This window comes from Magnolia sinica, chromosome 11 (genome assembly GCF_029962835.1).
Source record: "Magnolia sinica isolate HGM2019 chromosome 11, MsV1, whole genome shotgun sequence".
Classification (NCBI taxonomy): Eukaryota; Viridiplantae; Streptophyta; class Magnoliopsida; order Magnoliales; family Magnoliaceae; genus Magnolia; species Magnolia sinica.
In genome coordinates, this window is record NC_080583.1 from 68765876 (window position 1) to 68910054 (window position 144179).

General features: G+C 40.1%; 4 protein-coding genes and 1 long non-coding RNA gene across 8 annotated transcripts; 2 read left to right on the forward strand and 3 right to left on the reverse strand.

The window, feature by feature from the left end:
* Window positions 1–52262: 52262 nt before the first annotated feature.
* LOC131218147 (uncharacterized) lies at window positions 52263–55574 on the reverse strand. The gene is made up of 8 exons (XM_058212826.1): window positions 55277–55574; window positions 53990–54132; window positions 53752–53925; window positions 53548–53640; window positions 53371–53475; window positions 52791–53267; window positions 52640–52687; window positions 52263–52553 (listed from the first exon to the last, which is right to left on the reverse strand). The coding sequence occupies exons 1-8, from the start codon at window positions 55572–55574 to the stop codon at window positions 52263–52265; spliced, it is 1629 nt and encodes a 542-aa protein (XP_058068809.1).
* Window positions 55575–61891: 6317 nt separating this feature from the next.
* LOC131218148 (NAC domain-containing protein 72-like) lies at window positions 61892–71661 on the reverse strand. The gene is made up of 3 exons (XM_058212827.1): window positions 71424–71661; window positions 63592–63887; window positions 61892–62530 (listed from the first exon to the last, which is right to left on the reverse strand). The coding sequence occupies exons 1-3, from the start codon at window positions 71659–71661 to the stop codon at window positions 61892–61894; spliced, it is 1173 nt and encodes a 390-aa protein (XP_058068810.1).
* Window positions 71662–92561: 20900 nt separating this feature from the next.
* On the forward strand, window positions 92562–109388 carry LOC131218149 (expansin-A15-like). Its single transcript, XM_058212829.1, has 3 exons — window positions 92562–92657; window positions 97783–97851; window positions 107863–109388. Exons 1-3 carry the CDS (start codon window positions 92562–92564, stop codon window positions 108508–108510), a joined length of 813 nt encoding a protein of 270 aa, XP_058068812.1. The 3' UTR covers window positions 108511–109388.
* Window positions 109389–114255: 4867 nt separating this feature from the next.
* Window positions 114256–118906, forward strand: LOC131218150 (uncharacterized). Its single transcript, XM_058212830.1, has 6 exons — window positions 114256–114352; window positions 115801–116000; window positions 117512–117556; window positions 117638–117691; window positions 118720–118786; window positions 118863–118906. The coding sequence occupies exons 1-5, from the start codon at window positions 114256–114258 to the stop codon at window positions 118729–118731; spliced, it is 408 nt and encodes a 135-aa protein (XP_058068813.1). The 3' UTR covers window positions 118732–118786; window positions 118863–118906.
* Window positions 118907–132948: 14042 nt separating this feature from the next.
* On the reverse strand, window positions 132949–138489 carry LOC131219295 (uncharacterized). Of its 4 annotated transcripts, none has more exons than XR_009158093.1 (7): window positions 138110–138489; window positions 136910–136990; window positions 136727–136813; window positions 136477–136640; window positions 134833–135035; window positions 133677–133715; window positions 132949–133159 (listed from the first exon to the last, which is right to left on the reverse strand). It is a non-coding gene; the product is annotated as an uncharacterized LOC131219295 (long non-coding RNA). The 4 variants fall into 4 exon arrangements; XR_009158094.1 differs by having other exon boundaries at window positions 136536–136640; window positions 136727–136833; window positions 138110–138485; XR_009158092.1 differs by having other exon boundaries at window positions 136536–136640; window positions 138110–138482.
* Between the last annotated feature and the right edge of the window lie 5690 nt (window positions 138490–144179).

A 144179-nucleotide genomic window follows, 5' to 3' on the forward strand; every position in this document is an offset into this window, starting at 1 on the left:
CGTATAACTGAGATCAAATAAAGCTGATGTACACCAACTTATGGTGCACTCCGACCTCTGTTACCAACGTGCTGTTTCTTTAGAAAATCTACAATGAAAATGGTGGACCCCACCATGAAGATTTCCTGGAAAAGAATCAGGTTCACCAGGTGGCTATACCTGTATGCTGATTCAGATAGTCAGTTTCGGTTGATTCCATGTGTAGCCAACATAATGATCCGAACTAGCTATTGTTGATGCTAAAATCTGATATTCCCTGACTGTATGTACCTGCAGAAGTAGGTGACAATGGAAGCCCTGTTTGTAGCTGTGGACCCTCTTATGTCTAAGTCAAAATAAACACACGTAGCTGTTTCATGCCTCAGCCAAGGCAAAGCAAAAGGAGGTCAATTATTAGATTTATTGAGTTGGATTCTGGGCGAAGGTTGGAAGATTTGGCTAAAATCAAAAATGCAGCGTGCAGCCACTTCGATAGTCTATTTGCAGTTGAAACTGGGCAGATTGATGATGCAATTCTGGCCCCCATCCCTTCCTTAATAACTCAGGATATGAATGCAAGTCTGTTGGCCCCGCCTTCGCTCCTGAAGGTTCAAACTGCAGTGAAAAACATCCCCAAGGATGCAACCCCTAGACCTGATGGTTTTGCAGGAAGTTTCTTCTCAGCTTGCTGGGAAACTGTGGGTAATGACCTCCTTCAGGCTGCAGGTTACATATTTCAAGGTGGAGTTTTTCCTAGGGTTATGTCTGCATCTCTCATCTGCCTTATTCTGAAGAAGGTCGCCCCTTCCTCCTTCTCAGATTACATGCCTATTAGCCTGTGCAACCGTATTTATAAGATCATTTCTGGCATTATCACTGCGAGGCTTAATTCGGTGCTCCCTTTGCTTATTTCTCCAGGAGAGGGTGCTTTTGTTAGAGGCATATTGATGGTGGAGAGCATTGCCTTGGCTCAGGAAATGGTTAGAGATTTAAACAGGAAAGTTCGTGGGGGCAATATTATAGTCATGCTTGACATGGAAAAAGCCTATGACAGGCTTAACTAAGATTTCATGAAGCAAGTATTATTCGGATTCGGTTTTAACACTTCTAGGGTGAATATGGTTGAAAATTGTGGAACAATGCATGGTTTTCGATTCTCATCAACGGTGTAGCAACGGGGTTTTTTAAATCTTTGAGAGGTATTCGCCAGGGAGACCCATTTTCTCCTAGTATGTTTATCCTTGCCACTGAAGCTCTTAGTAGAGGGATTTCTTCCCTGGTCGTGCAAGGTAGATGTGTCCCTTACAAGCTCAAAAGAGGTTGTCCATTGGTCTCCCACTTATTATATGCAGATGATACGTTTATTTTTAGTAATGGGAGCCTCTCTTCTCTCCATGCCCTTAAAGCTTTCTTGGTATCTTATTAGTGAGCCTTGGGCCAGAAGATAAATCTCCATAAAAGCGCCCTTTTTTGTTCCGCCAAGCTTTCCTCAGTCAACATAAGGAGAATCGAAAGTTTGGTGAGTGTCCTACAGTGCTCTTTAGGCCTGACTTATCTTGGAGTGCCGCTGGCTTTTGGTAGGCTCAAATCGGGTGATTTCTAGCACCTTATTCATAAGATTGAGAGTCGTATTTGTGGGTGGCAAGCGTGCTTCCTCTCCCAGGCTGGAAGATTAGTGCTTTTGAATCATGTTCTTGGGAGCATTCCCGTTCACTCTATGGCTGCCACTCGGATTCCTTCTAATGTTCTGAAATCGCTGAAACGTCACTTTGCGAAGTTCCTATGGAGCTGGTCAGAAGGTAAGAAAAAACTGCATTGGAAAAGTTGGTAGTCTGTGGCTTTGCCTAAATCTGAAGGAGGGTTGGGTGTTAGGAAATTGCAGGATTTTATGAAAGCTTTCTAGTTGAAATTGGGTTGGGCAACCAAGTATAAGGAGGAGAACAGCTTGTGGAAGTCCTTCATTAAAGAGAAATACAAGCTGTTTTCTTCGCCAGGTCCTATTACTTTGTCGTCTTTTGCCTCCCGTTATGGAAACAGATCTAGAGTTTGCTTCCTCTTTTAGATAGCAACGTGCTTTGGCAGATTAGTAGCAGGAACTGCAATTTTTGGGCTGACAATTGGTCAGGTCTTGGCTCGCTCTCAAATCACTCCTCATGCCAGATTCCTCCGCAACTGTTATCGATCAAGGTTAATCAGGTTTTTGGGAAGCATGGGCCTCTCCCTCCTTCTATTTTCGCCTTTCTTCCTCAATATGTTATTGATTTCATATTCCAGGGTGGCTTCTGCCTAGCGGATAGACTTGATAGTCGTATATGGCTGTTCACCCCGTTAGGAGCTTTCTCGGTTAAGTCCGTGTGGTTGCTTTGCAGATCTCCCAATCCTCGTAGGGCTTAGGCTAGGTGGGTCTGGCATGCTAAGTTACCACCTAGAATCTCTATAACGCCCTGAAAATCAGGGGTCATGCATATACTCGACTCCTGAGTTCCCGGGGTCACTTATAGCCAATTTTCATTAATATGCGATCCAGTCTAAATGCACAGCCTGGAATCTCCTAGAACATGAAGTACATCCACACAAGTCCACTGAAATGAAAGAGACCGAATACATATATATATACATGTCCAAAAGAATACATGGGTCGCATAAGATGCTACCCAACAAAATCGTAAAAGAATAGTAAGGCCAAAAAGGAATAAAACTGAGCCCCCCTGCTCAGCGATCCAATTCCGTCTCTCAAGCTGGCGGAGAACCATCCATCAACTGGAAGTAGGACAGCTCGTCCTCCTCCTCGAAGCTCACCTCACCAGGCTCCTCAAGCCTTGAGTCACCTGCATCTATGAACGGGTCTGGTTGGTGTTTTAAAACACCGTCCCAGAGTGAGAGTGAGTGATCAACTCAGTGGGTGCTATTAATCTTAAGTTATCACAGGCATCAATTATAATATAACCTCAATGAAAAGCAGTCAAGCATAAACATCTAACTAATCTTATTAATGCGCATGCATGCAGGATGATATGATGCATGCCCTTGCCACAACGCTTCCTCGAGCGACTCCATCTAACGATCACCTATGATAACACTCCCTCAGTGCAACCTCGACTGTCAAGTCGCCACCCTAACTAGTGCGATGCAATGCAATTGTATTAGTAGAGTTATTAATTAGGTCCATTCATCTAGCTGATTGGGGAATCTGGTACACCCCACGTATCATCGCCTTAAACTGGTTGCGAGGTCAAGACCCCCCAATGTGTGAGGCCGAGATCCCGCGGTCCGTGATCCTGTCGGGTTCCTCATCCCCGACTTCAAGCACATGAGGAGTGCCGAGAGAAAGGGATCGCTCGCGGTCACTACGGGGAGGCGCAGTACCCCAGCATAGACTGACAGCTCGGACACAGTGTCTCATTCTACCATGCCCGGCTCACGAGGCTGTGGACCAATTTCAAGTGGGTTATTGATGAGCTACAACGGTCGTAGGGTGTTCTAGGTCCCATACATGTGTGAGCAAACAGGGTTAACAAACAAGGTTGGTTAGACAGTAGGCTAGACCACATGAGTCAGGCGAGCATAAGACGAGTGACATCGGGCACAAGGGACCCATGTAGTTGAACTACAGCCACCCAAACACACCCGCCCAAACCCCCAGGTCTAACCATAGCATAGTCCTACCGATAGACATGTTCCTGACCAACCCAAGAGGGTGAGGTGATCCATAACGTGTCAACTATCCAAGTTATCAACAAGCTTAACATTATCATATTCTCAGGCATCTCAACCACACAAAACGGACATTCCTGCGAGTAAGCAACATCATCAAGAAATAAAGTGCGTGTGTGAGTGTGGGTTCATGAGGAAGTTAAACACTTCCTCCATCTAAAGAAATCATATGCACAAGGGTAATGAATCATACATCCTATGAAGCAACAACATATAGGAAAATCAAACAATGCATGAACATGTAATAATCCACACACAAATCATGTGAGAAGCAAGAACAATCATCATAAGAGTCAAACCTACAATTTCATACTATTTCAACAAACATACAATTCCTAGGGTTCCTCTAGTTTCTCCTAATATGGCATCTAAGCAATCAAAATCATTAATCTCGTACTATAATTGGTGCTAGACCACCTAAGAACAATAGTCCGCACCTTCGGATTCGTTGAAGGCTTGGGAACGACCTAGGAGCGTGGATCTTTGGGGTTGAATGGCCGGAATCCCTAAAGCATACGTTTGTATGTTAGAACCCCATGTAAATCTCTTCTCCACTCAAGGGTTTCAAGAAAAGAAGATGAATGATCTTACCTAGATGATCATGGAATGAATGATGTGGTTCTGGTGGAGAGCTTTTCCTTGAAGAAGAGGTAGGGAGTTGTAAGGTTGAGCTTCCTTGGGCCCCACCATCAACAACACCCTCCTTCACTCTCTTCTTCCTCTCTCTTTCTCCTTCTTCTCTTCTCCCCTTTCTCTATTCTCTCTCTTCTAGGGCAAAATCGTATGGGGAGAGGGGGTGCCCAAATGAGGCCCTTTTATAATGCCAGATTTGGTGAAAATGGCCCCAAGTGTTGGGTTTTTATTATACTAGATCTATGGGAGGGTCTTTCTAAGCTCTAGAGCCCACTATGAGGTATACATATTGATATACACCGTAGGATAGTTAGCCCTAATGATGATCTACGATGAACATGATCGGCCCGCCATTTGGATGCACCGATCGACAGATACGATTAGAAGTCTTTTCAACGGTTACCGATGGTCGATCGGGGCCACAACTATACGGTTATAAGTAGAAAAATATCCTTACTCTACGTATGAAGTCTGGTCGTAAAACGACGGTCCAAAATCCTCAACTTTGCATAAGAGTGGATGACTCAATTCACTTAAGTTCCAGTTCCTTTCTTTAGGGTATTTGCGCTTCTCATGCACTCGTCCTTTGACTCAAGTTGAGTGGTTCTGGACACTACGCAGGTCCGACTCCCGCGATGGATGTCGAGCCCAATAAGACAAACATTACTCTATAATTTTGGAACTAATGGCCCACCAACGAGCGGTCTAGAGCTTGTTCGAAAAATCGGGGCATTTCTGGAATGAATTAGGTATTGAGATTTCTCGTGGCCAATGATTAGGATTTGGATTAACTATATTTATAGGGTGGCCTATTTATAACTAGTGAAAGTAGATATTTGGTCATGATCACTCTAAACCGTCGGTTTTAGACTAAAAGAGTAATGGGGTTGATTTGGTCTATTATTCAAGATCCGGGCCTTATCTGACTCTTCTCCTATTAAATCTTTAATTTAGTCATGCTTGCCTTGATTAGTTAGCGAAGGTTCGGTTAGATTTGAGCCCTCTAGCCTTAAGTTTCAATGAATTCCCACAATGGCCCTCTAGGATTCCTCATTGGCTTTGGGGTGGACCCAATACCCCCCTTGGCCACCAAATTTGGTGTGTAGATGCCTTATGGACCAATGAGGGGCCATATAAAATTTGAGAACAAACGGATGAACGGTTATGGGGTTTGAGTAAACGGTTCCGATCTTCAAATGGCCTTGTGGGGTCCATTTTGGTGATTGGAGTGGTTCTGGTGGCCCTCTAGTTATGAAATTCATAAGATAGTTGCTCCATGGCCCGATGAAGGGCCACGTAAAATTTGAAGACGATTGGATCTGGAGTTTGGTCACACGGGCCCGATTTACAATCAACGGTCATCGTTTCACAATCGGGTCCGAGAGTTTATAAACGGGTGTAGGAAAATTCATTAGACTCCCCTGAAAATGTAAAAGAGATCCGATGGCTGGATAGCCTTGTATCTCAGCTTCATTTGCGAGTGCCAGATTCTGGTCCTGGCATAAGTGGGGTGCATTTAGTTAGTGTCAGATCCCACTTCTGGGTGTCCACTGGGTCCGTGGTCCGCGATGGTCCACAAGTCCAGTAAGCTCTATGGTTCCCTAATTTTTTAGATTTTTCTGACCTTCCTGCGTCGCGGTACAACCCGCACAGGCTGTCGCTAGGTGTAAACGGCCATCTGGCTTGGAGGCCCGGACCAGGTTCTATCAGGACCCGTCTGGCCTAATCAATTGGGCAAATCTTGGTCTAATTTATTTGTGATACCTCACTATGAGTAGCTTAAACGAACGTTCTTGTGGCAAATCCTATGTGGACACCCTAGGACATTATTCTAGTTGAGCGGGACGTTACACTACATCGATGTTCAAGTAATCGAGCGGATTCATTGGTTTCCTACAGCTTATTAATCGGACTGGTGTGGTTCTTTACTGGTACCACCCCTATATACACTAACATTGAGTGCTAATGGTTAATAAGTAATATTATAAGTTAATTAAATTTAAAAAAAAATTAAAGAAATTTTAGAAATCCAAAACAGTGAAAATCCAGGATGTTACAATCTCCCTTTTCGTCTGGAGAGTAATTCATATGGCAGTCCCTATTGATGTTGGTGTTCAAGGATGGGGTGTAGCATTAGCCTCTAAGTGCTTTTGCTGCGTTTCCGAATCATCCAGAGGGCATTCTGTCGAATCTTTGCACCACCTTTTCATCAACAGCGCGATAGCTTCTGCTTGCTGGAAAAGCCTGGGTGATGTTTTTGGGATCCCATTTTTCGACAATTTGCCAATCGAAGAAAACCTCAAATTTTGGTGGAACCCCGAAGGCTTGATGCATCATTCCTCCCCGATTAGTAAGATTACCCTGTCTCTTCTTCTGTGGGAAATTTGGAAGTCCAGTAACTCAGCTAAATTCGATGGTAAGGCTATAAAGGTGGCAGCGATTTTGTATAAGGTGAAGTGGTGACTGCACTTGCTTGGTAATCAAAACCCTCATCTTATGTATCCTTTGTCGAGTAGAGCCACTCGGTCCTTTCTGGGGATAGCTGACTCTATAAGGTTTCATCCTCCTCCTATTGTGGTTAGGTGGGAGAAACTGTGCGCAGGCTGGTCTAAGCTCAACATTGACGGTTCAGCTAGGGGAAATCCAGGGCCTTCTGGATGTGGAGGTATCTGTAGGGGTGACAAGGGTGAGTTTATTTTGGCTTTTTCAGTAGGATATGGGTTAGCATCGAACACTTATGCGGAGCTTCGTGCCATCCATGATAGGCTCTCATTATGCCTCAGTTCTAGTTTATCTAATATCATCGTAGAATCTGACTCCAAGAGCTTGGTCGACTTCCTTAATAGTAACATGCATCCATCTTGGAAATGGACCTACTGGATTGAGAGAATTCAGAGATTTTTATCTCTTGCTCAGCTGCAATTTCTCCACATCTATAGAGAAGGAAACGGGCCAGCAGATGGTATGGCCCAAATGGGTAGTGAGACCCAGTCCTCTTCGTTTTTTTTGGAATTCCACACTCCTCCCTCCGCATGTTCGGGGTAGCCTCTTCCTCAACAAGCTGGGCCTTGGGGCAGTTCGCTCAGGCTCCTTTGTTGTTTAGTGATCAGTTTTGGCTGTCCCTTGTCTTAATCATCCGTTGGAGGGGAAGTCGAGCGTTTCTCGGTGCAATCAAGTTGCTGATTGTAGTTCATTAGGGTCTAGCCTCTATTTGTTTGTATGTTGTCTTTGCTTTCGTTTTGTGGTTTCTGGCAATCGGGCTCGAGGTCTCTTCTGGTAGAAGCAGTTGCTACTTGAGATTGGAGTGTACTTATTTCTATTGCTCCCCTCGTTTCTCCTTTGTTTCAGGCCTACCGATTAGGTTCTCTCTGCCAATTTTGGTTCAGTTGGCCGCTGTGGTATTGCCGTTGCTTTTAGTTTTCCGATGGAGCTCTTCTGGTCGCTTTTAGCTCGAGTTTCAGCACTTTCAGTTGTTGTTGCTGTGCTGCTAAGTCCCTCCAGTTTTGGCTTTCCTCTCTATTTTCTGTTTAGCCATGTGTAGGTGTTTTATATTTGATAGGTAGGGCCCGAAATTTTTGTTGGGGCTTGCCCGAATGGCTGTATATCCCTCTTTATTATCTATATATTAAGGGAAATTCTTTTTTTTAAAAAAAAGAAAGAAAGAAAAGTACCTCGAGTAAAAAAAAAAGTTCTTATTTATAACCTTTCAAGATCTTTTCCATGTATGATAATGAGTCTGTCATTTAGATACGTATCACTCAGGGATCTTTTCCTAAGTATATGATGCTTATCTCGGCATGATTCTCAGTGAAGGTTATAGGGAGGTAATCATTTCCATATATGAAGGATATATCTTCTGGTGGTTGGCATTCGAGGAGGTCATGATCGATACATGAACCCGATCTCTAAGTTGCTTTGGTCGAGGTCCTACAGACCAAGCTTATTTGATGATCGTGGTCCGGTTCGAGTTTTGTGATCAGGTCGACGTCCATAATTGTTCCTGGGTCGTGACAGTGAAAGGTCGACTAGGTGACCGAGGCCACCAGTCATAATGCCTAGATTAGTCATGAGGGCATGCTCAGCATCTTAAGACCAAGCTCACACCCGGCTGACCTCCCATCCGAATGGTTCACCTTGTTGATTGAGTTGTCTGTCGAGTGAGTCAGTCGATTTTACCCATAACAATTATTATTTGTAAAAGCTTATACTCATTATGCATCCTACCATTTAGATGGTGTACGGATTTACTAAAGATTTAATAACAAAAGAAAGATGCAGTTGTACGACAATTTCCTACACTTCGGCTTTGTATAATCAATAATTGAATCGAGGCTCGTACGTAGGGGTGTACATCGAGTTGAACTGAGTCGAGCTAGCCTCAGTTCGACTCGGCTCGGCCACTGGCTGACCTCAGCTCGAACTCAGCTCGGCTCAGTCCTCAAGCCTGATTGGCCAGCTCGGCTCGGTTTGGTCAGCAACTCGGGCCAGTTCGGGCCGAGTTCGAGCCAAGTTCGCCATTGAGGCATTTTCACCAAAACCTGTACCGCACCTTCAAAATCCCTCTGTATGTGAAATAGAAGCAATAGTTTTACAGGTATTTTATCAAACACCTTCTAAGCAACATAAAAACTAAGAAAAAAAGGGTATTTGTCTCATGTACAAATCTTCTATAACGTCTTGGATTTTCGCTATTTTGAATTTTCAAAAACTATTGAAAATCTTTGATATGACTAGCTCATGTTGTCACTTATTGGCCCCTTGATGCTCGAAGTGAGCCTATACACGGGTATTACCAGTAAAAAATCACACAAATCCGATCAATCAACCGTAGGAAGCCAACGAATCCTCCCAATCACTTAAACATTGAGCTTAACCTCAGGATTTATTCACGAAATCTATCCAACCTATCACTACCTAATCGAGACAACCATAACTAAATAAAGATCTACCTAAAGCCGAAACAAGTAGGGGTCAGATCTTAATTAACAAACCAAATCAATCCAGTTACTCATTTAGCCTAAAAACCAACGGTTTAAGGTTATTAAGACTGAATCGCCGTTTTTGTTAATTATAAATAGGTCACACTATGAACGTAGTTAATTTGAACCATAATAATTACGCACAAGAAATCTTAATACCTAATTCATTCTAAAAATGCCTCGATTTTTCAAACAAGCTTTAGATTGCTCATTAGTGTGCTACTAGTTCTAAAATTATAGAATAATATCCGTCTTGCTAGGCTTGACGTCCATCGCGGATGGAGAATCAAGATTGTATCCAGAACTGCACAACTTTGGTGCCGAGTTCTTGAAATGCGCAAATACCATAGGCTGAAGCTTGAAACTTAAGTAAAATAGACTTTCCGCTCTTTCACGAAGTTGTAGCTTTTTGACCGTTAGATCGCAACCAAACTCGAGATATGAGTTAAGGATATTTCCCTGCTCATATCCATATAGCCGCAGCCCCGATCGATCACCAACGACCGTCCATCATAAGTGAGGCCCCCACGGTTGATCGAAGAGTCCGATTGCCGCCCGATTCTAACAAATCGTAGATCCTACAATAGGGCACCTTTCTCCTAATGTGGATGAGCTAGTGGGCCCCCGAAAAGACCCTATAAGTGAGAAACAACCTCCCTTAGGGTGAATATAATGGATAAAGAGCCATTAGGGCCATCTGCACCACTTCTGACACTATATAAGGGCCTTGTTTGCGCACCCCCTCCTCCCGTACGAATTTCAACAAGAGAATAAGGGAGAAAGGGAGAAGAGAAAGAGGAGAAACAGAGAGAGAGAGAGAGAGAGAGAGAGAGAGAGAGATTGGGAGCTTAGAAGTCTGAGGATTTGTGCACATTCAGTCTCTCATCAATCTCTATAGCCACACCGCTGTCAAATCGTTTATGGAGTTCTCTCGGCGGCAATTGGAGGTAAGAAATAGAATCTACTATCTAATATAGTCTTTTGGGTTAGGTTTTCTAGTCCTTACAATAGTTTGTGTGATTGTTTAGGCTTTGGTGAATTTCTCTATAACCCTAATCCTAGGATCGCTTTGAGTTGAACGAATCATTACAAAGGTACAGACCATTATGCCTAGGTTTCCATTTATCGATCCTTGAGGGTCGTAGTTAATGATTTCTTATGGTGAATGATTTGTAAATAACTAGCATGTTCATATTTTGTGTTTGATTTTAATATGTGTGATTGCTTGTTTATGCATGCTCACATGTTTGATGAAATGCCTAAATGATTGAAAGTTTTGTTCTAATGATGCTCACATGTTTGATTGAATGTTAGATTGAATGTGTTGATTTGTTAATGTTCACGTGTTTGATAAAATGATCCAGTGAATATATTAATCTATTGAGGCTCACATGGTTGATGAAATGTCCAAGTGTTTGCATTGTTGAATATATGATTCTTATGAAACCTCGCACCGATCGCATGATGAGTTGCTAGGTCCGTAGTTACATTAGAATTGCCTACGATGTTGGATCAGTCGGCTGACCACCCAATTTAAGGTGAGGCCCAAGTTAGGTCGGCCACCTTAGACTTGTTCAGTCGACTCGAGTCGAACACAGATAATCGACAGTAGCTGGACTACACAGAATACTCGCACGCAATGTCGATGACACCGGAGTTCTCTAAGTCAATCGAATTAGCCCAATAGTCGACCGATCATGTGTGTTCACAATGTATGACAATGACAAATAGAATCTATGATACCCACATTTTCATTAAATGAGTCTACTTATAACCATTAGTGGTACGATCTATAAGACTCATGGGCTGGGCATGGTTGTATGGGACACCATGTCCGAGCTGTCAGCCTACGCTGGAGTGATGAGTCTCTCCGTAGTGACCAATGAGCAACTAAGAAGGCTATGAGCCTAGTACATCAAACTGTAATTATGTCACGACTGCTCCACATTTATGTTTGGGTGACGACTCTTATATCATTTGTGGGCACCCTCCACCTGTCGATGGCTGCCTAACCCCGTGCATCCGGACTATGTCCTCTGGGTCCTTGATGTGGGATCGGTCAGGCCAGTTGGTCGGGTTAATGTTAGCCTCACATTGATTAGGGAGTTATCGTCTGGGTAGTAAACCCACCCATCGATGGGCCGCCTAACCCTGTGTGTCCGTACTGTGTCATCCGGGTCCTTGATGTGGGATCAGTCAATCAGTTGGTTGGGCCAGTGTTAGCCTCACATGATTGGGGAGTTGTCGTCTAGGTGGTAAACCCAAATATGAATCAAGGCACACAGGTGAGCAACCGCTTTGGCCTCCCGAACCTGGTGATTTAGTTGAGACCACGATAAAATGAGGATACCCTAGCTTCCCCAATATGCTGGATGAATAGAACTTAATAATTACTAAGCTAACATGAACATTCATTGCACTAGTTTAGGTTGGCGACTCGGCAGTCGAGGTCGCATTGAGGGAGTGTTGGTCATATGCGAATGTATAAATGGAGTCGCTTGAGGGAGTGTTGTTTGGAAAGAGCATACATCATGTCATATCTTCATATGTGCATTTAACAAGAGTATTTAGGAAATGCTTGTTTAGTTGTTTATCTTTAATTGCGCTGATTGGGTTGATAACATGTGTAACTTAGAACTAATGGAACTACTGAGTTAGTTACTCACTCCCACTTGGGACGGTGTTTAAAACACCAATCAGGCATATCATTGATGCAGGTACTAGTGAGACCTCAAACAGGTAGGCTTATATCGGGTTGTACCAATGCCATTATGTTTTGGAGAATTGGGCGTAAACTGATAGCTTTACATTTTAACCGTCTTGGGTATGTATATTGTGGCTTGTATAATCTCCATTTTCGGCGATCACCACCATAGAAATTGTATTTTTGACTATAAGCCCAATTATTCTGAATATTTCATTATCTCTACTGCACTTTGGATCCGCTAAGTGAATTGTGTTACTCTGATTATCCATGTGCGGAATGAATGTGAATCTGAATGGGGTCATATGTGCATTCTCATTGGGTTAACACCTAGGAACTCGGGATCGGGGTCTCTGTACTCTGGTGCCGATTTTCGAAATGTTACAAGTTGGTATCAAAGTGGAGTATTGAGATAACTAGGACCTTGGGAATACGGACTATACAAACCACAATAACTATGTGTTAAGACACTTAGGATTAGAGGTTTCGTCCTGTAGGGGATCTCCATGATTTTACGAGTACCTGTTAGTGTAAGAAATCCAGTAAATTAGTAACAATAAACCTTAGGACCAAATTCTCCAGTTTGCTACTCTTTAAAACTCAAAACTCAAAAACTGGACTCTAGGATTAATTTCCTATTGTGTGTATGATTTTGAATTTAAGCATAGAAACGATGAACAATAGGATCAAATACCCGATCTTGTGATGCTTTCGAACTTTAACTTAGAAATTAGAAACTTAGGTCCGCCCTGGTTAGTTTTGTCGCTTACGATGTGTGATTCCAACTTGGAACGAGTGAATTTGATAACTCGTTGCTCGAGTGAGAAAGATTCGATGTAGGAGTTCAAAGACTCAGTAGGATGAGCGATTCGAGCTTGATAGAAACTCTACCAACAAATACAAAGTTAAAGTTTTATGAAATATGGATAGTGAGGCTCTATTCCTTGGAATAATAGTTAAGGGTCATTTGGCACCATGGATTTGGAGGGATTTGAGGGGATTTCAAATCCCCTAGTTGTTTGACACCATAAAGTAACTGGAGTTTCAAATCCCCTCAAAGAGGAGGTTTGAAACCCTTGGTGAGAGCTTGGATTATATCAAAATTGCTTTTAAGAGTTACATGTGTAATATGTGTGTCACTAGACTATTAAACCATTAGGCACATGGCCCACTAATGATATCCTAAAACAACTAGATTATCAATTGCATCATTATAATTACTTTACTATAATCATCAGTGTCCAAACATTGTCCGTGTAAATCAATGGTTAAAAATCGTTTGTTAGTCACTCGAACATGATCTTGTGTTTGTGGCCCATCCAATACTTGGAATCCTGGCATTTTTTAGCAAAGTACATATTTCAATGGTCTTATTACAACCATTATGTCAAACATTACATACATTCACTAATTAGAGATACTAAAGTTAATTTGGTAATTAAATTCAAACCCCTGTAGATATAGCACGTATAGCTACTTTTGGATTAAAGTTGATTCCAAATATATGGTGTTAAACACAATAGGGGGATTTCAAATTCATGGGGTTCCAAGTCCAGAGGGCGGCATTGTGACGTAGGGATGGGCGTGATGAGGTCGATCACCGTCTTCCTTAAGCAGATAACTACTCTGAATCTATGGAGCTTCTTTAGGCTCCTCATAAAGATACCTCGAATCCACGAGAGAAAATAAGAAAATAGAAATAAATTCTAGAAAATTTTGATAGTGACATCAAATCTTGTAAGAAGTTTCAAAATCAAACTCCAACTTCAAACTCCCTAAAATTCGTAACTTAATATAAATAAGAAATTTGCTATTTGTAGTAAGTATCCTATCTAGCTTAATCATTTTATTCTTCTAATTATTCTAAGCCTTTTCATGTTGGACACAACTCCCAAAGCTCAAAGGATGAAGAGTTATAATCAAACTAAAACTTACTATAAATAGTAAAAATGGGAATAAAATGGATTTTTGAGCATCAAACTGATAGAATAGTGGAAAATAATCAAGTTGTTCGGCTAAAGTAGCTTCTCCTACCTCAAAATCATACATGGTACATCAAGTAACTCATTCTGGTTTGGGAGATATGCTTGTTGAATGAATAAAGAAAGAATGAATGAAAGAAAGAGAAAATAATTTTTTATATGCTTATAGTTATATATACATATATAGATATATATGTAGTAGAGAAAAATATTGAAAAAAAAAGTTTTATTTGTAAAAAATAAAAAATTCCAACGGCACCACCGTCGAAGTGGCGGCGCCCCGCCGAAATCCACTAAGTGACGGCGACGCAGCCATGGGAGCTACAGCACCCCACCAGACCACCGGTGGCACGACCGCCGGAGTGGTAAGGATGGGCGGCCCCACCTCCGGAATTTTTTCAAAAAATTTCAGATTTTTTTGTTAACTTCAAAATTTCATTTCTCCTTCAATATAACTTCGATTGGGGTGATTCAAAATCCATATTGAAGCTTAATGAGTCTAGTTTTATATAAAAATAAATAAATCATAAAATAAAATTTATAATATAGTTAATTTTAGGATTTTTTGACAACTCCCTAAAAAGTATTAATTTCGAACAGCTGTTACTTATAGAATTTTAATATTTTTTCTAAAACTCCAAATGAAATAAATTTTGTGGAGTAATTTTAAAATTAATGATAAATTATTATAAAAATTTTAAAAGTAATTCAATTATTAAATATATGAGAAACGTCACAAGAAATAGAGACATTTTGAAATCATACAAAATTCATTGGTTTTGGACAACCGTTACTTCCAGAATTTTTTATAATTTTTTTGGAGCTTAAAATGAAATGAAATTTTGTGAGATAAATGTTAAATTAATTATGGATTACCAAGAAAATTATAAAAATAATGTAATAACTAAATGTGATAAAGATGTTATGAAGAATAGATGGGTTGAAACCAAAAATTTCTGCAACTTCGAGTTGACGATAGTCTGGACGTATTTTTTTGATATTTGAGTTTTAGAACGTTGTATCTGTTTAAAAATTGCTTCTAATTATGTCAAGGATCATCTTGTATAATTAAATTAGACTATTTTTAGTATATTTTTATATTTCAAATAGTTTATAGTACGATTGAATTACGGCTCTAGAGTAGAGTTGAGTTTGATTGTTTAATACTCTCTAAGTTCGTATTTAGGGCGAACTTCACTAAAATAATATGAGTTCCTTATTCATTTGTGGGCTCAAGGTTCATACCAAATTCAGGAGATGATATTCTTCCTCTTTCATTTTTCACACCCTTCTTAATGTCATCAGTCCTCCAAAATACCTTAGAACTCTCGATTCTTCATTTCCTCTCGAAATTAACGAAATCGAAGAATGGTTTTCTCATAACCCACTAGCCATATAATTAAAATGGTGAGATACAGATATAATTTTAGGCTATTGAAAACCCTTTTAGTATATTCTTTTGACTGTAAGCACCATGGAAGAATTTATTATCTCCAAGTTAAACATAAATTAAATAAGAATTCTCGTTGAACAAGACCCGAATGAAAACCTTATAAACATGAGGCTTGAACCTCCTAATTAATTATAATAATCCTTAAATACTTAAGATAATCAGATTTCAAAATTACAAAACCATATCCCTGCGAGGCATTCGCGGCTTGACCCAATTCTCAATCCTGGGCGACTACCAATGAACTCACTGCTTTGATCGAGCTGAAGACCACGATCTATTAGAACTAAGAAGGGATACAATGAGTTGTCTACCCTAGTCAGGCGGACAATCGACGCATCGGATTTGAGCCTGTCATAACAATTTTTCCGTATTAACTCGATCGTGAAGAGCAGAATATACCACCCTTAGGTAAAATTTGTTATTAAACACATAATATAATAATAGTGATTTTGACATCTGTTCCTAAATCTTAATGGTGGAAACTTTTAAGGGGGGTAGACTACAATAAGTCATAATAGTGTAGCTAGTATATACCCTAACATAAATATGAATGTGAAATCAATGAAACTTGTGTATAAAATTAGAATATCTTTACTTATTGACATTAGGCAATTTCGAAGACGAAATTATTTTTAAGGGGGGGTAGATTGTAACGTCTTGGATTTTCGCTATTTTGAATTTCCAAAAACCCTTGAAAATCTTTGATATGACTAGCGTACGTTGTCACTTATTGGCCCTTGACACTCGAAGTGAGCCTATACATGGGTAATACCAGTAAAGAATCGCACGAATCCAATTAATCAACCATAGGAAGTCAATGAATCCACCCTATCACTTAAACATTGAGCTTAACCTCAGGATTTGTTCACGGAGGGTTCAAATCTAGCCAACCTATCACTGACTAATCGAGACAACCATAACTAAATAAAGATCTACCTATAGCCGAGATAAGTAGGGGTCAGATCTTAATTAATAAACCAAATCAATCTAGTTACTCATTTAGCTTAAAAATCAACAGTTTAGGGTTATTAAGACCGAATCGCCATTTCTGCTAATTATAAATAAGTCACATTATAAACGTAGTTAATCCAAACCATAATAATTGCACATAAGAAATCATGATACCTAATTCATTCAAAAAATGCTCTGATTTTCTAAACAAGTTTTAGATCACTCGTTAGTGGGCCACTAGTTCCGAAACTATAGAATAATGTCCGTCTCGCTGGGCTTGACGTTCATCATGGGTGAAAACTCAAGATAGTACCTAAAACTGCGTAACTTTGGCCAAAGGCCGAGTACTTGAAATGCACAAATACCATAAGCTGAAGCCAGAAACTTAAGTGAAATAGACTTTCCACTCTTTCATGAAGTTGTGGCTTTTCGATCGTTAGATCGTAACCAAAATCGAGGTATGAGTTAAGGATATTTCTCTGCTCATATCCGTATAGCAGCGGCCCCGATCGATCACCAACGACCGTCCATCGTAAGTGGGGCCCCCACGGTTGATCGAAGAGTCCGATTGCCGCTCGATTCTGACAAACCATAGATCCCATAGTGGGGCACCTTTCTCCTGACGTGGATGAGCCAGTGGGCCTCCGGAAAGACCCTATAAGTGAGAAACAACCTCCCTTAGGGTTAATATAATGTATAAAAAGCCATTAGGGTCATTTGCACCACTTCTGGTACTATATAAGGGCCTTGTTTGGGCACCCCCTCCTCCCATACGAATTTTAACAAGAGAATAAGGGAGAAAGGGAAAAGAGAAAGAGGAGAGAGAGAGAGAGAGCTTGGAAGTGTGAGGATTTGTGCACATTCACTCTCTTATCCTTCTCTATAGCCACATCACTGCTCTCAAATCCTTTATGGAGTTCTCTCGGCGGCGATTGGAGGTAAAAAATAGAATCTACTATCTAATATAGTCTTTTGGGTTAGGTTTTCTAGTCATTATAGTGGTTTGTGTGATTGTTTAGGCTTTGGTGAATTTTCTCTATAACCCTAATCCTAGGAGCGCTTTGAGTCGGACGAATCATTACAAAAGTGTGGACCATTATGCTTAGGTTTCGATTTATCGACCCTTAAGGGTCGTAATTAATGATTTCTTATGGTGAATGATTTGTAAATAACTAGCATGTTCATATTTTGTGTTTGATTTTAGTATGTGTGATTGCTTGTCTATGCATGCTCACATGTTTGATGAAATGCCTAAATAATTGAATGTGTTGTTCTAATGATGTTCACATGTTTGATGAAATGCTTAAATGATTGAATGTGTTGTTCTAATGATGCTCACATGTTTGATTGAATGCTAGATTGAATGTGTTGATTTGTTAATGCTCACGTGTTAGATAAAATGCTCCAGTGAATGTATTAATTTATTGAGGCTCATATGTTTGATGAAATGCCCAAGTGTTTTGCATTATTGAATATATGATTCTTATGAAGCCTCGCAATAATCGCATGATGAGTTGCTAGGTCCGTAGTGATATTAGAATTTCCTACGATGTTGGGTCAATCGGCTGACCACCTAATTTAAGCGGAGGCCCGAGTTAGGTCTGCCACCCTACACTTGTTCGGTCGACTCAAGTCGAACACAGACAATCGACAGTAGCTGGAATACACAGGATGCTCGCACCCAATGCAGGTTGCGCCAGAGTTCTTCAAGTCAATCGAATTAACCCAATAGTCGACTGATCATGTGTGTTCACAATGTATGACAACGACAAATAGAATCTTTAATACCCACATTTTCATTGAATGAGTCTACTTATAACCATTAGTGGTATGATCCACATGACTCATGGGTCGGGCATGGTGGTATGGGATACCGTGTCCGAACTATCGGCCTACACTAGGGTGACGAGTCTCCCCGTAGTAACCAATGAGCAACCAAGAAGGCTATGAGCCTAGTACATTAAATGTAATGATGTCACAACCGCTCCACATTTGTGTTTGGGTGACGACTCTTATATCATTTGTGGGCGCCCTCCACCTGTCAATGGGCCGCCTGACCCTGTGCGTTCGGACTGTGTCATCCGAGTTCTTGATGTGGGATCGGTCGGGCCAGTTGGTCAGGTTAGTGTTAGCCTCACATTAACTGGGGAGTTGTCGTCTGAGTAGTAAACCCACCCGTTGATGGGCCGCCTAACCTTGTCCGTCCGGACTGTATCATCCGGGTCCTTGATGTGGGATCGGTCGGGCCAGTGTTTGCCTCACATTGATTGGGGAGTTGTCGCCTGGGTGGTACACCTTAATACGGATTAAGGGACACAGGTGAGGAGCCGCTTCGGCCGCCCCGAACCTGGTGATTTAGCTGAGACCACGATAAAATGACGGTACCCTAGCTTCCCCAGTATGCTAGATGATTAAAACGTAATGATCACTCGGCTAACATGAACATTCATTGCATTAGTTTAGGTTGGCGACTCGGCAGTCGAGGTCACATGGAGGGAGTGTTGGTCATATGCGAACGTATAGATGGAGTCTCTTGGGGGAGTGTTGTTTGGAAAGAACATGCATCATGTCATATCTTCATATGCACATTTAACAAAAGTATTTAGAAAATGTTTGTTTAGTTGTTTATCATTAATTGCACTGATTGGATTGATAACATGTGTAACTTAGAACTAATGGAACCACTAAGTTAGCTACTCACTCCCACCTAGGACATTATCTGAAACCAAGTAGAACTAGAACTAGACTAAGAAGTGATCTAAACCAAATAGAGTTTAAGGAATAATTGTGGAATAATTATCTAAAACTTTAAGGAATTCAGAGGAAAGAAACTAGAGATTCAGAGGATCCACCTGTAGAGATCAGGGAGAAATTATGCCTGCTTCAGAAATCATGGAATTAACTAGACTTCCTTTAATATAGTTTTCAAGAGGTGAAAGGTATATGAATTAGAATGGATTCCATCACCAAGCCATGCCCAGGAGACAAAGTAAACAACAGAATTAAACTAATTACCAACCAACCAACAATGTATGAGGATCAGGAAGGGTACTGTCATCCTACCATGCCCATGGGACAATGATGAACAACAGGGGTTCCTGACTTCATAAACATAAAAAGGGGAAAAGAAATACTCAAAGCCATTGCAAACCCATTGTAATTTCAGCACAACAGACCATAAAAGACTAAGAAAAATATGCCCTTGATAATCAACTATATCAAATTCAGTTTATGAATTAAAGGCACACAGTAAAATCTCCCATCTCGCTACAGGCTTCACCTCTTAGCCCTAGCTAAGAGGTTCAGCCGAGAATGGACATGCTTAGGCTGAATCCAACATAAACAAGAGAAGAAGAAGAAAAGAAAAAGAGGAAACCCAGCCTGCCAATGTTGCTCATGTGCAGCTCTCCATACGTCAGACCAAGCTCCAACTCTCCTCTTTCCAATGCCTCTTTCCCTGCTCCGCGACCAGCCCTAAAGCTTCCTGTCTTGCTCCTCACAGCCGCCCAGATTCTTGCTCCCGTTCCAGCCTCTTGCTTTAGCCACGTCCAGCAGAAAAAAACCACCCTTGTCTTCCCGTTTTTCTCCTAAAACTTCACGTCTCGGCCCAAAAAAACTCCCTATCCATGCTTTCTCTTCTCTGTTTTATAGAAGACCCTCCTGAAAACTTCGGTCGAAGTTTTCCTTCCGCACCAGGAGAGCTTTCGCACTTTGTTTCCGCAACTGAGTTCGTCTGCGTAGTAAAAACGCAAAACGACTTGCGTTTGGAGTGTCTTTGCGGCGTGATATCGACCTACCTGACAATTCTGAAATCTTGGCTAGGGTATTGGACTCCCTGTGGACACATTAGATGGTCTGGATCACTCAAAGTATTGATGACCGTGGCCCACTATCTCCCGCAAATTCCGGTTTTCCCGAACGCGCGTAGGGCGTACGCAGAGGCGCTGACGTGTTCGGTGGGCCCCACAGAGGTACTTTCGGAGAAATCCACCCCGTCCATTAGATTCAGGACGAAATTTCAGTCAAGAATGGGTGGTTTTGAACGTCCATTGACGCGGCCCAGAGAAGAAATCACCTCAAAAATTGTTTTGAACGTCGCAGGACCGCCTGTTTGTGGCCTCTGCATCGCGCACGTGTGCTTGCATGGGTTCAAAAGTTCAGCAAGGTTTTATAGTAGTCGAGGCCCTCTACACGATGGACGGATTGGATCATCCGTATAAGCCATGGGTGGGGCCCACTAGCGTCCGTCCGTGTTGTCGCGTGAAACGGCAGTTGCCGTGTTTGGGAAGGAGACGCGGGTCAGCGCTGCTGACCCGCGTTTGTTGGCTCGATGCGGCTCGGGTCTACGTGTGCTGTGCACACACACATTACATACGGGCCCCACTGTGATGTGTTTCAACAATCTGATCCATCCATTCATTTTTTCATCTTATTTAAACCATCGAGACCAAAGTTGGATAGTTCCAGATATCAAGTGGGCCCAGAATCAACGGTTTATGGGCTGATCTGTCAGTTGGGGCACTTCCATAGTGATCCGAGGGCTGAAATTTGATATGTACGGTTAATTTATGGCCCTCAGGCCATGTATGAAGTTTTGAGCCAATCAAATGGCGGGAACTATGTGATCTTGCATTCTTCACCAATTTCGGGCCTCTTTAACATGAATGGCCTGATATCCTCGGATCCCTGGTGTGTAATTCCATCGATCTTGGTCCCCTGGAGTCCGTCCCTTGCCTTGGGTGTCATCAGAGCGTTAAATCCATGGTTTAAGCACCCTTTTTCAGTTCATGCTTATAAATACACTCTGCATCACAAATACAATTAAATCAGGCCATTAAACGGTATCATGCTTGTAAATTCATGCAATAACTGGGTCTGATATGCAATATTTGACCCTCAACAATGTTCACAGTTATAACGCCTCGAGCTCCGAGTTGTATGAACGGCTCAAATGATATCAATGTTACATGGGCCCCACAATGATGTATTTTTTATATCCATACCGTTTATCCATTTTTTGTGATCATTTTAGATCATTTAGAAAAAAATGAATCATATCTAAAGCTCAAATGGACCACACCGAAAATAATAATGAGGATAATGATTTTCACCGTTAAAAAAGTTGATCCGAATCGCACCCAACCCGATCTGACTCGGTTTCTCTGACCGAGTCAGACTCGGTTTGGGTCAGGCCAACCGTGTGTCGGATCGGATTGAGTCGTATGTCTCGGGTTGTTCAGGTATTTTATCAAATACCTTCTAAGCAACATAAAAATCTTAAAAAAAATTGGGTATTTGTTTCATATACATATCTTTCTTACCACTAGCCACACTTCATTGAGTCATTTTATCAAACACTTGGTGAGCAACATCAATGGCAAAGTAACCGAGTCATCGAACTGATTCGATCTGAGTTCGATTCGAGCTGGATTCAATCCGAGTCGAGTCGAGCTGAGCCTACTTGAACTCAATTTTGAGCTAAAAAAATTAGCTCGACTCGGCTCAAACTCAGCTTCAAATCGAGCTTTTACGAGTCAAGTAGAGCGAACTAACCGAGCTAGGTTCGTGTACACCCCTACCCGTACGCAAGGGCGGATCCGACTCGTAGCCAATGAAGGGAGCGGAACGGTTGCTGCCGGAGCTACCTGTGGGGCCCAGCGTGATGATGTATATGTTATATCAACTCTGTTGATCCGTTTCACCAGCTCATTTTAAGAAAGGAGCCCAAATATGATTCTGATCCAAATCCCAAGGAGACCACACCACGGGAAAAAGTAGGGAAAAAATACACCAGCCGTTGAAACCTAATTCGTAGCGGCCACCGTGACGTTTACATGTCATCCAACCCTTTTCATAAGGTGACTCCAAATGGATGAAGGGAAAACACCATATCAACTTCATTCAAAACTTCTGCGGCCAAGAAGTTTTCAACGGTAAGCATTCAATCCTCACTGTTTCCTGTGGCGTAGGCCCACTTGAGCTTTGGATCTGCTCATGTTTGGGCTTATCTCCTAAAAAATGCTGCAGAAACCGATGGACGGAATGGATATAAGATTCGCATCAGCCGAGGGTCATGGTTTGTTGACAATCTGTGATGGTTACGAGAATAGAGATTCTAGGTCATTCATCCGATTGGCCCACCTTGAAGTAGAATAAAACACGCAGGCATACAATCCTAGCCATCAATTCCTGACCTTCTCTCTAGATTCAAAATGGAAGTCTGTTACTCAGATTCTCGTATCATTCAGAGTGCATGAGCCATCCATATTATGGTCCGTCATTTGGACAGTCATGAATCACCGAGCATGTGCCACATAATCCCTCGTTAAATAAAGATTCCGAAAACCTCTCCACGCTTTTAGTTTTATAAATTATTATTACTTGTTATCCGGCAGCTACCCAATTAGGAAAACGCGTAAAGTGATCCGGACCATTTATCATGAGGATCATCAGATGATTTTGAGTCGTTGACCATTCAAATGTCAGTGGTTTGGATGGAGGTGATGGCTCTTGATGTTTGGTGGATCCATTGGTTGGATTGAACACAGTTGGTGGCAGCCAAAATAGAAAATCATCCAGATTGGACGATCGGTGATCCACAACAAACAATTGAGGAGACGACCAATATGGTTCAGATATCCCAACATGAAAATTTTAAGGGGTCCAGGTGATCAGTGATCCACAACAAAACAATTAAGCAGCATCAAAATCAAACATCCAAGCGAGAAGCATCAAAATCAAATCGCTGACGCATCCATTCCTTCCTTGCCAACACTTAGTTGAGTTGTTTTACCGGGCACGTAGCACCCATATGAATATAATTAAGTGGCCGAGCCGATTCAATCCGAGTTGGTTTGAGTTGAGGTTCAACCTTGGCCAAGTTGGACTTTGGCAAGCTCGAACTCAGATCTAGTGGTAGACTCAAGGAGTTTCAACACCTGGTCAAGGGTTCGAGCACCCCTGGGTGGTGAAATCCCATTAAGGCGTGAGTGTGTGGTGGTGTGCGTGTGTATTTTAAAAAATAAAAAAAATAAAAAAATAATAATGAAAAAAGCTCGAAGTTAGCTTGAAATTTATCGACTTGATCCGAATCCAATTTTCAGCCGAATCAAGTCAAATTGAACGAGCTGACCGAGCTAATTGGACCCAGTGTACAGCTCTAGCCACAACCGTAGAAACAAATTGATGGCCAAAAATGTTCTGGCCAAGTCTTTGTAGCCGTCTATTGTTCGTGAACTGTTGACCACCATATAAGTCGACTTGCCTTCATGTGTTAGGGCATCTAGAGGGTGAATCCAAGGGATGGACGGATTGGATTTCTTACCCACATGACACGTCGGCACTTCCAGGTGTCCTGTTTAATGGTCTGCCTTATTGACGAGTTCGGGTAGCAAACCTGAGTTCTTTGACCTAAATGGCCGATTTATGGGCTAACCAGTGGTTAGATGTGCACCAAAAACTCATAGATTGAAAGATCCTAATCATTGAATTTCTCCAGGGAGAGATTTGGTGCATGGTTCATCTAGAGTGGGGATCATCATATCAATAGCTTGGATCACTGAGCTGTGAGGCCCACTTATACAAAATGAGTGCTCAAGGGACACGTAGATATTGTGGGGCCCAGCATTCTATCAAATGATTCAAATCTCCTCTAACTTAAGTTGGTCGTAGTTATTTGAAACTTTGGCAGAGTCTGATGATTCAATACTCCTGCAAACATCTGAAACATACGTAAATTGGATGGACCTCACCTAACCGTACAAACTGTGGGTGTCAATGGGCCATGGACCAAAATCAGATTGATCAGATGGGTCATGTTGCACAATCACCACCTCTCTCCATCCAAGCACGAAAAAAATGGACCGTTAAAAATAGGAGAACCAACGGACAATATTCAGTCTACATGTATGACCCCACATGATGAGTGGGCAGGTGTGATTTTTATGCTAGGACAGCGATGCTAGCTATTTCACTTCGTACATGAGCCGTGCAAGATTGAGGGGTCCAAAAGTCAATCACCATTGTGTAGACGCCATGCCTTAGAAATCAAGCGATGCGAGCCTCAGGCGGGCCACAGAAAACCAATGCGAGGAAGGAAGAAATTTACCAACGGTCTGAAGGATCATGATCATTTGATGATTATTTAGACATGGCGTCTACAAACTGGGAATCGCTTGATTTGTGGATGTGATCTAACGGTTTCAAGACCATCATGACCGCTAGTTGGCATGGTGAAATGCAATAGCTAGTTGTGTGGGGCCCACGTGCTGTGTGTGTGTGGGGGCGTCGACGCGGATTGTCTGCTGAAGCTGCCAGTAGTAGTGAGGTGGTTAATGGCAGTGCTATATGGGCCCACCATGATATATGTGTTTTATCCATGCCGTCCATTTATTGTTTTTAGATCATTTCAGAGCATGAGCACAAAAATGAGACAATCGAAATCTCAAGTGGACCACACCACAGGAAAAACAGTGGTGATTGAATGCCCACCATTAAAACTTGTATTGTAATGTTTGTTTGTCATCCACCCTGATTAGATCACACGGACTTGAATGCAGAGTGTATTGTAATGTTTGTTTGCCATCCACCCTGTTGATTAGATCACACGGACTTGGATGAAGGGAGGGCATGAATATCAATTTCATTGTGGCCTCCAAGAAGTTTTTAATGGTAGGCGTTCAATCACCCCTATTTCCTATAGTGTGGTCCACATGAGATTTGGATTTGCCTCGTTTTTTGGATCAGGCCATTAAATGATCTGGAAAAACGAATAGACTGGATAAATTAGACTAGACCTATAAATTACTAATAAATTTCTGCCACGTCACTTCGGTAGAGGGAGGGCCATCCGATAATCAGTTTTGATCAAGCTGATATTTGTGGTTTCTCTTCATCCTGATTTACCTGACTTTATGAACAGTTTTGATGGAAAATAAATATAGAGGTGGGCCATATGAAAGTTTCAACGATGGGCATTATTATCACTGCTGCTACCTATGGTCTGATCCACTTTAGCCTTGGATCTGCCTCATTTTGAGCTCATGCTCTACAATGATCTGGTAGAATGGAAGAACGACGTAGAAAAAACATATACATCAAGGTGGGCCCTACAGTCCTTCCACTGCAGAGGTCGGTGGTGGCGGAAACGGATTGGCTACTCCCCATGCCACCAGCCAATGGCTAGTGGTCTGCTTTGTGGGCCCACCAAGATGTATGTGTTTCATCCATGCCGTCTATATATTGTTTTAAATAATTTTATGCAATGAGACAAAAAATGAATTATATCACAATTTCAAGTGGACCACAATACATGAAACAGTGTTGAATGAACATCGAATCATTAAAAACTTTTTGGGGGCCATAAAAGTATTGGATCAAGCTGATCTTTGTTTTTTACCTTCATCTGGGTCTGTATGACCTAATCAACAGATTGGATGTCAAATAAACCGTACAGTGTGCCTCAGGAAGATTCTAATGGTGTATATCCAATCACTATTGTTTTCCTATGGTGTGGTCCACCTGAGATTTATATCCCTCTCATATCCAAACCTAAATATAAAATGATCTGTAAAAATAGATTAACGGAATGGATGAAACATACACATCATGGTGGGGCCCACGGAGCACCGACCATCAGCCACCGGGCTGGAGGCTGGGGGAGTGGCCAATCCGTTTCCGGTGGTGGCAGACTGGCAAGGTCACCACGCAATCAGCGTCCCGAGTTACGTGGTGCATGGACCATTTTGATATTCCACACGCTTTCCAATCTTACACATGCGCTTCCTGTAGTGGGTGCATGTGGGCCCTGCACACATCTAGGAAACAATTACGACCATATGTTCGGAGCCTAACGAGTCACTGAAATGGGTAAGTTGTTGAAGTAACAAACGTTCGTTAGAGATCTAAGTTTTCTCAAGTCCACAAGCGTGTAGAGGCATCCACACGCAAACATGCATACTTTCCAAAATTTCATGAGCGTGTGAGATCTGAGCTGTCCATCAGGTGGGGCATATCTGCCTCAAAAGGCAAACTGCTGCACGTCTCAGGAGGCCCACAGTATACAAAATGAATGGACGGTCAAAAGTTCTTTCTTTTTACTGCGGACCAGTTCTTTTGGGGAACGGATTGGCTACTCCCCCTGCCACCAGCCAATGGCTGGTGGTCGGTGCTCTGTGGGCCCCACAATATATTTTTATAGATCATTTTATGGTACGAGAACAAAAAGGAGGTATATTCTAATCTCAAGTGGACCACGTTACAGGAAACAGTGTTGAATGAACGTTGACCATTAAAAACTTTTTGGGGGCTATAAAAGTTTTGGATCAAGCTTATCTTTGTTTTTTCCCTTCATCTGGGTCTGTATGACCTAATCAACAGATTGGATGTCAAATAAACAGTACAGTGGGCCTTAGGAGGATTTTAATGGTGGATATCCAATCATTATTGTTTTCCTGTAGTGTGGTCCACCTGAGATTTATATCCCTCTCATTTTTGGGATCAAGCCCTAAAATGATCTTTAAAAATGGATGAAAGGAATGGATGAAACACATACATCATGGTGGGGCCCACAGAGCACCGAACACTAGCCACGGGGCTGGTGGCAGGGGGAGTAGCCAATCCGTTTCCGTTCTTTTGTACACTGCAGCCAGTCCGAAGAATGGAACGGCCTGACTTTAAGGCAAGCAGATCTAGACGGTGTGGCCCACCTGATGGAAAGCTCAATTTTCACACGTCTACAATATTGGCACGTGTGCATGCGTGTGGATGGGTAGGGATTCATACTCTTGGGCTAACCAAAAATTATAGACGATATATAGAGCAAGTTGAAACTGACATGAGACTTCCTTGGAAAAACCAATCTGATCGGATGATCTGAACCATCCATAGGCCCTGTTTTTATAGCCATAGAATTCTGTAGCCGTGTCATATGTATGGTATGCTTAATTAGCCTTATTTTTCAGTATATCATCTTGACTGTCCATTTCATGGTCTATGGATCTGATGGATAGGATTGTTCTATTACTGCCACATTTTACATGGTAACTAATGAAATTGTGATGAAACTAAAGGACGGATCAGTTGATTTAACTGTCCAACTATGCCAATGAAACTAGGGGCATTGGATGATATATCAGGGGATCACTTTCCTATGGAGAGTAGGCAGGGGCATAAAGTGATTGCAATTAGCTTCTTAGACGCCTAACCCTATATTAATTGAGGGAGGAATTTATAATCAAAGAAAAAGGTATTTAGGACAGTTTACAGGTGTCCTACTGTTTTTAACAACACACGGTTGAGATTTTGCCTGACTCCCAAGAGGCAAAAGAATGGTGTAGACCCACTCACCTCACATGAGTTGAAATGTTTCCGGCTCATGAGGGTGAAAATGGGTTAAGCTATAGCTAGGCATAGGACGACTCGACTCGTAAACTCAATTCATCCAACTTGTTCCGACTCAATGCGATACAAATCGTATGGGTGAGTTGATCCAAACCGAGTAGACTCGTCTAATCTAAACTCAAATTGAATCGAGTTTGGGTCACCCAGTAACTCGACTTAGCTTGACCGGAAATCCAACTTACTTGAGCCAAAATCCAGCTCAATACTGACTCAACTGGATTCAAAACTGGACTCGTTTGTGTGTGTGTGTGTGTGTGTGTGTGTGTGTGTGTGTAGAGAGATAGAGGAAAGCTCACCTGTGCACCTTCTTATGTGCACACCCATGTGCACCTTTACAGACATGTCATGGTCCCAGAACCTAGTCCACATGATGGGGCACCCCTTGAAACTCTATTGGCCCAATTTTCAGCCTGATCCAAAAATGTAGTGTGCCATAGCAAAGAGAAATGTAAATCAACGGAGGAAACCATTTCCTTTTTCATGGCCCACCAAAGTTTTGTATCTAGCTGAAAGTTGGGCTAGTGAGGTTTCAAGGAGTAACGCATCACGTGGACCATTCAAATTCTGGGACCATGACAGTGTGCAAAGGTGCACAGGTGAGCATTCCTCTCTCTCTCTCTCTCTCTCTCTCTCTCTCTCTATCTACACACACACACCGGACATTTCAAATATGAGATGTTGTGTGGCCGATGAAGAGGCTGCAATTCTAGCAAGTGCACGTAGGTTTTGAGTTGTGATTTCAACTCGTGGATACCTGTTGCACTCGGCTCGACTCGGTTACGACTCAACCCGACTTGATACTTGTGACCAAGTTGGACTTGGTCTGGATTAGTCCAAGTCGAAGCCAGACTTGGGTCAAGTCAGGCATACTAGACTCGGTACCAAGTCGGGTCGAGTTCGGGTCAACTGTATTTCAAAGCTGAATCGAGTCAGGTTAGCCCTAGCTAGGTTCAACTCGACTTGATGTCCAGCTCTAGGTTAAGCCTTGCACAACTGGATGTGGACACTTGGACCTATTAACTTGGCCCATGGGTGGAGCTTGTTCCTAGGGTGCATGGCCTTATCAATTTTCAAGCTAGGCTTGGGCTCAACACATTTTAGCCTGACCAAACCTAGTACGATTTGATTTCACGTGCACATTTTATACCCTACAAATATGCTATTCCAATTATCGATTAGGCAACTCATGCATTTTGAATGTAAACCTTTGGTTTTTGTTCCTTTAAGTGCCTGTTGCTTTATGCATTGTAGCCCACTTGATCAACAGATGAATTAGGAATATTCAGGTAAATAGGTATTTTATCAATTTTCGTGCAGGTCAGGTCAGGCCTAGGTCCAAGCAATTTTTTTTTCCCTGGGTGCAGGTCTGGGCCTACTATACTAGTTGTGATGGGCTTTGTCTTGGGCTTTAAGCCACAGGAGGGGCCTGGCCCATTGTGACCCGTACAATGTCGTACTTCGCTCCCAAGTTTTACAATCCTTCTCTCATTAATTAATACATTTATTGATTTCTTAGAGAAGTATAAAATTGAGTATTTGTATAATTGGAGTTTTATTGGGGTTGGCTTGGATCCATTGATTCCATCTTGCTGACATTATGAGAAATATCGTGATACTTTTACAAAAAAAATTAATGAACCAAGGATAATATCACAAGATTTTCCGAGTATTAACCATTTTAAAATTTCCATGATTTTATTGTGAAAATATCCCATTATAATAATTAAAATATTTAAAAGATTAGATTAAATTTAAAATTATTTATCAGTATATAATAAGGTCTTAAAATTTTATTTTCAATGAGATTTTTTTTCTGATAATTAAGAAAAAAAAAAAGAAGAAGAAGAAAAGAATTTTAGAAATCTCTTGAGAAATGTCTGTAGCAAAAAGTTCTTGAGTATGAAATTTATCACTAGGCTTGTTAAATTCTCTTAGACTTTGACTCTATAGGGATTTTTGTTTTTAACAACCACCTTGGATTTTTGTATGGCCATTGGTTCCTCTTCTGTGCCTAGTAGGAGTTTACCTCATGGATGTTTGATTTTAGAGACTCAAGTCATACATGCGATGTAGAGAATTTGATGGGCACCTTCACGCATGGCTTTAGCTCGATATTTTAGGCTCTTTTTTTTTTTTTCTTTTTTTCATTTTAATGGAGCGGCCTTGACTATATGATGTCCTTCCCCTCAGCAACCTCATTTTGATTCAATGTGCTTTTAGAAAAGCATTATATTAATTAACATATACCCTTTACTATTACCTCTTCATAATTTTTTTATTGAATTGAAACCCGTTCGTCTCTGCACGTAGGTTGTGATACGTGATAAGGCTCCCATTGACAAAAGGATTGATTGCACAAACATCAAATTTAGGAGACTATTTGCTGTGTATCTACCACACAAGTAAAGACTCACGGAGTAAATGATTCGAAAGATGATCCATATTCAAATTCAAATGATAAAGTACCAACATATCACGTTGTAAGACGGGAGAAAACCTCTTATATTTCAAGGGACATGCTCTTTGCATTGGATATGCGGGTTTTCAATTGTGAAGAATTGGGTTGTGGTTCTGTCTAGGTTTTTAATTGCGAAGAATTGGGCAATGGTTATATGATCGAGAATATTCACAAGTTCATCCATTGAATATTAATTATAACCTACAAATTTCCAACTTTTGCAAACTCTACTGTTTGGCTTTAATTTCAATACATGGGCACACATGTAATGGTTGGTTGGAATTTGATCGTGTGTTCTAGTATGTATGTGTTGGGAGCGTCAGAGTTGAGTGTAACTCGAATCGAACTAAACACTGTGTGACCTTAGGCACTTAAATAGGCTGATTAAGACTGAATCACAGAAGATAGGTCGTCCATGCAATTTGCAAGGGATCATATAATTTGTGAAGGGGGGAGTTAGTCTGTCGAATTAGTTCCTTTTTTGGCTTAGAGACTAAATCTAAGCAGATCGGTCGTCCACTCAATTTGCACCCAATTAATATAGATGGGGACCGATTTGCTAAGTAATAAGCTATGTTAATGACCTCAATCCATAACCCATTGACTAACCCATCGTTGTTCAACATGCTTCAGGCTCTCTCGATTTATCTATTCTACTATACTATTTTACTCCAGTGTATGCCTGACTGTGTTATGCTGTACGATCCCTTCATCTTTAAAAAATTTGTTAAATTTATTTGAAGTGAATTCACCACCATTATTTGTCCTCAAAATTTTCAACTTTTGCTCTAATTATTTTTGTACCATCGCCTTCCATACTTTGATCGTGGCAAAAATATCAAACTTGTACTTCATAAAGTACACCAAAAACTTTATAAAGTAGTCATCTATAAATAACACAAAGAATAATGACCCCTCTCCAAAAACTACGTGTGACAACTCACATACATCAAAATGCACATAATCTAAAGTACCTTTACTAACATGCTGTTCATATTTAAAAGATAACTTTGACCGTTTATCATAATATAACATATATCAAAATCAACACTTTTAAATCTAGAAATCAATGAACGATTAAAAAGTACATTTATGTCGCGCTCGCTCATGTGGCCTAGACATGCATGCCACAAACATGCTAATCTAAACTTTATTACAGTTGCTACAAGTCTACCTGATATGGTATTCCCGATCAACTTATAAAGGTTATCGTTCTGTCGTGCCTTCATCACTACAAGTACATCCTTTGAAGCTTTAGAATACGATCAAAACTGATGAACTTATATCCAATTGTCTTAAGAGCTCCAAAAGAGATCAAATTCTTCCATAGGTCAGGAAGGTGTCTCACATTTGTAAGAATGCATTCCATCTCATCAAATATCCTAATGCGTACCAATCCAATTCCAATGACCTTACAAGCAACATCATTGCACGTACACACCTAGCCACCATTCCACTTGTTGATGTGGTAAACCAATCTTGATGCAAGGTCTTATGGTATGATGCTCTCATATCCGAAATCTACTCATTACTGAGATAGTTGGATTTAGATGCAGTCAAAACATCACTAGTGTCCACATCCTTACTTGATTCCATTATGTTGGCTTCCTTTGACGCTTTATCTACCTTATCTTCGTTTTGGGCTTTAGGATTCTGAAAATCCTTCTTCATATGCCCGTCTTCCATACTTCCAATACTTTATTTTTCTCTTTCCCTTAGGACGTGTTTGATTTTCCGGTGAAATGGTAAATACCATGTAAAAAAGTAATAATTATTTCCCCATGCATTTACAACATACCTGATTTGACTGCTTACTTTTTGACATGAAAACCAATAATATTACAAAATATCCATGGGTCCCTCTGTGATGCATTTCGCTTATCCACACCGTTCATCCATTATTCCAGTTGAATTCATGGCATGAGTAAAAAATTGATTCATATCCAATACTCAAGTGGACCATGTCATACAAAAAAGGGAATTGAATACTTACCGTTAAAAACTTTGTAGGGCCACTGTTTCTTTTGGCATGGGCCACTTGAGTGTTGGATCTACTTTGCTCTAAAATATTGTAATAAAACAGATGGATGGAATGGATATATCACATGCATTACCTTGCAGTTCAAAAATTAAAATTATCTCTTTTGAACCAATTTCAAAGGCACGAATTTCTATGAATTTTCAAACATGGTAAAATCGTAATAATTACCATTTCCCGGGTATTTCCCATTGCTTTGAAAAAACAAATAGGCCCTTAGATTGGACTACGAACGTGATGAATTTCTCTTCTCCCACTTTGAATTCTTTCCCCTAACTACCAACGCATCCATAGAGGAACCTGACCAATTATTCTTCTTTCTTAATACCTTTTGGTGAAGGGCTGATATGACAGTATAAACATCAATGGTCTCTCTCTACTGTGACACATAATGTCTATGAAGCTATCGTAATACTCTAAAAAAGAGTTTAACATAATTAGAACTTGATCTTCCTCACCCATCTTCACTTTCAAGCTCGTTAATTTGCAAAGGATCTAATTATGCTGATATATTCATTAAGATCCGACCCTTTTGGCATCTTTAGATGATAGAATTGCTTTTTTAGGTACAAACGATTCAACAATAATTTCCTCATGTATAAGTTATTTAACTTCTTCAAAGTCCTATAATAGTCTTTTGATCAAGGAGATTATAAAGGATTTCATCCGCAAAATATAGTTAGATTGAAGTTTTCGCTCTTTCATCCAATTCTTCCCACTCTTCGTTACTCATAGGATGCTTCTCAACAATAAGGAGTGCATGTTATAGCCTTTGTTGATCCAAAAGTCCTCTCATCTTCACCTTCCTTAGTTCAAAGTTGTTTTTCTCGATGAACTTCTCCATTTCATACTTCACGTTTGATCTCTTCTTTTTTTTTTTTATTTAAAGGAAGTTTGATATATTTATATAGCAAAATCTTTATATAAGTAAATTTAGGTGGACTCATGATTTGAGTTCGCCTATCATAAGATAATATAGGAAGCACTAAAAAAAAAGGATAGGGTCGCCAACTAGCCTACACGGATGCTACCCAGGCTGGTTTTATCAAAGAAAAGGAGGTATCTAATCTTGGCCCGAAGATCTTCCAGCGTCTTGAAGAATCGATCCACTTGGCCCGCACTCCCCATGTGAGCCAACTCATTAGCAGGGAAATTGGCCTCTCTATAACAATGGGTAAAGTGAACTTCAATTGATATAGTTATGGCCATGATCCTTGTCATCTAGTACTACATGGTCTAAGAGAAGGTCGAGGCTTTCGAAATGGATAAAATGACACACTTCGAGTCACTGGCCACTTCCACTTTGTTGAGACTGAATCTCGAACACAAGTTTAGACCGTCAAGAATGGTTCTAATTCACGTTTGATCTCTTAATCATCATGATGCCAATCCAAACTCGAATCCCAACGTTTACTTTGATACCACTTATTGGGAATCCGCGGAAGCAAACTGTAAATTCATATCACATGAAATTAAGAAAAATAAACACCCTATTCACACCCCAAGTATAGGGTTGTGATGTAGTAATAAACTTGGTAAAACCGAGGTCAAATCCACAGGGACTGAACCTTGTACGTAATCTAAAAATAACCAGAACTAGAATTAGGCGAAAATGAAATCTAAATCTGGAATAATTGAGGAAGTAATTGTGATTAAATTGAGTAAAACTACTTGATGAAATTAAAGGTAGGAACTAGGGTTTTCAAGGGTCTACTTGTAGAGATCAGGGAGATCTACGCTTGATTCATAAACACAACTGGAATCAGATTCTTATCTTCATCCAGATGGAAGATAATATGTTAAAAATCCAAATTTGAACTTCCTTTAATATAGTTTTCAATAGAAGATAGGTATGAGAATTAGAATTAATTCCATCACAAAATCATGCCCATGAGACAAAGTGTAACGTCTTGAAAAAATCCGTACAAAGGCCCGAGTACCACCTCAGGCAGAAATCATGCAAGACCAAATCCTTTAGAAATTAGGCGGGAAGTAACTAGTGCTAAACTAGCTTATCTGTGAAATTAGCACTAATCACTTTAAATATGATCTGAAAGACCCAAACCGTGTAGAATCATTACCGCCACATTACCTTAAAACTTAAGATCAATCTCAAGTCTCGGTTGCTCTTGGGAGCACTTTGAAACTCTGTATCAAACCTGGACCACACGTCGAAAGTCCGATGACCACGAAACTGTACCGTTATGACCATCTTGCTGGACTTGACTATCACCTCGGAAATCAAGTTCTAATTGTATCCATAAATGCATAACTTGAGCTCGGAGCAAAGTGGGTGAATGACGCGAATATCGTTAGGAAATGAATTGGGACTTAAGTGAACTGAGTCATTCACTTGCAGGTCCAAATATAAGGATTCAGACTGTCAGAATATGACCTAATTACACCCTTGGATCAGGAAAAATTGCCAACACATGTTGGTACACTTGTGGCCCTGATCGACTACCGGTGACCATTGAACTGAAACTGGTCCGCCATGGTCGATCTGCAAATCTGATCGGACCGAAAACTTAGCTTGACCTAGATCTAATGTAAGGGAGCTTAATTCTGACCGCACGCAGGAGAAGGGCCACCAGAAGTGCTCCATTGGGCTGAAACAGACGCCCTTTGGATATAACCTAAGTATACCTTGGCCCTGGGGCCATTTCCATCAGACCTGAGCCTATATAAGGGCCTTAAACCCTCTCTTTCTCATCTCATACGAATTTGGAAAACCCTAGGAGAGAGAAGAGAGAAAAGAGAAGGAAAGAGAGAGGAAGTGAGAGAGTGTACTGGCGTTTGTTCTTAGAATTTAATCCTACCACTCCACACGCTTATCTATCGCATCTGTAGCGATATTCCGGTGTTTCTGACAGCGTACTTGGGTAAGAAAACCTAACCCTAATCTATTTTAAGGTATCATATAGTGTTAGTGGTGAAATAGCTAACCTAATTCATGTTATAGTTGTCATTCTGCTGTTGATAAAGACTAAGTGTCTAAAACAAATCTGTTACGCGTTTACCGGTGAAAGATGCGGACTACAAACATTTAGGTTATGGTTTTCAAGGCTTTCAATGTCAGTAATGATTTATGACTGACTTGATTGCTATCTTATATGCTTAGATACGATGTTTCCCGTATATTACACATATATGTAAACTATGTTGATTTTAATGCATTCTGAGTGTTTGTTGAAATGGCTGAATGAATATGGATTCATAATTTGTGTCTGCCATGTGTATGGAATGTAAGAACATGATTGATGTGTATTAGACAACTCCTCGGTGAAAGGATTTACCCTATTATATGTTGAAATCAACATAGTCATGTATGTCGGTTATGTGTAGTCTAAGTGTTTGACAAAATGCCTGAATGAGTTGTTGCTACATGAACTGTAGTTAATAAGGTTGTTGAGATAGGATTCTTAGCCACCTTAGTTATGTACATAAATTCCTTCAAGTAGTTGTAAATCTATATGGTGTGTTTGAGTAGAATAGGTATATGTAAAATGACATGTTATATATGTTTCATTGTATTTTCAAATGCTATCCATGGTTGCAATGGTTGTTAAGAATTGTATCATTATCACATGTACATATTTCTTACATCGTAATGTGTTTGGGACTACGGTATAGTCCAGGTAATCGGTAATAGGTCTTGACTGGGTGGCTGAGGTTGTTTCACCACACAGGATGTGTTCGATGAATCTAAGCCGTATTTCGGTTGTCGACAGTGGTTAGGCCACACGGAGTGCTTACGCACTTCATGTCGATCAACTTGATGTGTGTTCGTACCAGTCGAGCTCGTCAAGTAACCCGATTGACCCGACGTATGTTCACCATGTATGGATGCTACTGCTTGAATTTAAGGTACCAAACTCACAAGTGAAAATCTATTAAACCATGGTACCTCGATCTGCTAAGACTCGTGAGTCGGGTATGGTGGTATGGGACACCGTGGTCGAGCTGTCGGCCTACGCCGGGGTGACGAGCTCACCCATAGTGACCAGTGAGCAACCCAAACTCGTGAGCTAAATACGGTGGTATGGGACACTGTATTCGAGCTGTCGGCCTACGTCTAGGTGACGAGTCATTCGTAGTGACCTCCAGCATACTTTAAGACTGCGCTGAGGTGAAAAGTCTCACCGTAGTAAATAAGAGTATAAACCAGGCATGCATCGAGGTGACGAGCCCTTTATAGCGACCTGTAACTGCAACATCGTATGAGATTGGCTAGGACTGACGACCCTAGAATGGATCATCGTTTGGAAAATGATATAAGGGAGGTACCTTAGCTTCCCAAATCCTGCTGTATGAATAAACCTAAGTAAACAACCTGGCTAATCAGGTGCATGCACCGCATTGCGTGTGCCTTTGGCGTAGTAGTTCAAGCACTGAGGAAGTGTTTCATGCGCGATCGTGAGATGAAGTCGCTGAGGGAGCACAGGAGAGGGCACGCACCCTTATTTCATATCATTCTTGCATTAAAAAGAGTACTTAGGACTTGATTGTTGTATTGCGTTATCATTACTGCGTGACTGAATTGATAACATGTTAACCATTGCTTTATTGTTCCACTGAGTTGATCACTCACTCCCACGTTACGGGACGGTGTTTTAAACACCAACCAGACCTTGTTGTAGTTTCAAATGATGGCGTAACCTGCGGGGCAGAGCCGGACTTTGATGATGATGAGGAGGCATTCTCATATATGTAGTATTCAGGCAGGTTTCTGTAGACCGTTCTGATCGACGAGGCTTCGGGGCTTATACTTGTAGTGGACCATTACTTTTTGGACATTTTATATTTTAAAACAATACTTGTAACTATTTGACCTAGCAATGTGTTTATACTTTGGGGACTTATAATGATTTATATATTTTATACGCTGATCACAGTCTTCCGCTTGCGTAAATTCAACTGTCCTTAGAGTATGATTTGCTGAATTAGCTTAACCTCATTCATATTTTATGCACTAACATGGACAACATCAAATCATCATTATCTATGTTGCATAAGTGATGCGTTGGAACTCGGGAGTTAGGTACCTGCTCGACCCCCGATTTTCAGGGCGTTACAAGTTGGTATCAAAGTATGATTTGGATTAAACTGGACCAGGGTTATGGTCACATGACATACGCTAATGCATTTCGACGTAGAAGGGTGCGAGAAAACATAAAAACAGGCATAGGGTTCCTAGTTTCGCCAACTGGCGAAATTAACAGATATCGATTACCGAGATCGGGTCCGTACCCCTCCATGATCGCTTGAGACGACCCCGGATCACCCCTAGACCGTCAATTGACGGGTTTGGACCACAATTTACCCATCCCAGCCTTTAATAATTGATAAATGCAAATATACATCAGCAAGGAACCCGAAATGACCTGAAACGACTCAAAAGGTAGTCGAGGCAAAACGGGGCATCTCCAGGGGGACCCAGAGTGGAACTCGCATGTTTTTGGGTCCCAGGGGACAGGAGGACCTCACCCCACCGGCGACCCCTGGCCAGAATGTCCAGAGGTCGGTGAGGACCTCACCGCCTGGCGGGCCTTGCCGGTGCGGGCCGATGCCCCTAGGGCGTTGTGTGGCCCACTGTTTTGGGTTGGGGTGTTTTAAAACACCCCCATAGTTGCCCCTCTTCATATTCCACCCCTCCTATCTCTCATTTTCTCATGAAAACCCAAAAAACTTCACTCAAATCGCCCCTCCAAGTGCTTCTCCTTCCATTTTCATGCACCACTCATGCCACCCTTTCAAACCTCTCTCTCATAGCTGTTCATCTCCTTCATCTCCTTTCATTTGAGCATCCAAACCCCACTTTGTGTCTCAAATCTGGAAGAACCCAATAAACCATTCCATTTCCATAATTTCTTCCCTTTTCCATGGCCTTATTCGAGCTTGTTACGGCCATATTCTCGATTCCCACTATTCTTTCTATCATGGGAAAGAAAAGGGCTCCTGTAGATGAAGCCGGGCCTAATCACCCTACTCGTGCAAGGAGACCGAGAGGCGCCACCACAAGTACAAGCGTCGATCGTGAGATAAGGACGAAGCGGGATCTCGATCCCCAGGCTCCCCTCGAGAGGGCCCTACTGGCGGATCTGTCTCATGGAAGATTCTAGGGCCGTAGGGTTCTTTTTGAAGCCCAAGTGGACGAGAAACTCTTTGGAGAATATCTGTTGATGGACCGCCTGGTCGAGGCCGGGTGGGGTCCTGTATTTGAGGGTGAGTACCGTACAAATGTGGGCACTGTCCGAGCCTTTTACCCCCACATTCGAGAGCCTACGCTGGAGCCCTTACAAATCAAGATCCCAGTGGGTAGAGATCAAGAGGCCACAATTGATGTTGGGTTGATAGCTCGGCTTATAAAAATGTCGCTTGACGAGGTCCATGCAAGCAAGAAGAATCTGAAGAGTGCATATGAGAGGGACACCGTACGCGTTTCCTTTATGGCCGATTGGTTCATTGGCAACTAAACAATAGTCTCCTGGCGTCTAATATGACAAACGACTTCCGCCTACTTCACTACATTTTCACGTTTGACGTCTACCCCAGGTGGAGCAATCGCAATGAGTGCACGCACTTGATGGTAGATTTCCTGTACCAAGTGGGACAGGAAGAGAAGTTATGCGTGCCTACATATGTTCTGCGACAGATTGTTCTTACCGCACGCTCTACTCGAAGGTTTGATTCGCTCCCATTCGGCCGACTCATGTGTAAGATTGTATGTGAGTTTGGTTACAAACTTGGGGCGGAAATGCCGGTGCCGATTCATTACATCAATGAAACTACTCTTAATCAAATGGGAATTGGGCCACGGCAGCGACAAGCCCGACTTGATAAGAGTGAGGATGAGATGGCTAGTGAGGAGTATGGAAGTGAGAAGGAAAGCAGAGAAGAGATAGAGGAGAAACAAGAAGAAGAAGAGGAGGCTCAGGGCACGGATGAGAGCTCCCCTCCTACGGCACTAGAGCATGACACTGATCGGGCTACTAAGGAAGCCCGCTTAGTTCGACTTAAGGAGGTCCAGGCTGCCCTGCGGCAGGAGATTATTGATACCCGGGCCCTCGTAAAACACAAGTTTAAGAAGGTGACTCGCACCTTGAAAGCTATCCTGTGCTGCCTGCAGGATAAGGGTGCCCCTCCTCCGTCGCCAGATTCGGTTGTCTAGTCATCCAAGTTGTCGCACCGTAGCTTGTTTTTGTTGCTATTTTAGGATGTCTGTGTTTTAATGTTGATGGGCCTAGTAGTGTAGTAGGTAGAAAGTGTGTTTGTGTTTGGTAGTTTGGGCTTAGCATAGCCGCATGTGTTCCTGTCATAATTCATGTAGAACTTTATTCCATGCATTGTGATAAATTTTGTTAAATAAAATGCATGCCATTTCTTTTGCTATAAGGTGCATTGAATGCTTAAAGAATTGAGTATTGCTATGCTACATCTGACATGGGTTGCGCCCTATGTTATATTAGGGAAGGCCACCTAAGGCCACGCGGAGTACAACACGTGATACACTTGGCGAGTCATTTGACGGGGCACCTCCCCTAAGTGATAGCCATACGGACCCCAGTTCGGGCCTGTCTCTCTCTGACACTATGCCAGATCTTCAGCCGACCATTGGCCCCACAATGGGCCGACACCTGTGGCACCATCTGGGGCACCACCCGCTGCACCATTGGTTCCAAAGCAGAACCGTGCGTCGACTTCGACGCCATGCATGCCCCAATCTGCTCCTCCTACTGATAGATTGGAGTAGATAATGCTCTTGATGCAGCAGCAGCAGCAGTAGTTCTTAACCTATATGGCTGGTATCTTTGCCCAAAGTATGGGTGTGGCTCCACCTTCATCACCTATGCACCCTGCTGGGAACACGAGTGTCAGTGGCACATTCAAGCGATTCCAGCGCTTGCGGCCTCCTACCTTGTGGGTACTCACCGACCTGAGGAGGCCGAGTATTGGCTTGACCGCATCTCTAAGATGCTAAAGCCGCTGCACTGCACTGAAGCAGAGCAGGTGGAGTTGGTCACCTTTATGTTCGAGAAGAAGGCCAGTCTTTGGTGGGACAGTGTCCTTTGGACTATTACCGTCGGATATGTATGGACGTGGGTAGACTTTGAGACCCGCTTCCATGAGAAATATTATCCCCTCACTTATTACCACGAGAAGGAGAGTGAGTTCCTTCACCTCCGACAGGGAGGGATGATGATGGCAAAGTATGAGAATAGATTCACGGAGCTAGGCAGGTACGCTCCATTGATACTGGCCGATGAGCTGATGTGCATGCGGTGATTTTCTGAGGGTTTGCGACCCGAGATCCGCTCGAAGATGTACTGCGCTAGCATACTTGGCTATGTTGAGCTAGTGAGCATGTCTATGTGAGCAGAGTAGGACAGGGACAGACAATCCCATATGCGAGCACCGATGGCTCCTAGACCGCGACTAGATCTTCTGAGTAGACTGTTCCTTGATAAGAGGCCCCGCGCAAACTCACCGCCGAGGCTGATGGCTTTACCTGCCCCAGTGAGGCGAGCTGATGTGTGGTGTGCCTACTGAAAGAGGCCTGGCCACACAGAGGTGAATTGCTTCACTAGGATGAGAGATAGCACCTTCTCACCGCCCTAGAGGATCAACCGCCAGCTTCCCCAGGTTATATCAGCACCACCTCTACGGTCGGCACCAGCTCATCCATCATTCCGGCCACTCGCACCTCGATCTAGGCCGCCTCAACGGCCTATGGCACCTCAACCCAACCATTCTTAGCAGGCTCGTGTGCACTCGCAGCTGAGGTATCAGAGACAGCACCTACAACACCTGTGGCTTTTGACGTTATGGCACATATCCAAGGTACTCCAGTCTTCTTATTAGTGGACACCGGTTCCACTATCTCTATCATATCGTGCATAGCAGTCAAGCGACTGGGATTGAAAACTAGTCCTATCGTTGGACTGAGAATCCTTACCGCCATGGGGACTTTCTCGGACGCTACCAGGATCTGTAAAGGGTGTTCAATAGATGTAGGGAACGAGGTAGTGCTCATCGACTTGATTGTCACCCCATTACATCATTATGACGTCATTTTTGGTATGGATTGGCTCACAGAGATGAAGGCAGAGATCGACTGCAGTACTAGAGTGGTGACAGCCTGTGGACCAGAGGGCATGACCTTTACATTCCCAGTGCAGGTCAGTTGGCCCTATCGCATTGGTTATTACGCTTCCATGCTGGAGGATGTTCATGATCCAACACTTGAGGACACTTCTGTGATCCAAGAATTTTTGGATGTGTTCAAGAAGATACCTGGACTACCCCCTCTACGCAAAATCGATTTTACCATCGATCTAGTGCCTAGTACCACACCTATATCTCTCCCGACCTATCGCATGGCCCCGTGTGAGATGGAGGAGCTAGGGAAACAGATCGATGATCTGATGCAGGCTTTGTAGACCCAACGTGTCTCCATAGGGAGCACCCGTGTTGTTCGTAAAGAGGAAGGATGGATATCTATGATTATGTATTGATTATTGCAGATTGAACCAAGTGACGGTGAGGAACAAGTATCCTTTGCCCGGGATAGATGACCTGTTTGATCAGTTGAAGGGGGCAAAGTATTTCTCAAAAATTGACTTGCAGTCGGGGTATCACCAGTTACGCGTCAGGGATGAGGATATGCAGAAGATGGCCTTCAGGACCAGTTTTGGACACTATGAGTTTCTCGTGATGTCGTTCAGCCTTACGAACACGCCGGCTGTGTTCATGGACCTGATGAACAGGGTATTTCGGCCATTTCTATTCCGATTCATCATTGTGTTTATTGATGACATTCTGATATACTCTAAGAGTCGGGAAGAGCATGAGGTACACCTGCGAGCCATCTTAGATACTCTGAAGAAGAACCAGTTGTTTGCACAGTATAAGAAGTGCGACTTCTGGAAAGAGGAAGTCAAGTTCCTAGGGCATGTGGTGTTCAAGGAAGGGATAATCGTGGACCTTGCTAAGGTAGCCGCAGTTCAGGACTGGGAGCAGCTCGGTTCGGTTACTAAGGTGAGGAGTTTTCTCGGGCTGGTAGGGTATTATCGACGTTTCATTCGGGACTTCTCCAAGATAGCCGGACCTTTGTCTCAGATGACTCGGAAGGATCTTAAGTTTGCCTGGAATGAAAAGACAGAGGTAGCTTTTCAGGAGTTGAAAGACAAGTTGACGTCCGTCCCTGTGCTAGTATTGCCAGAGCAAGGGGTCAAGTATATGATATACATGGATGTGTCTCGCGTCAGTTTGGACGGTGTTTTGATGCAAAAGGACAGGGTTATTGCCTACCTATCTCGACAGTTGAGGAAACACGAGGAAAACTACCCTACGCACGACTTGGAGTTAGCGGCCGTCATCTTTGATTTGAAGAGCTGGAGACATTACTTCTACGGAGAGAAGTTCGAGCTCTTTTGCGACCACAAGAACCTCAGATACATATTCACTCAGTGGGACCTGAATATGAGGTAGCGGCGATGGATGGAACCTTGAAGGACTTCAAGTTCGAGGTTTCCTACCATCCAGGCAAGGCTAACCTTGTGGCTGACGCGTTGAGCCGCAAAAAGACCATAGAGTTTGCGGCTCCGCTAATGATGGCAGAATGGGGTATGGTAGAGTTCGTGTGAGACTTCAAGCAGAAGCTCACCGTGGAGGAGCCATTCGAGAGCGTCGCACACGTTCATGTGCGGCCACTTATTGATGATAGGATCATTGAGGCACAGAAGGGCGATGGACGATTGTTTGAGCTTTGAGAGTAGGCTAGTGGTAATAAGGACGCCGATTGGAGAGTTGGTACAAATGAGGGCTTATGTTACCGTGGCCGCCTATGCGTCCCAAATCTTCACGATCTGAGGTGGGAAGTTCTTGAGGCTGCGCATAATTCGAAGATGGCGATGCACCCTGGAAGTACGAAGATGTATCGCGATATGAAGAGATCGTACTAGTGGGATAACATGAAGGCCTACATAGAAGATTACATGTCCCATTGTCTCACATCCCAACAGATCAAGGCAGAGCATCACCGACCTCCTGGACTTCTTCAGCCCATGCCCATAATTGAATGGAAGTGGGATTTCATCTCTATGGACTTTATCTCGGGACTACCGAAGACGAGGAAGGGTTATGATTCCATATGGGTGATCGTGGATCGGTTGACGAAATCGGCTCACTTCCTCCCGATTAAAGTTTCGAACTCAGCAGACGAGTTGGCCAGACTGTACATCAGGGAGATTGTGCGTCTGCATGGAGTTCCTTTGGAGATCGTGTCGGATCGAGACACGCGATTCACATCTATCTTCTGGACTTGCATCTAGGAAGCAATGGGTGTGAAACTGAAATTTAGCACCGCGTTCCACCCACAGATTGATGGGCAGATGGAATGGGTGAATCAGATTTTGAAAGATATGTTGCTAGCTTGCATGCTAGATTTTAAGGACAGTTGGGACGACTGTCTCCCGTAAGCAGAGTTTGCTTATAACAACAGTTTCCAGGCGAGTATTGACATGGCTCCCCATGAGGCCCTGTATGGGCGCCCGTGTAGAGCGTTGCATTGCTGGGCAGAAGTTGGAGAGAAGAGCTTGATTGGCCCAGAGTTAGTTCAGGCGACCTGAGAGAAGATCAATATTATCAGGCGCCGACTTCTGGCAGCATAGAGCAGACAGAAGAGCTACGCCAATATGAGGTAGCAGCAGCTAGAGTTCGAGGTTGGGGACCATGTGTTCCTTAAAGTTCTCCCCATGAAGGGAGTCCTTCGGTTTGACAAGAAGGGGAAGCTCACGCCTAGATTCATTGGCCCATTCCAGATACTTGATCAAGTGGGGGCGGTAGCGTATCGCCTTGCTTTGCCCACTCCACTCGTAGGCGTGCATAACATATTTCATGTATTTATGCTAAAGAAATACGTTCCCGATCCTTCCCACATTATCAGATGGGAGCAGGTATAGTTGAGCGAAGATGTTACTTATGTATTGCGACCGACGCGTGTCCTGGATAGGAAGGAACAGGTGCTGTGTAGCAAGGTTATCCCACTTGTGAAAGTGTTGTGGACGCACCACACCGAAGAAGAGGCTACATGGGAAACAGAAGCCGAGGTCCGAAAGAACTACCCTCATATTCTCGAGGAGTACGAAAAGGTACTAATTTCGAGGATGAAATTTTTCTTTAAGGGGGTAGATTGTAACGTCTCGAAAAAATCCGTACAAAGGCCCGAGTACCACCTCAGGCAGAAATCACACAGGACCAAATCCTTTAGAAATTAGGCGGGAATTAACTAGTGCTAAACTAGCTTATCTGTGAAATTAGCACTAATCACTTTAAATATGATCTGCAAGACCTAAACCGTGCAGAATCATTATCGCTGCATTACCTTAAAACTTAAGATCAATCTCAAGTCCCGGTTGCTCTTGGGAGCGCTTTGAAACTCCGTATCAGACCTGGACCGCACATCAAAAGTTCGATGACCGCGAAATTGTACCGTTATGACTAACTTATTGGACTTGACTACCACCTCGGAAATCAAGTCCTAATTATATCCAGAAACGCACAACTTACGCCCGGAGCGAAGTGGGTGAGAGACATGAATATCTTTAGGAAATGAACTGGGACTTAAGTGAACTGAGTCGTTCACTTGCAGGTCCAAATATAAGGATTCAAACAGTCAGAATCTGACCTAATTACACCCTCGAATCAGGAAAAATTGCCAAGATCTGTACAAGCACCGGTAAAAGTCCTTGTACAAATTTGAGTGCCCCGGCGTAGGCCAGAAAAATTTTTTATTATATAATTGAAACTTGTATTTTTTTTTAAATATTTGAAACATAAAAAATGTTGCAGTACAATTTAAACTAAATATTAAATAAAATCTATATTACTTCATAATAAAAAATATATATAATATTTATTACAATAAATTGAAAATGGTCTTAAATAATTTTTTTTAAAAAAATCCTCTATATGGTACTCCCAGCGCGAGTAGTGTCAAAAGACTGAAGTGCTAGTTTGTAGGCCTAAATTTAGGCACAATTGATTAAAAACCTACGCACAAGGAAAAAAAATCAAAAAGTAGATAAATAATATGCTAATGTATATCAAGGGACCTTAACAATGGTAGGTGAGCTCAGTTCACCAAGTGGCCCAATCGAGCACAATCACCATTTCGCTCAATGCAAATATAAAAAGTCCTAAAGAGATACAATCTTGACAAGAAATGCAATGGAATTTTTTAAAACAATTTTCAACAAAGTTCAAGAAATACTCAATTTTAGTGACACAACCTCTCCCCTCCTAAAAAATCAGTAAAACACCATATTCAACACAACTCTCAACACCTTTTTTCTTTTCTTTTTTTAACTTCTTGTTTAGCAAGCCATACTAACTGCAAATTCATCTTACTAAAGAAGTCCATACAAAAAAGGAAGAAGACTTAATTAACTAAATTTCTAAAAGTTTTAGAGGACATGGATGGAGGTCATTAGTAGTAAAACAGTGGAAATCAGTAACAATTCCTTGATTTTTGGAAAATATAGAAGAAAACCATCAATCCAAAACAAGTAAACAAAACCCAAATCACAATCAAGATCATCCATTCTGTGTGCAGTGCCAAAGACATGAAAATTATAATTTAGCAATTTTGGTGTAGTGATGACATGGATCAGCCCAGGTGGGCCTTGACACCTCGCTAGTAGGTATTCAATAAAGGTATTCTTTCTTCATTTTGCTTTATATTCAAATTGTGGGTTGATATACATTTCAAATAATTCATTTGAAATTAATATATTTCATCCATTATTGTTCTATTCTCCTAATTCACACTTGCTCAACTAAGTTGTCTTAGATTGACGCTTTAAATTCTAATCTTTGAAGGAATTGTGTACAAAGATCATTACAATGGCTTTATATTGACCTTCCAATTTACTATAACACCGCTTTAGCTTTGATTTTGCTAGAAACTTGAATCATTCCAATTTACTATAACAGTTATAGTAAATTTAAGGGCTGATGCTGATCATATTAAAATACTTCATTCTCAAGCCCTGTGTGACTAGTACTCATAGATTCAGATAGCATGAACCAAACAGACAAGACCCTAATCTAAACTTATTTCTGCAAAATGCAGAAAAAATCTCTCCTCTAATTTGAAATGTGGAAGTTAAATCAGCACCAAGATGGAAAAACGTAACATACATTAGTCAACATGAGATATACATTTTGGTATATACATGCAAATGCATCCAAAGAAACAGAAATCCCCTCTCAAGTAGCGCATACACAACAACGCAATGAATCTCTAAAAGATAATGAAATGGAAAGATACCGTATATAGCAACCGGGACGCGATGTGTATGTCTTAGAATTTTGGATAAAAAAGTATAATCATATACAACAAATAAGGAATTATAGAGATTATAGAAAACCTTGAGATGGGCGGAATCCTTGTTCTTGTCGGTGAACACGCCAATCGACTCCACGACATACTCAGCACCAGTCTTACCCCATGGTATCTCTTCAGGGTTCTTAAAGATTTCCACAGAATCAAGCAAATTTTAGTGACATGAGATTTCAATTCAAGGCAAGAGCATGTCTTTATCAGCAGATACACACTGCAAGAAAGAAAAAATAAAAATAGGATTTCCAATTTTTCAACCGAAGAAATTATAGCCAAAGTAGTCTGGATTATTTCCATTTCATGTTCTCAAATGAATATGGCAATAGACATGAAAAAGACAATCAAACCTACCAGAACATAGGTGTCGTAGAAGAAAAAAACAAATTAAAATGTGACTTACAGCTTGTATGCCCTTTCTAGTGGCTACACTGTCTTCAAAGTGGACATCTTCCTGGCCTACTAAAATCTTGGCCAGTTTTGAACGGACGATTCCTTCCTGCACCATAGCAATACCACACAAATCATTCAGGCTTTGAAAAAGAATCAGTTCAGAAGAATACCAACAAATTTAACAGATCTTACAAACATACGTCTTTCCTGACTGTTCTTCCTCGAAAGAAGAGGAGGGTGCTGCATCTTCTACTTGTTTAACCAGGGTGGTTCCTTCAGTAGGAACATGCTACATCACAAAGCACTCAGTAACCATAAGGAGGCAGGATAAACATAAGAGGGCAGTTGCTATGTTCTATTTATAAAACCAAAATGCAACTTTGGAAGGAAATGCACCCACCTGCTTAAATATTTGAGAAACGAGATCTAAGCCTCTAGTTATTCTACAATATAGCCTATACATCCTTGAGATATCATCCACCTAACACAGTGAAGACAATAAGAATATTTTTTCCTCACTAAACTAAAAGACAATGCATAATCTTCACACAACAGCAACAACATAACCAACAACAAATTACATTTGCATCTCTACCTGGTGGTTGTATGTAATATTCGTGAATGCTTCCACAGGTTGTTCTACTGTAGTATAATCCTTAGCCCTGCAATTTTAAGGAGAAATATACACTTAGAACTCCAAAAAACAAAGTTAGACATGGCCTATAGTTGCATGAAGAAAGAAAGGAAGCGCTAACAGATTCATGGTAGAAGTCCATAGCACAAGTTCAAAGCATGAGCAGCACATGGTAGAAGGAACCTGCAACTAAGATGATCTAAAATCGTACAACAGCCCTTCTCCCTCCTCCTTTACCCAGGCTTGGGACCAGCAATGCAAGTAGTTGCATTGGCAGAGTTAAAAACGGGCTTACGATCCATTTGGTTTGATAAAAATTTACCAAATGGAGCTTAAGACTTATAATACTACAAATATGTACCAAGAATAACAACAGTAAAACTTACATAGATGTAGTTGTTTTCCTTCGCATTGGATCTTAAGTCAATCCAAATTGCAAAATTAGAGTCAAACACTTTCTATCCAAAACCAATCACACATCAATCCTGAACTCATGCACAAAATATAAAATATTTACAAGAGAGAGAGAGAGGGGTCCTTTCATTTAGCTCAATCCAACTCTCCTTAAACCTGCAAAACAAACAATAAAAAGAAATTAATTAGTACTCACAATCTTTTGTACAAGAAATTCTATTATATTTGAAAAAAATAAAAAAATCTTACCTTACACAAAATAGAAGGCTAAACAATACTCGTTCCAATAGCATCCCCAATTGTTTTATATCGTCCATAGGGTCTGTCACGCCCCAAATCCGAAAATCGGACTCATAGGAATTTCGATTGCCGAATCCGGTGCCGACAGCCTCCGTAGTACCCCATTCTCGGTTCCTAACGTTCATACGCCAGATTTTGATCGTTGGATCCTACAAGGAGGATTTTTTTTTGTACATTTAACTCGTAATAAGCACAACCGCAAGATTACCCAATTCATAAAAGCAACATCATCATCATCACATATCCACTAATATAAACGTTTTGAATACAATGCTGAAAGGGAAAAACATAAATAAAAAATCAAGCTCCAGAAGACCGCTGCACGCTCCAAACTCAACACTGCTGCAACATAACATCACCTGCACACATCTATCGTGCATAAGCTTATAGAAAGCTTAGAGGGTGGTGTAAGTGTGTGCACAAGGTAAGTGCCAAGTATTCAACGCAATGCTATAGCCATACAATACCGAAAATACTGGTAATCCGTAAATCGTACCATATTGGAATAAGAAGAAATACTGACAAGGTCATGAATTATCAGGGTAAACAGAAATACTGACATGATCATGAATCATCAGGGTAAACAGAAATACTGACAAGATCATGAGAAGATCATAAATCATATGATAACAAAGTAAGCAGAAATACAAACAATTCCATGAGTCAATCAATATTAGAATACGCAATATAGAACAGCTATGCAAATGAGGAGTCGAAAAGAGCCAGGTATCAGATGCCGAGGATGCGATGCAATATGCGATTCCTGATGAGTCCATGAATAGCATCGGTCGTATTTAGACCATATAATGCAGAAACACAGTAACCCAAAATGTCCTATGCCATGAATGTAATACAATATGCGGTGCAAATAGAACGACCATGCTGGAGTGTGAAGTCGGGATGATAGTACGTAGTATCGCAGGCTATGGGGTCCATCACAAGAGACTTCTATCCAAACCAGTCCCATACCTAAATTTGGATAGTCAGACCCAATGTGGTAAACTCCTGACCTCAGGTTAGTCGCGCGCCCAACCGAAATCTTGGCCATGCGAAGGTACACAACAATTAGTTATGCACCACCAGCCCGAGTGGATAGTGAATGAAATGAGTGCATGAGTATGCAACTCCTACTCAATAAGTCTACAAATCAGTACGGTTCTTCTCTGGGATCATCACCGGGGTTTAGTACACTCCAAATGGCACTGTCTCTCTCCCAGCAGCACAGTCCAAGTGAGCGTAAGAAACCTCACTATCCGCCTGGCCAATAGTCTGCCAATACCTATCCGGCACGTCGATAGCGGACCCATTCACGAGCTGGTCAAACTCAGCCTAGTAATGCCCCCTACCCTCGGGCGAGTAAGGCCACACTCCCTCCCAACCGACCACGACACAGTGGGAGACGCGGCCTCCTAGTATTCGGCACTCGGGCGCTCATGTATCCACTCGGTCTCGACGTTGGGGCGTCTCCTGGCCTCGGAGGTTTAGGGATTTTCACCCAGGGACATCTATGGCGCCCGTATGCTAAAACCAAACATTTCCGGTGTCCCATCTGGCCATCCACGATATGCCTGTGGAGGCTACAACCCTGATGTCGCTAGGGCACCAAGTAATCATAATGCAAGATGCATGAGTCATACAATCCAGTCATGCATCAATCCTGCGCATACCGTGCGCTTATGCGAGATAACCTCCGCCTATCAGGGAGTCTCATAACAACACGCTCAATGATATATGCAATTATCACCCACATCTCATAACAAACATGCAGATGATGCGTATGGGCATGTATCATGATGCTATGCTATCACATACTCATAATCGGTATCAATAACCAGCATCGACAATCGACCTCGACAATGTGGACATTTAACCTACATTGCCCTAAGGAATGGCCCACATAGATCCTAACATATAGTAGACCCATGACCTCACACAAGGGACAAATATACAACATTATGGGCCTCACTCAAGAGCTTAATACACATCACAGTGAGCCTTTCAAATGGGCCTAACATACATTACAATGGGCTTCGTACAATCATAATGGGCCGCGTCACATGGGGCTAATACGCATCCCATGGGCTACATCACATGGGCCTATATGCATCGGATGGACCACATCCAATGGGCCCCGAATACATCACAATGGGCCACAACCCATGGGTCTCAAGTACATTGCAATGGGCCTCTCACACGGTCCATTATGCATCACATCCAGATGGGCCTTAATGGATGGCCATAGATACGTCACATTGGGCCTCATATACATCAAGTGGATCCATTACATGGGTCACATATACATCACGATGGGCCACGCCCATGGGCCTTTATACATCACAATGGGCCTAACCCATGGGCCCCAAATATATCACAATGGGCCTCAACCCACGGGCCCTAACACCCCACAATGGGCTCTACCAAATGGGCCCTAATACATCACAATGGGTCTCAACCCATCGACCCCAAATATATCACAATGGGCCGCAATACATGGGCCCCATACACATCACTATGGGCTGCATCATATGGTTGGATATACATCATAGCGGGCCTTACCAAATGGGCCGGAAATACATCATAACGGGCCTCATCATATGAGTCGAAAGTATATCACAATGAGCCTCACTCGTGGGCCTTAAATACATAACAGGTGGGCCCAACACATGAGCCTCAAATACATAGCATGTAGGCTACATCAAAGGGTTACACCAATGGGCATCATATCATCAAGTGGGCCGCATCCATGGGCCGCACCAATGGGCACCATATATATCAAGTGGGCCGCATCCATAGGCCGCACCAATGGGCATCATATACATCAGGTGGGCTGCATCCAGGGACCGCACCAATGGGCATCATATACATCAGGTGGGCTACATCCATGGGCCGCACCAATGGGCATCATATACATCAGGTGGGCTGCATCCATGGGCCGCACCAATGGGCATCATATACATCAGGTGGGCCGCATCCATGGGCCGCACCAATGGGCCTTGCGTGCATCAAGTGGGCCGCGACAATGGGCCGCAATACATGCTCTTCAAATACACAATAGGTGGGCCCTGCACATAGGCCTCAAATACCTCAAGTGAGCTGTATCAACGGACTACACCAATGAGCTGTATCAATAGTAGTTGTAGGTGTAACATGTGTATCAATGCAGACTATCATTTCATGGGGCACATGGCCCACTAACAGTGATCAGCACTGTCCAAACATTGCCCGAGTAAAATAGCACCATCCAAACATTATCCATGTAAATCGGCACCGTCCAACCATTGTCCACGTAAATCAATCACCACCCGAACGTTGTCCAGCACCGTCCAGCACAATCTGGACGGTATGGATGAAATAAATACATCATGGGGTCCATGCTAGTGAAACAGATGGACGGACTATATATAACACATACATCCCACGGACCTACTGATGTCAATACAGCAGCTATATAGCTGTTGTAGGCACATCAGCCAATCAATTTCCCTCAGAGACGGGTCCCACGTAAGGCCCACCATAATATAAAGATATATTATAGTATAATATAATACAATATAACATAATATTATAATATAATATAATATAATATACTATAACATCAAAATGTCCAGCCACAGCACGTTACTGGCGTACTTACAGCAACTGCATAACTGATGCGAGGTACACAACCCAATCCTCTCCCACCGTCCTTGGATTGGACGGTGCGGTTACAACCCAAATAAATCAAGGTGGGCCCCACGTCCTTGTGGATGGTGAAGATAAAACCCATGCAGCATGGTGGCTTCCACAAAATTTACAGACTGCAAATACTGCAGTTGCTGCTGGAGCTAGGTCATCCATCAGATGAACGGGTGGGATCTAACACATCCCTCATGTTCAGCCATAGTTTACTGACGTGGGCCCAGCAGACTATTGGCCCAGGTGAACAGACGGCATGGATTTCACCACAGGGTCTTATCAAAACCTCATCTCGTACTATTGCCGCATGAATTAATACTTCCCAGAAACCAATTCTAAGTTCATGCCCCCCTACTTTTGTGAGCGGATCCTTGCTCAAAACAACTCCTTTAGCAATAGTAACCTCGGGTTTCGTGATACTTGTAAGACTAACTCCAGTCACATCCTTGAAAATAAAATATACCATCTAATTAAGAACACAATAACATCAAAATATAATAAAAGAACTATCCACTTAGTATAAGGAATTACCCCGGCACTAGTGCAACTCGTGGTCTTCCCCTTATTCGTCGAGTGTTTCTGCAAATAATAACTCAATATCAATCATCATATACCAACTAAACTATATATAATCTAGGATATAGTGCATATGTAAATATATACATGTATATAATATCATTACCTGAGAGGTCACCCAATGGCTTGATGATGAGGACGGTTGGTTCATGTTAGAACTATCTGCAACACCAAATACTGTGGGTGGGTTATTGTTTGCATTGTTCATAGTGACTATCAATTTCATCAGATTTTCTTTTAAGGAAGAAATTTTAACATCTCTTGCAGACGAGATTTCAACCATAGTTTGTTTAAGGGATGACATTTCAGCTTCTCTTAAGGATGAGAGTGCAGTTATATTTTCTTTTAGAGAGACTATGTCAGCATGTAGTTCCTCATATCTTTCTTCTCTCCTTTGAGTAATGGAGGCCATCCTTTGCTGGCTGGATGTTGTGCCCCACAAATCAGATGGAGATGGTCCTAACCCATAAGTGCGGATACGACCATACCTATCTTCTCCCATGACTTGAGATAATAGGTCATTCTTTGTCGTGCTATTTTGTGAGGCTTCAGGTTGCTGAGATATTTCTTCATTGAGTTTTGCCTACAATAATAATTATCACATGGTAACAATTAATGTGTAAATACTATAGTTGCTGCTACACATTTATATGGAGCTCTTATTGCATATAAATACGTTAACATACCATTACTACTGATGAGGCCTCATCTACAGGGTTTCCATCTTTGCATGTATGAGTCAATATAAACATATCTGCTCGGCTTAGACCCTCCCCATTGGCCTTTTTCCTCTATTATTATGTAAGCAAGTTATATAACACAAATATACTAACATGGTTGGTCAGGTTATTAATAAAATTTACATCTTCTTCACGTATTCGCATAAAACTCTTCATGCCTGCCGCGTGGTTAATCAGTTGTTTCTTCCGATGCTCTATATTTTTTTTAGAACGAGCCTATATGTGACACACCAACAAAATAAATCATAAGATATCAACAAAAGATTTTGTATAATTCTATAATTGAATGAGGCATACCTTCCCCTCTTCAGAGCTCCAAAATTAAACGAGAGTCTTCCATTGATTCTCTTGGTCCCACTCATTAAGATTTGTGAGCCGCTCCTCATCAGTCTCATGAGAAGAGTAGTGGAGTTTCTTCATCTTGCGCTTCCATTCCCTCCATTTTTTACCAATTAACTTCAGCACCCAAGCCTTAGCATTACCGTCAAACTCAAACTTTGACTGCATCACATGTTAAAAGCAGATAATCACATAATGAACAAAAAAAAAGCATCGTAACCATTACCAGGACAAGCCCCCACATATCATCTTTCTTCGCATTCGTCATCGCCCTCAAATCATTAAATGTAAGGGGAACATATTCCCCATTGCGTGTTGTTGTTCCTATGAAATTTGTCAGCTTACTAGCATTGTCACAAATGGGCTGCCCTACATCATTGACGGAAATAGAAATTCGTTGACCATCACGCATTTTCCATACATCAAAACATTGTGTGGGGCCTCGAGTCCTTGGTTTCTTAGATGTTGAATCTGTTGAATAAAATCACAGTGGTACATATAAAACTAATTAACAAAAGCAAATTACATGGTATAACACATATTGTCCACGAGAGGAACACATTTTTGTTATACTGCTAGTAGCCCGAGGCAGCTGAGGCTGGGTAGGACCAACATTAGTTTGGGGCAGCTGAGGCTGGCTGGTGCTATCAGTCATAGGGCTTACAGATTGCTTAACCCTGCGTCTAGTACTCATGTTCTACACCTGTATATGTCTAGCAATATGATAATTAAATATTTCTCATTTACATGGAGATTCATAAAATGAACAACTTGATTTGTGGAGAGTTACATATTGACATATACAAGCTGTACAAATTGCGAATCCCATTATCAATGGAACATATTCCAAAATCATCATATCAAGTAAAAGACATGTGAATTTCTATACAATAAAAATAAATGAACATGGGAAAATAATAATAACTCAACTATATAAAAAAAGACATGTGAATTTCTCTTTCATACTTTAGGACAATCTAGTATATAAGAAATCAATTATTGTATATAATGTCATTTTCATCACAATCAAACAACTCAGTATCATCTACTCAGTCATCTACCATTGTCTGGGTAGGTGGTAAAGGTGTAATAATTATTGTACCATCGATATCTGTCCTTTCCCAACTATCAATTTCATCACTCGGATCTTCCGAACTTTAATCATTGCATGACAAGCTTCCCAAGTATGCATCAACATCATCTGTAAACTCCTCCCCATGCATCTCAAACAAGTCCCTAGGTTTCACCCTCACCACAACATGCCAATCCTTCTCGACAGGGTCTTGCACATAGAACACCTGCTCAACTTGAGATGCAAACACAAATGGTTCATCTGATTGATGTTCAAATATTTTCCATCTGGAAGCACCACATATACCACATGATTGCTCATCGACAGCCTTCTTCTAATATAACATACAATCATTAGGACAAGTATCAATTTTATTGTATTTTAGACCCAAGTCCCCAATAATCTTCTTAGTCTCATAGAAAGACCTTTGTAAGGTTTTACCTTCGGGAAGTGCATCCTTTAGCAATTCAAGTAACATCGTGAATGACTTGTCACTCCATCTACCAAGGCACTTTATGTGATATAGTCGAATAACGAAAGAGAGCTTACTAAACTTCTTGCAGCCTGGGTGTAATTCCTTATCGGCGTCTTCTACTAATTTGAAAAATTGTTGTGCTTCGGTATTAAGCCCCTGTGTAGGTCTATATGTTGCATCACTCTCGTGATCATCTGGGCCTGAAAAATCGAATGCATCGTGTAACAATTCGTACATATTATCATTTGGATCCAAATTAGGCATATAAGAAGATGTGGCTTCCCCATGAAAACGCCAATGAGTAGAACTCGTATTAAATCTGTCACACACAATATGATCGTATGCTTCTTGTTGAGATACGCAGAAGCTGTTATTGCAGTTCTTACATGGACATAGGATCCTCCCTCTATCACTTGCATTTGTAAATGAAAAGTCTAGGAATTTCGTAGCTCCACTTAAGTATGCATTACTTACCCTAAATCATTCAATGCAATTGGAGGACATATCAAACAATGTATCTTAACCATTGGGCAACAACAACTGGAAGGAGAAGTTACTAAGATACCTTAACAAATGAATCCAACTCTTATCTATCACTATGTTCCTCGACTACTTCAACAAGTTAGTTGAAATACAACGTGAGCCCGACAAAGCTTCCTAGGAGAGAAACTAAAATGGGTTTAAGAGAAATTTACGGAAGAGTACTAAAGAGACAAATTATAATGAAACAAGCACCATTATTGCTTACCTCACAAGCGACGACAATTTAGGCATCTAATAGAATCTCTAATGGTATCTTTAACTGACTAACTAAATCAGTCACCCATCCAAGACTGGATAGATTATAATACTTTCATGTTCCCATTTAAATGCCCACACCGAAATTCCAGCAGCATCTCCCCATGTCTCTCCGAATACGTTGATCTTGCATTTGATTCCTATGTCAAGTATCCACATAATGTGAGGATATTTGACATTAAAAATAAATATAAGAAAAGTAACCAGAGAGAAAAGGATAGATACAACACAAAACTAGCATGTGCATTTAAATCAGGGAACCAAAAGCATTCTAATCTATCCATCCTTGAATTGTCCAAATGTGGGACAATTTGAAAATTTTTATGCCTCTAAAAGCACACTATATCTATGCTTGGCCAAATAAAAATTCTCAAATGGGCAACTGATTGTCCTATACTTAAACAATTACATAATCAATCACAATTGGCATTCATCATCTAGCTAAATAATAACAGAATGAATTTTAAACTAAATAAATGAATTTTGTTTTGATAAATTAACCTAGTAATATTTACTACATACTAGTAACATACGAGCAATATTGGGGCACCATACCATAGGCTGCAAGAATATCATGTCCCCTTAAAAAGTAAATCCTCCAAGGATAACATACATATATATATATGTATATGTGTGTGTGTGTGTATATATATATATATATATATATATATATATATATATATATATATATATATATATATATATATATATATATATATAAAATAAGTTGTTTATTGTCATTCACAATCACAAGTATCATTCATCATCCAACTAACTATTAACAACATTTACAAAAATAAAAGACATCCAACCAACTCTATATAATAACTTGCAACTTAACCTGCTGGGAATCGTCATACACCGTAATATCTTACGGTAGAGCGGGTTCTGAGGAGTTACAAGTTGGGCCTCTTGGAAAGCATATAAATGAAGCGACAAAAATATAAATTAAGCAAGATCAATTATTTATGGAAGAGATTGATGATAACTTCTATGTTGAAATGTGTAGAATGTCATATTTGTTGAAACAGTTAATCGCCTTCTGTGGGCCACCTGTGCTCATCCAAAAGAAATATTAGATACCTTTCCTCAAGAGTCATGCTGTTCTGATCATCAGGTGTGTTGTGGGTACAAAAGAAATGGATGGTAAAGAGAAAATTGACCAATGATTCCCATTCAGTGTACACATTGGCCCCACCTGATGATCAGAATCACTCGAATTTTGAGAAAGGAATCTACACAGTGGGGTTCAATGTGATGGCATGATTTGTTAAAATTTGTAATCCCCACAATTGGACAGTTGAAGCTTTTGAAGGCACATCACCATACAAGACCTAATCAGCACTTCAACTTGCCAGATTATCCCTTGATACTTCTCAAAAAATACAACGAAAGGAACTAGCCTTTGGCATATAGTGGTTGACAGCTGGATGCCAAATGTTAGAATGAACAAAGCAAGTACAACTTATCTTTGAGGATCAGGAAAAGTATGATGCTTATCCCTTATAAGTATTTCCATACATTATATATAACGTACTCTTATGCATAAGATATGTAGCATTGCATTCTCCAAAAAAAAAAAAAAGAGTGCAAAATATGTAGTAGGAATTATAAGTGTTCCAAGATGCATTAGAATGTACAGTTCTTATGCATCTATTTTGTAAGCGTGGGGACCATGTTTTGGTCATCTAGCCTATAGATACGAAGGAATCCACCATACATGGATAACGTTCCCAAGATTTCCAGATTAGATGATCCTATCCATCTCATCTATGGCTATTATTTCGGACTGTTAATGTATTTTTCGCTAACTGTTTGTTAATCGGCTGCTTATCCAAGGGCTAGAATTGTCTATTTTGGAATAACTTTTAAGAACTACCATTTATTTTGGATTCCTTCTAATCAACAGCCTGAATTACTGAGCTAAGGAAGGATCTTGCATGTGCAAATTGACCCATCAGGGCCCAATGTGACTGGTTGACTACCTAGCCTAGAAACCCTACTTTGAATATTCTGTTGCTTTTTGTACATTACTGTGTGCTGAGATGTGTTCTGAGATGTATTGTGAATAAAAAAAGTCTTAAGTGGCTGAATGACAGGTTCTAATGAGTCTATCAGTCATTTTACCCTGTTGTTTTACTCTGTGGGTTATGTGGGACTGGATCATTAGATTCAAACCTAAACATACAAAGTAGAATTTATGATCTAACAAAGAAGATTAGAATATGTATATATGTATTTGTGTGTATGCACGCATGCATGTAAGTATCCTTGCTAACATTTAAACCCTTTTACTTGCCAGACAAAAAATTGCGCATGAAAAGAAAAGTTGATCAGCATGGATTTGTTGCTATGTGAAAAGCACCTTACCTGTGAAGATATACAAGCAGTGAGGCAATAAAAACCTTTATTATCTTCCACTGGTATGCCAATAGTTTCAACCAGTCTATTATCCTCCAACTTGATCAATATATGAAATTCAATCAGAGATAAACCAAAACTGCAGGAAGTTATTTTTCTTGCACCCACCAACTCAAAGATCAGAGTTGCCAACTAGTCACCTAGTAAAGTTTGAAATTAACATCAAACCATATCAACTCTACTAATTATTGATGAATAAATATTTGCTGAAGGAGAAAGATAAGCATAAGAGCAAAAGAGATTCAAAGATTTTAAAAACATAGTTGGAAAAATAAGATGTTTCCATTGGCTGATCTGATAAATGTATCAGAGGCTAATGCAACAGGGGACCAAGTACAATATCAGGTAAGAACCACCTTTTGAAAGATCTAGAGTGGAGTAGGGCCCACTGTATTAGGACTTCATAAAATATTGAGATATTAATATGCCCATGACCTCAAGGTAGCAAAAGGAAGAAAGCAGAGTCAAGGCATTTAGACCCTGTGAAGTGACATGTAAAAGCCTCAAGGAAGATGGGCATAATCCAAATGAAAATAACTATAACAAAAAAGGAGAAAAAATAAAAAGGTAAAAAGGGAACAACCTTGCAAAATAAACCAAATGATTTAAACATGAAAATATGGATAAGGTGTCCACAAGTAGTTAATGTGAAAGTAATGAACAACTAAAAGGTTTTATCATAGCGATCATAGAATAGTTGACATTTTAGCTATCCACGGTATATCAAGTTACCAACTACCAAGTAGGCAAGTAATCCCACAAAAAAAGTAATCCCACAAAAAAGCAATTGAACAAGTAAAACAGAAGAAAAGCAACTGGACTAGTTAGGAAACCAACAAGCAAAAAAGTAAAAACTAATAAATGAGAAAGAGTCAAGACTTGAGACTCAAACAGGAGAGAAATACAACAAAGGGTTAGGATCCTTCAATGTGACATTTGAAAAAAAAGATCCTCTAGTGTGGGAGTCCGGAAGATTTCCATGGAAACTCCCATACACAATGTGGTACATCACATCAACAGTTTGGATCACCAAACCATAGGCCCCACCAATATGGAATCCTCTGAATAAGTGAATTATACTTTTACTGATGAACACAAACCTATAATGCCTCATTTCTTCAAATCAGGTCTAAGAGAATGACACACTTCCTACAGATTTTTTATAGCAAATGAGAAGCAAGGTGCTGAAATATATTCATGAAGTAAGAACCTCTGTTGATGAACAAGACCCTAATATGTCTCATTTCTTCAAATCAGGTCCAAGAGAATGGCACACTTCCTACAGATTTTTTATAGTAAACGAGAAGCAAGGTGCTGAAACATTTTCAAGAAGTAAGAACTTCAATCTAAGATTGAAGATGACCACCAAATATGTGTTGAATAAGAGTCATCTATTGAGTGCTATGATCCAGGGCATTTTCTCCCCCAAATTCATCAAGGAAAACTGACTGCATTATGTCAATTGCAAACCTGGAAAGTATATGATGAAAAGTTACATCCAGACTACAAATCAGTAAAGGCCAGCAGGCTTCAGATTCACAGAATAGGAACTAGAGACTCTGTTAGCAGAAGAAGAAGGGTTAGCATGGATGAAATAACTGAAATTACCTTATGATTAGATGTGGTCATAGATAATCTATTAATTACTTGAGAGAAGTCCCCATGTTTGCATCGAAATCTGTTCTAGCTTGAGAGAAAAACCAGATTCGGTCTGTAAAGAGAGAGAGAGAGAGAGAGAGAGAGAGAGAGAGAGAGAGAGAGACTAACCCTAGAGGAGAAGAGGTGGATTAAGATAGGGGAAACAACGAGATGGTCGATTGAGAGAGGGAAAAGGGGAAATAGAGAGAGAGGGTTGATTGAGAAAGGGGAAATAGGTGGAGATGGTGATGGCTATTGCTGCATCTAAAGGGAGAGAGAGAGAGAGAGAGAGAGAGAGAGAGAGAGAGAGAGAGAGAGTCGGGAGGGGGGAGCAAAAGAAGCAAAAGAGTCTAGGGCTTTTTGTACGGTATTTATACCGATCGCAAACCGACGCCCCATTTTAATTAACGCCGCTGATTAGCCAAATACATCATCGGCTAATCCTCCTTTTGTTGTAGTGCTTGTGGCACACCACACAATCCGCTTCCCCTGCAAATCCGGGCAGGGATTCGGTACTAACCCGTCAGGATCTAGATAGAGAAAGACAGTCCAGTCTAGCGCTATGTGGGGTCTACTGTGATGTATGTGTTTTATCCACGCCGTCCATCCGTTTTTTCATATCATTTTAGGGAATAATACCAAAAGACAGGCAGATCTAAGGCTCATGTAGGCAACACTACAGGAGATAGTAGGAATTGGGTGCCTACCATTGAAAATTTCTTAAGGATACAGAGGGCTTTGATCAAGCTTATTTTTGTATTTTCTCTTCACCCAGGTCTATTTGACCTTATGAAGAGGTTAGATGGCAAATAACCTCACGGTGGACCTTAGGAAGGTGTTAAATTAGGTAGTCATTCCATTCCCACTACTTTTCGTGGTGTGATCGGCTTGAACTTTGGATCTGCATATTTTTTGAGATCATGCTTTAGAATGATATAAAAAATTTGATGGACAGTGTAAATATAACACATAAATCATGGTGGGCCTAGAAAAGTATTAGGGATTTAAAAAATATATATATTTGAAAAATATTTGCGATAGATTCACCATTAAGTTAGACCGCTTAACATCGATGGCTTTCGTTAATAAACACACCCTAAGTGTCCAATTTAGCCTAACCATGTTGTTCTCCTAACTTTTCTAAGCCCTTTTCATGTTGGGCACGATCAAAAGCTATACTCCAACTAAAACTTACAATTTATAATAAACACAAATAAAAGGGACTTTTGATCGTCAATATGATGGAATCTCACAAATCCGGCATGGGCAACGCATGATAGCGGGTTGGCTAGCTAAAGTAGCTTCTCGTGCCCCAAAATCATAAATGATATGTCCAACCAGTTTATGAGATACGACTGTTTTAAGGTTTCGACGGTCTGAATCATTTTTGCCTCCGATTGAGTCTTCTTTGGTCCATCTTTGCCATGAAACTGTCTGCAACCCGCTCTACATCATTCCATTGACAAGATTTTCAATGTGTCGGCCCATCCATGGTGGTGCCCATAAAAAGACATGGGCCTCAAAAAAATCACTGAGCACATTTTTGCATGAAGTGCACATTCTTGTAGGTTCCATCATTCCACTCTATCAAAGCTATACCAAAGGTCACGGAGTAAACTCAATAAAAATCCAAATTAATTACAAAAAAAAATAATAATAATAAAAAATTACTTGGCCTCTGTTTGAAACATATATCATGAAAGAGAGAAAAAATAATAATAATCTTACAAGTATTTATGCTTTTTCCTATATGGTCCCATGGGCCCTAAATGTCTATCTTGGAGGGTCCCAAAATTATCATTTATGGTCCACTCGTTCAATCCTCGTGGAACTTGATTCCTGTCATGGATTCCAAGTGCTTGCAAGTTAGTTACATAATTGATGAATTCAGGATTGTAATCCAGAGCAGATGAGTCTTGAGAAGGCGGGATGGAGGAGTGGACCGTGCAACCTAACATCTCATCTTCACCTGAATAGTTATCAAATGGTAGATAATCTGGGAAAAGAAACCCAGGTGGGTAACTATAACTTTCTTTAGCCACAAGAGGGTTAACACCAGCTGTTGTCAAACCCACTTCACTTTTGGGATATTCACTGCTACCTTCAGTACAAATTTCTGCACTTTCTCCTTCGAAGTCTACCGAGTTTATCCATTCCTCCCATTCATCGTAATTGTCATTGTAAGAAATTGTTGAATTTGCTCCTTCTTGCACTTCATTAGAAATTATTGCATTTGTTTCTTCATCTTGTGCTTCATTAGAAATTATTGCATTTGTTTCTTCATCTTTTACTTCGTTGGGATTGCCATTGGTATTTTTCTTTTCACTTCTTTCGTAGATCCTACATAGAACCCAACCGTCCAACTGAACAGACAAACACATATAGAAAAATGCACACTAACAATATCAGTAAAACTACACAACATAAGTTGTTTTTACTTATTTTCAATGTAAACGAGCCACCATTATATATCTTTTCAGGGTGCTTGGTTAAAGAGAAAATTATAGTGTAAAAACTTGGGAGTCAAATACACATCCAATGTAAATAGGTTAAAAAAATATATGTAAGAATTATATAAGGTGGGCCTTATTGATCAAGGGTCTTGATTGTCCTCAAGGTTAGATAATGTAATCGGGTGTACTAATGGACCCCATTCAAGTTGTGATGCATGCAAAATCGTGTAAGGGGTGGTGTGCTATAACTGTGCTACACAGTGTTTTAGTTGAACTGGGATTACTAAATTTGTGTGGAGCCTTGGGGAGAGGAGTTTCGATGGGTTCCACACTCCTTAACCTACTAGGTTAGGTCCCCAATCCTACACATCAATAAAAGCAAGAATTTCAATCTCAGGACTTCTCTAAGGGTGTTAGGAGAGGAAGATTGCGACATCAAGCCTACAAAAATGACGTCTCAACAAGGCACACTATCTAGTTCATTTGATCTCCATATTAGATGCATAGCACGGTCCTTCAATTCCGCATATAGATTACAATATAGTCATTATGTTTTTACATATCCAAAGGCCCATTTTTACGGTGATTCTTACATCCTATAATGGTCCACCCTTATCATTGTGGGCCACCTAGGTCACCTATAGCATCATTGTAGGTAAAAATAAGTTTATGGGTGTCTCACGTATGTTTCATGTGTGATTCACGTGTGTAAACTCATATAAACACAATGATATATTTGTAATCATCTTTGATATATGATGCAACCATTCATTGAGCTGTTCATCTTCTCAAAATAAAAACATTTCCTCGTGTCAAAGCCATTGCATTATACATAAAAGATGATTATAAAAATATTCTTGTGTTTACATGAGCTTATACTCATGTGAATCACACACGAGTCCAGATAATAATCAATTGAAATTCCACGAAGGAAAAAAAAAAAAAACTAACAAAAAAAGCAAGGGACTTACTCTCATGTTGCCATCACTACTTCTAGTCTTGGTATCTGATAATTCTTTCAATCGGTATTCATTCATGCTCCAATTAGTTTTGGTCGAAACCTTGTGACCTCCTCTGTAGTAAACCAATGCTTTCTTTACCCAACCAGTATCCAAACCATTCTCATCAGTGATGGGATTATCTGAACCAGTAGCTTTCCAGTAGCCATTTCCAGCACTCCGATTGGGACGCCGTCCATTCTTGTATTTTCTATCTCTAGAGGTAAAGAAGTAACATTCTTTTCTTATTCTCCTACTCGACAGGTAATCTGCATGTTGAAACAAATGATCCAATTCATATTTCTTTCTCGCTTGTAAGGTGATATTAGAGGATGTTCTTATACTAATGAAAGTTTAGAAATTCAAACATATATAAATGTAAAATTGGCATTAATAATAATTCAAAACTCAACTCAACTCAATGCCTAGTTGGGTCGAGTTGATTCGAAGACTTGACTGGATCTTTTTATTTATTTTTTCCGACGACTCAATGTGTAATGATTAATTTAAAAGTAATTATAGATTAAAACTTTCAAAAATATTATGTTGTATTATATAATAAAAGATGCATAAGATCCACAGAGCTCCTTGTTTGGGCTGCTAGATGGAGACGCTGGGTGAGTTTTCAATAGACTCGGGTCGAAATCTTTCTGGGTTAAATTGACTCGGGTGAGTATCAAGTCACCAAGTTTTAGAACTATGGTATTAATTATAATGAGAACAAGGGAAAGAACTAGCACCTAATGTACCACAATCTCAACATGCATGGTGCATGTGCTCAAGAGCTGGACCATGCATTGCCGAGCATGGAGTTAGGTAGGCCACATGCCGAAAGGATCCCATTGCTTAATAGCCCTTATTAATGGTTACGTGGTTGAAGAATTATTCTTTGGGACCCAAGCTGCTAGCGCGCGTGCCAAAAAAAAAAAAAAAAAACCGCTCTTCTTTAGGGTTAGTGTTGACACAAAAGAGAGAACACCGCTAATGTTGCGCGTTTGTCTAAGATCCAAACCGCTCGTCTTCTTCTTCCTGACATGGACGGGCTGTACACCAAAAGTCAAACAATTAAGATGATCATCCACTAACAAAGAAAAAGATCCTACTTGTATTACTTAAAGTTACCATCTTAGTTATTAAACACTGAATCTCCTAGTACATATCTGATGTAGGATGTAGGACGTGAGTAAACACGTGCCCATCACAAATTGACCGAAAGAAGTCCAGAAAGAAATTAACCAAGTTTCAGTATAGTTTGATCGACCGAGGAGACCATTCAAGTCAATTGATTGATCGGTTGATCGAGTTGATCGATTGAAATTCAAATTTATATGAAAAAATTTCTAGATAATTTTTACCTAGTTTGATTGATCGACTAATTGGAATAAATTCAATTTTATGGGTTTTAGTCTCTAAACGTTTTGCCCCATTCTGATTGATCAATCGACCGATCGACCGATCAACATAATGCGAAAATTTAGGTGTTTTTCAATTTTTATCTTCTTATTTATTTAAATTTTTTTCTACTTATGTCTTAGGATTTGTTTAAGGGTATTTAAGCATGAAAACCCGTTTATTTGGAAACCTTGTTTCTCTTGTGCATTCGAGAAACCTTTCTTATGGATTCAAGAGAACTTTGTGGATTCAAGGTGTTTATTGTTCAAGAAAGACAATGATTGCCCTCATCACACCCTTCCCAGCGTTAATTTAGCATTAGATTAAGGCTTTTCCTCGAATCGATGTCTTTTAACGATAGATCGAGCAACAATCTTAAGGACAATGCCACATGGAATCATCCTTTAACAACTATGGCTTTTGAGGCGGCGCAACAGGAGAATTGAAAAGTCATGCAGGGGCTACAGGTTGCTCTCAACCGCATAGCGGATGCCTTAGGGAAACTCCTCCGGTAGGCATTAAAATTCAAAATCATGCTGATCATGCGGTGATGCCAACGGTGAATCATAGAGTCATACTTGAGGATGTGGGATCTAGTGGAGTTGACCTTGGCGATCACATATGGCGAGACAAGACAATAGCTCTTTCGGATGAGTGTTACTACTGGCTCCAGCTGAAATGAAATGCCAGAAAAGTGGTACAATGATGTCATACATGTCAGGCCTCCAAGGGAAGATAACAGAACACGGGCTTGTACACTCCATTGCCAATAACTGACAACCCGTAAGAGGATTTATCCATGTACTTTATGTTAAGCCTTCCACGAACTCGGTATTTGTTGTGGTCAACAGATTCTCCAAGATGGCTTATTTTATACTGTACAAGAAGACTCTTGACACTACACATATCACAAATTTGTTCTTCAGAGAGGTTGTTCAATTATATGGAGTTCCAAAATCTATCACCTCAGATCATGACACTAAGTTCCTTAGTCACTTTTAAAGGACTTTGTGGAGGCAATTTGACACTAAGGTACAGTTTAGAAGTGCATATCATATTGGACAAACTGAGGTGATGAATCGTACACTCATAAACCTTATACGATGCATCTCGGGTGATAAGCCTAAACAGTGGGATTTTGCCTTGACATAAGCAGAATTCACGTTTAACAATATGCAAAACTGTTCAACCGGAAAGTCCCCGTTTAAAGTTGTGTACGAATAAATACCTATACATACTCTTAATTTGATTCCATTGCCCGAGTTGTCAGGCGTGAGCGTTGCTGCAAAACATATAGAAGACTGAATCATAACTGTACATGTTAATGTTTAGGCCAAGTTGCAAGCCTCAAACGACAAATACAATGAAATGACTGACACACATTGGCGCTAGAAGGTGTTCAATATGGGTGACAATATTATGATTCACTTACATAAGGAGAGATTTCCAACAAGGACATATAACAAGTTGTAGAATAAGAAGATCGGACGGCGTGTATACTCTATAAGATCAATGAAAATGCCTATGTCATTGATTTTCCTAAAGACGTGGAGATCTCACACACGTTCAATATGGCAGACTTGTACAAGTATTATGAACCGGAGTCGAAGGATAACTTGAGGATGAGTTTTTTTTTTTTTTTTCAAGTGGAGGGGATTTGATGTAGGACGTGGAGCATGTACGTGTTCATCATAAATGGATTGAAAGAAGTCCAAAAAGAAATCAACAAAGTTTCAACATAGTTGATCGGTCGAGCAGATCGATCAAGTCAATAGATTGATTAGTTGATCAGGTTGATCAATCAAAATTCAGATTTAGATGAAAAGTTTACTAAACAATTTTTACTCAGTTCAATCGATCGACCGATCGGTCAACTGATCGGCACAAATTCAAGTTTATGGGTTTTAGCCTATGGATGTTTTGCGTCATTCCGATCAACAGAATGTGGAAATTTATGCATTTCTTAGTTTTTGTTTCCTTATTTATTTTTATTTTTTTTTCTAATTATGTCTTAGGGTTTCTTTAAGGATATTTAAATGGGCGAATTTGTTTATTTGCATAGCTTTCAATAAAATCTCTTATTTCCCATGTGGATTCGAAAAACTTCTCATATGGATTCAAAAGAACCTTAGGGCGTGTTTGGGCAGTGGGATTAGAAGGGATTAGGTGGGATGGGATTCATCTGGTCCCGTGCCAATTCCACTCCTTGTTTGGGAAGAATGGAAAAGCTTGGAATTAGATTATATGGAATTGCACGGGGTCCTGTGCCAATTTCACTCAATGTTAGCAAGTTGTGTAGGTCCCACCATGATGTGTGGGCTATATCCACACCGTCCACCCATTTTTTGAGATTATTTTAGAGCATGGGCCAAAAAAACAAGTAAATCTAAAGCTCAAGTGGACCCCACCATAGAAAGCAATGGGGATTGAATACTTACCATTGAAAACTTCTTTGGGGCCACAAAAGTTTTGGATCTACCTCATTTTTAAGTGCATGCCATAAAATGAGGTTACAGAGCAAATGAACGGTTTAAATATAACACGTGTGTTATTCTTAGTAATTTCAAATGGTGGTGGGTATATCCATTCAATGTACCACCATGTTACCAGCAAAGCATGACATTAATCTTATCCCATGGCAACAAGGGACAATCCCAGCAAAGCATGACATTAATCTTATCCCATGGCAACAAGGGACAATCCCTGCCATGGGTAATAATTATGTTTCTTTGAATCCCATCCCACCCAATCCCTTCTAATCCCACCGCCCAAACATGCCCTTATAGTTTCAAAGCGCTTATGGCTGGAGGAAGACAATGATAGTCCTCGTTGCACCCTTGCCTATGTGAATATCACACATTAAAGATAGGAGGGTTCGTATATATTTTTTTTAATCCAGTCATACCCTGAAAGCTGAGAATCTTAAAATGATTCCAGCCACCAATGAGAATGTTTTTACCATTGAAAAGTTGGACATTTTTCTAACTGCTCATTTGGAGGTCTTCCAATCAATGGCTACAATCACCCGAATGAAATGATTTTTTTGGTTATGCCGTGTCCACAGCATGTCTCAGTAATTGAACCGTTGTGATCATTTATGTGTGTGCCAATTGTGGAATAAACAGTGCACAATGCCAAGATCTAAATGATCACACTAGATCATGACCTAGATTATAATAGAATTATTTAAGGACCAAAATTGTATAATTAATATCCACCTAAAAAAATTTTAAAAAAATTGCGCAGTATACTTGGTTTTCAGTTTATTCAAGTGGGCCCATGGTTCCATAATCAGGGTTCTTCGTAGCCGCTTATTGCGGGTCAGTGATTGAAAGGTTCCTATGGCAGAGCAGTAATTGGAAGGTTAGGATTTTACTAGGATGGAGATTTTGGGGTCATGAGCCATTCGTAATGCAGCTAGGAAACCGATTATTTGAACCATTAAGCGTGGGTGCTACTTACATAATCCGCATGTCTTCTCCCGGATATGACTAAGAAAGCTGGACAAGGTTTACAGAGGCCAGTTCTTCTGCAAGTCTCTGGAGAGTAAGGAGCCCTTTAGCATCCCTACTAACAAGAGCTTATCAATCTGCTTATTGAATTTGGATCCTCTGTTTGTCACAGGTAGGAAAATCCTGATTGGTAAACATCATCACTGACATTATTAGCACTGCTGCATTAAATGTACCTGTGATGGTGTGGTCCAATTAGATTGCAACAAGAATGATTTTTCTGACAGTGGCAAGCAGTGGTTCATCTGTTTGCCACACCAGCAGGAAAATCTTACTTCATGTTGGTCCATGTCATCATTGACGTTTTCAGGACTATTGTATTAAATACTGCATGCAATGATGCAGTCCAATTAGATTGCAACAAGCTGGATTCTCCAGCTTGTGGCAAGCAAAGATCCCGATTCTTATTTTTAAAAGAATTAATGGGTTATTTTAACCAAAAATTCCTAAAGTACATGCTATTATGAGAATATCCAACTATTCATATTTGCCAAAACATACCCACCCATAATTTTTTTACTGGACCCACTGTGATGTGTGTGTGAACATTAACCTACTCTAACCATTAGATGTATAATTCTATATTAGGCCCAGTACAAAAAAATCAGGCTCACCAGTGATTCAAGTGGACCACACCAAAGAAAAGATTGGGAGAAAGATGTGCAACTTGATTTTTACAAGGTCGACATTGATTTTTACATGAAATTCACTCCAACCATTATATACTACATTGAAATTTAATCTTAGAATTAAGCTCATTTGTTATTCAGGTGGGCCAAAATATTGGAAACAATTTAGAGCGAGCAACCTTGAATCATGGATAAAGCTGAGTTTTGAGCCTTGGGCTAAAAGGGGTTAGGCACCTATGGTCAGGGTAGATTTCACGTAAACATGACAGTGGGGTCAGGGGCCTCCTGAGCCACCGGCTCTTCCTTGGACCGGCCACTCAAGCCACCCTTAAAGAAATCTAAGGGAAGGTGCTTTCATGGTACTCAGATTAATTACGGAGGTAGCTTATTAAAAGAGACAGCCGAATGTATATTACTTCTTGTAAAATCCCTGAATACTAGATTGCGTTGTAACCATTAATACCTGTGTGAAAGAGAGAATCATTGGACATCTAGGAATTTATGACAGCGCGGGAGGTAGATCACCATAGACCATGTTAACCTTGTTTTTTTGGGGTGCGGATTGAGTACTACCCCCACTAGGACGTAGCTATTAGAGGGACGGTTGTGTCAGGGCACTGTAGGGCCCACCATGATGTATATTTCTTATCCACACCGTCTATCTATTTTCACAAATAATTTTAGGAGATGAGCTGTAAAACATTGCAGATCCAAGGCTCAAGCGGACCACACCACAGAATGAGATGGGGATTCAACTCCTACCATTGAAAACTTCACCATAATATTTATTTACTATCCAACCTGTTTACGAGGTCACATAAACCTGTTTGAAGGGAAAACACAAATTTCAGGTTTATCCAAAACTTTTGTAGCCCCCGAGAAGTTTTTAACTTTCAATAGTAATCTCTTTATCCCCACTACTTCCTGGAGTGTGGTCCACTTTAGCCTTCAATCTGATTCATTTTTGGGCTCATGCCATAAATTAATTTATCAAAATAGATGGATGGCATGGATAAAACATATACATCATGGTTGACCCCACAAAGCCACTGATAGAATTGTGTCTCGTAGCCCCCAAATATACTATAACACCTATGCTCTCTCTCTAGGCTCTCTAAATATCAAATCCGTCCATAGTGTGGTAACCCTTATATTTTATGTTCAAGGTACATACAAAATACTAGGGGTGCACACTGGTGGGTTCGGGTTTGGTTATAGGGTGAAATCAAAACTGAACCATTCTAGGATTTTTGGAACTGGAATCGCACCGTTAGCACCCTAGAATTGAAGAACCGGAACCCGACCATTAAAATCAATTGGGTTCCATGGTTTTGGGCTTTTTATAATCCAACCCAATTGCGAGAGATAGAGAGTTGCGAGAGATAGAGAGAGGAGCAACGAGAGAGAGAGAGAGAGAGAGAGAGAGAGAGAGAGAGAGGAGCAATGAGAGAGAGAGAGGGGGGCAACCGCCATAGGGACTTAGGGTATTGGGTTATTTATTTATTTATTTATTTTAATAGTTTGGTTCCTAGTTCGGTTCCGCGATTCGGTTCTATAGTTTGGTTCTACCGATCAATTTATAGTTCGGTTCAGTTCTACATACCCTCAAATTAAGAACCGAACCAATATAATCAATTCTTTAACTAGAATCGAAATCAGACCAAACAGGACCATTTGGTCGGTTCCGGTCCAGCTCCATAGTTCTACCAGTTCAATGTGCACCCCTATAAAATATGTTACAAATTGACAACAATAGTAACAACAATAACAACGACGACGATGACGACAACGACGACAACATCAACAATAATAATATCAAAACAATGGAAACACAATGTCAAATTACACCTAAAACTTCTACTATCATGCAATCTGGCTTCTTGACTTTTAGATAATGTATATTTTTCTCATCTTCCTTTCATCCCGATGACTCAGACCTAATGAATGGTTTGATGAAAGAAAAAGCATCATGGTGGACCCACACACACGAACTTATGTTGGGCATCCCCTTCCCATTGTTCCCTTTAATGTGGCCCACCTGAGTTATGGATTTGGCTGATTTTTGACAATTACACTAAGCATTGATTAGTGAACCTGATGAACAGAGTAGATTTCACAAATACAGGACGAGTTGATAGCATGTACACAATACCACAAACCACTGTAGATGATGTTGTATGTATAAGCAGTTGAATGAATAGGTGAATGTGCAAGTAGAATAAAGAACACCAAGCCACATACACCATTAATAAAGAACTGATTTGATACGTACCTGTATGGCTCTCCGTCCCATGCATGGTGTGATATGCATATACAAGTTCATCTGGACTGTAATTGTACAAGTCTACTTCACCGATGATATTAGAAGGGAGAGGTTGGCCGAGGTTTTTCTTCAGAAGGTAATGAAAGATGAGCTCAAGATCAGTTGGACAGAATCTAAAGCCTGGGGGATAACATCTATCGAATCGCTCCTCCTCTCTTTCTCTCTTTATTCCTACTCTTTCTTCCATCTTTCGACTGTGAATGCTTGGAGAAAGATTTCATACGTACGTATGTATATACAACTCACAAGTCATAACGGTCTTGCGAACTGTTCGACGCTGGACGCCTTACCTGCGAGTAAAGCGGGGATGAGCTCGAGTGGGCCCCATGTGGTGTATGTGAAATCCACTACAATCAACAGATGTGATAGCCTATGTTATGCCAAGGATAAAAAAGTTCAGACTTGTCTGTGTTTCAGGTGGGCCATATGATTTGAAATTATGTCTAAGGAGGATACTGCCTCATGAACTGTTTCCTTTTTTGTGGCCCAATTGAATTACGTAAAAATATGAATTTTTGTCCCCGGACTAAAATATGAAGTTTCAACTGATGGATGGAGTGGATTTTACATGCGCATCAGTATGGGCCGTGTAAAAATCCAGGGTCGGCGTGTGGAACCGTGCGAGTAGTTCGCACGAGACGGGAGCGAACCGTAACCTCATTCTTCTAGAAGGACTCGAAAAGGCCGGGAAGGAGGGAAACGGATCGGCTACTCACCCTGCTACTAGCCAATGGGGGGTGGTCAGTGCTCTGTGGGCCCCACCGTGATGTATGTGTTTCATCCAAGCCGTCCGCCCATTCTTCCATATCAATTTATGGTATGAGCTCAAAAATGAGGTTGATCCAAATCTCAGGTGGATCAAACAATGTTGATTGAATGCCCACCATTAAAAACTTTTTGGGGCCACAAAAGTTTTGGATCAAGCTGATTTTATTTTATTTTTCCCTTCATCCAAGTCTGTATGACCTAATCAACATGTTAGATGTCAAATAACCATTACAGTGGGCCTTAGGATGTTTTTATGCTGGACATGCAATCACTACTTTTTCCCATGATGTGGTCCACCTGAGATTTATCTATACCTCATTTTTGGTATCAAGTTATAAAATTATCTTTCAAAATGGATGAACGGCGTGGATAAAACAAATACAGGGTCCACATAGCACCGACCACTAGCCACCTGGCTAGCCGCAGCGTCACTAGCCAAACCGCGTCCGGGAGGGAAGCGGCGTGCCGCCCCACCTGGACAGCCTCCGTCCAGGCAAGGGCTCTGTGTGGCTCACCCTGATGTATGTGGTTCTCATCCGTGCCGTCCATCAATGTTTATAGATTATTTTAGATTGTGAGCCCAAAAATAAAGTAGATCCAACGGTTAAATGAACCACACCTCAGAAAGCAGCATGATAATAACAACCACTATAGAAATCTTGGCCTTGGGCTTAACATGGGTCACATGCAGATCACGGTGGGACCCACTGGAGCCCACCCCGACTTTATGGGAAGGGGATTGGCTGGTGTACCACACACCACTGACCTGGTTGGTGTGGGTACGTGTGGTGCGAAGATGACGCTCTTCCCGTTCTAAGTTGTACAAACGGTTCAAAGGAGATCAAAGGTATATGTGCCCTACAATGATGTATTTATTATATCTACGCCATTCATCCATTTGACAAGATCATTTTAAAGCAAAAGCTCAAAAATAAGTCATACCCAAAGTTTAAGTGGACCACACCAAAAATAGTAGTGGGTAATAATTCTCACCATTAAAACATTTATAAACCCATATAACATTTATTTTCCATCAAATCTGTTCACGAGGTCAAACAGACCTGGATGTAGAGGAAAAAAGATCAGAAGAAACGAATACCATATTGATCCAAAACTTTTATGACCCCAAAAGGATTTTAACGGTAGACGTTCAATCCCTGCTTCTTGCAGTGGTACCCTTGATCTTTGAGTCTTTGTTATCTTTTGCCTTAAAACGAGCTCTCCAGATCGATCGGACGGTTTGGATATAACACATACCTCCTGACCGGACCCACAGAACTTAGTGACGTCTACGAAGGAAGCGGGTTTCCTTAGGGAAGCGGATTGGTAGTAACTGATTAGGCTTAGCTTACTGAGTGATCTCTGTGAGGTCCACCATGATTTATGTATTTTATACATTTTCCCAGATAATTTTAGGGTTTGATACAAAAAATGAAACATATACAATTTCAAATGGACCATACCACTTGAAACAGTTGACTTGAACTTTTACTGTTGAAAATTTCTTAGGGGTCACGGAAGTTTTAGATCAAGCTTATATTTGTGTTTTCGCTTCATCCATATCTCTATGATCTTATGAACAGATTGGATGACAAATAAACATTACTGTGGGTCTATAGCAAGGTTTCAACGGTGCAAATCATTATCCTGACTGTTTTTTTGTGGTATGATCCACTTGATCTTTGTATATGCTTCAATTTTGGGATCAACCCTTTAAATTAGATGGAAAAACGGATGAACGGCGTGGATAGACCACATACATTCAAGGCGGGCCTGAATGAGTTTACTCAGTACGAGAAGAGCATGCCCAATCCGATTTCGGAAAAAAGTTAGGCTGTTCGGGCCCACCGTGATTTTTGGGAGAAAACTATCCTGTAAATCCGTTTTGTGAAATCATTTTAGTACTGTGTGAAAAAAAAAATATATATATTTTATGACACGTGACAAAAAAAATGCACATGTAACACTAAAGGAAACCGTAGGGATATAGTGACCACCATTGAAGTATTCACGTGGCAACAAAACTTTCGTATCAGGCTAACCTTTTTAACAATTCCACTTTATCCAAGTGAAAATGATGTTATAAACGGTTTGGATGGCATATAAATATTATGGTAGAGTCCAAAAAGATTTCAACGGTTGGAAATTCTTTCCCAGCTTTCCCTCTCGTATAGCCCACTTGAGTTTTAGATCCGTTACATATTTTGTTGTATATCTTTAAATAATCTAAAAAACTAAATGGAAGGTATGAATTTCTCACAAACATAACAGTGGGCCACACAACATTCCATAGCGGGAACTTCTTGTCGCAGCCTTTCGCGGAAATCCGCGTCCTGCGAAAGCCTTCCGCGGGAAGTTATTGCATCGGATACTTAGGTGGGGCTCATTGTGATGTTTGTAATAAATTCATTCTATTCATCCAGTTTTTTAATACATTTTAAAACTTTAGACCAAATGTGAGTAGGATTTAGCACTCAAGTGGGCTGAAAACAAGAGGATCGGACGTCTACAGTTGAAATATTCGTGGGGTCACGAAAGTTTTGAATGAAGCTAATATTTGTGTTTTCTATTTATACAAGTAGGAATGACGTTATAAATGGCATGGATGGCATGTAAGCATCACGGTTGATCCCAGGGAGATTTCAACAGTAGGAATTTTCCTACCCTCCTTTTCCTTTAGTGCATCCCACTTGACTCTTGAATCCTACCTACGTTTGGTCTCTAGTCCTAAAATAAGCTCAAAAAATGGATGGATGGGGTGGATTTCTCAGAAACATCAAGGTAGGCCTCACCTAGGTTTCCACGCAGAAACTTTCTCCGAAAGCCTTTAGGAGGAAATCCGCGTCCCATGTAGAGCAGTCCCATGGGGAACTGGACTCTCATACAGAGTTTGTATTGCGTTTGGATCTCGAATTAGCTGAGACCCCGTATCCAGGGAGATGTGTGCTACCCTGACCGTGGGGCCCACTTCTTTGTATATTTTGTATATCAATGCCGTTCATCCTTTTAGTCAGCTTATTTTAGGAGTGCCCAAAACATGAAGCAGGTAAAAAAACCTAGGGTGTATCACACCACATGAAATAATGATGAATGAATGCCCACCATCGAAAACTTACTCCAGTCCACTGTAATGTTTATTTGTCATCGAACCTGTCGATAAGGTCATACAGACAAGGGAAAACAAAAATAGCAGCTTGATCCCAAACTCTTGTGGCCCTCCAAAAGCTTTTTAATGATGGAAATTCAACCTGTATTGGGGTACACCCGAGATTTGTTTCTTCTTCTTTTTGATGACCATAGCCTAAAATAAGCCGGCAAAACGGATGAATAGAATGGATAAACAATATATAAATCAACGTGGGCCCCACAGTCAGGTCGCACCCACCTGGGTTGATCCGGGGTTACAGCTAATCCGTGTTGGTGAATTTCGAAAGAGGATTGTGTAGCGAGGCGCCGTCCACCCGCTTTTTACGTGGTGTGAAGATCTACATGTTTTATGTAACCCTGTCCGTTTATTTTTTCAGAGCATAACCAAAGATGAAGTGGGCCACACAATAAAAAGTAGAAAACAAAGGGAATAATGACATCCACCGTTAAAACCTTCTCAGGTCCTACCTAAAGTGATAATAAGATTATAAAGACCCACATGCATGCATGAAGAGAACACAAATATGCGCTTGATCCAAACCTTCGGCGGCTGCCAAGAAGTTTTGGATGGTCACCGACTTGAACTTTGGATATACTTCAATTTTAGCTTCATGTCTTAAAATGCGTTGAAAAAATTGATAGTCCATGTGGAACAAGCACATAGATCATAGTGGGCCCCACAGGATCTTCACACTATCATAAAGGATGGTGAGGACCTCACTTATGGCAGTGAGTAAACTCAGTTGAGCCCACCTTGAATGTACGTGGTTTATCTACGCCGTCCATCCATTTTTCCATCTAATTGAAGGGGTTAAGCTTAAAATTGAAGCATATCCAAAGATCAAGTGGCTCATATCACATGAAATAGTGAGGATAATGATTTCCACGGTTGAAACCTTTTGAGGTCTTACAATGATGTTTATTTGTCATCCAACCTTTTGAGATCATACAGATATAGATAAAGGGAAAAGACAAATATAAGCTTGATCCAAAACTTCTGTGGCCCTTGAAAACATTTCAACAGTAGACGTTTAATTCAACTATTTCCTGTTGTGTGGTACATTTGAAGATTCTATATGCTTCATTTTTGGGCTCAGGCCCTAAAATTAAACAGTGAAATGGATGGACCGAGCGGATCAGATAAATAAATCATGGTAGGATCAGATAAATAAATTATGTGGACCTCACGGAGTTGACTCAGTACGGTAAGCGTAGTGAGTTACTACGCAATCCGCATCCCCCGCTAGCCGCATCTGTGAATTCACCCACATCACGTGGGGCCCACAACACCCCGATTTTATCGGAACGCGGATTGCGTCATACCCTGTTTCCAGCAAGGAACGGGCTGGGGCTTCAAGTGGCCACCGTGATGTATGGGTTTTATCCACACATTCATCTATTTTTTCGTATCATTTTAGGACTTATACCGAAAACTAAGGCAAATTCAAGATACTGGTGGATCACACAGTGAGAATTAAATTCTTACCGTTCAAAATTTCTTAGGGCACACAAGTTATGGAACGTAGCTGATTTTTGTGCTTTCGGTTCATCCGGTTCTACGTAACTTTATGAATAATTTGGATGACAAATAAATACGACAGAGGGCCCTAGGAGAGTTTCAACTGTAAATATCATAATCACCCCTGCTTCATATAATGTGGTCCACTTGATATTTTCATCTTCCTAAATTTTGATCCTATTCAATAAAAATCCAAAGAAAAATGGATGAACGGCATGGATATTAAAAACTCATACATCACGGTTGCCGGAAGCGGATTGCATACCGAGTAACACAGGAAATCGGATTGCGTACTAAGTTACTCAGTAGGCTTTTATCGTACTGAGTAGTTGGGTCCACTGTAAATGTATGTGGTTTATCCGCACCGTCCATACATTTCCCCACCTAATTTTAGGGTTAAGCCCAAAATGTAAGTATATCCAAAGCTTAAGTGGACCATACCACAGGCAACCGAATGGAATATTAATGATTTCCACCGTTGAAACCTTCTTAGGGTCCACAGTGATGTTTATTTGTCATCCAGACTATTAATAAGATTACAAAGACATGGATGAAGAGAAAACACAAACATCAGCCTGATCTAAAACTTTTATGGCCTCTAAGAAATTTTCAATGGCAGATGTTCAATCACACTGTTCCTGTGGTGTGGTCCACTTGAGCTCTGGGTATGCTTCTATTTTGTGCTCAACCGTAAAATTATTTGTTAAAGTGGATTAACGGAGTGGATAAAATAAATAAATAAGAGTGGACCCCACAGATTTTACTCAGTACGAGTGGACCCCACAGATTTTACTCAGTACGATAAGGGTACTGAGTTACTCATTAGGCAATCCGCTTCGGTAACACAATACCCTAAGCGTACTTAGTAAACTTTATAGGGCCCACTGTCATTTATGCATTGTATCAACTCTGTCCATCCCTTTTATCATATAAATTTAGGACTTTAAACCAAAGATTAAGCATATCCAAAGCTCAAGTGGACCACACCACTGGAAACATTTTGAATTGAAGTCTACTGTTGAAAAGTTCTTGGGGGCCACAGAAGTTTTAGATCAAGCTGATATTTTTGTTTTCCTTTCATCCATGTCTTTGTGATCTTATGAACAGTTTGGATGACAAATAAACATCAATGGCAGCCTTAGAAAGGTTTCAACAGCGGAAATCAATACTTAACACTGTTTCCTATGATATAGTCTACTCGAGCTTTTGATACTCTTCAATTTTGGGTTCAACGCCTAAACTAAAATGGAAAAACGGATGGACCGTGTGGATAAACTACATAAATTCATAGTGGGCACAACAGAGTTTACTGAGTATGATAAGAGCCTACCGAGTAACTCAGTACGCAATCTGATTTCACGGTTGCCACTAGGGGTGCACACGAACCGAGCTAGCTCGGTTAGGTCACTTGACTTGACTCGAAAAAGCTCGATTCGACTCAGTTCAAAGCTAAGTTCGAGTCGAGTCGAGCTGATTTTTTTAGCTCGAAAATGAGTTCGAGCTGAGTTCGAGCAGGCCCCAGGTCGACTCAACTCGGATCGAATCCAGCTCAAATCGAACTTGGATCGAACCAGTTCGGTGACTCGGTTACTTTGCCATTGATGTTACTGACCAAGTGTTTGATAAAATGACTCAACGAAGTGTGGCCGGTGGTAAGGAAGGTATGTACATGAAACAAGTACCCTTTTTTTTTTCCTTGGTTTTATGTTGCTTAAAAGGTGTTTGATAAAATATTGCTTCTGTTTCACATACAGATGGATTTTGAAGGTGCAGTCCAAGTGTTTGTGGAAATGCCTCAATGGCGAACTCGGCCTGAGCTGTTGACCAAACTGAACCGAGCTAGAAAAATTTTCCTGAGCTTACCCTGAAGGCATATTTTTTAAGGTTCAACTTCATCTAGTACTTCCTTAGGATGGTGAACATCTCTTTGAGGTTAGCCACGTTGTCTACCACCATAATTCTCCTGACCAGCATGTTGTCAATATAGACTTTTATAGAGTATCCAATCTGCTTAGTGAACATCTTGTTGATGAGGCGTTGGTATATTCCTCTAGCGTTCTTCAACCCGAAAGGCATGACCTTGTAGTAGTAGAGCTATTTGTTGGTGATGAAAGTCATTTTTTGGTTGTCGTGTGAGTGCATGGCGATTTGATTATAACCTGAGTAGGCATCCATGAAGTTAGGAGCTCATGGCCCGCCATGTTGATCCTTAGGAGGGGGAAACTATCTTTTGGGAACGCCTTATTTAGGTCCGTGTAATCGACACATACTCTCCATTTTTCATTCAATTTCTTCATTAGCACAACATTTACTATCTAGTCGTGGTAGTAGAATTTCTCAATGAATTCGGTCTTGAGGAGCTTGCTGACCTCTTCTCCAATGATGGCGTACCATTTTGGTTTCGAATGCTCGTTGTTTTTGTGTCACCGATCGATGGTCATGATCAACGTTCAATCTATGAACCATTACGTCTAGTTTGATGCCGGGCATGTCCGAGTGGGACCATGTAAAGATGTTGTCATGTTGCTTTAGGAGGCTAATGATCTCTTTTTGCTGATCTGGGGCTAACAACGAGCTAACTTAGATCGTGTGGGTGGGGTTGGTCACACAGAGTGAGACGGCGACCAGGTCTTCCATGGGAGATCATCTTTCGATTGATTCTTCTCGGGGGTCAAGGAAAGTGATGACCATCGTTTCTTGCTGTGCTTTTGCCCTAAGTGTCATTGAGTAGCATTGTCGAGCCTCGTGCTAGTCACCTTTGACTTGCCCGACCCCATGCTTGGTCGAAAATTTCATCGCAAAATGATAGGTAGACACTTCTGCTCACAAGACATTGAGGGATGGTCGCGACAAAATGACATTGTAGATAGAGGGGCGGTCGATTATAAGGAAGTTGATTATCATGGTAGTCTGGTTGTGACCCTCTCCTGCAGTCATGGGCAATAGTATTGTAATGCCTTGCCCAAATCAGAACAATATCCTGAGACACCCACGTGCGAATTGGCGCAGGAACGTATGAATTAATCACATGTGCGGATAAATTACCGGTAAATTAATCCAGATTAAATCACCAATGTGATGCAATCCAACTACATTCGAGCCGAGCACGGGCCGTAGGGCTGGTCAGTCCAATAGTACTTGGCGACTACCTGTATGAGCCGTGCACCACCCGAGGTGGGACAGAAAATTTTGAAACTTGGGGAGGCTAGGGGCCTCACTGGGCTTGTGGTCCATCATAGACGTCAGGCTCGGATGATGCACAAAAATGGACGACGACTCATGTCGTTCAGTCGGCACTTGTAAACCGCGAGTTGCCCCACTTGAAAATAAATAGCTGAAATTTAAATCAATTGGCCCCGTTACTTGAGTCAGTGAATATGAGCATTTCAGCAATCGGATCTCTTTTAAATTTACACTGAAGGTTAGAAATATTTCTTTACACTCGCCCACAAAATCTGACCCTTGATCGAGGATCGGTGATCGTTGATCGCAAATCAAGACATTGTGACCAAATCTCGCATCCGTTTGCGGTCAAACTTTACCCAGCCCTTCATCGGACCATGGGGCACTTGTTCCATGAATCAGATGGGCCAGGGGGCCATCAGGGCAGCCCTAACAACCTGAAATGGGCCCCACAAGGCCGTTGGAGGCACTTAGTGAAACATAGGGCCAACTGATTTAAATTCTAAGACATATAGCATTTAAACCCCTCTCTCTCACTCCCACAAGTCCAGCTGAGAGAGAGAGAGAAGGGTAGGGAGTGGTGTAGTGTTGGTGGTGCCGGGGATTGAAATTCCCCATACCTACGCCCTACATTTGCCAAGAACTTCGACCCGATCGTTGTAGGAGTAAACTCCGTTCAATCCAAGGTAAGAATTGGGCTCCAATCCATCCCTCTCTAGTCTCTAGCAACATGTATGCATCTTACCACCACTCCATGTAATGCAGGGCCCCGGCACGTCGAGTTTGCGGACCCGGCGATGTTAGAACGATTTCAACGGCTTCCGGTCAACAATAGGTGCGGACCATTACCTTTAGGTGACCGATTATCGTGCCTACCATAGATTTTAATGAATGTGTATGGTGTATTGCTCTTGCATGTTGCTGGATTTTTGGACTGCATGTTTAGGACCATAGATCTAGGATTTCCTAAAAATGTGGGGAGGGGTTTAGGCCCCGAATACCCCTAAATGTGTGGAATGCTCGGTTGCATGTTTAATTAGGGTGTAAGCATTTAATTTCCCCAAATGTTGCTAATTTATTGTTGAATTGTTGCATGACAAATATGCTAGGTGTTGAAGGAGTTAAATGTTGTCAATTTGTTGAATTGCTGAATTAATTGCATTTAATCCCCACCACATAACTGATTTGTATGATTCATGCTGGCATATACGAAATTGAATTGTTGTGAATGGGTGCATGGCTGTCCATCAGGTTAAATAGTTGGAATATGTTGAACATGATCCTTACGGTTTGGTAGAGCTTAGTATATTGCTAACCATGTACCTAAATTGCTGAATTATGCTTGTTATTTGTGAATTGTCCTTGAATTTGATAAAACATGAAATCTAGTAGTGCATGTGCCCCTTATGGATTGGCCGATTAACTGAAATCACTTGGGCGACCTTCCGTTGGACCGCCCCATGAATAAATCTGGTTCGACTAGTTAAACTGTAAAGTGTCTGTTGTAGTTGGACTACATGAGACGCCATTCTCAGGCCGATCAGTTTATGGTTCAGCTTGTCGGGGTATATTAGCTCACGAATCGTCCATCCTTATATGTTAACCATGGTTGAACATGCTTATATGAACCCGAAGTACCCTGAGACCCTTGCGCTCACTGTTGATTGTGATTTATGGTCCACAAGACTCATGAGTCGAGGATGGTGGTGTGGGACACTATGCCCATGCTGTTAGCCTATGCTGGGGTGACGAGCCTCCTCGTAGTGACCAGTGAGCACCTAAACTCGTGAGCTGGGGACGGTGGTATGAGACACTGTGCCTGTGCTGTCGGCCTATGCTGGGGTGACGACCTCCCCATAGTGACCGCGAGTAGGACTTTGAAGTCCCAACTGTTTTCGTCTGAGCTTAAGAACTATGGGATTGACGAACCCACAAGGGCTAAGGACCGCGAGAGTTATATGATCATGGCCATTATACCACGTGATCGAATTAGGGCAATGCTTCTGATAAGGATATTCCAGTTTCTCCAACCTGCTGGATGAATATATCTAATTAATCAACTGGGGTAATATGTTGCATGACATTGCATTATCTATTGTGGCGATTCGGTCATCGAGGTCGCACTGAGGGAGTGGTGGTCATTGCGATTGTTAGCTGTTGTCGCTAGAGGGAGTGTTGGTGGCGAGGGGCATGCATCATATAATTAAACCATGCATTACATTAACCAAGAGTACTTAGGATTCTATGATGCATGTTGTTCACTAAATTACTCTTGTGCATGATAATTTGTGTAGCCTATTGCTAATGGTATCACTGAGTTAGCTACTCACTGTCACTCTAGGACGGTGTTCTAAAACACCATTCAGAATCTGGCATAAGTGCAGGAATAATGGAGTGGGACATGTTGTAAGATGTCCGTGCGGATGACGACTAGGAGTAGGCGTACTTCCAGACTTTTGGTTAACCCTACTAGCTCAATGGATGATGGTGGGATTGGGGTAGGTGTCACGCCCCGAACTCGGAAACAGGGCTCACAAAATTCCCGATCGCCGAATCCGGCGCCGACAGCCTCCGTAGAACCCCATTCTCAGATCCCGACACCCATTTACCAGGTTCCGATCCTGGGATACTACAAGGAGGATTTATAATCACCAGTCTGATTCATAATGAGCATAACAAAAGCATAACCCACGAACAATAAACACAAGAACACCACCACAAAATCCACTATGATCAAAAACTTTTTTTTTGTACAATGCGACAGAAAGAGAAAATACAATGTAACGAAAGAAGCAAGACTCCAGAAGCTCGGCTGCACGCTCCAACTACGGTGAGACTACGGCTGCGACTGCGTCCTGGTGTCACCTGCACGCATCAATCGTGCATAAGCTTATAGAAAGCTTAGAGGGTGGTGTAAGTATGTGCGTAATATAAGCGTGCTCAAAATGCAAGGTCAAAGTAATGCGGAATCATGGTGATGAGCATATGAATGCAATCAGCCGTACCAAGGCTATGTGGTGGAAGATATGAATGCTATCGGCCATAACACAGTCATGCGATGCGAGATGCAACTCAAGCATGCCAATTCTCATCATGTATCAGTACAGTTCTCATTCTGGATAATCACTGGGGTTCAATACCCTCCAAATGGCACTGTCGCTCTCCTAGCCGCACAGTCCAAGTGAGCGTAAGAAATCTCACTATCCGCCTGACCAATAGTCTGCCAATACCTATCCGGCACGTCGATAGCGGACCCATTCACGAGCTGGTCAAACTCAGCTTAGTATTGCCCCCTACCCTCGGGCGAGTAAGGCCACACTCCTTCCCAACCGACCACGACACAGTGGGAGACGCAGCCTTCTGGTATTTGGCCCTCATGCGCTCATATATCCACTCGGTCTCGACGTTGGAGTCATCCTCTGGTACCATCGGGTTTAGGGACTTTCACCCAGGGATATCTATAGCGCCCGTATGCTAGAACCAAACATTTCCGGTATCCAACCCAGCCATCCACGATGTGTCTATAGAGGCTATGACCCTGATGTCGCTAGGGCATATAGTAACTACAATCACACAAATGCAAGTGCATGAGTCACATTATCAGTCATGCAATAGTCCTGCATGTACCATGCACTTATATAAGGCAACTCCGCCTATCAGGGAGCCCATAAACAGTCTGCCTAAAGGCATATGCTATGATCGGTCACTCCTCACATCAGGCATACATATGATGCGAATGATCATGAATCATGGATTTATACTAAACATGTTATGTGGTAATGGGCTCTGATCAAAATGAAGATGGGCCTGGACGGCTTATATACTATAGGTATGGGCCTATTAATGGACCTTAGGGAGAATCGTAATGCGGACATTTTACCAACATTATCCTCACAATGTGGACATCAAACCAACATTGCTCCCAAGGGATGGCCTTCCAAGAATCACACATTTCAATGGGCCTTTTGTACATCTTATTGGGCCTCGACCCATGGGCCTCTAATACATCAAATGGCCTCATACATGGGTCTTACATATATCAAGGTGGGCTCTCAATGACGGGTCACAAATGCATCAACATGGGCTTAGTCACATAGGCTTGCATACATCACAATGGGCCTCATAATATGGGCCTTATACAAATCAAGGTGGGCCTCAACAAGGACCACCAATACATGAAGATGGGCCTCCACAATGGGCCTTAAATTATCTCCAAAACGGTTGGATAGTCGAATGAAAAACATGCATCCTGATGGAGCCCACACTAATGGAGGGTGTGGTTTACAATACTTACATAAGTGGGGCCCACCATAATGCTTATTTTCCACCCAGCCTTAGGCCCAATATAATGTTTATTTTCCACCCAACTTAAGGCCCAACATAATGTTTATTTTCCACCCAACTGTTCATAAAGCCACCTGAATCAAGGTAGGGCCCACTGGACTGGGCCCACTGGAATGTTTATTTTCCACCCAAACTATTCATAAGGTCACACGGTCCGTGGGTGGGGCCCACCATTTATTTTGCATCCCTCGCACACGGTCAGGGAGCCCACCGTGCTGATATTATTATTATTATTATTATATATATATATATATATATATATATATATATATATTTATACACGTGGATAGGGAGCCCACCGTGATGTGGTCCACAAATCCAGCCCGCTCATTATGTGTGTCCCACTTGGCTGAGGGCACAGACCAAGTTTCAGCCACATCCACATTTCAGGTAGGCCCCACCAAGTGTTTTTATATGTTTAGACATGTCTTCGCATGATTTTAGATGGTGTGGCCCACCTAAGTTCCATATAAAGCTGATTTTTGAGGTGGACATTCGGTCTGTGGGGACCCATCAAATGTGCGGTGTTGATCGTCGAAACGCATCAAAGTGGGGCCCACAGCTGGGGCCGTGACCCCCAGCCCGTCCATCCGTCAGGACGTCCAGCGCAGGCAGCGCTTGCGCCTGTTGTCAGTGGCGGCAGCAGTTGCTGCTTTTGTTGTTTTTTTTTTAAGAAAATCATTTTTCTTTAGTTTTCCACAGGCGGGGCCCACATCAGCAAGATCCACACCATTCATTGGCCCTTGTGGCTCGATACAAGTCTATCGAGACCAATATTGAGTAGTTTCCTGATGTACAGCAGCATCGGGATGTATTTCAATGGTAGAAAACTTGTTCGCTATGCTATGGCTCACCATAAGCTCAGATTGAGATCATTTTTCGGCTCAACGCCTAAAATGATCTGAGGAAGAGGATGGACGGCTTGGATTTGACTTATACATCAGGGTGGAGCTTGCATGAGAGGCCCACCACTTCTTTCTCTCTCTTTTTTTTTAAAGCACACGCCCATGCCAGTTAACACTTCACCGTTGCCAACGTCCAGCGTCTAGGGACGCTGGACAACTTACATAATCACTTCATTGTGGTGGGTCCCACGTGGACGTGGCCCACCAATATAGATACATATACACATGATATATATCTTATATTATATATATATATATATATATAAATACATATTATATTATATATTATATACATATATTATATAAAATATAACATATATGTATATATATATATATATAAAAAGATGCATTGGGCCCATCCAAACAGTGAATGGTGTGGATCATCACCTGTAATAGAGTGGGCCACACCGTCTGATGTAGATGGACGGGGTAGATGTAACACATATTGGTGGGATCCACACCATTACAAAGAAAGAGAGAGAGAGAGATAGAGAGATATACAGTGAGATAGAGGAACCCCGCCACTATGGGCCCTCTTGATTAAATCACATACATCCAAATGGGTCCCACCAACAAGTGGGCCTTAAAATTTAAAATAATGGCAAATCACCCACCTCGTTGGCCTCCTTCTTGATCCCTTGGCTTCAAATGCACCTTGCCTATGCCTTGGATGGTGGATGATGGAGTTTGGATGGTGTGGATGAGAGATGAGAGGGTGTAGATGGAAGATGAGAAGGTGGACCACACTTGGGAGGGAGAGGAAAGCTTGGACGTTTGAGAGGCTTGAGTTGCTTGGAGATTTGAGAAATGAGAGAGAGAGAGGTGATATGGATGAGTGAGGTGTGATGGGTGATGGGTTGGGTTGAAAAATTGTAAAAGGCGTGTGGTTGTTGTTGAAAATGGGAAAAAGAGGAGTGGTGAGGTGGAAAGAGGGTAGACTTTTTGAAAAAGGAGGGAATGGGTTGTTGTACTTGAGGTAAGGCTTGCATTAATGATTGATTGATGTGACTAGTTGTAGAGATTCCCTCGAAATCCGCAACGTACGGTGTTTCTTCGGAATAAATGCAGATCAACATCTTCTAGCCTGGGTATCGGTTCGGTGGGCAAGTCGCGGTGTTGGAACTACGGCGGCGACGCGGTCACCAAGACATAGGTTTCGGATCGAGCCGACGTCGGTGTGCGGGACCTGGCTTAAGATCACGCGCAAACGTCAGATATGGTGCGAAGGTTGCAGAAATTTGACCGGAAGAACCGCGGAAGCCAATGGAACGGTATGGATTAGGACACGGGTCTTAGAGTAGGGCCCTAATCTTTTTGGGGAGTGATGTGAGGATGGGACTGGGTCCCTAGTAGAAGACATTGTGGATGTTGAAATTTATGTTGGATATTTTACTTTATTAGTAGTACTTAAACTTCTTAATTATTTTAAATGTTTATTATGCTTGGTTAATTCTCCATTGCCCACTAATACCTGATATTCACATGCATTTGAGGCCCATTAGGGCATACGTGGCTCTTGGGAATTCGGGAGCCGAGTTTCTACTTGGCCCTTGAAATTCGGGGCGCTACAAGTATACTTCCTTCGGAGTTGACCTTCTTCTAGCAAACCCAAGTAATGGAGTTCAGACGGGACGTAGTCGTTATCTTCCGATCCCCATCTTGTTGAAAGCGACAATGAGGCGGATGTTAGCCGAGCTGCCGGTGTCCACCAATATATGATGCACCTTGTGGTTAACCATTGTCATGATCACCACCAAGGCATCGTCGTGTGGGTGGTAAATTCCTCGAGTATCCTCCTCGGTAAAGGTCAAGCAACAATGAATCAACTTCTGCTCCTTTGCAGTTTTACTTGTGAGATGAATGTGATGCTTTATACCACTATTGCTGATGCTCCGAGCATGAACCCTGCGAGCTCTATTCTAGTCTCTTGTGGGTCCTCTGAATATTGTGTAGATTTCACATGTCGCTTCATTGTTGCTTCTATTGCCTTATTGCTTGTCCCTCTTATCTGGTCGCTCATCCCTTCTCCTGTGGATGTTATCCCATAGATGTCTACTCCGGATGAGGGATTTAATCTCTTTCTTGAGATTGAAGCAGTCGGCGGTAGTGTGGTCGTGATCGTGGTGGAAGTGGCAATACTTTCACTTATCTCTCTTGCCAGCATCAGCTTTTGTAACACCCCGAAATTTCACGGCTAGAGTTCCTACTCATGCCTGAGAAATCTGGGTATTAATAATGTATAAACTTGGATGCCTTTGAAAATCGCACCTTATTTTTTTCCATTTGGATCACTTCCAGATACATTCAGGAGGTAGCATTCTCAAGAATAACATTAACCCTATTTCTTATTCTAAAATCAAATAAATTGTCAAATGCTTTTACGTTGGGAGCTGTTTACAAGTTCTGAGTACGCAGTGGAATTATAAAGAAAATAAACTTTAAGCTAAATCTTTTAGTCTAATCAAATAAATCTTTTGCCAATGTCTGATCTTCTGGGTCATCGACCTATACATCACCTACAACATCTTTATGGTTGGGAGAGGGTCAATGCCCTACTCATAGTGAAGGTTATCCTTTAAGATTGACAGTAATTCAAGAGATTCATAAGATAATGTAAGGTTTTGATACGTCTCATACTCCACAACTACAAGAGGTATCAATGCATAAACAATCTATATGAGATGTATGCCTAGTAAAGTATATGCAGTGTATCATCCTTACCGATGGCTACAATGTGAAATATGATTAGAGTTATTGGACTCGCCCTGCATCCCATACTATGGAGATTCACCGGCGTGTCCCATGCTTAACATGGCTTTACGCGGTTACCCCAAGACAAACACAACACATGCCTGAAAGAATTACGTGACACGATTTGTTCATGGAGCGATTATTTGCGACATCCAATCCCAAAAGTGATGTAACACACATTGTGGATTACTTACATCGATTCATACACCACTACCCATGAAATATGGATTTACGTGTCGCCTTAAGGGCTGTTACTGAAAGCGCATTACGTCTACGATAATTAATCAATCGCTAGAGGAGGGATTCCCAACATAGTACTTGCACCAAGAGAGAATTCCTTTATCCATGGAAGGTTAAGAATATCAAGACACCTGCCGATCCCTTGAGGAAAAGGGTCGAGTGACAATAACCAGCTCGAACAAGAGACGAGTGATGAAGGTTAACTTGAATATGAGGAGAGTAGTTAGAGCCAACTCAATAATTAGAAGAGCGGCACGGCCGATTCTTTAAGAAGGGTGGCAATGGCCAACTCCATAAGTAGAAGAGCGACCACCGTCGATTCTTAGATACGGAGAGTGGCAGAGCCAAATCAATGGTAAGGTAAGGGCAAAGCTTGCATCCATGGCCTTCCCATGAATATAGGAAAGCCTCTTACAATGGATATCATATAAAATCTCAAAAAGTCAATAATTGATGATATCAATTTAAAATGAAAATAGATGGAAAGTAATAAAAATCTGAGGACAGATAAAAGACATGTAAAGGATAAGTGTAAAGGTGAGATAAAATGCATCATCTCAATTAAGACAAAAGATACGTAAAAGATGGGATAAAATAACATGAAGGCATAAAAAGATAGGATAACCATGACAACTTAAATTAATGTAAGCTTAAAGGATGAAACCCGCACCTTTAAAGTCGAATTGTCCTCATTTGAGGCTAGGTGTTCCTACATACCCCTTTATATTCAATCTTATCCTATATCATAAGATCTACAAGGTTTACAAGGTTAGGATTAAATCTAAGGTTATGTTTATGGCCTAGATATAGGGCTTAACTAAGTACTATTTCAGAAAAACTTGAATCCAAACATTTGGTATTACATACTTTACCTGAACCTGGCCCTGACTCAGTCCTAGGACTCGGCGAGTCGACTCAGTACCCCATCACTCTCTTTCTTTCTTTCCTTCTTTCCTTCTTCTTCTCTTTTCCTTTCTTGCTGCCATGTCCAGCAAAAGCTAGATGTTGTTCTCCCTCTCTCTCTCTCATGTTTTTCTTCTCTTTCCCCGCTCTCTTTTCTTTCTTGCTTCCATTTTCTTTCTCCAACAGCGAGACGTGCGTGTCCTTTTATAGGGTGTAACGAGTCTTCCAGACTCTTCCTGCAAGGCCCTTAGCAGATCTTCTTTCACACGACTCTGTTTTTGGTGTGGCGAAATCGTGAAGACAGACCTTCTTACGGTGGCTATTATGGAAATCTGTGATCAAATCTGCCTGATCCGTCTTCTTGGGGACGATTGAGACTCCCTTTTGGAGTGCCTGGACGATCCTGATTGATCTCAAGCTCACTGGTTTGACCGTCCATTAGGCCGGATTGTTCGGATCACTCATACGCTCGCATCCTGGGTATTGCCGGTTACGGTGATATCTTTGGGGCTCATATTCTCCGGTGTTTGAGAAATCCGCTCCTTCCATTTGGTTCTCCTTGAAATCCTGGTCCAAAAGAGTATGGTATGGATCGGATCTGTGGTGGCCCGCAAGATCTTTCCTGATGCTGTCTACCTTACGTTTGAATGGTTGGAAATCGTTCTCGCTGTCCTCTTACAAATTCCTCTTCTAGCCTTGGGTCAGGTGGTCCATTAGAGTTCGATGGACAGTTTGGATTGAATGTTTGAACCAAGATGGTGGCCCATTTAAACCGTCTCCAGATCCCTATTTTGAAATTTCCACAGTGGGAAGCCCATTGGAGAGAGATATCTTTCTCTTTTCGTGGAGTGCATGGGTCAAACCTAGTTTGACCATACTCCCCTCTCGGTGTGGTGCAGTAGTACGAGTGCTGTGTGTGCACCCCACTCCAGGTGGGGCCCATCGTAATGTTTTTGGGAAATCTACACCGTCGATCCATTTTTTCCATTTAATTTAAGCGGTTGATCACTAGATTGAAGTATATCCAAAGATCAGTTGGACCATACTACATACAACAGAGGTCACTTATGGTTTCCACCGTTGAAACCTTTCTAGGCCTTCCAGTGATGTTTATTTGTCATCCAGCCAGTTCATCAAATCATATAGACATAGATGAAGGGGGATATCTTACTGCGGCTGTCCATGACCTTTGATGGGTGCCAAACTCGACGGTTAAGGGCTGATCTGTCTATTGGGCCACTTATACAATGATCTAACGGCTGCAATTCGACGTGTACGGTTAATTTATGATAGATAGGCCCGATACAAACTTTTACATAAAGCGGATCATGGAAACTATGTATTCTAGAATTAAGGGGTCTAGGTTGATGACATTTTCATAATTTTTAGTAATCAGAGGGTTTTGTGAAATCTAATGGCTCCATATGGTCATTTACATCTTTCTAAACAATTCTTATAAGGAGACTTGCGTCTGTATCATTACGGATAGAGAGTTATTCGTCAGTTCATCTGAGGGAAGGTGTCTACGTCAAATCACGTAATGGATGATCTTCTCTTAAAATCCATGTTCAGATGACTCAGTCTATTGCTTGGAGATCATTCTCGACAGTTAGGTTTGTATTAAGGAGTAGATGTAAGGTTTGGATAGTTGGGTTGGTATTACACGCACGTATATATTATGTTAAATCTTATGGTAATGCTTGAGGACTTTCGATGCTCGAGTATCAAAAAGTTCGGGGCGTTACAGCTTTCATCCTGCTCGACCATTTTAGGATCCTTTTGTCGCGGACCTCCATGAGTACTTGTTTGGGAGTCGTGTTCAGCGGAGTGTAAGAGCGGAACTTGCTCTCCGGTCGTCAGTTCAGGAGCAGACCTTTGCTCAGGTCGTCGTCCTTTGTCTTCTTGCTGCTGATTGTGGGTGGCTTCTCTTCCTTGCGCTTCATGTCCTTAGTTGAGCTCCCTGCACTTTGAGTAGCTTTTCGTGAGCTAAAGAGCTCCTCCGCGTTAGAGTATTTCCAAGCTCGATTAAGGAGATTGGCTAGAGTGGTTGATGGGTTCTTATCGATTGAGAAGAGGAACCTCCCTTCTCTTAGGCCGGATATCATAGCGGCTAGAGCTATCTAGTACGAATAGCCATCCACTTGCACTGCCTCCTCGTTGAAATGAATCATGTAGTCTTTTAACAGCTCGTCCTCCCTTTGGGTAACAATGCAGAGGTGGTCATTGGCTTCTTTCTATCATTCCTTCTGATGAACTGCGTGATAAAGGTCTTGTTAAGCTAGGTGAAGGAACTAATAGATCTCGGCTTCAGTTGCATATACCACTTTCTTGCCACCCCTGACAAGGTCAGGGAGAATGCTCGGCACATCATCAAAGTAGAAGCATCATGTAATTCCCATCCATGCCTTGAAGGACTCCAGATGTTCGGCCGAATCTTCGGCTCTAGAGTAGGGAGTAATCTGTCGCATTCAGAATCTCGGCTGAAGTGGAGATCCCATAATGTCATTGATAAACGGTGGTTCTGTTTCCTCCAACATAGACTCAACTGAAGTCGGGGCCCAAACACAGTATACTTGTTGGATGTCGCCGATTTGTCCTTAGATCTCCCTCAGTGCAGTCTCCCACGGGACCTCGTTCTCTGCCGTCACCTCGGAAGCTTTCCCGCTCCTTCTTTTCTCCAGCGTGTGGCATAAGTCAAAGTTAACGAGCGTAGTGGTTCTCGCGGTGTGCATGGGTGCATGACTATGCTGCCCTGGTCGTTGCTTAACTATGTGCGAGTCGTCAGGCACTTGAGGGGGTCGAGAGAGCTTGGTTATCGTGGCTACTTTCTCCCTATGGTCGGGAGGTGAATTCTGTCTTTCCAGTATTTGCATTATGTTGTTTATGTTGCCAGCTAGGGCCTCTACCTGATTTTCCAATGAGACGGGTCATCCTCCCCGATTACGAGACCTTTGCATGGCCATCGCAGTGAGAGAGTTGATATGATGTTGCGAGGGTGGATCTTGAAGATCCACAGGTCACTCTTTTGATATAGGGGTTTGTGCATCAATGGCAGGCCAGGACTTCGTCCTCCCTTTAGCCATTATAGGGCAGATGGAGATATGACAAGCGAATTGGGAATGGCTTCCCTGTCGTTCCCACATACGGCGCAGTATGTGCCTTATCCACATCGCGAGACCTATCATAATGTATGTGTCTTATCGGCATCGTTATCTGTTTTATATGATCAGACCTAAATTGAAGCATATCCAAAGCTCAAGTATACCACACCATCGGCAGATTACATAGCTGCATATTCTAAGGGAAGGAAACTCATCGGCAAATTACATGGCCCGGCAAGTAAGCGGCTCCCAATCCCATTCTTTCTTCGATACTCTTTTTGAACTTCCACACCAGGTCAGAGGTTCTATCTTTCTTGATAAGGTTGGTCTTGGTTCGATTAAGTCACTGTGAAGTTTTGTTTCCTTGTGCAGTCTTTGGTTTCTTTCATGATAGGCCCCTAATTTATGTATTGGGGTGCCCGAATGTACAAGTACTTATTTTAATGAAATGAAAATAGATTCACCAAAAAAAAAAAAAAAAGTATACCACACAACAGGAAAAAGTATGACTTCAACGCTTACCATTAAAAACTCCCCGAGGGCAACAGAAATTTTGAATCAATCTGATATTTCTTTTTTCCCTTCATCCCTGCTTTTGGGACATTATGAACACGTTGGATGAGAAATAAACATGATTGTGGACACTTGGGAAGGATTCAACGGAAAATGTCATCATCTCACTGTTTCGTGTGTTGTGGTTGATATTTGTATAAGCTTCAATTTTGACATCATGCCATTATTATGATCCAAAAAATAGGCTACTGAACACTTCAGTGGCGATGATGCTACTGAAATGATGTGGTCGCGTTTCATTGGCGCAAAACTTGGGGCTCGGTTGAAAGCATTTAATGCCCCTCTGTCACAGAAAAGAAAGGCCGTTTACTAGCCGCGTTTGTACTCGACCACGGAAAACCTTATTTTCTTTCTTTTTCCTTCTCCCACCGGTCCTCTCTACCAATCTCTCTGTTTTCCTTGTGATGGACACATCTCGAGCTTCAGTATTTCTCCTGATAAAAGAATACAATAAAGTCCCTTCTGCAAGTTGAGGATAGACGTGGCTGATAAGCCGTGGACATTCCCAGTGGCCCTAGCTTCTAAATCATACATCAAACTGAACAAATTCGAATTACTGAAAAATCATGCCCCTAATCATCAAAAGAAAATCCCAACTCTTAGAAAGATTTGGGGGAAAAAAAGATAATTTAGAATTTACTATGTGTCGCGCGCAGGAAAACAGAGAAAGGAAGAGAGGCATGTTGCGGAGGGAAAAATGAAGAAATTCAATTGGGTTGTACAGAGTAAACTTTGATGGCCCCATCGTGTCTGTATGAGGTTTATCCACGCCGTCCATCCATTTTTACAATTGATTGGAGCGGTTAAGCCCAAAATTGAAGTATATCCAGATCTCAAGTGGACCATACCACAGGAAACAGTGGGAATAATGATTTCCACCGTTGAAACCTTTTTAGGGCCCACAGTTATGTTTATTTGTCATTCAACTTATTCAAAAGATCACAAAGACATGGATTAAAAGAAATTATAAATATCAGCTTGATCCAAAACTTCTGTGGCCTCCAAAATTTTTTTAACCGTAGACATTCAATTTACACTGTTTCCTATGATGTGGTCCACTTGAGATTTGTACACGATTCGTTTTTAGTCTCATTCTCTTAAAATGTCTGGTAGTATGGATGGACGGAGTGGATAAAATACATATAGAGTTTACTGTGGCGTTCTGAGTTACTCAGTACCGGTTAAGTATCAACGCGGCCAGTAAACGGCGTTTCAGTTTTTGACGGAGGAGCATTAAATGCTTTCAACGGAGCCCCACTTTCGGGCCAATGAAACGCGACCACATCACTTTGTAGCAATATCGCTACGGAAGTATTCAGTAGCGAACCCACGAGAAAATGACCACTGTAGACAAAACCTTTTACCCAGCGGTTTTTATGTTGGAATACAAACTTAAGTTACCAACTTCGACTAGCACGTGCGGACAGCGACGTTGAGGACGAAACTACCCCTCCTTTTCACTTTCACTGCGAAGACGAGCGCTGACGCTCCTCCAACTGACAGTTGTGCGAGCGGTGTAAAAGAGATCAAAGTTACATGGCCCCACAGCTATGTATTTATTATATCCACAACGTTCATCCATATTTCGAGATCATTTCGGAGCATTATCCAAAAAAAGAAAATCATATCCAATGATTAACTGGGCCACACCACACAGAGCAGCGGAAAATTGATTTTCATCGTTAAAACTTTTGTAGGGCCCACCATAACATTTATTGTCCATCCAATCTATTCATAAGGCCACAAAGACCTGGATGAAGAGGAAAATCGATTTTCATAATGATCCAAAACTTGTGTGGCCCCTAAAAGGGTTTCAACTGTAGACGTTCAAGTAGAATGGTAACGGCGTGAGGACAGCGATACGGATATAGCTACGGTTAAAATCCGTAGCTATAGCAGTAAGTCGGCGATCAATCGTAGATTCCAGGATTCCACCGCAAGTTGCTATCCCTATCGACGATTAATCGTGAACTTTGCGATTCCACCCCCGATCTATAGTTATGGATTATAACCGTAGCTATAACCGTAGCTATAGTCGTATCCCACCACAAGTTGTTGTCCCTATTGGCGATTAATCGTAAACCTTGCAATTCCACCCCCGATCTATGGCTACGGATTATAACCGTTGCTATAACCGTAGCTATAGCCGTATGCCAACACACTTTCTTTTTTTTTCTTTTTTTTTTTACATGGAGAATTTTATTCTACCTACATTTTTTTCTAACACATATTTATATAAATATGTAAATATAAGAATATAAAAAAAAAATCTCTTTTTTTTTTTTTCATTTCTTTCTTTATTCATATAATAAGAATATTTTCTAAACCCAAATTAGTTACTTAACGTACCATATATAATTTTAGGGCTGAAAGTTGGGCGGGCTCAACCCGACCAACTTGTGACTGACCTGACATTGGGTTGGGCTTGATCAAGATGTATCGAGTTTGGTCTTGGGGTTGGGCCATACAAACAACAACTCAATAAAACTTGGGTTGGGCTTGGGTTGAAGTCTTGGAAATTGCCAGGAAATGCATGGAAATGACCGTGAAATGAAGGAAAATGACCATGAAATGTATGGAAATGACCGTGAAATAAAGGGAAATGACCATGAAATGCATGGAAATGACCGTGAAATGAAATGGAATCGCTAGGATTGACCGTGAAATGCATGAAAATGACCATGAAGTGAAAGGAAATGACCGTGAAATGCATGGAAATGACCGTGAAATGAAACGGAATTGTCGGGATTGACCGTGAAATGAAACGGAATCGCCGGGATTGACCATGAAATGCATGGAAATGACCGTGAAATGAAACGGAATCGCTGGGATTGCCCGTGAAATGCATGGAAATGACCATGAAGTGACAAACTGGAAATTGAGCGGGACAAACTAGAAATTGAGCGGGCCAAACTGAAAATTGAGTGGGCCAAACTGGAAATTAAGCGGGCCAAACTGGAAATTGAGTGGGCAAACATGGAAATGAGCGGGACAAACTAGAATTTCAGCGGGCAACATGAAATTGAGCGGCAAACATGGAAATGAGCGGACAAACTGAAAAATGAACATTTCCATCGAAATTGAGCGGGCCAAACTAAAATTTGAGCGGGACAAATTGGAAATTGAGCGGGACAAACTGGAAAATGAGCGGGCCAAACTGAAAAATGAGCGGGCCAAACTGAAAATTGAGCGGGATAAACTGGAAATTGAGCGGGACAAATTGAAAATTGAGCGGGCAAACATAAAAATGAGCGGGACAAACTAGAATTTCAGCGGGCCAAATTGGAAATCGAGTGGGCAAACATGGAAATGAGCAGGACAAACTGAAAATTGAGCGGGACAAACTAGAAATTGAGCGAGGCAAACTGGAAATTAAGCGGGCCAAACTGAAATTTGAGTGGGCCAAACTGAAATTTGAGCGGGACAAACTGAAAATTGAGCGGGATAAATTGGAAATTGAGTGAGATAAATTGAAAATTGAGCGGGCAAACATGGAAATGAGCGGGACAAACTAGAATTTCAGCGGGCCAAACTGAAAATTGAGCGAGCAAACATGGAAATGAGCAGGACAAACTAAAAATTCGAGTGTTACAAGCTGGAAAATGAGCGGGCCAAACTGAAAAATGAGCAGAACAAACTGAAAAATGAGCGGGCCAAACTGGTAATTAAGGAATCTTAAGCACTTTCGTGGGTCCTAAAGGCAACCATCAGCAGTTTGGATAACTGAACAATGGCCCCCACGTGTAGAACTCCTTAAATCCTGAATGACATGTTGTATAAGCTTTAACAAACACTTCAAAAACCAAAACATGGCATACTATATTAGCTCAACCAATAGCTATTAAAAACACAATTGAATCTCTAAAAATATAAAAATAAGAAAAGACCTAAAAAGGGCCACAATCAACTGAAACCAAAACTTTTGTAGAAAACATAATCTTAGAAAAATCATAGACAACAAAGAAGAAGATTAATTGGATAACAAAGATTGATCAATCAATATGATTTTATATATTTATGCTCCATCGACAATAGGGCCCACAATAAATTAGCATTTCTGTATGATATAATCAACTGCATCTCTCCAAAAGTACCAGCTATCAGGGAATTTTGGAAGGTGAAATCCTTCCAACTATCAATTGTCTCATGTGGATTGATATCTCAAAATTTTCTATGATGAATTGGCTGATGCATAATGCAAAACTGAAAGCGTCATCTCATGAGAGCATAGGCCAGGGATTTTTTCGATGGATTAGAGAGACTAAGTTTGGGGAGAGACGCAAGATAACCTGTCAATGGAGATCATAGTTGAACAGAAAAGGGTAATTAGAGGTGCTTAGAAAAGAAAATTAACATCCTCAAATGATATTCTTGTTATTCCACTAATGCTACTCTGGATGTTCATTAAAAGCTCATGTTTTCTATGTAAGTAGAAAAGCTTTGAAAGAAAGGAAAGATTAGTGGGGTTAGATGTCCAACTCTACTGTGTTTATCAAACAAAATATGCAATTTACATAAAATACACCTAAGTAAAGTTGGTTTTATTTCCTCATGATATCTGAAAAGTGGGGTCCTCAATCTCTTCATCATAGATTCCTATGAAAAGTTGGGTTTATTTCCTCAAGATATCTGAAAATTGCAAAAAGCACTAATCAAAAGAGTCTAGAGTTGGATATCTTCTGGCAATTGCCATGAAACTTGATTGAATTTCTGGAAACCTTTATCAATTTCTGGTAAGCTTATCTTATGTTTTTGTTGCTAGAAAATCATGAAAGTATATAATTCCTAGAATTCCTCAATCGTTACTGTTAGTCCATATCACTATCAGATGCGCATTCCAAGCATGTAAACGCGAAGCCTATTCATTATTGCAGATAGTGGTTGAGACAGGTCTTATTGGAAGACAAGCCAGTGGATCTGTTACCATAACTGATGGGGAAACTGTAAGTTGCTATGTTTTCTTTATGTAGGCATGATTTATTTTCCCTTGTAAGAAATAGATTCTTTCATATGCATATTACTCCTTTTAGTTGGGGATTTATTTTAGTGCTCAACTAGTAGTCCTTGGAATATTCATTTGAGCGGGACAAACTGGAAATTGAGCGGGACAAACTGAAAATTTAGCGGGCCAAACTGGACATTGAGCAGGACAAACTGGAAATTGAGTGGGCCAAACTGAAAATTGAGCAGGCCAAACTGGAAATTGAGCGGGCCAAACTGGAAAATGAGCGGGACAAACTAGAAAATGACTGGAAAATGAGCGGGCCAAACTGGAAAATGAGCGGGACAAACTGAAAAATGAGCGAGACAAACTGAAAAATGAGCGGTACAAAATGGGAATTGAGCGGGCCAAACTGGAAAATGACGAGCCAAACTGGAAAATGAGCGGGATAAACTGGAAATTGAGCGGGCAAACATGGAAATGAGCGGGACAAACTAGAATTTTAGCGGGCCAAACTGGAAATTGAGCGAGGCAATCTAGGATTTGAGCGAGGAAAGCTAGAAATTGAGCGAGGGAACCTACAACAATGCCGACGCTGAGACTGTGCGGCATTTCTACACTTCAATTTGAAATCCAAACATAAAGTCACTGACCTTTGACCTAGCATTCGAAAATTCCCTGATACCCTTTAAGGTGACTGACATTAAGAGGATTTCTGGGGTGCCACACGGGACAGTGATTGTTCGACATAGGGATTCGAAGCAGTCCAAGTATAGGGACGAGAGGACTGTTCAGATTTGTGGCGAACCTAAAAATTGGATGATCATGTAATAATGGTGTGGGGCTGATCATGTTTGCATGTGAGTTGAGTTGGTAATCAAATGTGGGCTTAATTGTGTTTGCATGTGAGTTGGCAATAATGTATCGGTGGGTTCTGTGCTATTTTGTGCTACCAACTACTAAGCATGGCATATCTTGTGTGTGGGTGTTTTGTGGTTGGCCGTTTGTTTGGCAACTGCTGTTCCATGATCCTACTTTGCTTGCTTGCCCTCACCCTTTCGACAATCTGCCATTTAAGGGCCAATCCCAAATCACTATGAGAAGGAATAAGATAATGATGATGCCGATGGCAGTGGCAACGATCAAGAATAGCAAAGCACGGATAAAGACTAGGTTAGAAAATCCCAACGAACCAAAACTAGGAGATTTTCCATCTAACCTGCCTTTTATTTTATTTTATTTTATTTTATCTATGCATACACTTGTGCCACTATATTCATGAAAGTCTGGGAAAACCTTAGAAGAGTCTAAGATCATGTTTTAATTCCTCATGTTTTTCACTCCCCGCCTAGAAGTTGGGGCAAGATTTATGACCAAAAGGAATTCATGGGAAATGTAAAAACCAACCAAGAACTGATTTATTTTTTATTTTGCCTAGAAACTAAGGAATTACTAAGCTAAGAAATGTAAAACTCAGCAACCAAAAATTTTCCTCACATAATGAATGTATTTTATTCAAGCCCACCATTCATCTTTTCAACTCATTTTCAAGCTTGAATCCGAAAATGAGGCAGATCCAAATCTAAGGTGGGCCACACCATAGTAAATTACGTAATCTAAGGTGGACCCCTGACTCTCCTCTTTTATGTAGTAATACTTGGTGGCCTTATCCTGTGTCGATTTTCTTTTGGATTGTTGGAAGCTGGCATTCTGAATCAGGTCAAGATGATCTCTTAGTTTTTTCATATACCTTCTAATATTTGGTCATCTGTGACTTGATGCAACAACTCATTGGAAGGATGATAATCATCTATAGGAAATTAAGGATAGCATTCGTTCCTTGTAAGTACTGAAAGTATTGAACGATGACAGACTATAGTAAGTTTTCGTAGATGCAACATGCTAGTGTCTTTATGTGTGCACATGCATGTATAAGTGCTTTTGTGGCATGCATATGTAGCACTTATACGAAATTCATGTTTATCTTGGGGTTGTTTGGTTAGCCTTGAAGTTGTATTCAGATAGAACTTTTTGAATGCATTTGTCTAGCTACGCTTGTTCGAAGCTTCTTGTATGGATAAGCAAATCTTCAAATTTTAAAGATGCTGGAGAACGAGATGGAGGATAGCAGGAGTGGCACCATTAAGACAAGTGATGTATACTATGACGTTCTTCCCTCCTTTGTACACTACTTGTACACTAACACCCATTTGTTGTTAGTGAGTCCATACATATTTATGTTGAAAGCACTAAAAAATGAGAGTACCAAGCTTCTTTAAGCTACCTCAATAGTATGTAGAAAACGGGGACATAAAACATGCATATGAAAAAGATTTTGGTCAGTTGGGGTTCTCCCCAAGTTGATGAAAGAAAGAAAATAGATGGATTCTTGCTTCTTCCAAGCTGCATTTGCAGTTCTACTGACAGTTCTTGGCCTTAGCACCATGATCTGATGAACATTTGCATTGCATGCAGTCTGCAATACTTATCCATTTATGTCGTCAAACCTGTACTTTTTTCTTTTAAGTTGTTTCTTTATTTCTTAGCATATACTTTGAAGGACAAAAATCCTTCATATCAGTGACCTTGCTTTGATTTTGTATTATGATTCAATAACGATCACTTGAATGGGTTGCTTTCGAGTTTCAACACTTGATGTAAAAGTGCATTTGGATTTCATAGTTCCCATGGTTGTCATAATTCATTGCAGAACATATTGACATAGGATGGTCTTGGTGGTGTGGGCTGTTTTTTGCCTATTTTGCATCTTCTATTTCTCTTGATTTGGTTACGTTAGGTCACTCTTTTCTAATCTTGCTGGCTAGAAGATAGTCTCTTCTTTGTTTGGTTGAGCTATCAGTGCTAGCAACAAAGAGGTTCATTTTTATTTATTTTTACTGGATTTCATATTTTGTTCATCATCCACATGATTTAGTGATTATGTTGTTGTGGTACGATGCAGTTAATAGAGAAGGTGAAACTCTCATGGCATAAAGCATCAACAAGTCTATTTTTACGCAAACAAGCATATGGTTTTAGTGGAAGTTAAACACATTGAACTTGATTTCCTAAACCTAAACCTTAACGTATTCTCAATTCCCTAAACCTATAACCTAAACATATAACCTAAAACCTAAACCTAAATCTAAAACCTAAATGTATTCTTAAATCCCTAAACGTAAACCTACACCTAATCCTAATCTCAACTCCCTAACTTAAACCTAAACCTAAACTTGAAAACCCAGACCTAAACCCGATCCCGAACCCGAACTTGATTGATGTAATAATGTAGCCCAATCACATGGCAACAAACAAGAAAATCTTGCTTTGTTGGCAAGCATACTCGAACTCAATCATCACAATGCATCAATTTCCATCTCCACTATCTCTTACAGCATAGATTATTTGAGATTTTGGATTTATCTCATTTTTAGAGTCATGTCCTAACACAATATGATAATATTAATAGACAAGGTGGATTTGTCACCAACATTATTCCAAGACCCATATAACTTCTCCTTATAAGTTGGGTAGGACACATGCAACTTGAGCCATCAAAGGAGATAAGGATCACCTCTCATATGTTCTCTCTCTTTTCATTTGTTTTTTCCATAGGATTGTGTATGTATATATATATATATATATATATATATATATATATATATATATATATATATATATATATATATTAAAACTAGATTAGGCTCAACCTAGACTATACTTAATTGAACCCAACCAATTTTAACTAGATCTAAGATGATGAACTCGTCTAGCCTCAATTTCAAGTTTGGCCCGCTCAATTTCTAGTTTGGGGTCAAATTGGAAATTGAGTGGGACAAACTGAAAATTGAGCAGGCCAAACTGAAAATTGAGCGGGATAAACTGGAAATTGAGCGGGCGTCACTCAATTCTTCAGTTCCCTCGCTGAATTTCTAGGTTCCCTCGCTAAATTCCTAGGTTCCCTCACCAAGCACACTGGAAGGATTGCAAATCTAGGGGGTTTCTAATCTTGGGGGTTCCAAATCCAGGGTTTTACAAATCCACGCTCCCAACTAGGCCCAAGGATTGTTAAGTAGCTGTAATTTTTGAGGCGTAAACGATCCATGCTGATTAGTAAATATGGATGGACAGATTTGCACCTCACACTGCCAAGTGTACTGGGTATAGATGGCTTTACCATACTCCGATTTTTTCCTCTCCTCTATGTCATCGCCCTTTGGATATGCCCACTACAAGTTCAACCGGAATACGTAGATGCGCCGAACGCACTGAAGCAAGCCCACCCATCGGCCAACCGACACACTCATGTTGAATGTATACCGTCGGTTATCATTGTTTCAACCGTCCATTTCTTTATACATGCCTGACCCACCCAACCAACAAAAATTTTAAGAAACAGAAAATTCACCATCAGAACCACCTTTATGAGCGCCCATGATCCCACAAGGATGTGGTTTGGTCGGTGACCCCAGCACCAGCCAGATAGTTGGTGTCAAAGCTATGTGAGCCACACCATTATGTATGTGTTTTATCAACAATCTATCCAATTTATTTCAGCTCATTTTAGGCTATGAGCCAAAAAATGAGGCAGATCTAAAGCTCAAGTGAACTACCCCACAAAAAACTGTGGGGATTGAATGCTTACTGTTGGAAACTTCTTTAACGCACACAAAAGCTTTGGATCAAGTTGATATTTGTGTTCACCCATCGTACATCGTGTGAACTCATGAGCAGGTTAGATAGCAAATAACCATCACTTTAGGCCCTGGGAAGGTTTCAAATGTGGACATCATTCTCACTATTGTATCTTGTGGTTTGATCCACCTGAGCTTTGGATCGCTTCATTTTTGGACTCATGCCTTAAAATGAGCTGAAAGAATGGATGAACAGCATGGATTAAACACATACTTCATAGTGGGGCCCACAGCTTTTGCACTAGATAGCTGGCTCATGTTGGGTCACCTACTAGTTTTTAATGGTGGATATTCAGTCAACATTGTGTTCTTGTAGTATGGTTCACCTTAGATTTGTACGTCTCATTTTTTGTCTTATGCCATAAAATGAGCCGGCTAAATGATTGAACTGAGAGGATAAAAGAGATACATCATCATGGAGCTCACAGATCAGCTAATTGGCTGGTGCTGCGGTCAATAGCCTAATTACATCCTTGATCGTGCGTCAGTAATCAGCAGTCTTATTCTAGTTTCGATGGACTGCTTTCGATAGATGAGCCTGATTAGCCAGGGTTTAGAACATATGAAAGCCTAATTAGCCAGGGTTTAGATTCATGGTCATTTCAATGCACTTGACGGTCAATTCCCTTCACTTCACGGTCATTTCCACGCATTTCACGTTCAATTTGCTTCACTTCATGGTCATTTTCATGCATTTCACGGTCAATTTCGACGATTCCGTTTAGATTCACGGTCATTTCGATGCACTTCACGGTCAATTCCCTTCACTTTGAGGTCATTTCCATGCATTTGACAGTCAATCCCGCTGATTTTATTTCCAAGTTTTATCGGTTGGTGTTTGTATGATGGCATATCGAGGGTTTAGAACATATGGAAGCCTAATGGACAATAGGGTATTTTCTCGTATTCCTCTTGGTTTTTCCTCTCTGTAGTTTCGGGATGCCTCTACACTGAGAGAGTTCCTCTTTTTATAAAGAGAATCTGAGAGAATTATGAAGAGTTGGTTTACAATAGGGATAAGGTCTTTGTATCCAACCTCATCTCTATCCCCTTTCAATTAGATCCCAATTTGAGAGAGAGGCATGCACATAGATAAAAGGATATCTACTCAGAGATATTCCATGGGAAAACCATGTAGGACCCGCTCAATTTCCAGTTTGTCTCGCTCAATTTTCAGTTTGGCCTGCTCAATTTCTAGTTTATCCCGCTTAATTTTCAGTTTGTCCCACTCAATTTTCAGTTTGGCCCGCTCAATTTTCAGTTTGTCCCGCTCAATTTCTAGTAAATTTCCTTCACTTCATGGTCATTTTCATGCATTTCACGGTCAATTCACTTAACTTCACGGTCATTTCCACGCATTTCACGGTCATTTCTAGCGATTTCGTTTAGATTCACGGTCATTTCGATGCACTTCACGGTCAATTCCCTTCACTTCACGGTCATTTCCACGCATTTCACATTCAATTCGCTTCACTTCACGGTCATTTTCATGCATTTCACAGTCAATTCCAACGATTCCGTTTAGATTCACGATCATTTCCATGCACTTTACGATCAATTCCCTTCACTTCACAGTCATTTCCATGCATTCCATGGTCAATTCGCTTCATTTCACGATCATTTCCAACGATTCCGTTTAGATTCGTCGTCATTTCGATACACTTCACGATCATTTCCACGCATTTCACGGTCAATTTGCTTAACTTCACGGTCATTTCCATGCATTTCACAGTCAATTTCGACGATTCCGTTTAGATTCAAGGTCATTTTGATACACTTCATGGTCAATTCCTTTCACTTCACGGTTATTTCCATGCATTTGACGGTCAATCCCGGTGATTCCGTTTCCAAGTTTTATTAGGTTGGTATTTGTATGGCCCAACCCCAAGACCAAACCCGATACATCCTACCCAAGCCCAACCCAATGTTGTATGGGTCACAAGTGAACCCGCCCAACTTTCAGCCCTAAAATCATATATGGTACGTCAAGTAACTAATTTTGGTTTAGAAGATATTCTTGTTATATGAATAAAGAAAGAAATGAAAAAAGGTGAGAAATTTTTTTTATATGCTTATATATACATATTTATATAAATATGTGTTAGAGAAAAATGTAGGTAGAATAAAATTCTAAATGTAAAAAAAATTAAAAAAAATTTAAAAAGAAAAGTATACATGATACGGCTATAGCTACGGTTATAATCCGTATCCATAGCTTTTTGTTTGAATCTGGGATTAATCCCGGATTCCGCGATCCATCCCCAAATCGTACAGCAAGCTGCGATGGAATCCCGGAATCCGCGATTCATCCAGGATTTATTATTATTTTTTTTTATGAAATTTTCGTTGCTTCTGTGGGCCCCACCATAAGGTTTGTGTTATATCCAAACCGTCCATCTATTTGGCGAGCTCATATTAAGGCTTGAGACAAAAAATAAGACAGATCTAACTATCAAGTGGACCACACTGTAAAAGGCAGTGGGAAATTGAACGTCTACCATTGAAACCCTTTAAAGGGTTACAGAAGTATTGGATCACTATGAAATTTGTTTTTCCTCTTCATCCAGGCCTTTGTGATCTTATGAATAGATTGGATGGAAAATAAATGTTATGGTGGACCCTACAAAAGTTTTAACGGTGAAAATCAATTTCTCCGCTGCTCTTTGTGGTGTGGTCCAGTTGATCTTTGGATATGATTTTTTTTGGGGATAATGCTCCGAAATGATCTCGAAATACGGATGAACGTTGTGGATATAATAAATATATAGCTGTGGGGCCATGTAACTTTGATCTCTTTTAAGCCGTTCGTACAACTCTCAGTTGGAGGAGCGTCAGCGCTCGTCTTCGCGGTGAAAAGGAGGGGTAGTTTCGTCCTCAAAGTCGCTGTCCGCACGTGCTAGTCTAAGTTGGTAACTAAGGTTTGTATTCCTTCATAAAAACCGCTGGATAAAAGGTTTTGTCTACAGTGGTCATTTTCTCCGAATCCACGCCCGAAAAAGAGATGAATGGCGTGGATAAGACACGCATATCACAGTGGCCCCCACAGAATTTACTGAGTACGCTTTAGCTTTCTATGTTAGTACGCAATCCGCTTCGGCAAAGATCTATTTTAGTTACGAGAAATACCACTGAGCACTCTAAGTTCTAGTGCTCCTAGAGGCATCGTAGCTCTTAGTCTACTCAGTGAATCTGCATGGTCAATCAAGTCAATAATATATTTCATGGCCCATGGACATGCAACTAAAAAATCCACACTGATGGGATGATCTAATCCATCTCTGATTTGGGTTTTTTTTTTCTTGATTAGCTATATATCCCTTTTCCTAGCTTTAGATGGAATGGCTAAGATTGCCTAATAAGAGTACTTGCTTAGAATTATAGGCAATCCGCCACCGGACCTATTTCGTGCAAATGATCTCAACCGTCCATAAGAAAGGCAATTGATCAAATAGTTGTCCGTCAAATCAGTATGATTTTAATATGGTAGCCCATGAAATGGGTCACAGATCAAATGAACCGTTTAGATCAATCAATTGGATTGTCAAAGGGTCCCAATACAACTAAGAGCAGCATTACTTATTTCCTTTATTAAATATTCACGAATCTGTATATTTGTTTCCCTTAATGTAGAGATTGGCCAGCCAAACAATCTCTAATATAGAAATTATGATTTATTAGGATTTATTTTTTGCGAATAATATCCCTTTCTCTAATATCTATAAATACCACTTGCTTAAGCTTATTTTCACAAAGTGAGTAGCGAGATAGCTAAAATGGGTCGATTTGTGTGTGTTTTGGGGGTTATGTCCATGGCGCTCTTCTTACTCGTAGCACGTGTGTCCACCCAAGCATGGTTGGATGCACATGCCACTTTCTACGGTGATGATAATGGTGGCGATACCATGCGTAAGTTCATGGGTCCTTTTACTTCATGCATTGGCATTTTAATCTTCGTAATCCAACGGTTAAGATGCGGCCTTGGTGTGGGTCCATAGTTTTTTTATTTTTTATTTTTTTATCCACCGATTTAAAATGATGTCTTTAGTTTTGGTTCCCAATACAATCTAGTGGATTACGTGTATGGAAGCCATCCCATGCATCTAAATGGTTTGGTATGCAAAACTCACAGCTACCGGATGGTATGTGGGGCCCACATGACATGTGCCTTGCATTCAATCTGTCAGACAAATGTAAACCAGCATTATTATTAGACGAACCAAAAAAATAGGTTGAATCCAATCGTAAGTTGGGCCCATTCATTTTTTATTTTTTTACTACACCATTCAAAATATCTCAATTGAAATCTAGCACATCTGATAATCTGATTGACCTAATGTTTTGATCGTGTTGTGACCATCGTATGACCGAAAACGGATTGGCTACTCCCCTTGTCACCAGCCCGGTGGCTGTTGGTCGGCGCTCCGTGGCCCCACCATGATGTATGTGTTTCATCCATTCCGTTTAATAATTTTTACAGATCATTTTAGGGCTTGATCCAAAAGATGAGAGGGATATAAATCTTCGGACCACACCACAGTAAAACAATAGTGATTGGATATCCACCATTAAAATCCTCCTAAGGCCCACTGTAGTATTTATTTGACATCCAATCTGTTGATTAGGTCATAGAGACCCAGATGAAGGGAAAAACCAAATATCAGCTTGATCCAAAACTTTTATGGCCCTCAAAAAGTTTTTAATGGTCCACGTTCATTCAACACTGTTTCCTGTAACGTGGTACACTTGAGATTGGGATATACCTAATTTTTGGTCTCATATCATAAAATGATATAGAAAAATAGATGAACAGCATGGATGAAACACATACATCATGGTGGGGTCCACAGAGCACCGACCACCAGCCACAGTGGGAGTAGCCAATCCGTTTCCCGTATGACCCATACTTATAATGGGCTACATGTTTTACACATGGCACGTGGGCCCCACAAACCTTCAACATCCTTACTTTTTTAAGGAAAAAAATAAACAAATGGGGGCATTTTTGTAATTTCATCCCTCAGGAATTTTGCAGACAGAATCCTTTTGATCTTCATGATGGGGCCTACCATTTTCATGATATGGATATCTTACACGTGGCATATTGGAAGGAATGGTTAGTCTACATGAAAAATCATCATGTGGTCACTTGTATGTAATCAATTCCCTTCTTAAGCACCCAAAATCCAGGATGGAATCAACGGCATGGATCATGGACAATGGGCCTATTAGTAGATTTCAACATGTCACAACCATCTAATTTCGAAAGAACATATATTTAAGGACCTACATGTCTCCAATACTACATTTTTACAAATTAGAATCTCTCTCTAATACAAAAAACCTCCCATGCAACAGAAGGAGCTTGTGGCTACGGTGATCTCTTCAAGCAAGGATACGGCCTAGCAACAACAGCTCTCAGCACAGCCCTCTTCAACAACGGGTTAACCTGCGGTGCATGCTTCGAAATCAAATGCGTCAATGACCCTCAATGGTGCTTACCTGGCTCAGTCATTGTCACCGCTACAAACTTCTGCCCACCCAACTACTCGAAGCCTAACGATAACTGGTGCAACCCACCACTCAAACACTTCGATCTTTCCAAACCCATGTTCAAGAAAATTGCAATCGAGAAGGCAGGGATCGTTCCCGTCCAGTTCCACCGTGTCACATGCTTCAAGAAGGGCGGTGTGAAGTTCGACATCAAAGGAAACCCTAACTTCAACTTGGTGTTAGTTTGGAATGTTGGTGGGGTCGGTGACGTTACAAATGTCAAGATCAAGGGCACTAACACTGGTTGGATACAGATGTCTCGTAACTGGGGCCAAAACTGGCAGACGGGGACGGTTTTGCGAGGGCAGGGGTTGTCCTTTCAAGTGACTACTAGTGATGGACGGATGATAGAGTCTGATAATGTTGCACCTGCTAACTGGCAATTTGGACAGACCTTTGAAGGTAAACAGTTCTAATTCCACGTCTAACGTTATGTTAGAAGATTATGAGTTTGAAAATTTGAAGGCTACGATTGTGGGAATTTATGGAGGGCTGAAATGAGTTCTCTTTTGTAATGTGAGTACTTTTGGAATAATAAAAAATGAATGGTTGAATTTCGTTTTGAATATATTGTGATGGGGAGTAATGATGTAGTATGAATTTCTTGTGCAATATTAGGGGTTGAGACATGTTTATTTTGGATGGGATTTGTGTCTAGTTGGCCACCTGATGAATGAATGTCAGAGATCCCAAACATTATTATCACTATCAGAGTACATGCCCTGGACCAAAAATTAGCATTTGTAGCTGATTAGCAGGTAGATCTTAGTTTTATTACATAAATGGGTGGTTAGAAATGAAGTCCAAAAAAATGTGGGGCCCATTGTCATGTATGTGGCTTATCCACACTGCCCATTTGTTATTCCAGCTGAATTTAGGGAATGAGCTCAAAAATGAGGCAGATCCAAATCTCAAGTGGTCCACACCATAGGAAATAATGGGAATTCAACACCTATCATTAAAAACTTCCTGGGGCCTCAGAAGTTTTGGATCAAGCTGATATTAATTTGTATTTTCCCCTAACCCATATCTGTGTGACCCTACCATGATGGACAAATTAAGGCTCATGCTGGATAAATTAAGTCTCAGGAACAGATTAGATGACGAATAGACCTCATTATATATGGGACAATGATGGACAAATTAAGGCATTGTTTCATTTCATATGGGTTACTCATATGAGTTATTATTGCGTTCGATCTGCTTCATTTTGTAGGCTCATGCTCCAAAATGTACTAATAAAACAGATGAAAGATATGAATATATGATATATATTACCGTGGGGCCCACGTATTTAAGCAACACTTTTAGACCCATTTTTAAAGTGAAATTACTCGCTCATTTACAAGCCATGTAAAAAGTGTGGAGATACCTCGTTTCAACAGATGAGGTCTTGGTATCGATCCTTAGTGGGGTGGCTAACATGGAGTGTGTGTACTAACAAGCTAACCCAAAAAAAAAATAAAAAAAAATAAAAAAAAGCCATATAAAAAAGTAATAATTACTCATATACCTGGAAAATCAATCCTTCCATTGAGGCAGTGAAAGCAGTCTCGACAGGGACGCGGATTAGCCACTAACAGGCTGAGGAATGAGACTGGCCACCGAAGTTGTGTCACCGAGTTCTGTGGGCCCTACAATGATGTATGTGTTATATCCACACTGATCATACATTTGGAGAGATCATTTTACAGCATGAACTAAAGAATGAGGCAGATCCAAAGCTGAAGTGGACCCCACCACAGAAAACAATGGAGAGAGTGACGGTCACTGTTGAAACCTTCCCGAGGGTCCACCATGACGTTTATTTGAGATCCAATCTGTTCATGTGTTAACCCACACATGAAAGAAGGGAAAACACAAATATCAGCTTGATCGAAAACTCTTGTGGCCCTTAGAAGTTTTTAATGGTTCTCCCCATTGTTTTCTGTGGTGGGGTCCAGTAGCTTTTGATCTGACTCATTCTTTGCTCATGCATGCCTTACCATGATTTCTTCAAATTGATGGACAGTATGGATACAAAAAATACATCATGGTGGGCCCGACAGAACTTGGTAAAGTCACTCAGTAGCAAGTCTCGCTATTCACCCCGTCAGTAGCTAAATCGCATCCGACTGGCCAGGGTCCGGATGTTCATGAAACCTGACAGGCAACCCAACCTACCTCATATAATTACAGGGGGGTAGGAACCTAATATTGGCCTTAATTTAAAAATGATGGGAAGCAATCCCTACCAGGCAACTAAGCCACAATTGGACTGATGCATGTACCTAGCCATGCACACATATCATCCATTGATGCGACCTTATAAAGAAAGACAAAGTATATTGTCAAACTATCCTACAACTTTGGTAATGCTTCTTTATTTTATATTATAAGTCTAGGATCTTACTAAACCATGTAACTAAATTACCTCCATCTCCCCACTCAATATGTCCATCCATCTTTAATTTAGTTTTCGTACAAATCAAGTTATAGACTACAAAATCTTAACGGTTAGAATTACCATTAAGTGTAATAAAAATATTTTAGCATTTACGGTAAAAAAAATCAATAGCCGAAAACATTCATAAAATTATTTAAAGCCTCTTGAGACACTAATACTCGTAAAAAATCACTTGATGAATGGCCTGATCTGCTATAGTTGAAAACATTCATAACCGTAAGAGTGTATTTATGAGACAAGTATATCTTTTATTGTTACCAAACCTTTGCCACGTGTACGAACCTTATATATTTATGATAAGTTGAGCATGCTTGATATATATGCTCTAGTTCAAAGGAGAGCATTGACAATGAAATTTTGTACCTAGTTGAAGAAGCGTTTGGCAAAGATGAATAGGTAAAATAATGCGATGAATTAAGTTGGACCTTTGGGTTTAATATTATATAAGATACCCCAGTGTACCATACATGCAGTGTACATGCTTCTTTAATATATATATATATGAAATAAGTATTAGGGTTTGGTGTATCTTACAACCATCATCCTCTCTTCCCACACGGCTTCCACTACGTGAAAAATGGAAAAAAAGGACGGATTTAGAGACGGTTCTGGACCGTCTCTATAATTGCTTGGTTTAAAGTCGCTTAAAGACGGCCGTATAGTGTCTCTAAAATTTTAGACGGCCCCTGACTGTCCTTAATATTGTCTTAAAAATTTGAACGTCCACAAATCATTTAAGACGGTCATTGACTGTCTTATATAGGTCATTTGAGACGGTCATTGGCCGTCTGCATTAGAGACGGTCCTTGACCGTCTTATATGAGGTCATCTGAGATGGTCATTGGCCGTCTGCATTAGAGACAGTCATTGGCCGTCTTTTACTTGCAATTTGAGACTGTCAAAGACCGTCTCTAATAGAGACGGTCCTTAGCCGTCTTACAACCCTGTAAAAGACCGTCTTTATTAGAGACCGTCAAAGACCGTCTTTATTAGAGACGGTCAAGGACTGTCTCTATTAGAGACGGCCCTAAATCGTCTCTATTAGAGACGGTCCTAAACCGTCTTGTAGCCTTGTCAAAGACCGTCTCTATTACAGACTGTCAATGACCGTCTCGACCGTATCTAATGCTCAGGTAAAAAATTAAAAGCCTCAAAAAAATTATGAATTTCGAAAAAAAAATAGTTGAGAAGCTTAGAAAAATAATTAATAATGTTTAAGAAAAATTTAAATTTTGAAAAAAAAAGCTGTAATTTTATAAAAATCTAGATTTTGAAAAAAAAATTAAGAACTTTGAATAATGTTGATAATTTTGAAAAAAAAAATCGATAAAAATATGATATTTTGAAGAAGAAAATTTAAAAAATTAAATAAATTTGTAAAAAAATTGATTAAATGTAAAAAAAAAAAATATTAAAAAAAAAAAGAAAACTAGGTTTTGTATTTTGACAACAAAAAATGAAAAGTTATATAACAAAAGTGAGATTTAAAAAAATGATATTTTTAAAAAGAAAATTTAAGAAATTAAAAAAAATTGTGAAAAAATTGACAAAACTTGATTTTGATGATGTAAAAAATATATATTTTAAAAAAGAAAAGTAGATTTTGTATTTTGACAAGAAAAATTGAAAAGTTAGATAACAAAAGTGAGATTTTGATGATGTGTTGTTTCTCCAACCCATTTTTGGGCCGGGTATAAAAAATTGTGTAGATTTAAATCTGGACCACACCATTGGAGAGAATGATAATATAATACCTCGCCATTAAAAATTATAAAGAGCCCATCGTAAGGTTTTAGTAATGTTTATTTGCAATCCAACTTGTTGATAATGTAAAGGAGATCTAGATGAAGGTAAACTACAAAGATCAAATTGATCCAAAACTTTTATGGCCATTAAAAGGTTTTTAATGGTTATTCATCATTGTTTTGATTGGTATGGCCCACCCGAGATTATTTAGTTCTTGTGATTTGAAATTACATCCTAAAATCTGATGAAAAAATATATGGACCATGTCCATATACATAAAACATATCAAGGTGGGCCCTACACGGTTAGAGTAACACCCATGGAGTTACCTAAATAGTGAAATGGTACTATAAGGTCACCTCATGGGAACTTCCCATGAGGTTAATCTGTGTGGGCCCCATCATGATGTGTGTAGAACATCAACACCATGCATTTGATGTGTCCCCTTTAAGTCCAAAAATCAGTCATATATGAGACTTAGGTGGGCCATGACATCTAAAACTATGTGAAAACATCCCTAAAACATATAAAAGCATTTGGTGGGGCCAACATGAGTTTTGGATGTGTATGAAACTTGGTCCGACTCCTCATCCAAGTGGGACACACATAATGAATGGGCTGGATCTATGAACCACATCTAGGTGGACCCAATAAATGATTATGAATGTTTTAATGGGAGGGTAACCCTCTCAACTATAGTATGTGGTACTGTGTGGGCCCAACTATGATGTATGTGTTTAATCCATGCCGTCCATCTATTTTTAAAGATCATCGTATGGCATGAGACAAAAAATGAGGCATATCCCAATTTGAAATGGACCACATTACAAGAAATAGTATTGAATGACCGTCAACCATTTAAAACATTCTGGGGCCCATAAAAGTTTTGAATTGAGATGATTTTTGTTTTTCCCCTTCATCTAAGCCTGTATGACCTAATAAACAGATTGGATGCCAAATAAAGAGTACAGTGGGCCTTACATAGGATTTTAATGATGGATATCCAATCACTATTGTTTTCATGTGGTGTGGCCCACCTAATATTTATATACCTCTCAATTTTGGGCCCCACCATGATGTATGTTTTATATCCACACCTTCCATCCATTTGGAGAGATCATTTTAGGATAATATCCAAAGATAAATCTAAAGCTCCAGTGGACCCCAACACAGAAAACAGTGGGGATAGTGACACCCACCATTAAAAACTGTTTAAGGACCACGAAAGTTTTAGATCAAGCTAATATTTGTGTTTTACCTTATTTCATGTTTTTTTTAAACTTCTGAACAGGTTGGATTTCAAATAAAATTTATGGTGGGCCTTAGGATAGTTTCAACGGTGGGAATCACTCTCCTCACTACTTTCTGTGGTGAGGTCCACTACATCCTTTTATCTGCCTCATTCTTTAGCTACTGGATCAGACCTAAAATAAATCTTAGAAATGGATGGACGGAGCGGATCAACAAAATACATTAAGGTGGGCTCCACAATCCCTGAATTTACGGTCAGTCTATGGCTCTGCCCAAACCCGATTTCCTGATAAAGCCTTCCCCATATGTTCAAGCGGTCAAAACCTTTCCAGGTGGGGCCCACCGTGATGTTTGTGAGAAATCCACCCCGTCTATATATTTTGTGAGATAATTTCAGCACTTGAAACCAAAAGTGAGAAAGATACAATATTCCAGTGGGCCGCACTAAAGGAAAAGGTGGGTAGGGATATTACTACTGTTAAAACCTTCTTGGGGTCGAAAGTGATGTTTAAATGCCATCTATACCATTAATAATGTCATTCCTACTGGGATGAGCCGAAAAAACAAATATTAGCCTGATTCAAAACTCATGTGATCCCATGAATATTTAAATTGTGTACATTTAATCGTCACGTTTTTGGCCCACTCGAGTATTGGATACGGTTCTTTTTTTTTTTAATTATTATTATCTTAGTACTAAAATGAGCTTACAAAATAGATGGACGGGTGGATTGCTGACAAACACAAAGGTGTTCCCCACCCAACTTTCTGCCAAAGGCTATCGCTGGAAATCCGCATCCGCTCCACCCCGCCCGGTTCGTAGGCGGATTGGCTGGTGTACAACGCACCCGGCAACATATTTGCTGTGTTAACGTCACTAGTTCTATGGCTCCCATCATAAGGTATGAGTTATATCTAAACCATTCGTCCACTAGATGATTTCGTCGTAAGTCTTGAACCAAAAAATAAGACAAATCCAAAAATCAAGTGGACCACACTGTAAAAATCAGTGGGGATTGAACGCCTGCCATTGAAACCTATGTGGGCTCAAAATAATTTTGGATCAATATGATATTTGTTTTTTATCTTCATCTAGGTTTGTGTGACCTTATGAAAAAATTGGATGGAAAGTAAACGTTATGGTGGGCCCTATGAATGTATTTAATCGTGAGAATCATTGTCCCACTGCTATTTGTGGTGTGGTCCACTTTAGATTTGAAAATTACTCATTTTTTGTAACAAGTCCTAGAATGATCTCTCAAAATATATGAACGGTGTAGATATGATAAATAAATCATTATGGGCCATGTAACTTTGATCTCCTTTGAACCGTTCATACAACTCGGAGCTCGAAGAGCGTCAGCGCTCGTCTTCCCCCGATGGAACAGATGGGCTACTCCCCCTGCCACTAGCATGGCAGGTGGCTGTGGGTCCCACCATGATGTATGTGTTTCATCCATGCCGTCTACATATTTTTCTACATAGTTTTATAACATGAGCCTAAAAATAAGATATATCCTAATCTCAAGTGGACCACATTACAGGAAACAATGTTGATTGAATGTAGACCATTAATAACTGTTTTGGGGCCATAAAAGTTTTGGATCAAAATGATCTTCATTTTTTTTCTAATCCTATGTCTATGTGACATAATCAACATATTGGATGTTAAATAAACAGTACACTCGGCTTTAGGAGGATTTTAACGATGGATATCCAATCACTACTATTTTTCTAATGGATTTTAGCCTTAGATAAAGCTACGGATTTTAGCCGTAGCTAGTTGTCAGTGAACTCAAGTTTTTAACGGTGGACCTCCAATCACTATTGTTTTTGAATTTTGTGATCTATCCAAGATTTATTTCAAGATTAATTTTTTGGATTCGTGTTAAAATTATGTTGAGAAATGGATGGACGGAATCGATGAAACAAATAGATCATGATGGGGCCCACAGAGCCATAATAGAACCAAAGCTCTATTTACCGTTTTCATTTTTCTTATTTTTCGCTGTGAGTTTCGTAGTTAATGTAAAATAGTGGTGACTTGATCATAATAATAGTGGCTAAGATATAGAGTTATCCAGACCATCCAAATAATCGATCTATTGTAAATGGTAAATATTTATATATTTTTATTATATAATACTATATTAACCATCTAGAAATTGGTCTCATGCATGTACGACCATAATAGAGTTTGTATTATTATTTAGTGGAAAACTCACAACATATGGATTTCAAAGCCTTATCTTATTTGAAAGAGGATTCCAAAATCCATCGAGCGCCCCTCTTTTTGCACTTTTCCTCTTTTCCCTCTTTCCATCTTCCATCGAGAAATCCTCCATCGAGCGCAAAAATCCGGCCTCTGTCACAAAAATCCGGCAGTTAGTCCTACAAGACTCTTTCAGAAATCCAAGAGGGAGGAAAAGATACATTCAGCCCGATACGCGTCCCATCCGACAAGTTCCTCTCTCTCTCTCTCTCTCTCTCTCTCTCTCTCTCTCTTTCTCAATTGAAGTTTTCATCTACTTTTTTAGAGCGATTATATGGCTATTGAGAGAGTGTAAATATTTAAATTAGATGTTGGTGATGATCGTTCGTGGGTTTTAGTGTTTGATTTTGTATTTTCACCTTATTTTGTGTTATTGGGGGGTTATGAGTCTTCCTCTCTGAGGCTGACGTATTTGAGTTTATCTCTGCAATATATGGCTATGTTGTCACATTAATCTAATACAAACAAATATACAAGTGTGGAAACGAATACGGCTGCTTGTCATTGCATATTATGAATATGTATGGTACTGATACGAAGTGTGTCATTTCAATAGAATTATTTGTACCTTGTTATATATTGAATTCCCATGTCGGCCCAGCATATGATCAGAGCGGGCTGTTAGATAGGTGGATTCACCATGGATTGCTCATGATTCTAAGGATGGAGACTGCCATTTCAGTAAGGAATGCAAAATAGGTGGCCTGACCATTTTACTTCTGCCCTTCATTTTGCAGGTTGGACTGATTATCCAGTCAATCTCTGTAATTTTTGTCCATGTGCGATTACGGTGGGACCCCCGCTGCGATCGTAGGTGAACCATCTTGGGCCCTATGTAGGAATTCATGTGAAGGTACAGGAATTTGAGATGGATCATATAAATATTGGTATGGAAATGAAGAATTTATGGAAGTATTTGTTCAGTTTGTGGAAGTATGTCGCATCTTTCATAGATCCAGACCGTTGGTCTATTGTTTGCTTTTGAACTACAATTTTTTTAAAAAATATAATTGACACATTTTATCTCGAAATATGATCTATGAAGTAGCATATGCATGCAATACGAAAATGGAAAATGAAGAATGGATGTTAAGGGTTAGGATTGAAGTATTGATGCTAATACAATGAATGATGTAGTTACGGAAGCATGGGTTGCAGATGTACAGCAACATGCATGTCAGCAAACTCTCTCTCTCTCTCTCTCTCTTTTTTCACCTCTTAAGCATGTTCTACAACACATTTTTTAGGATTTGTGTGTGTGTGTGTGTGTGTGTGTGTGTGTGTGTGTGTGTGTGTGTGTGTAAGGTATAGGATCTTGTTTATGACAGGAATACCCATATGGTGGTGATAGGATTCAAGGCTAGTTTGGTTTATTAGGGCTTCTTTAGGCCTATACTATGTACACGTAATAGTTATGAGCATTATGATGATTTGGAATAAAATTTCTTAGTTTTGCTATTAATTTGGGTTGTAAGAATATTTGAAAGGTGGTTTGATGGTCTCTAGCATTAAACTAGAGGATTGTTAGGTCCTTTCTACTCTTGGGAATGTTATAGCACAAGTGATGCCATGGTCAAAATATTGGTTCAATTGTTAGCGAGGCAAACAGTAGGGATTTTCATTAGCTTTTCTCGATTGCCTTGCTGGATGGTTGTATTGCCTTTGACATTCAGCTCGTTGATGCTTTATTAATATTTTGTAGGATTCTCCTAAGAACAGGGAATTGTTGGGCGCATTTTGGGATAAGGTATATGTTTTGTTTTGTTCCTTTTACAATTCTCCATAACAAGTTTTGCTGGTATTAAGCTTTTCATTTGTGTATTTTCAGCTATCTTTGGATGAGGCAATGGAGATTGCATCATTGAAGAATGCGACACTAGAGGTGATGAGTTTGAGCAACATTTCTCATCTATATGTTATTCTCTTTCATCTTATTTCCTTGCCTTTCAAGCTATAGGGATTTATGGTTTATGATAAATTCTGCCAGTTACACCAACTTCAACCATTTGTTAATAGATATGCATGTGAAAACAGGGTAATCAAATTTTAGGATTTATGGAGTTTTATGACTTCTCATTAGTTGTGTTATTAAAAAAAAAAAATCCCCAGGAGTATGTTATTAAATTCCGCCAGTTACACCAACTTCAACCATTTATTTTTGAATTGGTTATGAACGAGTTCTTTACAAAAAGAGGTCCCCGGGAGTATGTTGTTTGTAGATGACAGTTTTGATTGATGAGACATGCGAGAGGGTAAACTCAAAGACATGCGAAGCTATCTTGAAAACCGACCTTTAAACTGAAAGAAAAGCATGAATAGAGGCAACATTGACAAGTTTATCCCCTTCTCTAGTTCATTGGAAATTTAATTTGAGACTCTTAAGCATGTATTGTTTTTGTAGTTAGATTATCCATCTATTAGTAATAATGTGTAGGTCACTTTTCCTACCTCCAAGTATGGAACCAGATCATAGTTAGCAATTTGTTCATACGTAAAACAAAATTTGGTATGGCAAATGTTTGGGTAATGTCTGAACCACACCTAATTTGACCTTATATATAAACAATCATGAAGGCTTGACCCATTACCTGGCTTACCAAGGAACTATACAATCCTAGACTTGAAGATATTGAATTACACATGGTATCCTCGTGTCCTTAGCTTGTACAGGTGGGCCATGGTCCCTTATCCTTGACCATTGATCTGATGAGCCCCACCTTTGTGGCCTTAAAGTTGTCCGGATTCAAAGATCCCAGCCATCCTACCCTTTTTAATGTAATTCTATATCGTCCAGCACATTTTGCTTATTGTTTTAGCTAGTGACTTCTTTTTCTTTTCTTTTTTATTTTTTTGATGTATTCTATTTGTATCACTTGTATTCTTACATAATCGTTTGCGATGTATTTTCAGGTGATAGAGTAAGATATGTGGGTCCACTACATTCATCTGGATTTCCTCCTCTTCATGCTTCTCAAAGGTACCTTCTCTTCTTGCATGCGCCTGTGTTGTAAGCTACACAATTTCCTATCACCTGTTCCACTTTGTTTTTGAAGGTTTTGGAAGACTGCCCTGGTGATCTTAGTTTTTGGTATTGTCAATTCCCTAAACCTATAGCTTATAACCTAAACATAAACCTTGACCTAAACCTAAACCTATAACCTATAACCTAAACCAAACCTATAAGCTAAACTCGAACCCATTCTCAAATCCCAAGACCTATAACCTAAACCTAAACCTTAACCTATAACCTATAACCTATAACCTAAACCAAAACCTATAGCCAAAACCAAAACCAAAACCAAAACCTATAACCCAAACCCGAACCCGAACCCAAACCCGAATTCCTAAACCTTAACCTAAACATATAACCTATACCTAAACCTAAAACCTTACTTATAACCTAAAACTATTCTCAAATCCTTAAACTTTAACCTATAACCTAACCTAAACCTATACTTATAACATAAAACTATTCCCAAATGCCAAAACCTATAACCTTAACCTAACCTTTCCCTAAACTTATAACCTAAACTCAATTCCCTAAACCTAAACCTATAACTTTAACTCAAATCCCTAAACCTTAACCTATAACCCAACCTAAACCTATACTTAAAACCTAAAACTATTCTCAAATCCCAAAACCTGTAACCTAAACCCGAATCCAAACCCGAACCCGAACCTGAATTCCTAAGCCTTAACCTAAACACAACCTATAACCTATAACCTAAGCCTATAACTTAAACCTATAACCTAAACTCAAATCCCTAAACCTTAACTCAAATCCGTAAACCTTAACCTATAACCCAACCTAAACCTATACTTATAACCTAAAACTATTCTCAAATCCCAAAACCTATAACCTAAACCCGAATCCAAACCCGAACCCGAACCCGAATTCCTAAACCTTAACCTAAACATATAACCTATAACCTAAGCCTATACCTAAACCTAAAACCTAAAGCTAAACCTAAACTTATAACTTAAACCTAAACTCAAATCCCTAAACCTGAACCTAAACCTAAACTTATAACCTTAACCTAAATCTATTCTCAAATCCCAAAACCTATAACCTTAACCTAAACTCAATTCCCTAAACCTAAACCTATACATAAAACCTAAACCTACACCTAAACCTGTACTTATAACCTAAACCTATTTTCAAATCCCAAAACCTATAACCAAAACCTAAACTTAAACCTTAACCTCTAACCTAAACCTTAACCTAAACTTATAGCCTAAACTCAATTCCCTAAACTTAAAACTATAACCTTAACCTAAACATAAAACCTAAACCTAAACCTATACTTATAACCTAAACCTATTCTTATAACCTAAATCTATTTTCAAATTCCAAAACCTATAACCTAAACCTAAACCTAAACCCTAACCTCTAACCTAAACCTTAACCTAAACTTATAACCTAAACTCAATTCCCTAAACCTAAACCTAAACCTAAACCTATAACCTTAACCTAAACATAAAACCTAAACCTAAACCTAAACCTAAACCTAAACCTATACTTATAACCTAAACCTATTCTTATAACCTAAACCTAAACCTAAACTTATAACTTAAACCTAAACCCAAAATTATAACCTAAACCTAAACCTAAACCTAAATCTACACTTATAACCTATAACCTAAACCTAAACCTAAAACCTAAACATAAACCCGATCTTGAACCCGAACCCGATTTCCTAAACCTAAACCTTAATGTATTCTCAAATCCCTAAACCTAAACCTACACATAATCCTAATCTCAACTCCCTAACCTAAACCTAAACCTAAACTTGAAAACCCAAACCTAAACCCGATCCCGAACCCGAACCCGATTTCTTAAACCTAAACCTTAACCTATAACCTAACCTGACCTAAACCTAAACCTATAACCTACACTTGTAACAGGTGTATATCAGGAAGAATACGATATTGTAACAAGTGTATATTGTTTGTGTTTGGATGAATGTAGTTTATGTTTGGATGGATTTATATAGTTTGGGTTTAGATGGATGGGAATGTGAATATGATGAAATATATTATATAACAGGTGTATATCAGGAAGAATATGATGTTGTAACTGGTGTATATCAGGAAGAATATGATGTTGTAACATGTGTATATCGGGAAGAATACGATGTTGTAACATATGTATATCAGGAAGAATATGATGTTGTAACAAGTGTAAATTCAAATATGAGACGGTCGAAAATTGTCCTTTTCAGGGTCATAAGAGTTGATAACATCGTTTTTAAGGACGGTCCATGACCGTCCTTTTTAGGGTCATCACAGACGGTCTATAGTAATCTTTTTTTAAGGACGGTCCATGACCGTCCTTTTAAAGGACTGTCCATGACCGTCTTTTAAAGCTCATAAGAGACGGTCCATAGCAGTCCTTTTTAAGGATGGTCCATGACCGTCCTTTAAAGGCTCATACGAGACGGTCCATAGCAGTCCTTTTTAAGGACGGTCCATGACCGTCCTTTTAAATAACGGTCCATGGCCGTCCTTTAAAGTCACATAAGAGACGATCCATAACCGTCCTTTTTAAGGACGGTCCATGACCGTCCTTTTTTCGTCAATAAGAATGACAGTTTTGAACCGTCCTTTAAGTAATACGACACGTCAAAATTTGACGGCCCATGCGACGGTCTATGACCGTCCTTTTTGGTCATTTGAGACGGTTTTGGACTGTCCTTTTTTCGCTGTTTTGGCGTAGTGTTCTCTCTTTCTTCCTTGCTACATCTCTACAAGCTGCCTCTTCTCTATTTTTAGAGGGATAACCCACACGCTACTCTTTGCATCATGTTCACTGTGTCACAAGATGTTGGCTACCATGATGAATATTTTGTGAAAGAAGCTGACAACAAATCTCAGCGTATTTGTCTTGGTGAAAAATAATTAAAAGGTTAAATCTTTCAGAACGTGGGTTCTTCTAACGTTCTGAATTTTGTAACCCGAGTTTAGTACTTGCTTTTTGAAATTCCGTGTGTTAACTTTTAAAAATAGCTCAAACTTTATAGTTTTTTTTTTTTTTACAAGAGTGTGCATTGCAACAGAAGAAAGATAAATCAAGTATAAAAGGAAAATTCATATAAATATTTCAAAATAGTCAAGTGGCTATCCAAAAAGAGCTTCTACAAACCAATGACTCAAATCTAAAAATAGAACAAATAATAATGAAAGGAAAACCCGAATCAAGAGTCGAAAGATCATCTAGCTCTTCATGCTTCACACCAATGTCAATATATGTATCATTTATGTATCATGCACTAACTGAATATGGTTTGATAGCGCTAATGGCTATTCCAATGAGACATAGGCCCGAAGATTACCAATACATCACAGTAGTTAAGAGTAATATTCAAATAAACTTAGAAAAATACAATATTCAACTTACAATTCGCAAGTAAAATACATGAATGTACAATTTACATTTCATAAGTAGAATATAAGAGGACATCACTTGAAAAAAAAAAAAAAAGATATTATCTATATTTTACAAGTACAATTTAAGAAACTATAATATTACAAATAAAACACCAACTACCTATCCAAACAATGATTTAAAGTATAACATAAGGATATACAATACACTTCTCATAAATATAACACAAACCACCATAATATTTCATAGCAAATGTAATCTTGATTAGTGCATGAATGTATGAATGTAATAATCCTAAGGATGTACATCCAGCTGAACAAATGAATGGACCTTTTAAACAGTTGGCCCATTCATACAAAAGAATGTGTCTTTAAACAATCGACTATTCCAAATGAGACAAGGGTCATTTGAACAATACACTGATCTTTTAAACAGTCAACCAGGTACCCGATAACGCTCACATGCCATGTGTGCATGATTAACTCAACCATTATTAATTCAATTTACAAATATCACATCAGCAAAGCTCAAAGGTCACACTATAGGGGTCGTCACCCATTATAGGTTGACAACTCATGCATAGTGTCCCATACCACTCTCCCTTGCTTATGAGACTTTAGCAAGTAGAATTAAAATACACTCGAAAGGTTACAAATAATTATTGAAATACAATGAATTCCAGCAGGATAATGCATTTTTTTTATAAATCTCTATAACTAGTGGTCACTCATGATTCAACATGTAAACATTACCATCATAAATCTAGGTATATTTCAAACAGAAAGCGTAACAACCCCAATTTATTTTTTAGTTAGTCATATACCCTTATAAAAACATACAACCTTGATGGAAATATAAAATATAGTAAATTTTTAGAAATACTACAAATTAGATAGTTCTCGACTCCACTAATGATAGAAGTGTTGAATTTCAGGGACAAAATTTTCTTTAAGGGGGGTAGATTGTAATACCCCGTACTTTCTATGCTTTAGAGTTACCATGAACACTTAGTATAAACAAGTGTAGGATGTCAAATTAGTCTAGTTTATCCGTTCGCCTACACCTTAACCTAAACTTAATCATCTCTGTACTCTTCAATTGTAAATCAAGCTATCCGGCCATTAGATTAATGAGATGGATCGCTAATCTCAGGCTACCTTAATAATCCTAGAGGCCAAGGAACTTTATAAACCCCTTTGACTTATGGTTCTAATGAGACCCAATCATTAACTTGTGAAATCAAACCTTTATATCGTTGATTATTGACAGTAACTTAGTTTGACCATTTAATTATCTAGGGTCAATTGATAAGATCTTAAAACTCTTTTTAGAGGGTCATTCAGAAACTAAATTCATCTAAATATCATATCGATTGTTAAAGGGTGATTGATAACCTTGGATACACACTCAACCTTAAAATCAACCATTAAATTGAAATTAAACAGCTCTAAGAACCATTAAAACCAGTTGATATGGACTATGGAAGGCCCTGACCATAAATCATTTTAAAAATTGAGGACACAATTCGCTAGATCCACCATTTATCGGGCCTACAATACTCAAGTTCATGGCCCACTACTTGATCATCTTTATCTCGGCTTCTATGGCTTCTGTAACTAGATCTACCATTGAAATTTACTTAGATAGGGCCTGAGAACCTTCATAACCGTTGATGTTTAGGTTTGGAGTGATTCGACCGGCAGATCAGTGGGAATCTAAAATTAAAATAAAATCACTTAGTGTGGCCTGCCTAAGCTTTGAATTTGCCTCGTCTCCAATCATATGTCCAAATTGGACCCTTAGGATCAAATGATTGGAGTGGATTTGTTAAATACATCTCAGCGGACCCCACTTTGGGTTGCACGTGTGTATAGTCTGTGCACAACCACAGTGTACCAAGCTAAACCCATGGTCAAACTGGGTTCGACCCGATGAAATTCAAAAGGAGGATTCCCTCCCTCCTTTTGTTATTTTCGCCAGCGAACGGTCACCATCCATTTGATCACGATGAGACCCACCATCTATGTCCATACCCAAGATCTGAACTGTTCATCATGCTCCTGTAGGGATCTCGACCAAACCCTGATTAATTCCACATGTTGCACACCAAGTCAATTATGTGCGTGCGGCTCGGTTTCGAAAATGGGTACCACCTCTGTATGTTGTCCTGCCAGGCTGGCTAACCACATGCGGGATTTTCTCTAAATCCCAGCCCTCCATTACCACCAATCTCAGCCCTTCATGCAGCCACAAAACAGCTTCTTTAGGGCATGTATAAAGGTGGAAAGAATCTCGCCTTGCTGCGATCTAATGTGCTAGCACGATTCTAGCCATTCATTTCGCTTCTAGAAACCTTTTGGGGACATCCAGAATGTTGGATTTAGGGCTTCTTAGATGTTGTGTTTTTTAAAATAAAAAATAAAAATAAAAAATTAAAGTTTATTTTAATAAGTAAATAAATGTATTAATAATTAAAACTTTCTATAAATAGAGTCTGCAATCAGATGGTAAGAGAAATAGTTTTTACTTCTGCGACCAGGGTTCAAATCTTCTTAAGGATGGTGCGATGCACCGTCTGTGCACGCGGCGTGGGTTGTAAGGCTGCTTTTTAGTGCTTTATCAGGCACATTTAGCACTTCACACGTGCGCATCATCGCATGGAGCCAAAAGAGCCTATTTTTTTGGCACTGATTCAAATCATTTTGAGTCATGGTGTAACTTGAATTGAACTAGGGTCTACCATGAAGTATTTTAACCTTAGTGTTGATTGAGAGTGATTGTGACATGGTTGTACATGTGGCACCATTGCCACGTGTCGCTTATATGGGAACAGTTAAGATGATTAGAACATGTGGATATAGTTTTTACTGTTGGATAACTATTTCTGTCTAAATTGGTATAGAAATAACCGCCATAGGACAGAGTCATGTCCTTTCATGAAAGAGAATTGTTTGTTGTGAATGGGTATGGATTTCTTGAAGAGGCACATTAGCATCCCTTCAGGAAGAAATCCACAACCCTTCGATTCATATAAATCCTGGATACTATAATGCAAAAGAAAATACACTTAATTCTTAAGTTATATCATCTTCTGTGCAAGTACTCTCGATCTGACCTCTTGCTAAGGTTTTTTTTTTAACGTCTTAAAGGCATATCGGTGTCAAATCTAGAGATCTGTTTAACACTTAAATGTGCAAATTTTCATGTTGAAATTTGGATTGAGAGTTCATTGTCTCCTGAAGACAGTTTGCAGATTTCCTACGTTTGCTCTTGCTGGAACTACTAGAAAAAGGGCAGCAAATTTGTCTTGAGATATTGACTATTCAAGTCAAGCCTTGATCTCGATAGATCTTTTCGTCTCATTATTGTTTTCTTTTATCGTCCATTGTGTACAAGATTCACTTATTTTTTTTTAACATTCAGGACAGATTATATTATCTTTTCACAATGGAGGCAATTCATTCCATTTAAGTTATGAACTAAGACTTTGTACGACTGAATCATTTCAACAGTTAATTCTTCTCAAGATGGCAACAGAATATGTTTTTGTTTTTTACAACTATCAAGTTATCCTACATCGTAGATGATGATCTAGCTTCTCTGCCCAAGCCAAAAGATGACAACTCAAAACAAGTGAAGGCAGAACAGAAGAAAATGAAGAAAGACAATTTTCTTTGCAAAGGTTATATCCTAAACGCCTTCTCTAATTTTATCTATAATTCGTACCATAAAATATCCTATGCTAAAAATCTGTGGACAAAATTAGATAAAAAAATATAAAACTGAAGAGATCAGTACTCAGAAATTTCTGATTGACGATTATGTCCACTTCAAGTTTAAAAATGATCAGCCAATTCTCTCCCAAGTAACTGAACTATAGAACTTGGTTGATGAATTGAAGATTGGTGGTATAGATCTTCCTCAAGAATTCTTGGTCAGTGTAGTAATTACAAAATTACCCTCATCATGATTTGATTATAAAAAGAAACTGAAACATGATGAGTGGAAGTATACTCCTAAAGGGCTTCAACGACATCTTTATATAGAAGAAGAGTCCAGAAACCAAGACAAGAGAGAAAATACTTCGAAAAATTATTCCAAAGCAAATATAGTAGAAGATGACAAGCCAAAATTTCAAAACTCTAAATCTATTCCTCCAAAGAAAGATACAGAGTTTAAGAAAAAAGTAAAAAAAAAAAAGGGGCAAGTGTCACTTTTGCAATAAGCCAGGACACTACATAAAGGAACGTTGACATAGGAAGAAGCAATTGAAAGCTCAGGCTAACATGACAGAAGACCAACTTGTAGCAATGGTTACTGAAGCTAAGACAGTAATATCCGATGGTGGATGGTGGCTAGATACTTGTGCAACCATTCACATATTGAAGGACCGAAACATCTTTAAGACGTATGAAGGTATTACAAATGGACAAGAAGTGAAGATGGGTAATAACATTCGTGGGAATGTTGTTGGAAAAGGAATAGTAGAGCTTCAATTTACATCAAGCAAAAGAATGATACTAATAAATGTATTACATGTACTTGACATGTCTAAAAATCTAATATCAGGAGATCTTCTTAATAAGAGAGGATTCAAAATAGTGTTTGAGTCTGATAAGTTGGTTATCACCAAGAATGGTATGTATGTAGGTAAAGGATATTCATGTAATGGTATGATTAAACTAAATATTAATAATAATAACGATTTTTCCATTTATATAGTAGAATCTGTATCTTTATGACATGTTAGACTAAGTCATGTTAATTATCATTTAATGAAAAAAATCATGATTCCAGGACTTATGCCGAAACATGAAATACAACAAGAAGGGAAATGCGATATGTGTGCCCATTCTAAAATAACCAGAAAATCATTTACGACTAGCATGAGAAAATCACAACGCTTGGAGTTAATTCATTCCGATATATGTGATTTAAATAATACCTTAACTCATGGAGGAAAAAGGTATTTTATCACATTTATGGATGACTTCATTAGATTTTCTTATGTATGCTTGATAAAATCTAAAGATGAAGCCTTTGAAAAGTTTAAGTTTTATAAGGCCGAAGTGAAAAATTAGTTGAATGTAAAGATTAAAGCCCTCAGAAGTGATAGAGGGGGTGAATATTCTTCTAATGAATTCAATGACTTCTGTGAATCAAATGACATAATCCATGAATTTATGACACCTTACATACCTCAACAAAATAGCCTAGCAGAATGCAAAAATAGGACATTAGTTGAGATGATCAACAATATGATAAATTCTAGATTACCACTGAATTTGTAAGGGAAAGCATTATTAATAGCAAACCATATTTTAAATGCTATCCCACATAAAAATTGGATATCTCCCCATATGAATTGTGGAAAAAAAAAAAAAAATCATATCTTCATTACTACAAAGTCTGGGGAAGTATATCAGAAGTCAGGATAATTGATTCTAAAAGATCAAAGTTACGTCCTAGAGGAATCATATGTACTTTTGTGGGTTATGGGATTCATAGTCCCATATATAGATTCCTGGTTCTAGAACAAACTACTTTTTTCGACAAAAACATGATTATAGAGTCTGGGGATGCTATATTTTATAAAAATATGGTATACAAAGACTATATGAATGATCATACAAAACGATATGTTGATGAAAATAAAGTAGAACCAATGAATGAAAAATCTAGCAACATTCATGATAAAACTCACACTCATCTAGAAGGAAATGAACCAAGAACGAAAAAGGTAAGAAAAGAAACATCTTTTGGCATAGATTTCTATATGTTACTTATAGAAGGGGATAAAAATGAAATAAGAAAGGAAATTACTCTACCACTAAGTATTGAAAATGATCCATCAATACTTTAAAGATCTTTCATCTCCTGATGTACAGTTTTGGAGGGAAGCCGATGAAATGGATTCCATAGTCTCCAATAACACTTGGTGTTTGGTCGACCTTCCACCAGGTTCAAAGCCTATAGGATGTAAGTAGATTTTCAAAAGAAATTTTAATCATGATGGAAGCATAAATAAGTTTAAAACTTGGTTGGTAACCAAAGGTTTTAGACAAAAGGAATGCATCAATTTTTTTGATACATATACTCTTGTTGCTCACATATATACCATTAAGACTCTAATTGTTCTTGCAACAATTCACCACCTGGTAATCCATCAAATGGATGTTAAGATGGCATTATTAAATAGTGATCTAGATGAGGAAGTATATATGGAACAACCTGAAGGATTTGTTTAATCCGGGCAAGAGAAGAAAGCGTGTAAACTGGTCAAATCTCTCTATGAGCTCAAGCAAGCTCCTAAGCAATGGCATGAAAAGTTTGATCAAGTAGTACAATTTAATGGCTTTAGAGTAAACCAAGAAGATAAGTGCATATATATATATTAAAAGTTAAATCATTATCTACCTATATGTGAATGATATGTTAATATTTGAATCAGATGAGGACTGTGTGAAAGAAACTAAAAGGTTTCTAAGTACTAACTTTGACATGAAGGGTATGGGTAAAGCCGATGTAATATTATGTATTAAGATTTATAATCTTAATGATGGAATATCCTTAACACAATCTCAATACCTAGAGAAAGTGTTAAAGAAGTTTAATTACTATGATGGTAAACCGGTTTCAACCCCATTTGATCCAAATATTAAATTGGTTAAAAATAATAGAATATGTAAAGCGTAAAAAGAATATGCGAGTGTTATTGTGAGTATAATGTATGCAATGAATCGCACTAGACCCGATATATCATTCATAGTGGGAATGCTAACCAGGTATACTAGTAATCCATGACAAGTATACCGGAATGCGATTTTGATAGTTTTGAAGTATTTAAGAGGAACTATAGATTATGGAATGCATTATAAATCATATCCCACTGTACTTGAAGGGTACAATGATATAAGCTGGAATACAGATAACATAGAATATAAATCTACAAGTGGCTGGATATTCACTCTTAGAGGTGAGTAGCAATATCATGGGTATCTAAGAAACAAACGTGCATATCTCACTATACAATGGAAGCGAGTTTATTGCACTTGGCGTTGCTTGTAAAGAAGGTGAATGACTAAGATACTTACTGATGGAAATCTCGTATTAGCCAAAACCTACTCTTGCCATATCTATCTTTTGTGATAGTCAGGCTACTCATTATCGTGCTATGAATAAGACTTAAATGGTAAGCGTAGAAATGTAGGCCTAGGGCGTAACTTTATTAAAGGATTGCTCAGAGATGGAGTAATCACAGTGGAATATGTTAAATCCCTCTTGAACTTAGTAGATCCCTTAACAAAAAGGTTTATCAAGAGATCAAATAAAGAGAACCACTAAAGGAATAGGACTAAGATCCATAAGTATATAACTTTCACTCTTGAAGGCAACCATACCTATGTTTTAAAATATATGCTAGGTTCAAGGGGACAAACAAAGTCAAGTACATGATTGAAACATACACTAGAAAAAGAAAATTTTGAGTCTCATTCTTAAAAGTCTAGTGTTTAGTTTTTGTATTTCATAAGAGGTTGAGTACTAACTCTTAATAGGTCAATAAGTAGACTTTGTTGAGATGAAGTAGAATCATCTTTAATAGATCTACCTATATGAGCAGAGAAGTGAGGCTGCTTTTGAGGAGATTGGGATCATCTTTAGAATACTCATGAAATCAAGATATGTACAAGGCCAGAAATGTGCGAACTTTTATATCTCCAATTATATATGAATAGATACGTGTTATGTATCCGGTGAGTCAGATAAGGTCCTTAGTTCAAGAGTAATGGGTCACTAAGTACCTGACATAACTTTGATACCTTTACTTATACACCTATTTATACTGATGCTGCATTCGTTTAGAATCTAATTTTATTTTTGAAATTGTGGGGGATTGTTGTGTTTTTTAAAATAAAAATAAATTTCAAAAATAAAAGTTTATTTTAATAAGTAAATAAATATATTAATAATTAAAACTTTCAATAAATAGAGTTTGCAGTTAGATGGTAAGAGAAAAGGGTTTTTGCTTCACTGACCAGGGTTCAAATCTTCTCAAGGAGAGTACCCCGTGCGTGGCGTGGGTTGTAAGGCTACTTTTTGGTGCTCTATTAAGCACTTAGCACTTTGCACATGTGCATCATCGCATGGACCCAAAAGAGCCTTAGTCTTTTTGGCACTGGTTGAAATCATTTTGAGCCATGGTGCAACTTGAACTAAACTAGGGTCTATCATGAAGTATTTTAACCTTAGTGTTGATTGAGAGTGACTATGACATGGTTGTACATGTGGCACCTATGCCACGCGTCGCTTATGTGGAAACAGTTAAGATTATTAGAACATGTGGCTAAATTTTTTACTACTGGATAATTGTTTTTATCTAAATGGGTACAGAAATAATCGCTATAAGACAGAGTCATGTCCTTTCATGAAAGAGAATTGGTTGCTGTGAATTGGTATGGATTTCTTGAAGAGGCGCATTAGCATCCCTTTGGGAAGAAATCCATGACCCTTTAATTTATATAAATCCTGGATACTATAATATAGAAGAAAATACCCTCAATTCTTAAGTTATGTCATCTTCTGTGCAAGTACTCTTGATCTGACCTCTTGCTAAGTTTTTTCTGAACGTCTTAAAGGCATATCAGTGTCAAATCTAGAGATATGTTCAACACTTAAATGTACAATTTCTCATGTTGAAATTTGGATTGAGAGTTCATTGTATCCTGAAGACAATTTGTGGATTTCCTACGTTTACACTTGTTGGAACTACTAGAAAAAGGGCAGCAAATCTGTCTTGAGTTATTGACTATTCAAGTCAAGTCTTGATCTCGATAGATTTGATCGTCTCATTATCTTCTTCTTCTATCGTCTGTTGTGTATAAGATTCACTTATTTTTCTAACACCAGAGCCCTTTTAGAGATGGTTAGAATATCTCGCCACCGCACGAGATGCCACATGAAATACCACCCGAGATTCAAAATCTCGCGCAACGAGGACATTATTGTGACATTCTCTCAAAATATGGGTCCCACAATGATCAAGTGGCCCATCTGATCCATTCAGATGCAATGGATCATCAGATGGGGCCCTAGATAACAAATCGTCATGAACGACTCCACCGTCTTCTCTACCTGACTAGGAAACCCATCGCTTTTTGATGGGCCCAATTTGTGAATTAGAGACACCCATAAGGTGGGCCATAACACCAAAATTTCATCCCTGATGTATGATTTAAGCCATACACTCAAATCTCTTATATCCATTGGCAAATATGATTAAAGGTAGTGAGTCCGCTATCAAGCGTAACTAAGCGGTTGATTAGTTGCTTTGAACGTTCTAGAATGGAGTAATAGGGACTTTATAAGGTTGCCTTTTAGGGCAACCCTTTCCCAAAAAGGAAAGCCAAAAAGAGAGTAACGAGCATCGCTTATAGAGCTATAATGAGTTGAGTCGACTCAGTACTTAGTCATGGTGAGTTCAGTTCGAGTCCTGGGTTTTCACCAGGTCTTTCTAATAGAGAAAGAAGAGCATGAGAAAGAGAGGAGGAACGAGAGAGAAGAGCATGAGAAAGAGAGGGTGAGCTCGAGTGTGGGCAACCGCTGCTCATGACGGGTGTCACACCGCATTGACCCACTGCCGAGTCACGGTGTCGAGTTAGGAGCTCGACTCAGCGTGTTTGCTGATCCTGAACCGAGTCCAGAACTTCGCAAAGCCTCAAGGAGAAAGAGAGCATCAGGAAGAAAAGTTGAAGAAGAGGAATGTGAGGCCCGTGTCATAGACCGTACTATTCCGAAGGCTTACGCGGTCCTCTCGGTCGAATTTCGGTGACTCACGATCTGTAATCGACAGTTGCACTCAACCCTGAGTTGTATCCCATTTTCCAGAGTCGGCTCGACCCGAGACCTGTACCCTTACGACCGCATCATCGCCGCGGTTCCGATGCCTCGTCTCACGCGATGAGGCGATACCCAAGCCATGAGATGTGGGCCTGCGTTCAGTTCGAGAAAAACTTCGCGCGTTGCTAATCCCAAGAGAATGTCCCATCAATCACATTAAATGTCACATCAATCCATCACCTCAAGTCAAATACAAGCAACCCATACCCTACCCTTACCTCTCTCTTACACAAGTACCCTAAAGTCAACAAGCACCTTACCACTCATGTCACTCTACCATCACTCATTTCCCATCATCTCTCTCTCTGTCTCACTATATGAAAAGAGGGCTTTAGCCTTGGTTCAAAACTATGGCTAAAGCCTTTAGCCTCAGTTTTGCCTCAGTTATCCAAACTGAGGTTGAAAACCCCGTGGCTAAAGGCTTTAGCCTCAGTTTTAGCAACCGAGGCTAAAATGACTTTTATAGCCTCAGTTCCTCAAGTGAGGCTAAAAGAACCTTTTAGCTTCAGTTTTCTCGAAATGAGACTAAATCAAAATTTTAGCCTCCATTGTTTCCAACTGAGACTAAATCCAAATTTTAGCCTCAGTTGCCTCCAATTGAAGCTAAATCTATTTTTAACCTCGGTTCTCAACAACCGAGGCTAAAGCCTTTAACCACAGGAGTTGTAGTCTCAGTTTAGGTAATTGAGGCAAAACTGAGACTAAAGATAGATTTAACTGTGTTTCTTTCACTGCGTACCTGCCTGACAAACATCCTGAATCATTGGCTCCCATGATTTGATTAATTAAAAAACTAAGCATTACAATTGTCATTAAGAATGCTCAATTCTCCAAAAAATGAAAGTAGTCCATAGCGATTGAGTAAAAATCATCAAACAAAGATCCAAAATTGAGTTTCATAAAACGTTCGCTACATTGACTTAATATCACCAAAAAAAAATCTATTGCAATGTATTATATCTTGTCATTAAAGGATTTGTCGCAGGCTAGAAAAGAGACATCTACTGGTGATTACAAAATGAGCCATATTTAGAACATCACCACCAGCACAAAACGCACTTCCTTTCCCTTGCAACCATTTGAAACACAACAATTAAAAACATGTCAGACAATTTTAGCAAAGAAAAAAAAAATTCTAGTCATTTTCCTGACTTAACATTATGATATTAATGGTATGTGATGAAGAATTTAACCATCAAAAATGAAAAAACAATCAAAACTATTCATCAACATGCCCCAAAAACAACAAGAACAACAACTATAAAAAATGTTAACAATTGTTTTGTGGAATTGATGGTTCTTTGCCATCCAAATAACACAAAAGCTCACATCATGACAAGCCATAGGTTGAGAACTCTGTTTTTGGTTGGTGAGCATGGAAACATGAAATCCTCCATACATGCGTTATACCCTAATGACTTGAGCAATATTAAACACAACTTCCAAGTATAAAGAAGAACGGAAAATGAAATCCACTCTTCTTCTTCACTCTGTCAAAGAGAAAACTCAACAGGTAGGAATTCATTACAAATTATAGTTCATGTACTTGAACTATGACATGACAAAAACTAAGAAAGGGACATACCTTAATATGTTGCTATTTTGAACTCCATTTGAAGGGATTCTGATAATCAAACCAATTAAAAAGATCAGGCTGATGACTTAAACTAAAAAAGAAAATGAAAATTCTTTCATAAAAACAAAGATTCTAAGTTCATATGAACTGCTTAGCTTTTTAAGAAAGGATTAGTAACCAAGTCTTTGGCAGAAGAAGCAATATTTCTACCCCAAATTCTCACTTAGGAATTCATAAAAAAGGTCATGGACGGGCAATTTCAAGGCAAGCAAACATTGACACATAGAAAAGCTCACGTGCAAAGCACCCACATGGAGGAACCATCCCAATGCTTAGTTTCTCTAAGCCAACATTATCACAACGAATGACACCATATGCAAGGTATGAAAGAAGATACATCCAACCATACATCAAAATCTATTGGGTACAATATGACAAGAAACTGTCATTGCTTCAGCAAAATCAGAAGAGTGTTCAAACAATAAAATGCCATCTTAAAGGGAATTTTATAGCAATTCCTCCAATAAAGGAATATATTTGTTTGGTGTATTGCCAAGGTTAAATACTAATTCTTCAAGAAAACACGTATGATAAGTTGGAGCTTTTTATCCTTTGGATCTGGGACACCTTTCAATGATCAAAACTGTTTATGTGATGGTCTAATTTTGAATGTGGGTAGTAAAAATAGTAAAAATAAAAATAAAAACTCTTCTGTTGGAATATTCTAGCCTCTGGATTATTCAAAGCCCTTATATATTCAGTGGTTAAGCAGATCGCCTATATTCAAAGGAAAAGATGCAAACATTTTGGGTCATTGAAAAGGACCTGATCTGGCTATATATGCTAAAACAACTCAGAAATAGAACAAAAGTAATGGGCCATGATGCATTGGGTATGAAAACCGTCTTGGGTTCCGTACAAGCGGTGTATGTGGTAATCTAGACTATTAATTTGATGGATCTCAGTGTGGGTTGAGTAAGCTTACACTGGAGGTTCCTAATCCTTTGATCGACAGCTACAAACAAATGGTTAAATAAAAAGAAAGCAAAAGCCAGGGAAAAGCCAAAAAGCACAAAGTTGTGGTTAGGAACTTCCACATAGAATCAGAAATAAATCATACTAATGTGAATCAATTAATTTTGAGCTTGGATGGATAATTACGTACCATTCTCATTTTGAGCTCGAATCGACTGTTATTGCCTGTCAAAATTAACTGTAGCTTTTAATCATTGCCAATAGAAACTAACTTTTTAACCACCTCTAGAATAAAAGGAAGCAAACAGTAGACCACATTCATGTATGCATCCAAATCAAAGTCAGCAACTATTCTGGCCTTTTTCTCTCCTTTCTTGAGTTCCTTCAGGAGCTCTTCCATCACATGACATGTAAAATAAAATTTTAAAAATTCAGTCTTGGAATATGTGCAAAAGTGCAAGTCATGTTGGCTAATGTATGCTGATGTTTTCTGAGGGATAAATTCATCTATCCTAAACCCATTATAGGAGACCTCTCATTCCACCTATTGAAGAACAAAACAGAAATGCAGAACTGAGCTTAAATATTTGACAGCCAAGGAAAGTAAGCAAAAGACAAACAAAATGGAGAACACTTGTCCAAAAGAACAGCTAGAGAGAATCTAAAACTAGAAATCCCAAAATCTAATTGAGGAAATGATACAAAACCCATAGAGAAAAAGGAAAAGAAATGTAATATGCATGGGGGAAGAAAACTAATATTGGACTCCCAAGTCCCAACAGTTAAGGCCGTGTTTGGATGCTCACCCAAATTTGAATTGCAATAGTTCCATTCAATGAGTAAATGACTCTAGTGAGGCTAGCCACTCAAATTGAAATTATTATCATTCCAAGTCCAACTGGCCAACTTAAAAGCCCATGGAATTGCAACAAATTAAAATGGCGCCAGTCACAATTTCGCCATATTCTTCTCATAATGAATTTGAATAATTGCAATACGGTTCAACAAAGCATCCAAAGAGATCCTAAAAGAAGCAAAACTAACAAATGAAATGGATAGTAGATGATGAGTCTTCAGAAACAAATGTGGATGGCAACTTTTAGACAAAAAAATCACAACAGTTATGCAAAAGAATAAAAACTGATAAATAACAAGACATCCATTTTCAAATAGATATCTCAATGACAATATATATGAAGAGAGGCCATGAAGCAAAATGAGAATAATAATAGAAAAGGTGGGGGCAAACTGCCTAAATTCAAACTAGAAATTTCAACTAGTAAGTAAATGAAGTAGCTCAGAAATCAATAACTCAATAAAGAAAGGATATAGACCTTAAGAGAGTGATCTACCCTCCCTGACATTCAATAAAAAATAAAAACAAAAACATGTGAATAGATTGAAAGAACAACAATCCACTATCAAAACAGTGTGAAAAGTATACTAAGAAGCAAAGGAATGAGAATGCCCATTCCACCGTGTATTCATATGATATCAACCAAAAACCAGAAATTAAGAAGTATCAAATTCTTATGCTCAATCAGATTTCGTTCAAAGTCAACAAAAGAATCCTCATTCTCAGAAGTCAACAAATATAAAAGAAAATCCACACTATTTTACCATCACACATTCAACCAAAAAGAAAAAGAAAAAGAAAAAGAAAAAAGCTGATCCAAATATAGCTCAGCACAAAAGATTGAACAGCTTTGTTTGAGTTTTAAGCTTTTACAAGTGGAGCCCATGGTTCACTGAATTCAAATAGGTGGATGTCATCATCCTTTCATGGGGGTCACCAAATAGATATCTAAGAAAGAAAAACAGCAAGTGTTCATACCATGATACCATTCACAAATCTCTGTCAAGGAAGTGCGTCATGGATGAGACATGAACTACCTTCAGTTCAGACCCATACTTCAGTCTTGAACATGTCCCAACTATGGAATGTTCAATACTGCATTCCCTTAAGAAGCATCCATGTGAAATTAGTGAGGCCAAAATCTGTAGTAATAATAAGTAAGCACAGGTAAATATTTGTATCAAAGAGTTAAAGGCTCATTAGCAAGAATAGTAAATACACATCATACCTGGCATTTTTCTATCTTTGTTGGTGGTAGAAACCTAGGAGACGTGAAGATTGGCTTCAGCAGATCATAAAATTGAAACTTGGGAGGCTTCACCAACCATTAGATAGCTTTAGTTTGAAAAAAAAAAATTTGTCAAACTAAAAAATAAACTATACACAGACAAGTAGTTCATAGGAGATTTACATAATATGTGAGAGCCAATTTAGCATCAAAAAAGGACTTAACGGTCCCAATATCTTCCCACTAGCCATTAAATAGATGTGCCTGCCAAGGCATCAAAAAAGGACTTAACGGTCCCAATATCTCAACTTGACTCATTCAAATGCAGCAGGTGCATGAAGAAATAAAAATAAAATAAAGTAGGAGATTATGCACCAAAAGAATTGGGAGTTTTAACTTAACGTACCTACAGAGACCCCATTTTTGGTTGAACACATCAATTTAAGCAAAAATACAAATAATATAACATCCATCTGATTTGGATTTTATAACGGTCTATCAAATGGAACCCATATCAATAGTATTTTGCAAAACAAACAGATAAATGAAGAAAGAGAAAAACTCTTAGTCTGGCAAAGTATGATGGATGATGCGCAAGCACTTAGAAATTACTTAAGACAACATACATAACATATCATCATTCAATAAAACACCAGTTCTTCTGTTGACACATATTGCTGCTTCGGTTTCCTTACTAGGCTCTCTATTTGCAGGCCACATGTTGAATGGTTAGGATTACCAGGGAGGTTTGTGGATCATGGACCACCATAAGATTAAAGGCCTAGATCACCAAACTGCTAGCGTATCCTCAGTTGAGAATCATGGGCACTAAGTTCCTCCAGGTGGAGCCTGCAGTTCCGTGATCTAGGTAGTTGATCTGATGATCCCTAAAGGTCATCCATATAGAAAGATCCCAACCATCTTTCACCTTTACCAATTGAATATTGAATGTGGATCATTGCCTTATCCATCTAATTCGAGGCCCACCAAATGAATTGCTAGATCAACAAAATGTGGGCTCCACTTGTGGGCAATCAGGGCTTGACAATACATGTTTTGCTTGCATTGAATTGAAGGAATTATTTAAAAAAAAAAAATCAAAAAGAGAACAATTTTAGATTATTACAGATTTTTGCAATGATATGTAGAGAAAGAGATCTGTGATTTTCTGCTTTTGAATGTAAGTGCGGATCGAACAAATCAGAATTTGTTTCAGATCTAGAATTTAGAAAAGCCAGGTTTAAAAACCCAAACGTACTGCAGAAAATTTAGGAACATTTGAAAATCCAATAAAAGATAAAATAGAAAGAGAGAGAGAGAGAGAGAGAGAGAGAGAGAGAGAGAGAGAGAGAGAGAGAGAGAGAGAGAGAGAGAGAGATTTACCGATCTCTGAGATGGAAATGAGGAATTCAGAAGTGCAGACCTGAACTGAAAATCGATCTCTCCATCTTCCATGGCCTATTTTAGGATTCCTACTTAACGTCTGGTGAAATAAGAAAACAACCAACACACACAACAACAAGCACAAACCAACACACAGATCTAGTGATTAGGTCTAAATGACAGTTTCGCTGAAAAAAATCAAACTGTGTGAATTTTCATTGTAAAACCTCAATTAGGGTTTCAACATTCAACATTGATGATGGCCGATCTCAAGAGAGAGATTGAGCGGGATATGGACAAAGAAAGAGGGAGAGATCTAAGAGAGGGAGATCGAGAGTGCTTGCGCTGCGATGGTTGCTTCGGCACTCGACTGAGAGAGAGCATTTGCTTTGTAGAGAGAGAGAGAGAGAGAGAGTGGGTAGCTACTGGAGTTGAGTAGAAAATGGGTTTTATGGAGTTGCAGAGAGAGAGAGAAAGGGTGGGGAGAGAGGGAGAGAAGGGGGTTTGGGTTTTCTTTTTCTATTTATAGGGGTTGTGGCAATACCTTAGGAAGGTTTCAACGGCAGGCGTCACTTCCCACCATTGTTTTCTCAGTGTTTCTATCGTGGGGGCCATGGACGGTGCGGATCCAACCAAATGGACACATGTACGGCATAGATGGACAACAATTTATGAATGACAGAGGTACTCGCATAAACTGGACAGGGCATTCACTGCACGAATTCTAACTTAGCACCTGCAATATCACATAGAGCACGCGTACAAGATCCCGACCATTCATCCGGGAGGTGGTTTTGTTAGCAGGGCCTGGCCTAGAAACCAGACTGGTCCGTTCACCAAGCAAGCTACAACTATTTGGCAAAAACAGACCGCGGATAAAACGACAAATTTCCATGCTGAGTGGACCGGTCTGACAGTGGCTTAGCTAATGAACGACCGGATCTCTTACTCAAACGACAGTTCGACACGTGTGTGAAAATTCTCGAAAAGAAAAAAAATCCAGATTCTTATTTTTTTTTTTAATTCTAAATTTTTTCAAGCTTATAAATTTGTTGAAATTTATCAAAAATAAATAAATTCTCAGTTTTTTCAAAATTATCAAAAAAAAAAATCAATTTTTAATAGTTTTAGAAATTCTTTAATTTTTTTAGAATTTTCAATTATTTGAAATTTCTCAATTTTTTAAAATTTTCCAATTTTTTTTTGAAGATTCTTAAATTCAAAATTCTTATTTTTTTCAAAAATTTCAAACATTTTCAAAATTCTTAATTTTTTAAAATTCTCAATTTTTAAAAAAATTCATACTTTTTCATAATTATCATTTTTTTATTCTTAATTTTTTTTAAAAAAATTACTTCTTAATTTTTTAAAAGTTCTCAAAAATTTTAAAAATTCTTAGCTATTAGAAAATTCAAATCTTTTTTCAAAACTTTCAATTTTTTTTCAAAATTCTCAATTTTTTCACAATTGTCTCAAATTTTTATTTTTATTTTTTTAAATTCTCAAAATTTTCACAATTGTCAAAATTTTTAAAAATTATTAATTCTTTTAATATTCTCAAATTTTTTTCAATATTCTTAAATGTAGACTTTTAGCCTCGATTCCTATGCAACGGAGGCTAAAAAGTAGACTTTTAGCCTCGGTTCTTATGCAACCGAGGCTAAAAAGTAGACTTTTCACCTTGGTTCCTATGCAACTGAGGCTAAAAAGTAGACTTTTAGCCTCGGTTCTTATGTAACCGAGGCTAAAAGGTAGACTTTTTGCCTCGGTTCTTATGCAACCGAGGCTAAAATGTAGACTTTTTGCCTCGATTTATATGCAACTGAGGCTAAAAAGTAGACTTTTCACCTCGGTTCCTATGCAACTGAGGCTAAAAAGTAGACTTTTCACCTCGGTTCCTATGCAACTGGGGCTAAAAAGTAGACTTTTGGCCTCGGATCTTATGCAACTAGGGTTAAAAAGTAGACTTTTCGCCTTGGTTCGTATGCAACTGAGGTTAAAAAGTAGACTTTTCGCCTAGGTTCTTATGCAACTAAGGTTAAAATGTAGACCTATCGCCTCAGTTCTTATGCAACTGAGGCTAAAAAGTAGACCTTTCGCCTCGGTTCTTATGCAATTGAGGCTAAAAAGTGGACTTTTCGCCTCGATTCCTATGCAACCGAGGCTAAAAAGTGGACTTTTCGCCTCGGTTCATATGCAACCGAGGCTAAAAAGTGGACTTTTCGCCTTGGTTCCTTAGCAACTGAGGCGAAAAATGAACTTTTAGCTTCAGTTCCTTAGTAACCGAGGTTAAAAAATACATTTAGCCTTCATTTTTTCAATTGAGACTAAAAAAGGGTAGACTTTTAGCCTCATTTTCTCACCAACCGAGGCAAAAAGGCAAACTTTTAGCCTCAGTTGCTCACCAACCGAGGCAAAAAGGTAAACTTTTGACCTCAGTTACTCACCAACTGAGGCAAAAGGGCGGACTTTTAGCCTCGGTTGCTCACTAACCGAGGCAAAAGGGCAGACTTTTGGCCTCGGTTGCTCACCAACCTAGGCAAAAGTACAGACTTTTAGCCTCAGTTGCTCACTAACTGAGGCAGAAGAGCAAACTTTTGGCCTCAGTTTCTTACCAACCGAGGCAAAAAATAAACTTTTAACCTCAGTTCCTTTACAACCGAGGCTAAAAAGCACATTTAGCCTCATTTTTTTGAACTGAGGCTAAAAAATTGAGGCTAAAGGCCTACTTTCTTGTAGTGTCTCTCTCTCTCTCTCTCTCTCTCTCTCTCTCTCTCTCTCTCTCATTCTCTCATCACTCAAGCAACTCCCAAGAGAAGCCAACGTCCAAGGCATTTTCTAGCTCCATGAGAGGCTTTGTGTGGCCCACTTCCTATCACTCGATCCCACCATCCTAAACCCATCTCAACCGTTGAAATTGTCTCTTTGGGACTCTATCATGCTTTGGCGGAAGGAGGAAGAGAAGATCATAGGTGGGTACATTTTTTTTTTGAGTTGATTTATGGATTGAGGGCCCACATGGTGGGACCCATCTTGATGTATGTATTGTATAGAGGGGCCCATAGTGGCGGGGCCCCTCCTCCATCTGTCCCTGTCTCTCTTTCTCTCTTTCTCTCTCTCTTCCTCCCTTTCTCTATTTTTTTCCTTTTTGATGAATGGCCACCTGATGCTTGTGATATATCCACACCATCCATCACGTTGGGCCCACTTTGATGAGTGTGGTGTGTCCACACGGCCAGTAACTTAGACGGTGAGACCCTCCATGGCCCATGCATCCATACCGTCCATTCACGGTGGAGCCCACTGTGATGTGGATTTCACCAGTGTCGTCCATCTGTTTTGTTATAGCAGCAGCAGCAGCTGCTGACGTCAGCAGCCCTGAGGGCCTGACCGTGAGGTATGTGTTATAATTCAGGCCGTCCACTCATGTGGACTGCACCTTGATGTATTTACCCATGTCATCCGTATTATGCACGTGGGACCCACCATTGATGACACGTGAGGACCCACCCATGCACGTGATCCATCTGAGCCGTCCATCTGCTGGACGGCCAGCAGTTGAGGCCGCTGTATTGATGCAGCGAGTTGCGTGGACTTCATTACGAGGTATATGTTATATATATATGCAGCCATCCTCACATCTGGCACATGTGGGACCCACTTTCGTGTAAGAGCCTTGCATCTTATTTGTCCATCCATTTGAAACGGTGGACCCCACCAATATATATATGTATGTTTTATGTATCCCGCCCATCTGTTTGGGACGTGGGCCCACCTCACACGTGTGACACGTGTGGGGGTGGGACCCACCTTGTGCATGTACTGTTTATCCACTCCGTCCACTTGTGAGGACGTGGTGTGGACCACTCAGTGATGTGTGCGTCTTATACACACCGTCCATCTCTGGACGGTACCGTTGGATGCATCATGGTGTATAAGTGTTATCCACACCTCCCATGGGTCCCACGTGCTATGATCCTGACCGTCCAGATCATGTGGGACCCACCAGATTAGTTACAGACAGGTGGGCCCTGTAGTGACGTCACCAAGTTTTGTGGAACCCACCGCTGGTATGTTTTAATCCAGCCGTTTATCCGTGTGGAAATCTCACACGTGATGCATGTGCTGTGCATCCACACCATCCAGTGGTTTGGACGGTGGGGACCACCATGATATATGTGTTTTAAATCCAGGCCGTCCGTGCTTGGATGGTCCTGTGGGACTCACGCATGAAATATGTATTAAATCCATACCGTCCAACCACTGTACAAGCCCTTCTTGGTATTTGGGAATGAGTTAGATCTAAATCTCATGTGGGACCCACCCTGCACGTGTGAAGGGTAGGGTCCACCTTGATGTATATATTCTTTACCATACTGCCCAACATTTGCACCACCATGAAACAGTGCTTCATCTGCACCATTTATCTGTGGACCCCGCTGGATGTGTTGCATCTGCACACTGTCCATCCACGATGGGGCCAACCTTGATGATATGTTGTATATCCACACCGTCCATCTGGACGGTGGGACCCACTGATGTGTGGACCTTGTCCATGCCGTTCGTTCATCTGGATGGGACCCACCATATGTACGTGATGACCCTCCATGATGTATATGCTGAATATGCACATCGTCCATCGGAACGGTGCTGCGTGGACTGACCATGATGTATGTATTTTATGTCCACCCTGTCATCTGGTGGGCCCATTTAGAGGTGCAGGCCCACCTTGATGTATTTGTGGCCCATTTGTGAGGCCCACCTTGATGTATTTGTGGCCCATCTGTGAGGCCCACCTTAATGTATTTGTGGCCCATGTGCGGGGCTCACCTATTGGTATTTTTGCCCTAAGTGATGGGGCTCATTTGTTTGTATTTGAGGCCTATATGATAAGGTCCATCATGATGTATGATAGAGGCCCATATGATGGGGCCCATCTACTTGAATCTGAGGCCCATGGGCAAGACCCATATGATGCAATCGAGGCCCATGGGACGTGGCCTATTGTGATGTATTTGAGGCCCAGGTATAAGACCCAATATGATGTGTGTTACGCCCTTGAGTGAAGCCCATGGTGATGTATATTAGGCCTTTGTGTGAGGCCATGGAACCATTGTATGTTTGGCCCTATGTGGGCCACTCCTTAGGAGCAATGTTGGTTAAATGTCCACATTGATGGGCAATGATGATTGAATGTCCACATTGTGACTTTCCCTTATGCCTTGTTAGGCCACTCTCATTAATGCCAATTACCGACTTCGATTACCGTGACCGATTTGTCGACTCTGATTATCGATCGATCCCGATTGTCAAGACCAATTACTGACTCTGATTACCGTGACCGATTTGCCGATTCTGATTATCGATCGATCCAATTGTCGTGACCGATTTGCCGACTCTGATTATCGATCGATCCCGATTGTCGAGACCGATTACCGACTCCGATTACCGTGACCGATTTGCCGATTCTGATTATCGATCGATCTGATTGTCGTGATCGATTTGGCGACTCTGATTATCGATCGATCCCGATTGTCGAGACCGATTACCGTGACCGATTTGCCAATTCCGATAATCGATCGATCCATTGTCGTGACCGATTTGCCGACTCTGATTATCGATCGATCCCGATTGTCGAGACCGATTGTCAACTCCGATTGCCGTGACCGATTTACCGATTCTGATTATCGATCAATTCCGATTGTCGTGACCGATTTGCCGACTCTGATTATCGATTGACCCCGATTGTCATGGCTGATTGCCGATTCTGATTGATGTAACCGATTTTCTGACTTTGATTATCGATCGATTCCGATTGACCGATTGCCGATCTTGATTGACGAGATCGATTTGTCGATTTTGACTATCGATCGATTCCGATTGTCGTGACCGATTGCTGATTCTGATAGACATGACCGATTTGCCGATTCTGATTATCGATCGATTTCGATTGTCATGACCGATTGCCGATTGACGAGACTGATTTGCCGATTCCGATTATCAATCGATTCCGATTGTTGAGGCCAAGTATCGAGGCCGATTCCGATTTGTCGAGGCCGATTGTATATGC

Bases quoted from the DNA above. Each gene is read 5' to 3' on its own strand.
- LOC131218147 (XM_058212826.1), bottom strand. From the start codon at position 55,574: ATGCCTAATTTGGATCCAAATGATAATATGTACGAATTGTTACACGAT. The intron at 53,926-53,989 runs GTAATGGTTACG...CATGTGATGCAG, and splicing joins ATATGTGGGGGCTTGTCCTG to TCAAAGTTTGAGTTTGACGG. The intron at 53,476-53,547 runs GTAAATTTTATT...ACATAATAATAG, and splicing joins TGCGAATACGTGAAGAAGAT to AGGAAAAAGGCCAATGGGGA.
- LOC131218148 (XM_058212827.1), bottom strand. From the start codon at position 71,661: ATGGAAGAAAGAGTAGGAATAAAGAGAGAAAGAGAGGAGGAGCGATTC. The intron at 63,888-71,423 runs GTACGTATCAAA...TTCAACATGCAG, and splicing joins TGGGACGGAGAGCCATACAG to ATTACCTGTCGAGTAGGAGA. The intron at 62,531-63,591 runs GTAAGTCCCTTG...TTGTCTGTTCAG, and splicing joins GTAGTGATGGCAACATGAGA to TTGGACGGTTGGGTTCTATG.
- LOC131218149 (XM_058212829.1), top strand. From the start codon at position 92,562: ATGGCCCGGCAAGTAAGCGGCTCCCAATCCCATTCTTTCTTCGATACT. The intron at 92,658-97,782 runs GTTGGTCTTGGT...TCATTATTGCAG, and splicing joins GTTCTATCTTTCTTGATAAG to ATAGTGGTTGAGACAGGTCT. The intron at 97,852-107,862 runs GTAAGTTGCTAT...TTTACAAATTAG, and splicing joins CCATAACTGATGGGGAAACT to AATCTCTCTCTAATACAAAA.
- LOC131218150 (XM_058212830.1), top strand. From the start codon at position 114,256: ATGGACGGGTGGATTGCTGACAAACACAAAGGTGTTCCCCACCCAACT. The intron at 114,353-115,800 runs GTTCGTAGGCGG...TATTTGAAAGAG, and splicing joins CATCCGCTCCACCCCGCCCG to GATTCCAAAATCCATCGAGC. The intron at 117,557-117,637 runs GTATATGTTTTG...GTGTATTTTCAG, and splicing joins TGGGCGCATTTTGGGATAAG to CTATCTTTGGATGAGGCAAT.